This window comes from Prionailurus viverrinus, unplaced genomic scaffold (assembly GCF_022837055.1).
Source record: "Prionailurus viverrinus isolate Anna unplaced genomic scaffold, UM_Priviv_1.0 scaffold_48, whole genome shotgun sequence".
In the NCBI taxonomy this organism is placed as follows: Eukaryota; Metazoa; Chordata; class Mammalia; order Carnivora; family Felidae; genus Prionailurus; species Prionailurus viverrinus.
Window position 1 is genome coordinate 3,039,365 of NW_025927611.1, and position 123,639 is coordinate 3,163,003.

At 60.3% G+C, this 123,639-nt stretch overlaps 1 protein-coding gene across 3 annotated transcripts; it reads left to right on the forward strand.

Annotated features, from left to right (window-relative positions):
- Nucleotides 1-64,852: 64,852 nt before the first annotated feature.
- Nucleotides 64,853-121,653, forward strand: PPP2R3B (protein phosphatase 2 regulatory subunit B''beta). 3 transcript variants are annotated; one of them, XM_047847399.1, is made up of 13 exons: nucleotides 64,853-65,190; nucleotides 94,677-94,862; nucleotides 106,809-106,912; nucleotides 107,111-107,213; nucleotides 107,944-108,018; nucleotides 110,286-110,372; nucleotides 111,080-111,236; nucleotides 112,456-112,504; nucleotides 113,205-113,294; nucleotides 113,450-113,625; nucleotides 118,103-118,221; nucleotides 118,300-118,406; nucleotides 120,896-121,653. In XM_047847399.1, exons 1-13 carry the CDS (start codon nucleotides 64,855-64,857, stop codon nucleotides 121,044-121,046), a joined length of 1,740 nt encoding a protein of 579 aa, XP_047703355.1. In that variant the 5' UTR covers nucleotides 64,853-64,854; the 3' UTR covers nucleotides 121,047-121,653. The 3 variants fall into 3 exon arrangements, with proteins under 3 accessions (XP_047703355.1, XP_047703356.1, XP_047703357.1); XM_047847400.1 differs by lacking the exon at nucleotides 64,853-65,190 and adding an exon at nucleotides 79,015-81,014; XM_047847401.1 differs by lacking the exons at nucleotides 64,853-65,190; nucleotides 120,896-121,653 and adding an exon at nucleotides 80,127-81,014 and having other exon boundaries at nucleotides 118,300-118,410.
- Nucleotides 121,654-123,639: the final 1,986 nt, after the last annotated feature.

The window sequence follows — 123,639 nt, forward strand, 5'->3', positions numbered from 1 at the left end:
GATAACCGTGCATAAGAAACTAAAAACCGAGGCAAAACATCACCAAAATGCACAAAACTATTTGTGTTATGGTTTCCTCTGTCTTCAAATCTCTCCTTTATATATATTTTATTTTCAGCATTAAAAATTAATTAGTAGGTCTCGCCTCATGGGCCATTCTAAAGCCAGCTGTACAAAAACAACAAGAAATTATAAAATCTCACGCTCGTCTCCGATGGAAAGCACGAGAATCTAATAACAGAAAGGACCTCTTTACCCAGAAAAATGCCAAAATTGAAATTCCGAGCTGCAGCAGGGGAGACCGAGGGGAAAACGCCCGTCAGCATTGATCTCTTCATTTGCAGAAATAATCACTTGTTGTCGGAGACATATGTGTGGTTTGCATGCGTCACGTGGGCGTGCACGAACACGCGTCAGTCAGCACCTCCGAGGGCTGTTTGAAGTCCGGGAACCTTGTATTTCACAGGTCGCTGGTCTCACGTCGGGAGCTGAATCGTGAATGACCATGGCTCCTGTGTGTGCGTGCTGGGGTGTGTGAGGGTGTGTGTATGGGTGTGTAGAGGTAAGTTTGTACGTGGTGTGTGCCTGTCAGTTGGAGGTGTAAATGTGTTTGTAGAAATGTGTGTGTGGGTGTGTCTAAGTGTAGAGGAGTGTACACATGGGCGTGTGTTTACGTCCGTGTGTGGCTGCAGGTGTGCAGTGTGAATCGTGTATATGGTTGTGTACGTGTGGGTGTGCATATGTGCACGTGCGGTGCACGTGCATTTATGCACGTAGAGATGGGCGGGTGTGCGTGTACAGGTGGGTCTCGGTGTGTGCATGCAAGAGTCCATGTGTCTGTGAGTGCACGCGTGTGCCTGTGTGGGTGGGAGTGTGTTTTGTCCTGCCTGTGTTCTCTTTCCCGCGTCTTTATCTCTCCGCGTGGAAGCTGGGCTTGCACGAGAGAAACACGGTCTTTTCCGTGTGTCCTTGTGTCGTGCACAGAATGCGTGTGCCGCACAAAGGGTGGTGCCTGGGGCCGGCCCCGCGCATGGGGACCCAGAGGTGGGCAGACGTCCCCAGCCTGCTGGCTGCCACCTGTCCCCCGTCCCGCGGCTCAGCAGCCAGGTGTCTCCCACGGGAGCCTGCATCCGGCTCTCGGATGAGCGCACAGCTTGTGAAGACATCAGCCCCACACACAGCGCGGTGCACGCAAGGGACTCAGTGTTCCCGGCACAGCAGCCTGGAGAGCGGACCCGGCTGGCCGGCCACGGTGCCGGTGCCGACGCCGAGCACCCGGACCCCTCGCTCTGCCTTCTCCTCCAGGGACGCAGCTGCCCCCTTCCCGGGGGGCACCCCCACCCTCACACCTGGCACCTGCCGGTCACCCGCCCCCTTCCCCGGAGCTTAGGGACACCCGTCCCGTGGCTGTATTTGTTTACCACGCTCACCAGGACGCCTGCCTCTGCATGCCAACCCACAGGCGCAGGGGTTCCCGGCCTCACCCCCCGACCCCTCCGGGTCCGGGGGAACCTCCTGGCACCTGACTGCTGGCTCGCACCCCAGAGGCAGGACAAACGGGCGCCCCACAGGCCCCCGTCCTGGAGCGCGGCCCCGCGACGGCTGTGAGGCAGCTGCCCTCGCCCCCCCCACACACCTCCCCGGCCCCTGCCCCCCTCCACCCCCCCACAGCTCCTGCCCTATGTTCTTAACGCCCGCGTCTCCGCCACGAGGAACAAATATGATTTCTGATTGAACATCGCTTTATTTGCCAGTTCTGTGGTCTTTTCTTATCTTGTTCCACACCGCTCAGGCTTTGTGGTTAAATTATGTATTACGGTCAATGTCAAAACAGAGAAGATGTGTACCCTACAGGGAGCTGGCTTTTATTCGTGATTAGGGTGAAGTACGTGCCGCCTGTCAGCGAGCGGGGCCGGGCCCAGCGTGGGGGCCGCGGCGCAGCGGGGCGCTACAAAGGCGGCCCCGGCTCCCGGGACGCCCCGCGATGGATCGGCCCGGCCCGCCCGCCCCTCTTGAAAGCCGGCTCGCCGGGCTTCAATCTGAAAGCTGTCAGCCGCACCTATGGACTCATGTCATAAATCAAACGCAAAGTGCGTGCGCTGGGGAGCTCGGCGGATGTCATGTACCCGCTTGTACTGTGAGATCTTCTGAAGGAAAACGGTGTCAGAATAAGGAAAACTGGCGGGGAATGTGGGGTTTTTTCTTTTCCTTTTTTTTATGCTGAAAAAAAAGGAAGAAAGAGAGGAAACGGCAGAAGGGAACGCCTGACGAGACCGGCTGTAAACTTTCCCCGAAAACTTGCACGGTTCTGAGAGCTGGCCGCCGGCCCCCGCAAATTAATCCGGGGGCGCTGGGTGGGGGCGGCGGGGGCGCCGCGGGGCCCCACGCATCGATTTTGCTTCCCGGGTTCACGTCTTGACGAGCATTTGTCAACACGGGTTCGCATTAGCTGCCGGCCAGTCTGGGAGCCACAAGTCCTTCCACGGCGGGAGGAAGAGCGAAGGCAGGAGGGACACGGCGGGACGAGGTGCGTCCTGGGCACCGAGGTGGGTGCCCCGTGAGGGTGCCGGGGTCACCTGCGGGCTCACCTGGGCGCACCCCTGCCGGCTCACCTGTGGGCTCACCTGTGCACACACCTGTGGGCTCGCCTGTGGGCACATTTGTGCACCCACCTGCCACCTAACTTGCCGGCTCACCTGTGGGCACACTTGCAGACACACCTGTGGCTCACCTGTGCACACACCTATGGGCTCACCTATGGACACACCTGTGCACACACCTGTGGGCTCACCTGTGCACACACCTGCCGGTTCACCTGTGGGCTCACCTGGGCACACACCTATGAGCTCACCTATGGACACACCTGTGAACACACCGGTGGGCTCACCTGTACATACACCTGCCGGCTCACCCGTGGGCACACCTGTGGGCACATCTGGGCACACACCTGCCACCTAACCTGCCAGATCACCTGTGGGCACACTTGCAGACACACCTGTGGGCTCACCTTTGCACACACCTGCCGGCTCACCTGTGGGCACAGCTGTGGGCTCACCTGGGCACACACCTGTGGGCTCACCTGTGCATACAGCTGCCGGCTCACCTGTGGGCACATCTGTGCACACACCTGCCATCTAACCTGCCAGATCACCTGTGGGCACACTTGCAGACACACCTGTGGGCTCACTGTGCACATATCTGTGGCCTTACTATGGGCACCTGTGCACACACCTATGGGCTCACTATGCACAGACCTGTGGGCACTCTTGCAGGCACGGCTGTGAGCTCACCTTTGCACACACCTGCCAGCTCACCTGTGGACACACCTGTGCACACTCCTGTGGGCTCACCTTGGGCACATCTGTGGGCTCACCTGTGCACATACTACCTGTGGGCTCAGCTGCGGGCTCAGCTGTGGGCTCACCTGTGGGTTCACCTGTGCACATGCATACCTGTGGGCTAACCTGCAGGCACACCTGTGGGCAGGTGAGATGCCTGTAGCCCAGGGCTCTGCTCTGCAATTTCTTTCTACCCCTCCTTTGAAAAGGTTCATCCGTGCAGAGAAAAAAAGGCATCAACAGCCCTCTGTCTTGGTTTCTATCTCTTCTTCATGGCAGGAGCTTCTGGGGAAATGGGACCCTTCTAAAGTGTGTCCTCCTCAGACAGAACGTGGGTGTGGGCAGGGGCTGTGCCATCGGACCCCCAGGCGTTAGAAGTCCTGCTCTCGGCATATCCACCCAGGGACCCCGAGTGTCTCCCGGTTGAAGAGGTGCCCCCAGTGTAGCGGAGTGAAGCAGGTTGCTGCAGTGACCTCTGTCTCCCCCCTCGCCAAGTCCCTTCAGGCTGGACTAGGTTGGCCCCGCTGTGGGAGGCGGGGTTCAGCCACTCAGTTGAGGCTCATAGGGGTGCCAGAGACTGCTGCTCCCTTCCTCTCGCACCCTTGGGCGGGTCCGTGTGGGAAGGGGTGGTCTCGGCCAGTATCCCCAATCTCTCCCGTCTGTGGCAACACTGTAGGAGACACAAGACCAGTGTGCGCACCTTGTGACTGACCTAAGACCAGGGTGCACACAGTGTGACCGATACATGACCAACGTGCACCAGGCGTGACAAATGGACGACCAGTGTGCACCCAGTGTGACCAATACAACACCAAGGTGCACCCAGTGTGACTGATACAAGACCAGTGTGCACCCAGTGTGACTGATACATGACCAGTGTGCACCCAGTGTGACCCATACGCAACCAAGGTGCACATAGTATGACTGATACAAGACCAGTGTGCACCCAGTGTGACTGATACATGACCAGGGTGCACCCAATGTGACCAATACAACACCAAGGTGCACCCAGTGTGACCCATACGCAACCAAGGTGCACATAGTATGACTGATACAAGACCAGTGCGCACCCAGTGTGACTGATACATGACCAAGGTGCACCCAGTGTGACAAATGGACGACCAGGGTGCACCCAGTGTGACCGATACAACACCAAGGTGCACCCAGTGTGACCGATACAACACCAAGGTGCACCCAGTGTGACTGATACAAGACCAGTGCGCACCCAGTGTGACTGATACATGACCAAGGTGCACCCAGTGTGACTGATACATGACCAAGGTGCACATAGTATGACTGATACAAGACCAGTGCGCACCCAGTGTGACTGATACATGACCAAGGTGCACCCAGTGTGACAAATACATGACCAGTGTGCACCCAGTGTGACCATACGCAACCAAGGTGCACATAGTATGACTGATACAAGACCAGTGCACACCCAGTGTGACTGATACATGACCAAGGTGCACCCAGTGTGAAAAAATACATGACCAGTGTGCACTCAGTGTGACCAATAGAACACCAAGGTGCACCCAATGTGACCAATACAACACCAAGGTGCACCCAGCGTGACCCATACGCAACCAAGGTGCACATAGTATGACTGATACAAGACCAGTGCGCACCCAGTGTGACTGATACATGACCAAGGTGCACCCAGTGTGAAAAAATACATGACCAGTGTGCACCCAGTGTGACCAATAGAACACCAAGGTGCACCCAGTGTGACCAATACAACACCAAGGTGCACCCAGTGTGACTGATACAAGACCAGTGCGCACCCAGTGTGACTGATACATGACCAAGGTGCACCCAGTGTGAAAAAATACATGACCAGTGTGCACCCAGTGTGACCAATAGAACACCAAGGTGCACCCAGTGTGACCAATACAACACCAAGGTGCACCCAGCATGACCCATACGCAACCAAGGTGCACATACTATGACTGATACAAGACCAGTGCGCACCCAGTGTGACTGATACATGACCAAGGTGCACCCAGTGTGACAAATGGACGACCAGGGTGCACCCAGTGTGACCGATACAACACCAAGGTGCACCCAGTGTGACTGATACAAGACCAGTGTGCACCCAGTGTGACTGATACATGACCAGTGCGCACCCAGTGTGACCCATACGCAACCAAGGTGCACATAGTATGACTGATACAAGACCAGTGCGCACCCAGTGTGACTGATACATGACCAAGGTGCACCCAGTGTGACCAGTACAACACCAAGGTGCACCCAGCGTGACCCATACGCAACCAAGGTGCACATAGTATGACTGATACAAGACCAGTGTGCACCCAGTGTGACTGATACAAGACCAGTGCACACCCAGTGTGACTGATATATGACCAAGGTGCACCCAGTGTGACCCATACGCAACCAAGGTGCACATAGTATGACTGATACAAGACCAGTGCGCACCCAGTGCGACTGATACATGACCAAGGTGCACCCAGTGTGAAAAAATACATGACCAGTGTGCACCCAGTGTGACCATACGCAACCAAGGTGCACATAGTATGACTGATACAAGACCAGTGCACACCCAGTGTGACTGATACATGACCAAGGTGCACCCAGTGTGAAAAAATACATGACCAGTGTGCACTCAGTGTGACCAATAGAACACCAAGGTGCACCCAGTGTGACCAATACAACACCAAGGTGCACCCAGCGTGACCCATACGCAATCAAGGTGCACATAGTATGACTGATACAAGACCAGTGCGCACCCAGTGTGACTGATACATGACCAGGGTGCACCCAGTGTGACCAATACAACACCAAGGTGCACCCAATGTGACCAATACAACACCAAGGTGCACCCAGCGTGACCCATACGCAACCAAGGTGCACCCAGTGTGACCGATACAACACCAGTGTGCACCCAGTGTGACTGATACAAGACCAGTGCGCACCCAGTGTGACTGATACATGACCAAGGTGCACCCAGTGTGACCCATACGCAACCAAGGTGCACATAGTATGACTGATACAAGACCAGTGCGCACCCAGTGCGACTGATACATGACCAGGGTGCACCCAGTGTGACAAATATATGACCAGTGTGCACCCAGTGTGACCATACACAACCAAGGTGCACCCAGCGTGACCCCTACACGACCGAGGCGCACCCTGTATCACGCCCCATCAGCCCAAAATGTAATAATGTACGACAGCGTATATTCCTTACAAACGCGTGACACGGACTCCCATACATGTGTAACCAACACGTGGAGAGAAACAAGTTTCATAATCTCACAGAAACCAGGACGGTGGGGACGTCTATTGAGGAGATCTGACCAAGCAGGTGTGGGTGGGAACCTCCTGGCTGTTGGAAATGTTCTATCTCTGACCCGCGCGGTGGCATGACCCGCGTTCTATCTCTGACCCGCGGGAGGACATGTTGTTCGCAGAAAGCCATCGGGGGGTGCCCAGTGACCCTGGGGCCGAGAGAACAAGCACTTTGAGGCCAAAACCATTCCTCGTCTCTGGAATCGGTACCTCCCACCCTCGTGGACAGTGTCCTCTCTCCTCCCTGATCTATTTCACCTTATCTTATCTGTGCCTCATCTGCTCTCAACCCACTGGATGGATTCTGCGGCCCAGAAGTGGGTCGTTGACCCGTGGACTGAAAACAGGTGCCTCCGTGGTGTCCTCGGAGCGTGAACGGAAGGGTGGGAGCCCTGGTTGACAGAAGCCCGCAGTCCGGAGACACGTGAAGAATTATATGCCAGGTGGGTCCTCGCAGAGCCGGCCAGAGGAGCGTGTGGGTGATGGCGGGTGGAGAGAGAGGGCAGGACCCCCCACGCAGCACCCAAGCATGTAACACGACTCGTGGGTCAAGCAAAGCCCTGCCATGGCGTCAGCCAGTTCAACGCTGAACACACCTCAGTTCCCACCTCCTGAGTCCCACCTTTCCTCCGAGTCGTCCACAGATAGAACCGCTCCCAGCTGGGTTGAAAACAATTAGCAATCCACCCGCCCACGTAAAAGTAGCCATAGGAAGACACACTCGTCTTTCAGAGGTAGACATGGAGCTGTTGACAGACAAAAAGACTTTGATGAGTTGGCCTCTTTTAAAATCCCCCAAATGAGAAAGGGAAGGGGAGGGGAGAGAAGAGAAGGGCACTGGAGGGAAGGGGAGAGAAAGGAAGGGAAGCGAAGGGAGAAAAAAGCACAGAAAGGAATGTGCAGGAGAGCAGGAGGAGAGGGGGAAAAGATCAGTGAATTATGCACAATCATTGGAACAGGGACGGAGGGAATTTGAGCTACAGTATGCTGTTCTCAAGTTTTACAAATGTTTGAAAATGTCCGTGGGACTCAACCTGAGCTGCCATAACAAAGAACCCAGATGGGGCAGCTTCCACGATACACATTGATCGCTCCCAGTCCTGGAGGCTGAGAGTCTGAGATCCAGGCGGGACTAGGTCTGGGAATCTGAGGTCCAGGCAGGGCTGAGGCTGGGGGTCTGAGATCCAGGCAGGGCTGAAGCTGGGGGATCTGAGGTCTAGGCAGGGCTGAGGCTGGGGGTCTGAGATCCAGGCAGAGCTGATGCTGGGGGTCTGAGATCCAGGCAGGGGTGAGGCTGGGAGGCTGAGATCCAGGCAGGGCTGGAGGCTGGGGGTCTGAGGTCCAGGCAGGGCTGAGGCTGGGGGGTCTGAGGTCCAGGCTGGGCCATGGCTGGGACTCTGAGATCCAGGCAGGGCTGAGGTTAGGGGTCTAAGATCCAGGCAGGGTTGAGGCTGGGAGTCTGAGATCCAGGCAGGGCTGAGATTGGGGGTCTGAGATCCAGGCAGGGCTGAGGCTGGGTGTCTGAGATCCAGGAAGGGCTGAGGCTGGGAGGCTGAGATCCAGGCAGGGCTGAGGGTGGGTGTCTGAGATCCGGGCGGGGCCCAGGCCCAGGCTGGTTCCTCCTGAGGCCTCTCTCCCTGGTGTGTGGACACAGCCTTGTCCCCCTGTCTCCCGGCGTCATGCCTTTGTCTGTCTGTGTCCCGATCTCCTGTCTTCCCCAGTCCTATGGGATCAGCACCCCCTACTGACCTAATTTTGCCGTAATCCCCTCTTCGAAGCCCCACCTCCCAATCCAGCGCCACTGAGGTCCAGGTGTTGGGGCGTGCACTTACGAATTTGCGTGGGGCACATACTTGGGCACTAGCCAGGCCCATAGTTTGAAGACTGTGCTGGTCCGTGACGGGTGAGTCAGTTCTGGCAGCCGGACCCACGGGGACAGGTGGGGGGGACCGGGAGTGAGCCCCACAGTCCGGTGGAGCATGTGGGACACAGGAGGCGTGCAGGGCGTCGGGCTGGGCCGTCCTCGTCGCTAGGTCCCATCCCAAAGGGATGTAGGTCCTTCTCCCAGAAGGTAAGATCCACTTATCAGTGACGCGATCGGTCATCGTCACCGTCTCCTGGGACGGCCAACACCCCTCCCAGCACGCAACAACACGTGCCTGCCTTCCAGAGGGGACAGCATCCAGCAGGTTCCAGCACCCTGCCCCAGGGGCACGTGGATGCTGTGCTTTGGGGTGGGGGTTGTTAACGTGGCCTCATCCTGCAAAGCCTGTGGGTCTCCTTCCCAAGGGCCTCTGCCCCCGATTTCCCCTTGTCCCCACCCGTTATGAACAGAAAGGGGGACACGGACCCTGCTTCCATCGCACAGACACCCACGGGCGCCCCCGACGTCTACAGCGGGTCTCAACCTGCCACAGGAAGTTAAACATCAAGCAAAACACAGAGAGCGTCCCGTCGAAGAAAGCTTTGAGTTTGCCCCCCGAGAGTGCTTTGAAAGAGAAACACCTTTGGGGGCGCTTTCTCATCCCCCTCCCTGCCCTCCCTGCATCCCTCCCCCCTGCCCTCAGGCCTGCGTCCCCGGGACCCCCGCCTGAAACTCCGTCTGGCCTCGGAGAGCCGTGGCCAACGGGATCCAACGTGATTCGTGGGCAAACCCTCCCTTTAAAGGAGGGTGTGCAGACTGGAGACCGGCCTTTGGGCACACAGAGCCCCCTCCGCAGGCAGCGGCCCCCATGGGCTACGAGCAGGGGCAGGGGCACCCCGGACTCTGCCGGTGCAGCCCCACGCGGTGGGTGCCGGTCCCCGGGACCCCGGGCACGTCTGCCTCGGCTTCGGGGGGCCGGCCGTGTGCGTGTGAAGGAACCGCCAGGCACGGGGAATCGTTCCTGACGTCCAGGCCTCATTAGCGCCTGCACACTGACCTCCGCGTCTCCCCGAATCAAACGGCCACAGCCGCACTGACGTACCCAGAGCCCAGACCAGACAGGCCCACGCTGGTGAATACTAATAAGGAGTCATTACCAGAACCGCACTGGGGACATATGCTAATGCGCCTCGTGCCGTGGCCACCCGGGGCCCCCCCGAGCTCTACAGACGCGCCGGGCACATCCAGACCCCCACCCACAGCCCAGGACACCTGGCCCGCCCTTCTGAACACAGGGGTGCGCACAGCCAGCTGTCCCCCTGTCCCAGGTGCAGTCCAGGCCTAGGAGGGCTCCAGGAGGGCCACACACACGTGACCCGCCACTTGGTCTCCCCAGGACGCCCTGCTCACCCTCCCCGTGGACCTCACAGCTAACACAAATGCCTGTGTCACTTGCTCACGTCTGTGCCAGCGCCCAGGCTCACCAAGGCCACCACCTGGCCGGCCGGGTTTGATCCTCGGGCTCCAGTCGCCCAGCCGGGCCGGGGGCATAGTCACCTGCTGCTGAGGCGGGGACCGTGCTGCCCTTTGCTGCTGTCTGCCCCCCCAGGGACTCTCTTTCTCATCCTTGAGTGCTGACACGAGCCGTGAGGACCGCATGTGTCTACCCTGTGCAGAACTGTGTCCCCCAAATTCCTATCTTGAAGTCCTGGCCCCGGGGCGAGGCCCCGCCTGGATCCCGGACTCCCAGCCTCCAGGACCCTGAGACAATAAATGTCTGTCGAAGCCGTCCCGCCTGGGGTATTGGCTATGACACTGTGACAGTCCCACAGCAGCCGTGGCAAAGTGCTTCGACTACATGTCACTTACGTGAACGCACGCACAACCACAGCTAGCGTGCCTCAGACTTCCGGCTCCCGGACGTTGGGAACACAGAAACGAACTTGTAAATGAAATCCCAGGCCAGTGGCAAACCCTGCAAAGTCACGTTCCCCACCCCTGGTCAGAAGCCAGTGACCCCACCCCACCCCCAAACGGGGCAATTCTGGCTTCGGGGAAGGTGGTCCCGGTGACACCCTGGGAGAGGGTCTGACCTGTGTCAGATTTCCGTGTTTCGATGAGCACACAAGGCTCGTTGGGGTCGAGCCACACCGGAGGGAACATGGCGGGGCCGATATGGAGACCTACAACCACGTCTTCCAGACCAATGGGGGCCCTGCGTGGGGGCCCTGAACAGCCCCAGGACCCCCAGGTGTGATGGAAATATTCTGTGCACAGCACAGGACACGCAGGTGGGCACGCTTACGAACACGGCCAAGGGCAGCCGTTGACGTCCTCAAACCTTTCCCTGGCAAAAATTTTCAGCACACATGGCTGCTTCTCAAATTAGTGAATGGATAAGCCCATTTCTCAAATTAATTAATGGATAAACCCATTTCTCAAATTAATTAATGGATAAACCCATTTCTCAAATTAATTAATGGATAAACCCATTTCTAACAAGGGGTTTTACGACCCCCTGTAACTAGTACATTGTCTCTGTATTCGTTACTGAATCACAAAAATACTCACATACGCCTTGCATGGGACACTCTCCTATGCCCAGAATCAACAAAACGGACTTACAAACTGGGTCCCCTGCAGAGCAATAAAGTCTGGAAATTCAAATCTCAAAGATCAGTTCAAGGGGCACCTGGGTGGCTCGGTCGGTTGAGCGATTTTGACTCAGGTCATAATCCCAGGATCGTGGGATCCCCTTGGGATCGAGCCCCAAGCTCAGCATGGAGCCTGCTTGAGAGTCTCTGTCTGTCTCTCTCCTCTCTCTCTGCCTCCTTCCCCTGGTCACGTTCTCTCGACACATACAATGAAAAATAAATAAAGACAAAGATGAGTTTATTGCCACAAGTGACGTTGTGACGACGTTGGCTTTGCTGGACAAATACATCGACCCAACGTGCTGGACGGAATCCACTTCTGAATTCTGACCCCAGTGCTCTCCACCCAGAAAATGCCTTTTTGAATAAGCACGTAAAATCAGTAACAGAATGTAAGTATTTGGTTTCCTACCGCACGGTGGTCAGACATCACCTTCCAGCAAAACACCGTGTGCACCACAAGCTGTCAACCACCACCTTCAAGGCCGTGGACGACCACACGGAACTACAACGAGGAAACGTGGCTCATATTCCCCAAACTTTGAGGAAATAAATGGGGCGTATAAAGGACAGGTTTGCCACAAATGGGATACTTTCTTCTCAAGCGTATTTTGGTGAAATTTGATAAGCGTTAGGCGAATACGTCCACGTGAGTTTCTACGAATGTAGGGAGCGTTGTAGGAATATGAAGGGAATCCGCCCCCAGCTGGGCTGTGGGAGTTTATTTGACAGAAGCCTGTCTGGGGTGATGTAAGACATAACCCCAATTATGAGGTTAAAGTCAAAGGAACTATCCTCTCCCAGCTGTGGAGAACAGGAGCCTGAGGTCCAGGGAGAGGCAGGGCTGCTGAGATACAGACAGGGTAGGACCACGGAGATCCAGGCAGGGCAGGGCCACCGAGATCCAGGCAGGGCAGGGCCACCGAGATCCAGGCAGGGCAGGGCCACTGAGATCCAGGAGGGGCAGGGCCACTGAGACCCAGGAGGGGCGGGGCCACTGAGATCCAGGGGGGGCAGGGCCACTGAGATCCAGGCAGGGCGGCTGAGATCCACGAGGGACAGGACCGGTAGATCCGGGCAGGGCAGGATCAGTGAGATCCAGGCAGGTCAGGACCATACTCCCTCCAGAGGCTCCAGGGCAGGGTCTTCCCTGCCTCTTCCAGTGTCTGGGGCTCCAGGCGTCCCTGGGCTTGCAGCTGCGTTCCCCCCAGCCCCCCGTCTCTGTCTCCGCCTTCACGCGGCTTCTCCTCCTTGTGTCTGATTTCTCTCCCTCTGGACGTCAGCCAACACTGGATCTTTGAGTCTGGCTCCAAAACTGGGAAAGAATAAATGTCCTTGTGTGAGGACATCCGCGTGGAAGGCCACCCACACCAACTGTAGACAGTCCTTCAGTGGCTCTAGCTGATGGCTGACACTTGCATTTTCCTGAGCCATAGGCTCCCCTGCCAGGGAAGGCAGTGTTTAGTTCCTGGCCCCGTTTCCGGCCACTTTGACACCCCTGCCTGCCTTTGGCTCACCTGTCTGTAGCTTGGACCCCCTTTTCCCCATGCATTTTGCCCCTCACTGGGCACCCAACACACCTAGACCCCACCCCACCCGTCCCTTCCCTGACGACAGCCCCCAGTTTCCAGACTGCGCCCCCCCCCCGCCGCCGCAGCCCGATTTCTAGCCTTGGATGGGCCCCAGCAGACCAGACCACTGCAGGGGGGACCCTTCCCTCCCCCAGGGAACGGGCCTCCTCAGACCAGACTGGGTGTTGTCCCGCCTTCTGCAGGATGGGGAGCCAGCCCCAGCAACCAGCCCCAGGCCAACGCCGCGGTGGGGTGGCGGGTGTTTCTCCCATCAAGGACGCCCACGGAAAACTGCTTCCTCATCATGCATTCGACACACAAACGTTCCTTCCCGATCACAGTTGGACGGAGAGCTTTTCTCCCTAATTCAGCCCTAATTTATTTATCTTAAGGCAGGCAATGCACAGTAATTTCATAATAAAGGGCTCCCAATCAAAGCTTACCTTATCCAGAGGTAATTAATACAAAGCGTGTTGAATTAAAGATGTGAGTCTTGACTCTTTGGCAGGGGGTAAGGGACATGGTCTCGGGGGCCCACATTATGCCTGAGACAGACCAATTAACACCCTGCATCGTCTTTTATGTTAACTTCAATTAAGGTTTCTTAAAATTTTTAAAGTTATTTTCTTCCTTCCCGTCTCCGAGTGTCAGACCCCACATCAAAGGGCCGCTCACGGAACAGTCCACAGGTAACGCTCATTTGCACACAGGTCTGGAGGGGCCCGGCTCACAGGCGCCCGGGCAACGAGCTCTGTGGGGCCGGGGTCTCAAGGAAGAGGTTCAGCGAGAGAGCCGTCCCCACGAGGAGCACGGGGAGGGTGTCCACGGACATGTCCACACTGCAGGCAGGAAGGGCGCTCGGTGGGCGAGGCCCAAGCCAGGCCCTGTCCTGCAGCCATGGCGTGCTCACACACACAGGGTGGGCACGAACGTGACCCATCCCGCCCTGCCTGCTTGCTTCCTACAGGAAGAGCCACGGTTGTCCGTGCAGGGAACAATGCACGGTCACAAAGGACTAGAGCTGGTGGAAAGCAAGGTATCCCAGGGCCTCATTTCCTCCTGAGGCTCCAGGGGAGGGTCCTTCCAGAGACCAGAGTCTGAGATCCAGGCAGGGCAGGGCCCCTGAGATCCAGGAGGGGCAGGACCCCTGAGATCCAGGCAGGGCAGGGCCACTGAGATCCAGGCAGGACAGGGCCACTGAGATCCAGGCAGGGCAGGGCCGCTGAGATCCAGGCAGGGCAGGGCCCCTGAGATCCAGGCAGGGCAGGACCCCTGAGATCCAGGAGGGGCAGGACCACTGAGATCCAGGCAGGGCAGGACCCCTGAGATCCAGGCAGGGCAGGGCCACTGAGATCTAGGAGGGGCAGGGCTGCTGAGATCCAGGCAGGGCAGGGCTGCTGAGATCCAGGAGGAGCAGGACCACTGAGATCCAGGCAGGGCAGGGCCGTTGAGATCCAGGCAGGGGAGGGCCACTGAGATCCAGGAGGGGCAGGACCACTGAGATCCAGGCAGGGCAGGGCCGCTGAGATCCAAGAGGGGCAGGACCATTGGATCCAGGAAGGGCAGGACCACTGAGATCCAGGAGGGGCAGGGCCACTGAGATCCAGGAGGGGCGGGGCCACTGAGATCCAGGCAGGGCAGGGCCACTGAGATCCAGGAGGGGCAGGGCCACTGAGATCCAGGCAGGGCAGGGCCACTGAGATCCAGGCAGGGCAGGGCCACTGAGATCCAGGGTGGGCAGGGCCAGTGAGATCCAGGCAGGGAAGGATCACTGAGGTGCAGGAGGGGCAGGGCTGTGCTCCCTCCTGAGGCTCCAGTGGAGGGTCCTTCCTGCCTCTTGCATTTTCTGGGGCTCCAGGCGTCCCTGGGCTTGTGGCCACGTGCCTCCTGTCTCTGCCTCTGTCTTTATGTGGCTTCTCCTCTGTGTCTCTTATGAGGCCACCTGTCATCAGATTTAGGGCCACCCTGATCCAGGATGAGCTCATCTCACATCCTTCACTTAATCTCATCTGCGGAGACCTTTCCAAATAAAGCCTCACTCACAGGTGCCCAGTGGACGCAGGTGCAGGGGGGACACTAGTCAGCCCACTACATGCGCCTTTCGCCCCCAGGGCCACCTCCTACCCCACAAGGCAGACCAACGGATATCCACTAACGAAGCACAGATGTTCACTGATGGGAGTTCAGAGTCCACACTAGTGCCCACCTTTAAGTAACTTCCACTTGTCAAGTTGAGGGTCAGCATCAGAGAATAACACGTAGTATTGTGCGAAAAAGCTATCGAGATTCGTGTCCCTACTTTACCTCCGTGCCTTCGCAAGCCTGGATCGTCTTCAGAGCTTACACCACAAGAGGTCACAGCAGGTGGAGTTAGAAGCAGAGAGGACCACGTGGCTTTCCTGTATGAAGAAAACGACGTTTGTGGAAAGGCCCGGACAATGCGTTTTTTTCACTAACTTGTTTTTACTACAGTTCACTGTAGTGGGTTTATTATTCTTGTAGTTAAACCAACAAATATTTTTTTTCTTTTTTTCACATTTATTTTTTATTTTTGACAGACAGAGCACGAGCAGGGGAGGGGCAGAGAGAGAGGGAGACACAGAATCCGAAAGAGGCTCCAGGCTCTGAGCTGTCAGCACAGAGCCTGATGCAGGGGTTGAAGTCACGAACCGTGAGATCATGACCTGAGCCAAAGTCAGACACTCAACTGACTGAACTACCCAGGCGCCCCAAACCGACAAGTATCTTTAAATACTTTGTTTTTTCGTTTTCCCGGGAATATGGCAAGTTGGAAATCTGGTCCAACGTGGTCAATGTGCATAGGGCTGAGCCCCACGAGCCAGGAGGTCCGGGGGTTCTCAGTAACAGTTAAGTGTGTAAGGGACGCTGCTGGTCGGACGAGGGACTGGGTCTCGGCCAGTGTGGTCCACAAAAAAGCTCAGGGAGAGCCGTGAGGCAGACAGAGAGACGTGGGCTGTCCGGCCATGTCCCCGTGTTCCAGCTCTTACCCTACACCCCACCCCCTGGAAACAACGCACCGTGAACCTCTGTGCTGAGATGTGAGGACTCCGCCCTGCAAGGAAGCACTGTCTTTCACCCCAATTTCACGGGAGGATGGCCAGAAATGTACAGCTCCTACCCCATTTCACACAGGCGAACTGAGCACAGCGTGCAAGTTACATCATAATCGGGTGACGGGCGGCATTTTGCGGGTCTGATGAGTTCCCAAACCGATCTGCCTGCCATCTAGGGAAACTTCCAGACGCCTATGATACCTGTACATCCGTACTCAAACCCGCGAGCATCAGACAGTTAAATAAAGAATGGCGGTAGGATCCATCCAGCAGTTTGTGTGTGAGGTGTAAAGTCCGACGAACTGGAAAGGGTTCCAATTCATGCACACAGCTGTCCACGCAGCTGTATTCACATGCTCCAAAGGCAGAAAGAACCCAAAGGCCCAGGGATGGACAGATAAATGCAATGTGGTCCATGCACTGATGGAATATTACTCTGCCACGAAAAGGAACACAGCTGTGGCACCTGCTATCCCGTGAACGGACCTCGAGGAGGTGAGAGGCTCATAAGCAAACCCAGACGCACGGGAGCACATCCTGTGTGATCCCGTTAATAGAAAATATTCAGAGCAAACAGACAGGAAACGGATGAGTGGTCCCCAGGGTCTGGGGGAGGGGACGCAGGTGACAGCTAACGGGGACGGGGTCTCCTTTGGGCAGCATGAGAGTGTTCCGGAACCAGGCACAGGTGATGGGCCCGCAACACCGTGAATGTGCCAAATGCCCCTGGGTTGTTTGCTTTAAATGGTGGATTTCGTGTAACACGCATTATGCCCCAAAACACGAGACGCCGTGAGCAGTTAACTGAACGAGAGACACCTTTTTGAAAGCTGTGTCACCCCTAAAACATACCAGCGGCTTCTGAAAGCGCTTTCTCCCCTGTGAAGTACCCTCCAGATGGTGGCTGTTCTGATCACCCCGATAATAAGGACCCTGCTCGTGCTGGTCACCAAAGGCCAGCACCTGAGGATCTGCCTGAGACACGCCCACAAGGGGGGCTGACCTCTCCCCGTGGGGGTCTAGCCGGACTTCCTGGTAAGTGCCTCACTCAGCCCCCTAAGACCTCAGAAGAAGGATGCTTCCCTGGAAACGGTCCTCTCCCATCCAGGTATCTGTCTGCACCCAAGGCCGTGAGAAAACAGCACCCCAGTCTGATGCCCCCACAGCGCGGACGCCGACCCCCCAGCCCGTGCACGGACACGAGCCCTCTGGCCCCGAGAACGTGCCTCATTCACTCCTGCAGATGCTCAGAACCTTCCTCCGAGGTTTCCGGAATTGTCTGCTGTCAGTGACTCACCTGTGCTCACACGCAGTGCGAAAGCCCCTGTTCTTTCCAGACCAAAGCAAGCCAACCGGGGCAATCAGAAGACAGGAGAGGCAGCACATTGACAGGCCGGTGAAGCCCCAGCTCCGGATCCCGGCCGCGAGGCTTGACGGCCTGCTGGCCGGCATCCTGAAGACGAGGAGATCAAACCTGACCTTTGTGAGCAACGCGGAGCACTCTGGCCACGGGCAGGGAGAGCTTCAGCGCCAGTGAGCCTGGCGGTAGGAGGGTCGGGGCAGGTGAGCGCTCCGGGGACCACAGCGGGCTCTGCCCCTCCGTTCTCGGGGTCAGACCACCTTCCTGCGGCCGAGCGCGAGGCTGTGCGCACACAGCAGCACGAAGCCGGGTCCCAGAGGGCGTCCCTCGCGCCCAGGACCAGGCAGGAAAGCACGAGACGGGCGTCATCATCGGCCTTGCGTCCTGGCCTCCGTGGAAATCGGCGCTGCGCCCTTGGCTCGACGGAGCGCCAGGGCGCGCGGAGGTCCCTGGGGCACGCATCTGCCCCGGGGATGCAGGCCGCTCTGGGCCCGTGACCGCAGCCCCGTGACTGAAATGCGTCCACGCCCGTCCAGTTGGCTTCCGCAGCTGGAGAAAGAGAGGCATCCTCGCGGGCCCTCTTCCGTTCCAAGGCAGAGCGGTCTCCTCCTGCTCCCCGGACGAGGCACCCGTGTGGGCGCGCACTGACCCCCTGGCAGGAGCACGGCCGGTTGCGGTAGGAACAGACCAGCCGGAAAGCGGACAAGCAGAACCGGGTGCAGGCACGCGGGGGGAGTATCACTGAGCCGCGGAGAGGAACGCAGCTCCCACACCTGCCGCCCCGTGGGCCAACCCTCAACACACACTGAGCGAGATAAGCCAGGCACGAAGGCACAAATACTGGACGATTCCGTCCATGAAGAGCCCGGCACAGGCCGATGTGCAGACAGAAATCAGGGCTCGCGGTTGCCAGGCGGATGCCGGACACGGGGGCTGAGCCAGTCACTCAGCATGCACGGGGCTGTGGGGGCGGCCAGGACGGAGATGACCGTGCCCGGGACGGGGCTGCTGGGGGAGAGGGACAGGAAGAGCAAACGAGCCCCAGACGTGCCGCGGGAGGCCCGGATGGGGCGGGCTGTCACCTGGGCAGGGACGGACGACCGAGGGTTCTGGGTCCCCGAGGCCGGGACCTGCGCCTGCACAACTGCCCGAGCCCAGCGCACGGGCCACGTGAGGGTGGGACGTGCACACTTCGCGGAGGGAGCTGGGGGCGGTGCAGGAAGGTTGGTTTCCGGTTCCCAGGGTACATGACGTCACAGAACATGGCGGCGACGTGGGCACCAGCAAATGCGGTGTTTTCAAAACAAGCCTGCGTGGAGGGCGGGGCCGTCCTCCCTACGGAAAGGCACACACGGAACCTGTGTCCCTCCGCCTTTGGTGGCCCCCGGTGCCGCGCTCCCAGCAGGCAGCCGGCGAGTGAACCGACCTCTCAAGCCGTGTGTCTGCCCCTGCAAAGGACAGTGTCACTGCAGTGCAGGGGACACTGGGGACGGGTAGGCACAGGAGCATGACCGTGGTGGCAGTGACACTGGGAGGGGCAGTGGCACTGATGGTGGCCAAGGTGAGGGTGATGCTGGTGGAGGGGACACTACGGGGGCACCCTGGAAGCGATGGTGGCCGAGGTGGAGGTGACAGGACTGGAGGTGACACCAGAGGGGACAACGGAAGTGATGGTGGCTGAGGTGCAGGTAGTGGTGGCTGGGTGGAGGTGACCCTGGGTGAAGCAGGGGTGACAATGATGGGGACGGTAGTTGAGGCACGGGTGGAGGTGACCATGATGAGGGTGGTGGCTGGGATGCAGGTGATGGCTCCGTGGAGGCGATGCTAGCAGCGCTTTGGGGTTGAACCCCCCTCCCACCCTGCCGAGCAGTGGCTCCCGTGCAATTCGATTTCAGAACTGGTTTGCAAACGAAGAAGCCAGGAGGGAATCGTCTTCTCCTTCCCTGCCTTAGTTTGACTTTTCAAGAGGCTGAAATATATACAATTATGGCAAAGGGGGACGTCTCATGAGAGCCGGGGGCTGCAGGGACCTGTTGTCCCCCAGGAACCAGACCACGTGGCTCCGTGACAGGCCCCACAGGTGCCTGGGTTGGATTGAAACACAGAAGAACACCTTATGGCCCAGCAACTGCTCTCCAGGTGCCGACCCAGAGGAAGCAGACACGTTTATGTAGAAACATGTATGGAGATTTTCGCAGCAACAAATTTTCACAGTAGCCAAGAGGGGGAAGCAACCCAAGCCTCTGTGGGTGGACTGATGGAAGGGTGGGTGGATGGATGGATGGATAGATGGATGGATGGTTGAATGGGTGGGTGGATGGATGGATGGATGGATGGATGGATGGACAGGTGGACTGGTGGATGGATGGATGGATGGGTGGATGGATGGATGGATGGATAGATGGATGGATGGTTGAATGGGTGAGTGGGTGGATGGATGGATGGATGGATGGAAGGACAGATGGATGGATGGATGGAAGGATGGATTGATGGATGGATGGTTGAATGGGTGGGTGGATGGATGGATGGATGGATGGATGGATGGATGGACAGGGGGACAGGTGGATGGATGGATGGATGGATGGTTGAATGGGTGGGTGGATGGATGGATGGATGGATGGATGGATGGATGGACAGGGGGACAGGTGGATGGATGGATGGATGGAAGGATGGATGGATGGAAGGATGGATGGATGGATGGATGGATGGATGGATGGAAGGATGGATGGACAGGTGGACAGGTGGATGCATGGATGGATGGATGGGAGGACAGTTAGATGGATGGATGGATGGATGGATGGATGGTTGAATGGGTGGATGGATGGATGGATGGATGGATGGAAGGATGGATGGATGGAAGGATGGATGGATGGATGGAAGGATGGATGAACAGGTGGACAGGTGGATGCATGGATGGATGGATGGGAGGACAGTTAGATGGATGGATGGATGGATGGATGGATGGATGGATGGGAGGACAGTTAGATGGATGGATGGATGGATGGATGGATGGATGGTTGAATGGGTGGATGGATGGATGGATGGATGAGTGGATGGATGGATGGATGGATGGATGGATGGAAAGGTGCGTGGATGGATGGATGGGTGGAAAGATGGATGGGTAGACAGGTGGATGGATGGGCAGATGGGTGGATGGATAGGTGGACGAATGAATGGACAGATGAACAGGTGGACCAATGGACAGGTGGATGGATGGATGGATGGATGGATGGACGGACGATGGATGGATAAACCATGTGGTCCATGCACACAGTGGGATGTAGCTCAGTCTTGAAAAAGACGGAGGTCCTACACCTGGCATGACATGGATGGACCCTGTGTGAGACAAGCCAGGCACAAAAGGACAAATATTGGATGATTCATGTACGTGAAATGTCCAGAACAGGCTGATTTGTAGATAGAAAACGAGTGGAAGGTTGACACGTAGACACTGGGCAGCAAGGGTGGAGCTGGTTAGAGAGCATCCACCATCATCTCCAGAACTTGCCATCTCCCCACACTAAGACTCTGTCCCCATGAAACACTGACTCCCTGTTCCCGTCCGCAGCTGCTGGCCCCACCATCTAGTCTCTGTCTCTATGGATGAGACTCCTCTAGGGACGCCATATACGTGGAATCACACAGGATCTGTCCTTCTGTGACTGGCTTATGTCACTGAGCATCACATCCCCAAAGTCCATGCGCATTGTAGCAGGTGCAGAACATCCTTCCTTTTCAAGCCTGCGTAACAGTCCACTGTGTGCATGGACCACATGCTCCTTATCCTTCCGTCTCTGGACCTTGGTTTGTGGAACATCTCGTGTTTCAAAGCTGCCCTCTGACACTGAGGTGGTTCCTGCCTGTGTTCCTTCCTCTGGGCTCTGGCCATGTGTTCCCGGGAGAAGCCCGGATGCTGTGAGGAGACCTGACCAAGCAGCGTTGATGAGAGCGTGACGTTTCTGGTGCAGTAAAGAACAACACGCCCAGGCCGACGGGGTCACAATTTGGAGGGTGTGTGGAAACACCAGAGGGAGGTCCCCCTTCCTTGCTGTTTCCATGCACCTCGCTGTCCCCAGGACCCACGTCCTTCCCCGGCCCAAGGCTGGCACCTCATCATGCCCCCGTCTATGTCAAAGGTGTTTCCACGAGCACACAGGCCAGGAAGCCTTCAGGCCAGGAGGAGGAGGAACCAGGGGCCACTTCTCCGAAGAGAAGCTTCTCTGAAGAGCCAGACACACTGGGCACCAAGGTCACCGTCAGTGGCAGGAGGACATGCCTCTCCCACCCGGAGCCACGGACAGTTTGCAGGGCTGATGTACGTGCAGGGGACTGCGTTCCGGAACCATCCAGCGGACTCCTGCCAATGCCTGGCGTCCACTGGGGTCTGGAAGGCGCACGTGCACGCTTTCCTTGGACTCTCGTAACCAGTTAAACTCTCTGTGCAAAAAAAAAAGAAAAACAAAAAAAAACACAACTTGTGAGAGTTTCTGGAAGAAACAGCACAAAGTGGAGAATGCAGATGTCCAGGGAGCTTGCTCGGAAGGGGGTTCACGGGGCGACCCTGAGCCAGAAAGTCTCAGGAAAGGATGTCAGTGAATCCCTGCCAGGCGGCCGTGCGTGTGGACCTCACCCGGCTGGGATCCGTCGGCGGGGGGGGGGGGGGGGGGGGGGGGGGGGATCCGTCAGATGGCCCCTTACGTGTCCGGAAGGAAGAACTTCGCCTGGCCTGTTCCTGACAATCGGGAGGGGCGATTTTGAGGTTTCCTTCACTGGAATTGTCGGCCGGGGCCGAGGGAGTGGCACGCAGGGCACCCTGGACAGCAACTCCCCTTCCGTGTGCATCTGACCCTCGAGATGAGCATTAACCTATGTGGCCTCAGCCCGGCAGGGAAATGTCAGAAATGCAGCCGAAGCCGTGGCTTTGTCGGGGAAACCCGTGGCCTTCGTCACGTCAGCTCTGAGTGTGCTGATTAACCTTGTAAACGGGACGTCCCGCACAAGCACCTTGGGGGACACACGTGGGGGCCGATTCGCAATGAGAGCGCATGGCAGGCAGGGCAGGAACGGGAAGGAGAAACCCAAGGGCACAAGAAACGTGTTTCTGAAACATTTCCGTGGTTCACACTGCCATCGTGTGGCTGCGTGGGAAACCGACCTCCAGGGGCCGCCGGCGTCCCGTGCCCCCTGCTGACCCAGCCCCGAGCTCCGTCCCTGCAGGGGACACGCGGGCGCACCCGGTCCCCACGTGAACCGTGAGAGGAGGAAACACATCTGCACCATTCGTTCGTGGACGGCTGTGGCAGCGGCAAAGTGTGGCCTGTATGTTGTGCGTCCAGGAAGGCTGTGTTTTAGAACGCATGCATCCTAGGAGATGCATTCCGGAACATCCTGAGCCGTCGAAATAATTTCCAGACGGCTCAGGAGAAGACGCACGTGTCCTGAGATGCATGGGCGCCCACGTCTCACGCGTGCGCGTGGACCCGTCTGTGTGCGGAAGGAAGGAGCATAGCTTAGACGCAGACACGGCGAACAGACGCACGCACTTGACATAAATTGATTGATTGATAATGGATGGATACAGGCGAGAGACAGAGGCACGGAGGGAGGGGAGAGGGAGGAAGGAGGGAGGAGACGGGGGAGAGAGGAAAGGGGGAGGGAGGGGGAGGGAGGGGGAGGGAGGAGAGGGGGAGGGAGGGGGAGGGAGGAGAGGGGGAGGGAGGGGGAGGGAGGAGAGGGGGAGGGAGGGGGAGGGAGGGGGAGGGAGGGGGAGGGAGGGGGAGGGAGGAGAGGGGGAGGAGAGGGGGAGGGAGGGGGAGGGAGGAGAGGGGGAGGGAGGGGGAGGGAGGAGAGGGGGAGGGAGGGGGAGGGAGGGGGAGGGAGGGGGAGGGAGGGGGAGGGAGAGGGAGGGGGAGGGAGGGGGAGGGGGAGGGAGGGGGAGGGAGGGGGAGGGAGGGGGAGGGGGAGGGAGGGAGGGGGACCTTCTACCTTCTGTCTGAACCCTCAGGACCCTGGACCCCTCTTCCCCGCTGCAGGGTCTCCCTGTCCCGTCTCCGTGTCTGTCTCCCTCCCTGTCCCGTCTCCCTGCTCCAAGGACAAGGCTCCAGCACAAGCAATGTGTCCCAGGACGAGGGTTCAGGACCCCATTCGTGCACACGGACACTCAGAACTCCCCCGCCGTCCTCGGGAGCCCGCCCTCCCCACCTTCCCCGTGATCCCCAGAGCCTCAGCAATGACCTGATGCTCCGCGACAGAAGCCAGACACAGAAGGTCCCGTCGCCCGTGACCACGTCCGTGTGAAAAGTACAAAACAGGCACATCCATGGGGACAGGAAGGCTCGTGGGGGCTGGAGCAGTGCGTGGGGTCGGCTGAGAGTTACCCCCGAGGAGGGGGGTTCGTGCCTCAGTTTTCCCGCCACCAGGTCCCCTCACCTCTCAGCACAAAGGCTCAATGGGCACCACACTCCAGGATCTAGGCCCACGTCTTCTGAGACGCTCAGAAGGTGGGGACACCGCTGGGCACCTCCCACATCTGCTTCCGTCCACCCTTTCCATGAAATCTGAGCTCCTCTCCGGGCCTGCGGGGTCCCCGCCATCTGGTCTCTGATGCCCTTCGGTTCTCAGAAGGCACCTTCTCTTTCCCAGAGCATCCTCTTTGCACATGCTGATCCCTCTGCCTCATTTGCTTTTCCCTGCGCTTGGCTGGTTCCTCCTGGCGCATTAGGTGTTGGCCTATATGTCGTTCCCCCTTCGTGGGCACCTCCGTGACCAGCCCACGACCGCATCTCTATTCTTACCCCTGCCACACCCTGTGAGGCTGTTTTTGCTGGGAACTCCCCACAGTTCCCAGAAGTTATATATTATTTCGTTTGTCTATCACTTTCTGCCTCGTCCCTAATGACACTCGACAAGCATTTGCAAAGCTGAACTCGGCACGGCCGTGAGACCACAGTGGGAGGGAGGAAAGCTTTTCCTGGGCCGATTCCCCAGGCCCCGTCCCCATGCCAGAACTGCTCACAGCCTCTGTTTTCGTCCCTTGCGTCAGAGGCCACGCACGTGATAAATCCTTCGCCGGCTCCGTAGCCTGCAGGGCCGGCCCCTCACACGTCACGGTCGGCGGCCACCTCCATGGTGTGGCTCCGGGGACCAGGAACACCGCCCCCTGCCCGCCACATCCAGAAATACCGCTCCCCCCGAGCAGCCCACAGGGGCCCGAAAACCTGTGCTTTCTTCTTCGGGGAAGAAATTAGAGGCAGGTGTCAAAACACACGTCTTGCCCGGATGACAAAACACATCAGATGTGGGCCGGCCACTAATGCCTTTGCCTGCAGTGAGCTTATCAGGATTCCCAGCAGGGCCTGGGGAGCTGAACAGGAAGGTTCCCGGGGGCCCCAAGAAGCAGGAGAGGAGGGACACCCCACAGGACACAGGCTTGGGTGTGCAGAGCCCAGGTGCCCCCTCGGGCCTCTGGCTCGGGACCCCCCAGCCTGACCTTCCGGTGCAGCCAGAAGGGCCGCGTCTGCCCCACTGTGACGTGATTGCCCCACAAGAGACCCCCAGGCCTGGCCTGGTGCTCCCAACGTTTGAAGCAAACACCTACAGGGGGCACACAGCCCGCAAAGAAACGAGTCTCCATCGGGGCCGACAGTACGGAAGCAACAGGTGGGGACAACCTTAGCGCACATCCTGGGGACCTCGCTGCTTGGGGCAAAACCATCGTGTCAGAGACCCGCGTCTCAGTAGAAACCACCGCGAGGTCTCCACGGGTCGAGAGCCTTGGGGGCAGAGCCAAAGAGCAAAGGCCACCGAGAGGCCAGTGAGGGTGTTTGCACGTTTCCAGGGTCGGGGGAGGCCTTCCAACCTCCAAGGGCAGGAACTTACGCTTCGCTAAATCTGACCCACGGATGTCAGGACATCACAAGGTGAATGACAAACTGGGAACGTTTCGCTCCAAAACTCTCGGTAGTCAACCCGTAAAGCGGCAACACGGGCCAGAAGACACACGTGGATGTTTCGCTAAAAAGGGACATTGGAACCTCACGGGGGATCACAAAAAATGCAAAATAAAGCAAAAACCGAACCGTAATGTGGGCTCAATCATGTCCCGCAGTAAGATACCTTGAAGTCCTGTGAATGGAACCTGATTTGCCAACAGGGTCTTTGTAGATGGAGTCAAGTTCAGATGCGATTATCCTCACCAAGGGTGGCCCGGAGTCCAATGACAGGTGTCCTTGTGAGACAGAACAGGAGACACGGACACAGAGAAGAAGCCATGTGAAGAAGGAGGCAGAGACGGGAGGGACGAGGCCACTAGCCCAGGGACGCCTGGAGCCCCAGAAGCTGGAAGAAGCAGGAAGGACCCTCCCCTGGAGCCTCTGGAGGGAGCGGGGCCCTGTCCCGCCTGGAACTGAGCAGACCAACCTGCCTGGATCTTGGCGGCCCTGCCCTGTCTCGATCTCAGTGGTCCTGTCCCCCCTCCCCACCCCCCGGATCTCACTGATCATGCCCCAGTGGGATCTCAGCAGCCCTGCCCTGCCTGGACCTCAGGGGCCCTGCTATGCCTGGATCTCAGCGACCCTGCCCCTCCTGGATCTCAGTGATCCTGTCCCCCCTGGATCTCAGCAGCCTTTCCCTGCCTGTATCTCAGCAGTCCTGCCCTGCCTGGATATCAGGGGTCCTGCCCCTCCTGGATCTCAGTGGCCCTGCCCTGCCTGGATCTCACTGGTCCTCCCCTGCCCGGATCTCAGTGGTCGTGCTGCTCCTGGATCTCAAAGGTCCTGCCCTGCCTGGATCTCAGTGGCCCTGCCCTGCCTGGATCCAATGGTCCTGCCCATCTTAGGTCTCAGTGGCCCTGCCCCTCCTGGATCTCAGTGGCCCTGCCCTGCCTGGATCTCAGTGGCCCTGCCCTGCCTGGATCTCAGTGGCCCTGCCGAGATCTCAGCGGTCCTGCCCTGCCTGGATCTCAGGGGTCCTGCTCCTCGTGGATCTCAGCAGCCCTACCCCACCTGGATCTCAGTGGCCCTGCCCTGCCTGGATCTCAGGGATCCTGCCCTGCCTGATCTCAGAGGCCCTGCCCTGCCTGGATCTCAGGGTCCCTGTCCTGCCTGGATCTCAGTGGTCCTGTCCCCCCTGGATCTCAGCAGCCCTGCCTGGATCTCAGCAGCCCTGCCACTGCTGGATCTCAGCGGCCCTGCCCTGCCTGGATCTCACTAGCCCTGCCCTGCCTGGATCTCAGGGGTCCTGCCCCACCTGGATCTCAGGGGCCCTGCCCTGCCTGGATCTCAGTGGCCCTCCCCTGCCTGGATCTCAGGGGTCCTGCTCCTGGTGGATCTCAACAGCCCTGCCCCGCCTGGATCTCAGAGACCCTGCCCTGCCTGGATCTCAGGGGTCCTGCTCCTCGTGGATCTCAGCAGCCCTGCCCCGCCTGGATCTCAGCAGCCCTGCCCCTCCTGGATCGCAGAGGCCCTCCCCTGCCTGGATCTCAGGGGTCCTGCCCTTGGATCTCAGCAGCCCTTCCCTGCCTGGATCTCAGTGGCCCTTCCCTGCCTAGATCTCAGAGGCCCTGCCCTGCCTAGATCTCAGTGGTCCTGCCCCTCCTGGATCTCAGCGGCCCTGCCCCTCCTGGATCTCAGAGGTCCTGCCCTGCCTGGATCTCAGCAGCCCTTCCCTGCCTGGATCTCAGTGGCCCTGCCCCCCCTGGATCTCAGCAGCCCTGTCCTGCCTGCATCTCAGGGGCCCTGCCCCTCCTGGATGTCACTGGCCTTGCCCTGCCTAGTTCTCAGGGGTCCTGTCCTGCCTGGATCTCAGTGGTCCTGCCCCTCCTGGATCTCAGTGGTCCTGCCGCTCCTGAATCTCAGTGGCCCTGCCCTGCCTTGATCTCAGCAGCCCTGCCCTGCCTGGATCTAAGGGGTCCTGCCTAGATCTCACGGTCCTGCCCTGCCCGGATCTCAGTGGTCCTGCCCCACCTGGGTCTCAGGGGCCCTGCCCTGCCTGGATCTCAGAGGCCCTGCCCCGCCTGGATCTCAGGGGTCCTGCCTAGATCTCATGGTCCTGCCCTGCCTGGATCTCAGGGGTCCTGCCCTCCTGGATCTCAGGGGTCCTGCTCCTCGTGGATCTCAGCAGCCCTGCCCTGCCTGGATCTCAGGGGTCCTGCTCCTCGTGGATCTCAGCAGCCCTTCCCTGCCTGGATCTCAGTGGTCCTACCCTGCCTGGATCTCAGGGGTCCTGCCCCACCTGGGTCTCAGGGGCCCTGCCCCTCCTGGATCTCACACTCTGGTCTGCAGCTAGAGAGGATGAATCTGCGCGTTAAGCCTCCCTGTCTGTGGTCCTTTGTTGCAGCTGCCCCAGAATCTCATACAGACCCCATTTCCACGTTGGCTGGCATTCGGGGAACTGATAAGGCCGCTGGGGGGACGGCTGTGCAGGGAATCAGGCAGTGCAGCCTTCTGGGAAACCAATTCGGTGCTGGTGGCCAAAGGCTTGCAAACTTTGTCCAGGCCCATGCTTCCAGGAATCGCTCCCAAAGTCGTAAATCAGAGCTGTGCCCAGGGACCCCTGCGTGTGCACCCTCCTTCTGAGAAATTTACCGTGTTTAATCTGGAAACCAGCGAAATGCCGCCCGTCCAGGAAGCCGTTGGATCAACCCGCGAGGAGCAACACCGTGAAAACTTTACTTCGCAAACTGTCTGCAGAGATTTTCAGCAGCAAGGAGAGTGTGCACCGTACGGTTTGAGTGGGGAAAACTCCGGATGTAAAACTATTTGCTCACCTGTGTATATGTGTGGGGGGGGGGGGGCGGGGGAGGGGAGGAAACTGGGGGGCAGGGGGGGGATCGACTTTGTGGGAGGAAACAGCAGATTCCGTATCCGAGACCCCCTCTAGGTGCTGGGGTGAGTTGCGCCCTTACGTGTTTCAAGATTGCCTCGTTTTTTGTTTTTCGTTTTCCCCCTGGATTGATTTCCAGAATTTTCTGCAAGGACCCTGCCCAGATTGTTTCTGCGATCAGAGGGGAGCGCCTCGTTAGTTTTGAAACCCAAGAGCCTCTTTCCGTCTTTGTGGGGACAGCAGCGAGACCTCCCACACCACGCGGGACCCCATTTCGGGGGCGCCCGTGAGCAGACGTGGACCCCCTTCAGAGCCCCTGCGGGAAGAAAGCCCGGCCCCCTCTGCTGGGACCTGGCGTCTCGTCCTGGGTCACCCAGATGGACCGGCGTGAGGCAGCTCCCCGCACACAATGACCCACTTGTCATGCCTCACACGCAGCAGGTGCCAAGGCCCCCTGTGGGACCCCAGGCCACCCGCCTCTCTGGCCGCCCGATGTCCACACCGCTGACTCACAGGTAAGGGGCCCTGCCTTGAGCTTTGTCGGCACCCACAGGGCCCCCACCTGGCAGCTGCAGACACACGTTTCGGGAAGCCTGAAGCGTCCTGGGTGTGGAGGTGGCCTGTGCGGATGTGGGCGTATGCCGGCTGAGGTTGCCCTGACCCACGGGAAGCAGACTGTTTTCCTTAGCACGGCCCTGTGATGTGGGAGGCCGGCTGCGCCCTGGGGCCTCGGCGATATGTGCCCAAAACCGAGATCTCCCCGTCGGCCTGAACCTCCCAGACCACGGACTCTGGCTGTCAGGAACGTGGCCATTAGCAGGATTTACCATGTTTGCCGGGCTGCGTCTAGGGCGGGCCAGCTGTGTGTCCGGGCCGCGTGGTGTTCCTGGAGGGCCCCGGAGCTGTGGTGGCCACGGGGAGCCCTCAGCCGTCTCCTGGTTGGGCGTTCGAGGCCCTTCTTGTGTCTCCTCCTCTGCCGGCCCCCCTGACTGGCCGTGAGACGCTCAGATGTGAAAGGAAGTGCATTTGAACTCGGCTGTGGTGGTATTGATCCGTTTCCTCCCCAAAGCAGCCACCGGGTCCACTCTGGGATGGACAAAGGTACCCGGAAAGGAGGGTTTATTCCAGCTTCACCGAACTCACTCCGTGGGGTGGGGGTGGGGGCCTCTTGTCTGTGCCAAGGGCTCAGTATTCAGCGGACCACCCGATCCTGGATCGATGGTGTGGGGCTCTGCTGGGATGTAGGCACCCGGGCTCTCGGGACATTTGGGGGCTTGTACTCACTTCCGCCTGCCGGGAAACAGGATTCGTGTGCCTCCCACCGTTTGCAATGACTTCCGGCCCCCCTCCCCCGCCAGTGTCTCCCCAAAACCTGGATTATGAGGAAGAACATACACGCACGTTCACAGGACCGTGTGTTCAAGGCCTAGAGCTGGGAGCACACGACGTGCGGCCGTGTCTGAGGACAGAGTCAACGGCGAGCTCCTCACACAAGCGAGCGTGGACGTCAGGAGGCTACGAGATACCATCCCTGTCCCACGAAGACGGCGAGCTCAGAAACCAGAGAGGAAGCGTGGCCAAGGATGTACAGACGTGGTCGGTGGCACGTGATGCGGATTGGCTGCGTGGAAAACACACCAGGAGGGAAAAAATCACACATTGGCTTAAGCCATCATCCACCCTTTCTTGTCTGGAATCGCCCCCCAAATCGTCGAGAGCGGGGACTGGAAGAGACACTTGCACACCCCTGTTTGTAGACAGGACGTTCAGTCTCTACTAAGAGGCAAAGACAGCCCCAAAAGTCGACGGAGGGATGGAGGCATCAGGAAAATGTAGTCCGTGCACACCGCAGAATATTACGCAGCCTTGAAAAGGAAGGACTTCTGCACCTGCTATGATGTGGGTAGACCTTGGGGACGTGATGTTCGGTGACATAACGAGACACAGAAGGACAGATCCTGTGTGATCCCACGTATACAGGGTCCATAGAGCAGGCGTTGGACACAGAGAACAGACAGTGGAGCCAGGGGCTGGGACGGGAGCCAGCGTCTCATGGGGACACAGCTTCAGCTTGGGGAGGGGACAGTTCTGGACACGAAGGCGGGAAGCTGGCAAAGCAGTGTCAATGTCCTTCATGCGCCTGAGCTGTGCCCATAAAAGCCATTAACTCAGAAAATGTTACGCGATGTGTGTTTTCCCACAATGCATGAGCAGGGCATGCACGGCGAACGTTGGCTGAGCGGCCACAAGTAAAGGCGGGGTACGGTGCTCCCTTCAACGCATCCCGATAATTAGTTCCAGCCGGATGCTTGCATAACTCAGAACCGAGGTATCTGTTCTCAGATCTCCGTGAATCAGAGCTACCTAGGGTGTTCGGATGCCGAGTCACAACATAATTAGAGAAAATTGGTGGCTCCTTTCATCCGTATCTGGTCTCCAAAGACCTACATCCCCCGAGGTCAAGGTTAACGTCCACAGGCTTCGGGCTCTGTTCTAATGGGGTTCCGGAAAGGGGGCCGAGGCTCGATGAACAAAGTAGGCACGATGTGTTTGTAACACTTGGATTTTTTTTTTTAATGCGATGAGGGAGATTTAATTCCTCTTAATTACATGCTTCGTGAAAGCCCGTCCCTAAACTCGCTGAACCATTCAGAGGAAGACAAGAAGCACGGGGTAGACTTTTATTCTTGCTTGTAATTAACTCAAGATAAAATAAAGTAAGCCAGACCAGAAACCTCGCACAAGGTCAGAAAGCCTTCCACACAGGTCAACACACACGTGACCACAGAGAAGTATGCACGCGGCAGGAATGGTTCTGATGTGTCTAGACACGCGAGGGGGCGGGAACGACGGGTAAGTTCATTTCAGAAACGGGGAAACCCCCACCAATTACGACCGACCGCTGAGAAAGGGAACTCTCCGGGGAAAGCAATTTTTTTATTATAACACTCTACTGCAGTTCAAACAGAAAAGTACAATAGAAATCCCCTGTCGGGGCATCTGGGTGGCTCAGTCGGTTAAGCGCCTGAGTTCGGCTCAGGTCATGATGTCACAGTTCGTGGGTTCGAGCCCCATGTCGGGCTCTGTGGTGACAGCTCGGAGCCTGGAGCCTGCTTCCGGTTCTGTGTCTCCCTCTCTCTCTGCCCCTCCCCGCTCGCACTCTGTCTCTCCCTCCCAAAAATAAAAAAAAAAAAAATTTTAATCTTTTTTAAAATTTTTTTTCAACGTTTATTTATTTTTGGGACAGAGAGAGACAGAGCATGAACGGGGGAGGGGCAGAGAGAGAGGGAGACACAGAATCGGAAACAGGCTCCAGGCTCTGAGCCATCAGCCCAGAGCCTGATGCGGGGCTCGAACTCACGGACCGTGAGATCGTGACCTGAGCTGAAGTCGGATGCTTAACCGACTGAGCCACCCAGGCGCCCCTAAAAAAATGTTAAGAAAGGAGTTACGTCATCAGTGATGTGCTCAGGGCTAACCTGGGGGGACAGTGCTTCTCCCCCTCCCCCAGCCATAAGTGATTAAAGAGATATACTCAGTCCTGGAGACCTGAAGTTAAGGACTTCACGCTCCACACCTCCAACCCCGGGGCAGAGAGACAGGAAGGCACAGGGGTCGCTGGTCTTGAGGAGCACGGATTCGGGACGCTGTCCCTCCAGTCCCGTGCCCGTGGACAGGTCGGCTGGACCTGCACAGAGCCTGGCTCGACTGCACCCTGTTTACCGATAACTCTATTTTCACGCCTGTATCGTTCCCCTTCCGGAAGTGGACCGTCGAATTTCAGGGGAGAATTCACTTTACCGCTAAACCCATAGATCAGACAGGAGACTCCTCATCCGTGCTCATGACAGTGACGGACAAAAGCTAAATCTGGACTTGGAAGGACCCACTTTGCCTGAACCCTCAAGGTCGTGAAGCAGAGAGAGACCCGCGGGCCTCCCCTGGCGCCCGGCCGACTCGGGACCGAGAACACCCATCCTGAGTGGCCTCTGTGCACCTGCTACGTCTCCCGCAAGGTGACGATGGTTCTCCTCCCCCCGCGTGGCATTCCTGCCTCCGTCCAACGCACCGCCTGCTAAGGAGCTTCAGGACCCAAGCTGATGCGTCCGTGAGCCTGCTCACAGCACGAGACCTCCGGCCACCCCCTCCCGTCGTCAGCACGGAGACCCCCCAGCAACCTGCGCCCACAGCCCGCGTCTCTGTGCAACCAGCTCGCGGCCCGGGAGCTGGGGGGGGGGGGGTGTCCACAGCCCCACACGCTGCTCCCTTAAACACACTTTTACGGCCTGATAAACTAACAGCGTGTTTCCAATACCTCATGGACGCGGGAAGCTGCACACATTTATTGGTGCGGGGGAGGCTCATAACAGAAGGTTTACGGGCACCAGAGGACAAATCAGGATGTGTAGCTGGTGTGCACCCGTACGGACTTTCATGCACACAGCAGACTGGGGGGCACGATTCTATCTGATTGTGCGGCCGTGACGTCGTCTGACGTTAAGAGCAGGGCTGTTTGTGATGTCTCCGCTGTAATGTCTCCCCCGAGACGGGGTGGGAAGTGTATCTGCGGGAGAAACACCCTGGGGCTGGTCTGGGGTCCTCAGCCCGGCAGAGGGAGTGCTTGTGATCCCGGTTTATGGGGAAGGGTCACGAAGGACGAGGCGTTATGCACTGAGGGGGCGGGTCACCGGGTCATGACGGTGGACCCCCGTGGGGGATTCGTGTCCTTCTAGACTAGGCTGCAGAGACCCCCGGCCCCTCCCACCCCGAGACGACAGCCGGACGGGAGGCGGGAAGCAGGGGTGTCCGGACCCCGAATCTGCAGGTGCCTTGACTTGGATGGATTTCACCTCCGGAACCGTGAGAAGTAACTGCGCGCTGTTAGTAAGCCTCCAGCCTGTGCCGTTCCGTCACATCAGCCCCGACGGACAAGGACCCCTTCATGGGAGCAGCTTCCTCAGCTCAGGGCTTACGGCTGACGGATCGGAGTTTTCCCGGGAACCCTCAGAGACACAGCTGAGACGCCAGGACCACAAGCGGGTGGGGCAGGCCGAATCAGGCCCCGGATGCCCACATCCTGACCCTTGTGACCTGCACACAAGACTTCATGTGCCAAAGAATCTGCAGATGCGACCAAGGGTCTTGACGTGACATCCTCCGGGATCAGGGTGGCCCTGAATCCAACGACAGGTGTCCTTACAAGACACAGCACAGGAGAAACAGAGGAGAAGCCACGTGAAGACAGAGGCAGAGACAGGACGGAGGCGGCTACAAGCCCAGGGACACCTGGAGACCCAGAAGCTGGAGGAGGCAGGAAGGACCCTGCCCTGGAGCCTCTGGAGGGAACACAGCCCTGCCTCCCCTGGATCTCAGTGGTCCTGTCCCTCCTGGATCTCAGCAGTCCTGCCCTTCCTGGATCTCAGCAGTCCTGCCCTGCCTGGATCTCAGAGGCCCTGCCCTGCCTGGATCTCAGAGGCCCTGCCCTGCCTGGATCTCAGTGGCCCTGCCCTGCCTGGATCTCAGCAGCCTTGCCCTGCCTGGATCTCAGTGGTCCTTCCCTGCCTGGATCTCAGTGGTCCTGCCCACCTGGATCTCAGTGGTTCTGCCCCTTCTGGATCTCAGCGGCCCTGCCCTGCATGAATCTCAGCGGCCCTGTCCTGCCTGGATCTCAGTGGCCCTGCCCTTCCTAGATCTCAGTCACCCTGCCCTGCTTGGATCTCAGTGGCTCTGCCCTGCCTGGATGTCAGTGGTCCTGCCCTGCCTGGTCTCAGTGGCCCTGTCCCTCCTGGATCTCAGCAGCCCTGCCCTTCCTGAATCTCAGTGGTCTTTCCCTGCCTGGATCTCAGTACCCCTGCCCTGCCTGGATCTCAGCGGCCCTGCCCTGCCTGGATCTCAGCATCCTTGCCCTGTCTGGATCTCAGTGGCCCTGCCCTGCCTGGATCTCAGTGGTCCTACCCCTCCTGGATCTCAGTCGCCCTGCCCTGCTTGGATCTCAGTGGCTCTGCCCTGAGTGGATGTCAGTGGCCCTGCCCCTCCTGGATCTCAGTGGTCCTGCCTCTCCTGGATCTCAGTGGCCCTGCCCCTTCTGGATCTCAGCGGCCCTGCCCTGCATGAATCTCAGTGGCCCTGCTCTGCCTGGATCTCAGTGGCCCTGCCCCTCCTGGATCTCAGTGGTCCTTCCCTGCCTGGATCTCAGTGGTCCTGCCCCTCCTGAATGTCAGTGGCCCTGCCCTGCCCAGATCTCAGCAGCCCTGCCCCTCCTGGATCTCAGCGGCCCTGCCCTGCCTGGATCTCAGCAGCCCTGCCCCTCCTGGATCTCAGCAGTCCTGCTCATCCTGGATCTCAGGGGTCCTGCCCTGCCTGGATGTCAGTGGCCCTGCCCTGCCTGGATCTCAGTGGTCCTGCCCCTCCTGGGTCGCAGTGGTCCTGCCCTGCCTGGATCTCAGTGGCCCTGCTCTGCCTGGATCTCAGCAGCCCTGCCCATCCTGGATCTTGGGGGTCCTGCTCCAGCAGCCCGGCCTGGGCCTCAGACTTCTGGCGTCCAGAGCTGGGTGACAATAGGTTTCTGTGACTTCAGCCCCCATCCTGTGGTCATTTGTTGTAAAAACGTCAGGCATCTCGCACATGCTGTGTGACCCTGACTGAGCCCAGACAGCCTGTGCCCCTGACACAGTGCCCTCTGCCTTTGTAGGAAACAGCGTGCAGTCCGGCCTGCTTGAGAGCTTTCAGGGAGGTGGCTGACCCCCGAGGCCCGTGGGTCCCGTTCCTCCACACCCCTCGCCCTCATCTGGGAAACATTAACAGGCCTGCTTGAGAGCTTTCAGGGAGGTGGCTGACCCCCGAGGCCCGTGGGTCCCGTTCCTCCACACCCCTCGCCCTCATCTGGGAAACATTAACAATCAGCTCAGGACTGTCACGGCACGGCTGGCCCAAGAGACAGCAGTGGCAGCTGCAGTTTCGTGGCCTGTGGGCTCCCGACGGTGTGGGGCCGAGCGGTCCACACCCCAGTCCAGGCCCCACACACGGTTGTTGGGTCAGCGTGGGCGTCTGTGCAGCGTCCCTGTGCACGGCCCAGCCTGGGCTGGAAGCGGCCAGGCTCTCATCTCCTGAGAGACGGGCGTCCATGCTGGGTGCTGTCGCAGCCCTGTACCCTGGGGGTCGTTTCTCTGCATCCGCCCATAAATGACCGGGTACATTTCCCCCCCTGGGTCCTGCTGGAACAGAGAGGGTGGGGACGACAGCTGGGGGGGCCACAGAGAGGGATCCGACAGCAGATTGCTGTTGGGAAGGACAGCTTCCTGTGGACCAGAAGAGAACGAAACCCCCGGGGGCCGCGGCCTGCCTCGAGGGCTCCCCCCGACGGTCCCCCTCCAAGGGATGGTTCTCTGGGGACACAGGGCCTGTGTTCTGTTTCCTGGGGTCTGAGTAGTTCTGGGACCAACCCCTGTCTTGCAGGGTGTGGGGCTGTGGTCATTCCCAACACACAGCTGCCTGGCCCCGCATCTGTCAGGGTTTCTCACACGTGGATCCCCAGCGTGCTGGGTCTGGACAGTGGCTCGGGCCCCTTTGCAGGGAAGACACCCCCAGGTGGGTTTTTCCGGGGTGCTTTCTCCCTTTCCGCGCCCACCTCCACAGTCTGCCCAAACGTGTTGACGGCCGCACTCGACACACGCCTTTGGCCCTTTCCACGCTCTGAGTGGTCCCCTTCCCGACCTGCATGCCCTGGAATCTGCACTTTGGGCAGGTCTGTCCCGGCCACTTTGCCACGGACACTGGGGCTGTCCCACTGGGCCACACAACCCGGCCGGAAGACGCACGTGTGTTGCGTCTGGAGCCACAGCGAGATCCCACGGTCGTGGCCACCGGTGGGCCGGCCCCGCAAACACAGCCCGGGAGCGGAGGCTGGCGGCCGACCCTGGGTCACCTGCTGGCTTGTCGCACTCTGACCAGGAGGTGGCACGGTGTATTACGGGCCGTTTCCCCGTAACCAGCAGCACCCGGAGACGTCACCGCTCACAACAGCCGGTCCTCGGCCAGGCCACCCCGCCGGCTGGCCCCAGCTGACCCCGCCCTATTTATAGCTGGCATCTCCCAGCAACCGCACAAACATGGGGCCAGAACAGCTGAGAGGCAGAGGCGAGGCCCCAAGGTCTTAGATGCACAGATCTGCTTTCCGCACATGGGCCCAGAACAGACCCCCGCCCGGGGCGTGCGGGGTCCCCCGCTCTGGACCCACCGGCCAGCTCGGGGCAGCTGGGTTCTGTGACTCTCTGGGAGGGTGGGTCCAGTTCCTTTGGAAGGTGCCACATTCCCCGAGGCTGAGGTCAAGGCCAGCGGGGTACAGGCAGGTCAGGAGGGCATGGTGTGGGTGGGGCCCCGGCCTCCCCCGCTGCGTTAGGCTCTGAGTGCCTTTAAAGGCACTGACCTGTCCCCTCTGCAAGGAGGCCATCAAGGCCCCAAGACTGGCATTCCTGCTGGCAGCTGACCTGGCCTGTCCCCACATTAGGCCCCTGGGGGTGTGTGTGTGAGTGACATGTTTCCCCAGGTGGGTCACCTTAGGATGGCACTTACAGCCGCCTCCTCCGATGGCACTTACAGCCGCCCACGGGCTTTCACATTCAGAAAGCGTCCCAGCCTGAGACGCCCTGCCAGCCCGAAAGCCTCATGAAAGCAAGACCTTTGGAATTTCGGGCGGGGGCCGCCCGGGACACAACACATGTCACAGCTGTCCCCGGCCGCTGCGTCTGCTGTTTTTATTTCGGCTCCCGGATGCCTGGACACCCAAACCCACGGGGTCGCAGGAACCCACCCGGAATTCCTTCCACCCAGGCTATTTCGCACCTCATGGTAAAAGGCATTTCACACTCAGGGGAATGAGCAAATTCCTGGCTCCTTCTCAAATGGCAAAAGGGAAGTGATGTGGCCCGTTGGCCAGGCCGTCCTGGGGTCTCTCCTCTCTTCGTGCCGACACCCAGCCCGCCAGCGAAGTCGGGGCGCTGTGTCTGAGGAACGCGCCCCGAGTGCAGCCGTGTCCTGCCCCGGGTCCCCACTCGGGTGCGCACGGCCCTGCCTGTGGCCCCGGGCTCTCGGGTCACGCTCCCCTCAGCTGTCCATCCTCACCGGGGGCCCGAGGCACAAGGAGCCAGCCTACTCTCGAGAGTCCTCCCCAGTCCCGAGAGCCGAGCAGGGGAAGAGACCCAAGTGTCCACGGACGGACTGATGGACACACGAAACGTGATGCACGCACCCAGGGCAATGTGACTCAGCCATGAAAAGGCACAGAGCTCTGACACCTGCTACTCCGTGAACGGACCCTGAGAGTATGACGCCCGGTGACAGAAGCAGACACACGAGGCCCCGTCGTGAGCGATCCCGCTGTTCAATCTAAAAGGACCGGTGTCATGTTGTGCGAATTGCTTCTCACTAAGAAGAAGTAAGTTAAACATGCCAAACAGAAACGCCCCGGGGCCCCCATGTCACACGGAGAAGCAGCCCAGGCCCGTAGCTGCCCTGCAAGGCCACCCGCTCTGCCTCCAGCCCTGGACTCACCCCACAGGGCCTGTGCTGCTACTGGACTCTGCACCCGCGGCTGCACGCTTCCTCCTGGGGGGCACGCGGCTCCCACCCTCAGACCCTGCAGGGCCCTGCTCGACCCACATGTGCTCACACCACCTTGGAACCCCGGTATCTGCTTGGTTTTCTTTCTGCCGGTGCATGGACAGATGACTGACAGACAGATCAATAGACAGGTAGATAGTGGATGGAGGGATGGATGGATGGGTAGAAGGTTGGTAAATAAATAGGTGATAGGCACATGATAGATAGACGATAGATAGATAGATAGATAGATAGATAGATAGATATGATGGATGGATGGATAGATAGATACACAGATAGATAGATACATAGATAGATAGATACATAGACACATAGATACATAGATACATAGATATGATGGGTGGATGGATGGGTGGATAGATACACAGATAGATAGATACATAGATATGATGGATGGAGGGATAGATAGATACACAGATAGATACATAGATAGATAGATACATAGATAGATAGATAGATAGATAGATACATAGACACATAGATACATAGATATAGAGATAGATACATAGATATATAGATACATAGATACATAGAAACATAGATGTGATGGGTGGATAGATATATAGATACATAGATACATAGATATAGAGATAGATACATAGATACATAGATACATAGATAGATATGATGGATGGATAGATACATAGATACATAGATGATAGATAGATGATTGATAGATAGATACGTAGATACATAGATATGATGGATGGATGGATAGATAGATACACAGATGATAGATAGATACATAGATAGATACATAGCTACATAGATAGATATGATGAATGAATCGATAGATAGATAGATAGATAGATAGGAGATAAATCGATGACAGAGGGATGGTGATGACTGACAGATCAGTAGATAGATTATACATGGATAGGTAAGTAGTTGATAGATAAATGGATAGATCCACGATAGAAGGACGGGGAATAGATACAGACACACATTACTGACAGGTGGACAGACGAGTGGGTGGATGGATGGACACACAGATGATAGCTTAATAGCTGACTGACAGACGGATAGAGACATCGACCTCACTGATGCCTGGGGGGATAGATAACAGATGGATAGATGGGTGCCTGTCTGACCCCGACAGCCCACAGCTTGGACAATTGGGTCGGAACCACTGCCCAGCTTTCAGAGCTTTGACCCAGAGCCCCCTAGCTGAGAGCCCCTCCCTCTGGAATCTCCTTGGATGAGCAGGCCCAAAGTGGGAGAGAGAGAGAGGGAGAGAGAGAGAGACATCCTCGCAGGACAGAACTGTCAGCCCCGGGCGAAGGTGGGGAGGTGGGGACGAGGCAGGAAATGTCACCCTGGGCACCCACAGAGACACACACGGACACGGGTAAACAGACCCTCAGCCCTGCTGACAGGGAGGAGGCAGAGAGGCCACCCACCAGCCCAGAAGGTCACGTCCCAGCTGTTCCCCTGACCACAGCTGCTGGCTCCCGATCCCTGGCCATCGCCCCCCGGGGCAGCAGCCCAGCACAAAGAATGTGTGTGGGGGCACAATCCAGACGCACCTGGCTGGGGCCGGGTCCCAGCTCACGCGTCTGGACTGGACGGTTGCAGGGGCGGGGCCTGCAGGGTCTAGGGGCTCGTGTCTGCGCGGGTCCGGCCGAGGGCTTGGCCTGGAGCCGTGTGGCGAGGCTGGGCCTCCGTGCAGGTCGGGGCACAGGACGCGAACCCTAAAAACAGGTCACTGATGCCCAGCGGGGGGCCAGGACACGTTGCAAGGTCCCAGCCACGACCGCCATTTCCTTCGGGCCCACGAGGTGGCGCTGACCCGCCCTCCCCCTCCCCCACCCCCCAGCCGCCCCACGCTTACAATGCTGTTTCCTTATGCGTGTTTTTGCACAGTTGTGGCAAGTGAGTCTTACTGTGTGGTCCCGTGTAGTCAACGCTCAGTGTGACTGTCAACAGACGTTCCAGTGTCAACCACCCACCCCACCCAGAAACCAAGGGGGGTCTGTCCTGGAATTTCTCCGTCTCTCCGGGAAAACCGAACGGTAGCAAGAGTCTGAGAAAGGCTGTCCAGGCTCAGAAAGGCAACGTACCCCTCAGGGTCTGCCTCCCTCCGGGCAGGACATTTGCACGGAGTAGAGCCAGGTGCCTGAACCGCGGCGTGAGCCCGGGCGGAATGAACGACAAGGACCACGGTCTAGGGCGTCTCCCAGAATCCGTGGACGTCCTTCCAAGCGCCATGATTTTGCCCGCGGCGGCTCTGAGCTCACTCGTCCAGCATTTTAACCAGCAGGCGAGCGGACGCTGCTCTGTAGACAGACGACCACGTGATGAGGTGTACCCGGGGGCTCATGAGGACGCAGGGTCTGCTTCTGGGCCGGTTGGGGGCTCAGTGACAGGAAGACAGGACACGGCGTTCACGGCCAGGGCTGAGGGGCCACCACGCAGGAGGGTATCCCCCCCAGTGGCGTTGCCCGTGGACTGGAGACTCCCCACCGCCCGCCCACACCTGCTGCTAAGGCCTTCCCGACAAACCCCTGTAGTGGGTGCCAGGAGCCTCCCCGGGGGCCATCAGGGTGATGGCTTTTCCTGGACACACACCCTTTCTACAACCCGTCAACCGCTTGCTAACAAGCGAATCCCCGCCACCAAAAAAAAGGAGTAAATAAAACCACACTGACTTCCCCTCTAGCCTTCTTTGTCTGGTTTTTTGATGCTCACATCCTAGAGAAAAGATCCTCTTGGAATCTTCTGGAACTGACTGAAAGGCACGCTCGTCTTCATCTAGTGAGCTCACTGGCCCTGTGGCCATTCTGCGTGGGGTGCCCTGCTTCGTCGGGTCTCAGGACCATCTCTACGACCCCAGCGCGGACACACACAGAGCCCCTTTATCCACCAGAGCCGAGAAAGACAGTGTCGAGGAAGCTGCTGTTCCAGCACGGGATGTTGGGAGAACAAAGTGACGGGCCCGTAATGTCACACGGTCGTGCGTGGGGCCTTAACACTAAGACCACCTGCGTCTCGTATCGTGACGAAAACGCGTCCAGAACAAACACCCGTGTGACAGTTTTATACATCTTTCGCATTCGATTTATACGTCTTTGATTGAACGCACTGCGGCCAGGGGTACTCAGCACATTTCTGGGTGTGAACTCTGGGTCTGTGGCACTTTTCCACAGCCAACAAGGGGGTCCGTCCGGATGCCTGAGATGCACCTGGCAGTCAGGTACGTGCCTCTGGCTCCCCAGGGCTGTGGGACCCTCTCAGGTACACGCACCTGGCTCCCCAGGGCTGTGGGACCCTCTCAGGTACGTGCACCTGACTCCCCAGGGCTGTGGGACCCTCTCAGGTACGTGAACCTGGATCCCAGAGCTGTAGGACCCTCTCAAGTACGTGCACCTGGCTCCCCAGGGCTGTGGGACCGTCTCAGGTACGTGAACCTGGATCCCAGAGCTGTGGGACCCTCTCAGGTACGTGAACCTGGATCCCAGAGCTGTGGGACCCTCTCAGGTACATGCACCTGACTCCCCAGAGCTGTGGGACCCTCTCAGGTACGTGAACCTGACTCCCAGGGCTGTGGGACCCTCTCAGGTATGTGCCTCTGGCTCCCCAGGGCTGTGGGACCCTCTCAAGTACGTGCACCTGACTCCCCAGGGCTGTGGGTCCCTCTCAGGTACGTGAACCTGGATCCCAGAGCTGTGGGACCCTCTCAGGTACGTGCACCTGGCTCCCCAGGGCTGTGGGACCCTCTCAGGTATGTGCCTCTGGCTCCCCAGGGCTGTGGGACCCTCTCAAGTACGTGCACCTGACTCCCCAGAGCTGTGGGTCCCTCTCAGGTACGTGAACCTGACTCCCCAGGGCTGTGCGACCCTCTCAGGTACATGCACCTGGTTCCCAGAGCTGTGGGACCCTCTCAGGTGCATGCACCTGACTCCCCAGGGCTGTGGGACCCTCTCAGGTATGTGCCTCTGGCTCCCCAGGGCTGTGGGACCCTCTCAAGTACGTGCACCTGACTCCCCAGGGCTGTGGGTCCCTCTCAGGTACGTGAACCTGGATCCCAGAGCTGTGGGACCCTCTCAGGTACGTGCACCTGGCTCCCCAGGGCTGTGGGACCGTCTCAGGTACGTGAACCTGGATCCCAGAGCTGTGGGACCCTCTCAGGTACGTGAACCTGGATCCCAGAGCTGTGGGACCCTCTCAGGTACATGCACCTGACTCCCCAGAGCTGTGGGACCCTCTCAGGTACATGTACCTGACTCCCCAGGGCTGTGTGACCCTCTCAGGTACATGCACCTGGTTCCCAGAGCTGTGGGACCCTCTCAGGTACATGCACCTGACTCCCCAGGGCTGTGGGACCCTCTCAGGTATGTGCCTCTGGCTCCCCAGGGCTGTGGGACCCTCTCAAGTACGTGCACCTGACTCCCCAGGGCTGTGGGTCCCTCTCAGGTACGTGAACCTGACTCCCCAGGGCTGTGCGACCCTCTCAGGTACGTGAACCTGGATCCCAGAGCTGTGGGACCCTCTCAGGTACGTGAACCTGGATCCCAGAGCTGTGGGACCCTCTCAGGTACATGCACCTGACTCCCCAAGGCTGTGCGACCCTCTCAGGTACATGCACCTGGTTCCCAGAGCTGTGGGACCCTCTCAGGTACATGCACCTGACTCCCCAGGGCTGTGGGACCCTCTCAGGTACGTGCACCTGACTCCCCAGGGCTGTGGGACCGTCTCAGGTACGTGAACCTGGATCCCAGAGCTGTGGGACCCTCTCAGGTACATGCACCTGACTCCCCAGGGCTGTGCGACCCTCTCAGGTACATGCACCTGACTCCCCAGGGCTGTGGGACCCTCTCAGGTACGTGAACCTGGATCCCAGAGCTGTGGGACCCTCTCAGGTACGTGAACCTGGATCCCAGAGCTGTGGGACCCTCTCAGGTACATGCACCTGACTCCCCAAGGCTGTGCAACCCTCTCAGGTACATGCACCTGGTTCCCAGAGCTGTGGGACCCTCTCAGGTACGTGCACCTGACTCCCCAGGGCTGTGGGACCGTCTCAGGTACGTGAACCTGGATTCCAGAGCTGTGGGACCCTCTCAGGTACGTGGAGAGCCTGAAGAGCCTCGCTCGGACGTGAGCCGGTAACCAAAACAACTGAAAGCAGGTGTTGAAACAAATTCTTGTACACACATGTGTACGTATATTCATGGATATCTCAACATAGATTTTTTTTACAAAATCGATTCATGTTATTTGCCATATGATGAGAGCAAGAGACAAAAACCACACAAACATCACCGTCAACACAGAACAAACATTTGGAAAAAACCTAACACGGTTTCATGATAAACACTCGATAAACTAGGGAGGGAAATATACGTCCTCAGCCCAAGAAAGTCTCCACAAAATACTCAGTGTTCGGGTCCTACTTTACGGTCAAAGACAGAAAGTTTATGTGGATTTCACCTCGATTCACAGGAATGAAAGGAAAGCTGGCAAGTCGACCCCACGTCTCACGGCTAACGGAGCCGGGAACCCGCGACCTAACGGGGTTTGTACGTGTCCTGAGGACCCCGGGGGTCCCTGGAGCCCGGACGAGGGAACATCTTCCTGCCCCTGAGGTAGCAGAGAAGAAGGGACAGACGGTAAGGTTCAAGAGAGTCACCCTGGAGAGTCACCCTGTCTGGACACCTTCCTCATCAGAATGGGGTCCGCAGGCGAGGGGCTCTCAAATCGCTCTGAGTGGAAGGACCCCCGTGGTGTGTCTCATCCGAGGAGCGGAGCGCCCCAGGATGGGCGAGGAGGGGTGAAGCGGTCCCTCGGCCGAGCCCAAGTCCACCGGAACCCTGCCTGAGCCCCGCCCCGTTTCTCCATTTCCCACCTTTAACGTAGAGTAACCTTGACAACGAGCCTGCTGTTCTCCCAACAGAGGAGAGAAGGAAGGAGGCCGTGTGGACGGAAGCGGTGGACGTGAGGTGACACGGAAATCTCGATACGCACACGGGACGCATAAGCGATGAACCGGAGACCTGAGGAATTGGACTAGGCCACCACCACCGCGCGTGGCCCGGCCACAGTTTACGTCTAGATGCCCCTTGATTGACTGTGGCTCACCTGCTGCATCATGGAAAAGCCGAACTTTGTCACAATAAAATTAAAGCGCTGCTGTATGCGATTCGCCACGTTCTCCGTAAAGTGTGTAACAAACCAGGAACCACAACGCGGGGCTGCTTCTAATCGCGCAGATTGCCACAATGGTTTAGATCAAAAGGGGGACATAACTGCCCATGAAGGGGTCTTTTTCTACTTCTTATTTTTTTGGTACGACTTTTCCCCATTAAAATGGTTAAGTTTCGTCTAAAATTATTACCTCCTGGAACAAAAAGCACATTTTTGTCCCAGGAAGAAAAAAAAAAAACAATTATGCTATTCAATTCGCCGCCACAAAGATGTAGTGTAATACGAGGTAATAAAACAGAAAGAACAATATAAAGTAAGCGTTGCCCAGATTAAACTGCCTAATGGAAACCTGACAGAGCGGAGCAAGTCTGCTTTATTGAGAAGGCTTTCACAAACGTGTAATCAATAATAAAGTTTATACATCCTGTCTCCTGACTTGATTAAAAAATTCTTCTATTTATTAAATGCGTCCGCGTGGCTCTGAGCCCTATGGAAACAGCTGTGCTGAATCTGGGGTCGTTTTTCTTCCGAGAACACTCAGCATTCCGCACCAACCTGCTGCGTTTCACCTTCCTCGAACGCAGACGCGCGGGGCTGGGACGATTCACGTTCGTCTCGGAGAGGACTTGACCCCACCATGGTGGACTCTCTGTCGGTGAGGGAGGCGGGAGAAAGGACGCGGAGATACGGGTGCCGGGAGTCGGCATTCTGCATCACCCGAAACGTGTCGTTTCTGCGGTAAAATCTCACCCCTGTGATTTAGGACGATTCCTGCTTCCAACGCACAGCACAATAACAAAGAGTTTTAATAACCGGACTCAAGGTCGGAGCTGCAGCCTTGAGGGCAGCCCTAATGCTCCAACTGGGGACGCTCGTCTCCTATTTGTTCCTGGCCAAAGGCGCCTGTCCGCACAAGAATGGTGGCAACATTAGGAGCACACGGGTACGCACAGAGCACCAGACGTTACAGCAGAAGTGGCTCCCGTGTGCCTGCACCCTGCTTCCACAGCCGATTCTCTGCCCGCCACGCTGTGGCAGGACAAGGCGAGTGGGAGCTTGGGAGGGAGAAGAGGGAGAGCATCTATCTGCCTGCTCGCAGGTCACAGCGCCCAGCCTCAGCCCTCGGCTCTACTCCATTCACCCCCACTTGGAGGAGCCCCGCCTACAGGAACGTATCATCCATTCAAATGACGTGCCCGCCGGCTACAGAAAACCACACGGCCTGTCCCTGCCTGGCCTCAGAGGGCCCTCTCCTGAGCATGGGGGGAGGGAAGTCGGGAAGGCAGTGAATTTGCTCCCTGGGGTCACCTGGTCAGCAGCGCCCCTCCCCGCTAGCTGCAGACACACACATGCGTGCACACACACACACCACAATAAGACACGTAAACACACACTCACACACTCACACAAATATCCATAATCACGCATACACATAAGCACACACACACGTGCGCGGTCCACAGACACCATCACACACATATACACACACGGTCACACACTCGCACACACGTCTCTCCACAGATATTTTATTCCTAAAATGGGGTGGAGGTAGATAGCACTACTGAGCAGCAAGACTCAGGGGGTGTTATTTTTCCAACCAGGAAGACACGGGCTCTGGAACTGCGGGCACATGGCTCACCCCCCACTCACCCCCAAGAGGGCAGGGCCCTCTGTTCTAGCAGCGAGCTTCAGACTGTTCCAGAATTCTGATGACTACAGCAGGTAATCGGGGCACCCGCACGTACGGCTTCAGTGCGTGCTGGTCTCTGTGGGAGTTCCGAGATGGGGGTGGGGGGGGCTCTGCTACATCGAGGAAAAACCCCATGTCAGCTCATCTGTTAGCACTGTCTCCAGAACAGACCACCCCATCGATGCATTTATTGATGGACTGAGTAAAAACCTACCGTGTCCCAGGCACTCTCTAGGGGCTGGCATCCCAGCAGTGACGAAAACCAGGTCCCCTCCGTCAGTACAGTCTAGGGTGGTGCTCCAAAGGGCACATTAAATCTAGAGTCAGAACCTAGAAACATACACATAGAACATAAAAAGTAACCAAATCAAACTTCTACGGATGTAATAACAACGTGTGAGATGAAACACACCGAATGGGATTAACAGCAGATAAAAAATCAGAGATTAGTGAACATGAAGATGTAGCAATATGAAGATATAGGAATAAAAACTATCTCAAATGAAATGCAGAAAGTATGAAAATTGCGCAAATGAAGAGAGCAGGCTGAGAGAGAGACGGAGTCATGGAAGACGGAGACAGAAAAAAAGTTTGAAAAAATAGTGGCCGAAAACTTCCCAGATTTGGTGAAAACTGTAAATCCCAAAACTAGGAATTCTAACAAACTCTAAGCACACAAGCTCTAGAGGAAAAGGACATCAGGGTATGTTGTAATCAAACTGCTCCAAACCAGAATGAAGAGAAAATCTTGAAAGGAGCCAGAAGTGGGGAAAGACACCTAAGACCATATACCTAAGACCAAGACAGCCCTGAAGGCAGATTTCCTGTCAGAAACAGTGCAGAAAAGAAGGCAGTGGTGCAAAGAAAACTGTCAGCCTCGAATTCCATACCCAGCAAAAGTAGCTCTCAGGAACACCGCAAATGTTTCCAGGCATATGACGAGACATGTGACAGCTGAAAGAATGTATCGCTAACCCAGCCTCAAATTCCATACCCAGCAAAAGTAGCCCTCAGGAAAACCACAAATGTTTCCAGGCGTATGATGAGACGTGTGACAGCTGAAAGAATGTATCACTAACCCAGCCTCAAATTCCATACCCAGCAAAAGTAGCCCTCAGAAAAACCACAAATGTTTCCAGGTGTATGATGAGGTGCCTGACAGCTGAATGCATGGAAGAGGGTCTTAAAGCAGCAGGAATCCATCACCTCCCTTCTGGAGACCAGACACCTCAGATCCAGGCAGACCAGGGTTGGCTCCTCTTGGGGGCTCTGAGGGTGCAGCCGTTCCTCTCCCGATGTCTGGAGCAGCTGGTGATTCTTGGCGTCCCTTGGTGTATGGACGCATCCCCCACCCCATCTCCACCTCTGTCTTCACATGTCTTCCCCCCACGTGCACGTGCATGGCCAAATGTCCCCTTCTTACAAGGACACCAGACCTATCAGGCCCCACCTGCATCCTCTCGTTTGGACTTGATTACCTCTAAAAGGACTGCATGTCCAAATTCGGTCACATGCTGAGGTCCTGGGCATTAGGACTCCAACACGTGAGTTTTTGGAAATAGCTCAGCCCGTAACGGATGTGAACGGCACACATCTCTCAGTCCCTGTGTCCATCCCTTTGCATGGGCTGTCTCTTCTGTGTAGAATGGGCTCTTACCCCCTCACCCCACCTCCTCCTCCCTTGCTGGAACCGCCACCTCCCCCACATTGCTGGCAGTCCCCAAGCATATCATCCTGCTGTTCACCAGTTTCCCCCGAACTGGGAGCTCCTCGAAGGCACATCTCCCTGGCTTTCCTTGGGGTCTACGTGAGAACGTGAGTCCCCGTGAGTCTCTTGAGTTCCGAAAGGACCACAGGCAGGGCAGGGGTGAGGTGCCAAAGCCAAGGAGGGAGGATCTTTTGGGGATGGTTGGTGATCAGAAGCAGCCCTGTGTTAGTAACTCTGAGGAAAGCATCTGGGGAGGGGTGCCTGGGTGGCTCAGCAGGTTAAGACTCTGACTCTTGATTTCAGTTCAGTCACGGAGCTCGTGGGTTCGAGCCCCATGTCGGGCTCTGCGCTGACAGTGCAGAACCTGCCTGGGATTCTCCTCTCCTTCTCTCTCTGCCCCTCCCCTACACATTCTGTCTTTCCCTCAAAATAAATAAACTTAAAAAAAGAAAGAATGTAGGGACATGACCGTGCCCAATGGGAAGTAAGAGGGCCTTAACTCTAAACAATGCGTCAGGGTCTAGAGGATTTATTGACCGCCAAGAGGGCCCCCGCTTGCAAGTGAGTTGGCGTGCCAGGAAAAGTGTGGGAAGGAGGCACCTTCAGACACAGCAGGAAGACGGCCAGGATGGGAGGGGGACACCTACTGTTCCCCTTGAGGACAAGAGCGGCCTCTGCAGAAAGCCGGCCCGGGTCGTGCTGGGGCTGTGGCCTCAGACCCCGACATCACAGGTTTCACGCGCTCTCTCACGAGCTGGGTGCACGGTGCCCAAACCGCAGAGATGTTAGCCCGTGTAGGAATCCCTCTGTGTCACCGCCCACACCAGCACGACCACGGGGCCTCATCCTTCCTCTTCCTCCACCTGTTCGCCAGAAATAGAGCCGCTCGGGTCGCCCGCTGTCAAGTGCCTCGCGGAGGTATGCACCCCCAACGCCGGCCTCCCACTCTGCATGGGATCTTTTTAGAGTGTCGACATCCAGCCCACTTGTGCTGTGGCCAGAAATAACCTGTCCCATTGGGATGTGTAAGGCATCCGGGAGACGCGGGCTTGGGAGCATCTAGTCCAGCCTCTGTGGGCACGGCTGCTGGGACGGGACACACGAGGAGAGACAACGTCCTACAGGCTCCACCCGACCAGACGCGGGAGCCCGTCTACCGTCCACGCTTCTGCATTGACCTGTTCGTCCCGAGGACTCACAGCGATGTTTTCATCTTAAAACAAACAAGGGGCACCGGGGGGGGGGGGGGAGGTGCTCAGTCATTTCAGCATCTGACTTCAGCTCGGGTCATGATGTCACGGTTCACGGGTTTAACCCCGGTGTCGGGATCTGTGCTGACAGCTCGTAACCTGGAGCCTGCTTCGGATTGTGTGTCTCCCTCTGTCTGCCTGTCACCTGCTCATTCTCTCTCTCTCTCTCTCTCTCTCTCTCTCTCTCTCAAAAATAAATAAACATTAAAAAAATTTTAGGGGCCAAAAAAAAGAAATTTTTTTAGGGGCGCCTGGGAGGCTCAGTCATTTCAGCATCCAACTTCGGCTCAGGTCATGATCTCGAGGTTCATGAGTTCAACCCCTGCATCAGGCTCTGTGCTGACAGCTCGGAGCCTGGAGCCTGCTTCGGATTCCGTGTCTCCCTCTCTCTCTGCCCCTCCCCTGCTTGTGCTCTGTGTCTCTGTCTCAAAAATGAATAAACATTAAAAAATTAAAACAAACAACAAAACAAAAAGTCTTCCGTCTGCTGTCTGTCACTATGATTATGTGCGTCTTGACCACAATCTCTGCTTCGAGAGCTAGAAATGCAGCTCGATGGTGCTCCCGGCACTCAGCACCCGCCGAGGGATCCCTCCTGGGAGCCCCAACGACGGTGACCCGGGCCTTGTGCACCTAGCTGTGTTGCAATCTTGCATTTACACACCTGCGGTCCCCGCAGACGCGGAGCCCCGAGTCCCACTGCTATCCACTCTATGCCCCGATTGTCACATGGGTCACACGGCACCATAATTATCCTAAGATGTGCCTGTTCCTGAGGTCGGACGCGCAGGCAGTTTCCCCGGTGCCCTTGCAGCCTGTGGGAGTGGGGTTATCACGCGTCATGGGCACAACCTGTGGAATGCGTGAACAGGGGGACCTCTCTGCTTCTGACAGAAGTGATTCAGCGTTCGGTGAAAATGTATCACTCCTCAGAGGGCAGTTGGGTGCACAGTCCCACGGACAGGGGACCCTTGTGCCGCCCAGTGGCCTGGAGTCATTTCTGGGGGACACCCCCCACACATGTGGCCTCTGCAGAGAGTCCTTGTGTCCTGAGGGTGCCCGGCCACCATCACAGGATCCCCCTACAGAGTGAGCTCCTCCAGCCACAGCAAGAGAAGCCGCACAGCTAGCACCTAAAATCCACAGGTTGGAGGGCAAAGCCATAGAGGCAGGCTCTGTCCCCAAACCCCTCCCCCACCAGGCTTGCAAAGTCTCCATCAGGCCAGCCGCCTCTGCACCCCCAGGGGGAAGGACAGCACCTGTCCACAGACCCTACCCGACAGCCACCTGGAGAGGCTCAGCAGAAAGCTGGGAGGAATTCGAGGCATGGGGCAGGTGTGGGGACAAAATCCATGTATGTGCAAAAGTTCAAAGCCATCTTGATAGTTCATGGGGTTATGAAAGTAATGCAAAGAGAGATACCAAATTATATATAATAGAGTGTACTATGTTATATTGTTATGGGATATGCATACACATATTATCTGTAACTGTTCTGTTATACAACGTATATACACATATGATATATTTCTGTAACGTATTACATACTCATGTATTACATAAGTATATGATATGATTATATTTTCAATTCTATATGCATATGATATAATGTTGCGGAATATTAGATATATAGTTCTAATGCACATAATTTTTGTGGATACGTGTATGTGTACTGGAAACTCTTTGCTCATCTGGACGCCAGTGAAAACTTTGACTCACAGCCTCAGATGTTCCCCTGGGTCTTTCTGTGTGCACATATGTGATTTACGAACCAGTGGTATGTTTATATGGACTGTAAAGGAAATACTTGTACTTTCAATCTTTCCATTTATTATCTATCCGTTTTATCTATCATCTATCTAATCTATTCATTCATCCATCCCTCCCTCCATCCATTTTCTATCCGTCTATCGTCTGTCCAGCCCTCCGTCCATCTATGCATCCATCTGTCCATCTATCTATTCATCTGTGTATCGTGTATCTATCATCCATCCCTCATATCTATCTACCTATCATCTGTATCCTTCCATCCATCCATCCATCATATGTGTCTATCTACCTAATCGATCTATCCATCATTATCTATGTATCTATCCATCCATTATATCTATCATCTATCTGTCCATCCATCCATCCATCCATCCATCCATCCATCCATCCGTCCATCGTATCTATCTATCGATCTATCCACCCCTTATGTCTATCGTCTATCTACCCATCCATCTATATACTATTTATCTTCTTTCTTTCTTTCTTTCTCTTTCTTTCTTTCTCTCTTTCTTTCTTTCTCTCTTTATTTCTCTCTCTCTCTCTTTCTTTCTTTCTTTCTCTCTTTCTTTCTCTCTCTTTCTTTCTTTCTTTCTTCCTTTCTTTCTCTTTCCTTCCATCTATCATCTACCTACACCTCGTTTTCACCCCATGTCTGGAAGGAAAATCAGACCCATCGTGTGTGCTACTTTTCAAAGACTCAAGGGCCAATTGCCTTTGTGCATTTCCAGGGAAATATCTCGCACCGTCTTGGACAATGTGATCAGGTTTGGTTTCAAGTCGGTCAGAAAGGAGACTGAAGTTAACAACACACTTCTTTCACGTAACCCGGTTCTGACTCTGCCACAGTCCTGGCCGTTAGCAAAAGGCAATTCGACAAAAAGCTCACGAGCTGTGCAGGCAAGATGGGTCTTGAACCACCCGCATCACTGACGGTCGTGGGAACGTTCTGTGGCTCCCAGGGAAGCCGTTTGCTGTACGTGAACCTCAGAAACGTCACCAACTCTGAGAGGTCGCCCATCGTGTCACCGGGGGAGCATGTCAGGGGCTGAAGCAGGCCCCCTGTTCCCCACACCATCTTGTCCCATCTGTGATGTGAGCACAGGGTAGACAGGATGCACCCAGCACTGTGTCTGCTTGGACCCAGAGGAGCTCTGTGCCCCCACGACTCCCAGAAAGGCTCACAGAGCAGTGTGTTTCTGCCATGGAAGCGCCTGGTGGCGTTCGACACTGAGGATTAGGAGTTAATTACATACTTCGGATTCTGGAGCCAGACAGTAATGCGGCTTTAATGCCATGCGTGGCTGTGATTTCCTGAAATCTGCTGGTACATAACCTCTGGGGCATGACCAAGAGCCCTTAAAATAACCTGACTTACGTGCTGCCAGAACACAACTTAATTCAGCCGTCCTCTGCAAGGGCATTCTTTCCACACGGGCTGCTTAGGAGGACACAGCACGTGGCTGGGGCCGGCAAAGTTGGGGCGTCCTCCCGAGCCATGGGATGGCACTGTGATGTTGGGGGGGGGGGGCAGCCCAGGCTCGTCAGTTTGTCCCAAGTCGCCCCCACAATGCTGTTTAAGACCATCATCCTGGACTTCTGCTTGTACACAGAGTCAGGCCTCCATGCTGTGTTCTCTTCCCAGGGATCCCCAGTGTGTGAGTGCCCCCTGGCCACACGACAAATGACCACACACTGGGGTCCTAGAACAGCATGAACTCATCCTCCCCCAGCTCTGGAGACCAGAAGTTTGAGATCGAGGCAGGGCAGGGCCACTGAGATCTAGGAGGCGCAGGGCTGCTGAGATCCAGGCAGGGCAGGGCCACTGAGATCCAGGCAGGGCAGGACCACTGAAATCCAGGCAGGGCAGGACCACTGAGATCCAGGTAGGGAATGGCCACTGAGATCGAGGCAGGGCAGGGCCACTGAGATCCAGGAGGGGCAGGACCTCTGAGATCCAGGCAGGGCCGGGCTGCTGAGATCCAGGCGGAGCATGACCCCTGACACCAGGTGGGACAAGGCTGTGCTCCCTCCAGAAGCTCCAGGGAGGGTCCTTCCTGCCTCTTCCAGCTTCTGGGGCTCCAAGGATCCCTGGGCTCCTAGCTGTCTCCCTCCCATTCCATGTTCTGGAAGTTAGGATATGGACATTTCTCTTGGGTAGCCCCCATTTGACCCATTACATGTGTTTACCTCGCCATAATTCCTTCCTGAATAGGTAGGACATTTAGAGATTCTCACACGCACACATGCACACACACGCACACACACACACACAGCCACGTGACCCCACCGCAGACAAGCATTTATATCACATTTCAGTCCTGTTGTACCTAAGCAGCAGAATTTCTGGGTCAAAGGCCAAGTCTATGTTTAACCCTTGAGAAACCAGCAGACCAAGTACAAACTGCACGGCGTCCCCTGTGTGTGACATGACTCCCAGGGGCTCCCTATCCCCATTACGACAAGGCCCTACCAGCCGGCACAGCTCACACACCAGCATGTTATCTCGGCCCGTGGGCTCCAGCCAAGAGCCTTGGTTCTGCCCAGACACAGGGAGCTCATTCCTGCCTCAGGACCCGCCCCCTGGATGCATTCTGTGCCTGGGACCCTTCCCCACGTTTTCGGGGCTAATTCCCAGTGTTTTGTGTCTCCAGACTGCGCAGCTGAGAGGACCCAGCGAGACCCTCTGGAACAGTCCTTCACAGCATCAGAGACACCCCCTTTGCGTCGCCACCCCTCCCCAAGAACAGCAAGCCCGTTTCTGCCCTCACGCTGTGTGCAGTAACCAGTCCTTAATCAAGATTATTCACGTCTGGAAACAGAAAGACCTACAGTCACTGTCTTTTCCGGGTGGGTGGGGGGTGGAAGAGGAGATCGTGACTGGAGATTTTTGTTCTCTTTTTCCTGGGCCCATATTTTTCAAGTTCTCTCCAATCAGTCCGTATGTATTTTATAATCCTCAAAGAAGGAAAGAAAGAAAGAAAGAAAAAGAAAGAAAGAGGAAAAAGAAAAAGAAATGATCCAAATCACTCACTTTGGCTATCTGAAATACAGCCCCGTGTCGTTAAGAAAAATGCTCGGGGTCAAATGTAGGTCTTCAGCAGGAAAAAAAACAGCGTTTACCACAGCAAGCACCGACCGGCTGCCTTTATGCTGACGGACACAGAAGACAGTATCACATCCCAGATCCTCAGAGTTTCTGCCTCATTTTTCAGGGGCAGATGTATGCCCTAGCAAGAGTCCTGCCTCTGCGGCTTTCATTAGACTAAAGAATTATCCAGAAAACAATCTTTTCTTCCTTAAAGACAAATTTGTCAGCTGTCTCCCAATGCCGTACATTGCTGAGGACAGTGAGATTGCCTTCTGCCCTTTTCTTTCCCAAAGTTATTTATAGCCTACGCTTTTCCAAAACAATTTTCACGCAGATTAATTTTTAGCCCGTGCGGGTTCACTATGGGAAATTTGGGAGACGGAGAGAACATTTTTTAAATCACTTACTACCTCTCTCGACCACGCTAACGGAAATGATTCTCACTTTGAGGATTACCTCCTGGTTTCTCAGAGGCTATTTTGACAGAGCGCACATCCTGCTTTGCTACGTAACCATCCCCTTTGCCTCTGTAACAAGCACATATCCTGCGGTCTCTGTGCTTGCTTGTAGCCATTGTCATCGTGTGCAACCCTGCAGACTGTCCAGAGTAAACCTATCAAAACTCACGGAACACATTCCATTCTCGATCGTCTCGACTGCTTTCAATTTTTTCACCATTACGGGTCTTACAGTGCTGGAGAGCAGTGCTCGCTGTGGGGGGCTATTTTCGCAAGAGTTTTACGGAGGGAGGATTTGGAACCGCATCTTGTGAAGGTCCCTGAGCTATCCGAGTGCAGCAACAATTCGCTTCTGAAGACATCTAAGGCAGCGTGCAAAAGCCATGCAATCTGTTCATTACATTAAAATAAAGACCGGCAGCCTGCAGGGTGGAGGAGACCTAGCCACCCCCCGTTAGGTGCCTTCCCTGTATCTCTTCCACCAACACAGGTGACCCCACCAACCTCAAGGAGGGCAATTCTGCTCCAGCTCCGCAATGATGTTTTTCTGGCTCCATGCAATGGAATCAAATAAAAGATTCCCCCTCCCCCATTACTTAAAGGCTGTACCTCATGACCCCCAGGAGTTCCAGAGATGAGACAGCTCATCTTCTAAGGGGGCCGGATGGGGTGTTGATGGTGAGTGACTGAGGGCTTGTTGTAGGTATGTAGGTTCTGTGGCCACAGTGAACACGGGTACTGTGTGAGCCTCCGGGGGTGGTCACAACAAATGACTCCACACTGGGAATTTACAACCACAGGAAGCCATCTTCTTCCAGCTCTGGAGGGCAGAGTCTGGGACCCAGGTGGGACAGGGCTGCTGAGACCCAGGCAGGGCAGGACCCTTGAGATCCAGGAGGGGCAGGGCCGCTGAGATCCAGGCAGGGCAGGGCCAATGAGATCCAGAAGAGCAGGGCCACTCAGATCCAGGCAGGGCAGGACCACTGAGATCCAGGGAGGGCAGGGCCACTGAGATCCAGGCAGGACAGGGCTGCTGAGATTGAGGAGGGGCAGGGCCACTGAGATCCAGGCAGGGCAGGGCCACTGAGATCCTGGTGGGGCACGATGACTGAGACCCAGGAGGGACAGGACCACTGAGATCCAGGTGGGGCAGGAACACTGAGACCAGGAGGGGTTGGACCACGAGATCCATGGGGGGGGGGGGGCAGGACCACTGAGGTCCAGGCAGGGAAGGGCCGCTGATATCCAGGCAGGGCAGGACTGCTGAGATCTAGGCAGGTCAGGAGCACTGAGACCCAGGCAGGGCAGGAACCCTGAGATCCATGAGAGACACAACCACTGAGATCCAGGGAGGGCAGAACCACTGAGATTTAGGAGGGACGGGGCCACTGAGATCTAAGCAGGGCTGTTGAGTTCTAGGCGTGGCATGGCTACTGACATCCAGGAGGGGCAGGGCTGCTGAGATCCAGGAGGGGCAGGGCTGCTGAGATCCAGGAGGGGCAGGGCCACTGAGATTCAGGCAGGACCACTGAGATCCAGGAGGGGCAGGACCCCTGAGATCCAGGTGGGGCAGGACCACTGAGATCCAGGCAGGGCAGGGCTGTGCTCCCTCCAGAGGCTCCAGGGAAGGGTCCTTCCTGCCTCTTCCAGCTTTTGGGGCTCCAGGCATCCCTGGGCTTTTGGCCGCGTCCTTCCCGTCTCTGCCTCCATCTGTGTGTGGCTTCTCCTCTGTGTCTGTGTCTCCCCTCTTTTGTCTCTTGTAAAGACACCTGTCATTGGATTTAGGGTCACCGTCATCCAGGTGAGCTCACCTAGAGGTCCTTCACTCACGTCTGTAAAGACCCGATTTCCAAATAGAATACTATTCTGAGATTGCAGAATGGTTCTGCGGGCTTTTCTCTTGTCAGGTGGCCAAATGCTCATCGGAATCTGCAAGGTGAGGGCCTTGAGGGTGTCACCAAGAAGGACACTGAGGCCCAGAGAGGGTGAGGCAGAGCCCTTGTCACCAGGAGGAAGAGAGGGACACAGCGGGGTGACGCGTCTCACAGCCGCATGAGTGAGAGCAGGCACGAAGCAGAAACAGCCCGAGCGTGTGTAGACAGAGGAACAGATCAAGTGTGGTCCACCCTCGTGCGGGACTATTACTTGGCCACGAAGAGGAGGAAAGTTCTGACAATGCGGCCACGTAGACAGACCCGGAAACCACAACGCTCGGGGAGAGAAGCAGACACAGAGCATGCGATTCTGTTCCTACGAAATGTCCACAAGCAGGCCAGGTCACGGACAGGAAGCAGATTCCTGGTCACCAGGGGCTGGGGCAGGGGAAGGACAGTGACTGGCAAGGGGACGGGGTCTCCTTTTTGGGGAATGGAAGTGTTTTGGAACCAGAGAGGGGTGGCATCCACACCGTACGTGAATGTGATTAATGCCACTGGACTGGTCACTTGAAAATAGTTAATTTGGGGGTGCCTGGGTGGCTCAGTCGGTTAAGCGTCTGACTCTTGCTCTGGGCTCAGGTTATGATGTCATGGTTCACGGGTTCGAGCCCCACACTGGGCTCTGGGCCGACAGTGTGGAGCCTGCTAGGGATTCTCTCCCTCTCTTTGTGCCCCTCCCCTGCTCCTGTGCGTGCGGTGTCTTGCTCTCTCAAAATATATACACAAATAATAAAATAAAATAGCTAGTTTTATGTTATGTGAGTTTTACCTAAACAAAATATTTTATTTTATTTTATTGTTTAATTTTTTTTCAACGTTTATTTATTTTTGGGACAGAGAGAGACAGAGCATGAACGGGGGAGGGGCAGAGAGAGAGGGAGACACAGAATCGGAAGCAGGCTCCAGGCTCTGAGCCATCAGCCCAGAGCCTGACGCGGGGCTCGAACTCATGGACCGTGAGATCGTGACCTGGCTGAAGTCGGACGCTTAACCGACTGCGCCACCCAGGCGCCCCTAAACAAAATATTTTAAATAAAAGTTCGAAAATGGAAGCGTTGTAGGCGGTCACGCGGTGTTCCGAGAGGCCCTGGAAGAGATGTGCCCAAGGCACGTGAGTAGCTCAGGGAGCCACTGAAGGGACAGACCCAGCCCGTGTCGGCTGGCCCGTCGGAGGCGACCCGGAGCCCCAGGACCGAGGCTGGAGGGAGCCGGGGCCGCAACAGAGCCCCCACAGCCCTGATCCCTGCGTCACTGCACCTCTGTCGAGCCCAGGAGACAAGTGTGGCCAGCCGGGCGGGGCTGCTGGAACACCTGGGTTCCCACCTGTGTCCAGGTGAGGAGGGGCCGGCAAAGTGGTGACACAAAGAAAAAGTGCACGCAGCCCCGGGTCACAAGGGTCACTGGAGAGCGGGGTCTGCGTCCAGGCCACTGTGAAGTCGCGTCTGTGAGCAGACCAGGGGCGGTGACGTCACGGAGGTCGCTCTGGCACCTAGGTCAGCTCTGCCCTCCCGCCCGGGTCTGGGAGTCCAATGGTCCACCCTGCCCTCCAGCGCGTACGAGGCTGGAGTCAGCCCCTGCTTGTACGTGGGACCCTGGATGTCCAGATCCACGTGTCCGGGTGGGACTTTGATAGGCAAAGTCTTCCTTCTGGAAACACCCCCAGAAAGCCAGGCTTCCCGCCGCGGAGCTGGTCTGCACGCGTGTTTTCCCTCTGACGTGTCAGCTGTCTGCGGAGCGCGAACAAAGCAGCTCAGCACCCCACGTTCCTGCGTAAGCCAAAGCCCCCACTCGGGGATCGCAGTGGGGGGCATGTCTCACTAGCAGTCGGGTGCTGGTGATTGTTATCGCTAACAACGCCCAAGTCGCTGAGTCACGGGAGCAGCAGGACGGAAAACGCCGCGGTCTGCGTCTGTCCCCAGCATCTCCCTGAGGACGGACACGATCCCGGCCGCACGCGCCCGGCTCTGCCCGCAGCCGGGCCCCAGTCTTGTCATCTTCAGCTGCTGATTCTTGACCCAGACACCATGTTCTGCTCAAGCACCCCAATCCTGCCCACACCCCCGATTTCTGGGCCACCCGCGTGGCATCATCTTCCAACCTGCCGCGGGATGTATGCGTAACGGGGTGCCCGTAATTCTCCGTCACCCCCAAAGGGCTAATCTCCCCCCCTTCCCCAGGTGCTTATCAGGGTCTCCACAGTGTAATGTGCACTTTAATTCTCCACTGGGGGCCACCCTTTATTTGTTTATTTATTTATGTATTTTGGCGACGGAGCTGGTGCTGGTAAGGTAATAACGGGACGCAGGGTCTCCACGGCGTAATGTGCATTTCTGCACTTTATAGAATATTGAATAGACTTCATTATTTCTTTCAATACCGGAGTGCATTCCGCCGTTTGATTACCTGAACCAGAAGCATTTCCATACGCCATCCATCACCCTGACCAGTGCAAAGCACTGAATATTCAGATTAAATTGGAACTTTCCCCCTACGAATAAGGAATTGGATTCTATTCTGTAATATACAGTGTCTCCGGGGACAGGAAATTGAGTTGAAGGTTGCGGAAGGCGAGTAAGGAAATTTTATTATCCAAATACAAAATTCTCTTCCGTATCATCAAACCCTGAAACGGAGCCATGGGGAACCAGGGGGTCAGCAGAGAATTCCATCAGAGATGAAAACGGGAAAGGGGGCATTTTTCGATGTAACTTTTATTTCTCCAAACGCGTGCTGAGCACGGGACAAAGAGGTATTTGTCAAGGTCTGTGGCCTTCCTCTGACGGATCAGGAAGCAGTCTCGATGAATTGAAAACGAGGCAAAGCACCTCCAGGAAGTTTCGTGCTTGGAGGCCAGAAGGCGGAGCCCTGAGGGGGCTCACACGTCCCTCGTGGACCCCGGGCACAGAGACGGTGCTCTCTCATGAGACCCAGTAGCAGGCATCCCCGGGCATTCTTTGGGAGAAGGACTGATCTCCTTGGACTTTCCCCCGATGTTTAAACTACACAAAATGGGCCAAGTGTGCTCATTAGACAGAGTAGCTCGAGCCTCCTCGAGGGCCACTTGTACCAGCTGGATCAAAGCACAGATGCCTGGTTTTCTTTCACTAGAGTCTTCCCATTTTAACAAGGACCCAGGGTGTTAGTTCCTGGGGCATCCATAACAAATTCCCATAACCTGGGTGCATAAAACCACAGGAATTCATGCTCTCCCAGCTCTGGAGACTAGAAGTCTGACATCCAGGCAGGGCAGGGATCCTGATCCAGGAGGGGCAGGACCACTGAGATGCAGGGGGGCAGGACCACTGAGATCCACAGGGGCAGGACTGCTGAGATCCAAGCAGGACAGGACCACTGAAATCCAGGCAGGGCAGGACCACTGAGATCCAGGAGGGGCAGGACCACTGAGATTCAGCCAGGGCAGGACCGCTGAGATCCAGGCAGGGCTGTGCTCCCTCCTGAGGCTCCAGAGGAGGGTCCTTCCTGCCTCTTCCAGCTTCTGGGGCTCCAGGCGTCCCTGGGCTCGTGGCTGGGTTCCTCCTGTCTCTGCCTCTGCCTTCACGTGGCTTCTCCTCTGTGTCTGTCTCTCTTCCTCTGTCTCTCCTAAGGACATTGTCATTGGATACAGGACCACTGTGATAAGAGGACGGTCTTATGTCAGATCCTTCACTTCATCACATCTGTAAAGACCTATTTCGAATGAGGGTCCCCTTCCCAGGTTTGAAAGTTGAGACGTGGACATAACTTTTGGGGTTGCCACTGAACACGCACACCCAGGGTGGGGGGGACAGTCACTTACATAAGAACAAAAGTTTCGCTTTTCAGGCCCACACTCGGCTTGTGAGCACGTTCACCTGATTTTCAGGTGATGGCCCCACCGGCCAACATCTGCAAATGCCTGGTTGCTTCATCCTTTAAATAAGGCTGGTTCAAGCCCTGCATTGAGCTGTGTGCTGACAGCTCGGAGCCTGGAGCCTGCTTCGGATTCTGTGTCTCGCTCTCTGATTCTCCCCCACATGCACTCTCTGTCTCTAAAAATAAAAACACATTTAAAAAAATTTAAAAATTGAGGGGAAACTCACATAATGTAAAGATAACTACTTCAAACTGTACATCTCAGGAGCATTTAACACTGTCCCGAAGTTGTGCAACCACCAGCTCTGTCTGGTTCCAGAACATTCTCAGCCCCTCCAAAAGGACACGCTGTCCCCTTAGGCATCAATGCCCAGCGCCGTCCCCAGCAGCTGAGGGCCATTAATCTTTCTGTTTGCATGGATTTGTGTATTCTGGACATTTCACATAAAATGAATCATGCACTCCGTGCCCAGACTCACCTGCCAGACTTTAAGTGTTTGTTTCTTTTGAGAGCGTGCACGCATCCGGGTGAGAGCAGACAGTGAGGAAGACAGAAGCCCAAGCAGGCTCTGTGCTGACAGCACAGAGCCCAGTGCAGGCCCTGAACTCACAGACCACGAGATCACGACCCGAGCCAAAGTCGGACGTTTAAGCGACTGAGCCACCCAGGCGCCACTGAACCCTGCAGTTTTAAAGTTCTCCGTGTTGTCTCTCCAATTCTGATTGCAACGCAGCCCATTCTTGTCTGAACTGGTTGGTGTCTTTCGGGTTGCAATTTATCAAATGCAGACAGTAACAAGCAGCCTGCCGCTTCGATTTCTGATCCTTTCCCCATATTTGTCTCTTTCTCCCCTCTCACTCGCACATTGTACCATGTAATTGTGCACTGAGTTGCCTAATTATATAAATTGCCGCTCCCACCCCATGAGACTAGGAAACCTTTGAGATCATGAACTTTTATTTATCTGTGTCCTCAGGCTCGTACCATACTCTCAGAAACCCGGTAGGAGGCAGTTTAATCATGCTGCGTTCCAGCAAAATAAATACACTGTAAGTAAATTAAAACAGAAAGGACTTGGGTGCCTGGGTGGCTCAGTGGGTTGAGCGTCCGACTGGCTCAGGGCATGATCTCGCGAGATCTCGCGTGAGTTCGAGCCCCGCCTCCGGCTCTGTGCTGACAGCTCAGAGCCTGGAGCCTGCTTTGGAGTCTGTGTCTCCCTCTCTCTCTGCCCCTCCCCTGCTTGCACTCTCTCCCTCTCTCTCTCTCAAAAATAAACATTAAAAAAAATTAAACATAAATAAAAAACAAAACTGGGCTCTTGAATCAGGAAAATAGACGGGCGCCTGAAAAAAAAAAAAACGCACACACGTGCATAACCTCTGTAAAACTCTTTCCTGTGGATGAAAGGGCAAATCTGAACAACCTCCAGTCTTTTTTTTTAAGCATTTATGATTTTTCCATTCTCTTTAGTTTGTTTAGAGCTGCCATAAATTCGTTTCATTTTTGTTGTTTTGCTCAACATTTTTATTTGTCTCTGAAATCTTTTTAAAGATTTTATCTTTAAGCAATCTCTCCACGCACGTGGGTGGGACTGGAACTCACAACCCCGAGATCAAAAGTTGCTTGTTCCTCTGGCTGAGCCAGCCCGGCGGCGGCCCCTTCTTTGGAAGCTTATTAAAATAGGAGGTAGCAGGGGTGCCTGGGTGGCTCAGTCGGTTAAGCGTCCGACTTCGGCTCAGGTCATGATCTCACGGTCCGTGAGTTTGAGCCCCGCGTCGGGCTCTGGGCTGATGGCTCAGAGCCTGGAGCCTGCTTCCGATTCTGTGTCTCCCTCTCCCTCTGCCCCTCCCCCGTTCATGCTCTGTCTCTCTCTGTCCCAAAAATAAATAAACGTTAAAAAAAAATAAAAAAATAAAATAGCAGCTAACAAACTAAAATTACTTTTCAATTACCAGGTCCATAGGGCATTTTACCTAAAATCCCATTGCTTAGGTTGGAAAGTGTTAATGGATGTTCTCTCTGCTTTTTGTCCTGGGGGCAGTGACACCGTAGAACAAAACGCAATGACCCTAAACAGCCTTTGCTGCAAAAACTTCCCAAGGCCACTTCATCGATGGTTCTGCCTCTGGAAACCTATCATGGGAGAACCACCCTGCTTTGAATCAAGGGGGAGGCAGTCATGCTGGGTCCTGGGCTGTCTGAGTCCCACAAGGAAGGGGGTGCAGGGGAGACGGGCTGGCTCCCAAGAAGGAAACGATCCAGCGACGACAATGCAACATCATGGAAGGTGCCCGTCAGCTCTCCCCACCGTTGCTGAGTGTTCAAGGCTCGACACAGGAAAAGACCAGACCCCTACCCTTCCAAACTGTACGAAAGGACGTCTCATTGAGCAAGAGACAAAACCAAATGTTGGAAAGGAAATCCGTGAGGAGCAAAGTGCAGCAAAAAAAAACCGAGGAAGAGAGAAGCAGAATTCATAAATAGTATGCAGACGGGCCAATCCGAAGACGCTCTGACACAAGTTCAAATGGCTCCTCGTTAGCTTTTGACAGGAAGTCACTCGAAATGAAATACATGCACATCGACGGCTATCCTGGGGTTCGTTTTAAGGATAGAAACAAAGCTTGTTCAAGAGAAGAAAAAGCAACTCGTTTTGGAGGAACACACTTGGCAGAACTAGACTCGATCGCCCTGTGCAGCTGCACAAAGCGGACGTCTTTGCAGCTTAGGGTCAGCCGGGGACCTGGGAGATGCAACCTCGCGGGCGCTGTCTTTCGGGCGTCTTTCCTTCCCAAGTCCAAGTGCGCCATCGGCCTCCCCGGCTCTGCAGGCACGCACGTTGTTATTTTGTTAGTCATGTTACTCAGTGATGGGAGGCAGGAGAGTCTGCCTGTCCGAGGCTGAGGACGTGCAGACCAGCTGCTTCGAGGGGCCAGGTGGGTTGTCCACAGAGGGAACTGCACTCAGGTGGATGAACGAAGGTGCCTGCGAACCATGCCAGCACCCTCCTCTCCAACCTCCCCCTGGATAATACCCCAGGGAAGTTGACCCAGCTGTTCCTTGCCCCCCACCCCCGGAATGCAGAATCTTCTGGAATCTACCTGGGCACGCTCCCCACCCTCACCCGTCTCTCCTGGGAGCGTCTTGACACCCCCTGGAAGTCAGGCAGGACCGGGGGGGGGCATCCTTCCTGTAATCAGCAGACTTTGCTCCTGTTTAGGGGCGACCGTGCACAACCCTGGCCCCAGGGAGTGGGGGGGGGGGGTCTCGGGGCCCCACAGCACGTTTGTCCTCCCAGGCCAGGATCTTTGCGGGGGCCAGTACATACTGAGGGTGCATTCTGTTTCTGTCCCGGACCTTATTTCTGTCCGGCTGGCAACCGCACAGGCACTGCCTTGGGCCCCACCACTGCGCCCCGGGCCCCGGGCGTATAAAGCCACCTTGTGCAGGCGCTCAAAAAAGCCTTTTCCCCGCCAAAACCACAGCGATGCACGGGGCAGTGAGTGGCAGCTCCTTCGCAGACCCGGGGTGAAAGGCACATTTGTTCCTGGACAAGATGTCTGTATGTGATAAACCCAAAGGGCCATCTGTATTAATATTTACTTCTCTCCAGAAATGACAGTATGGTACACAAGCATTTTGCTTCCCAATTAACAGAAACAACTTCACAGAATTCCTGCGTTATGGCGCCCTCCCGAAGAGAGCATACGCCGATTTTTATCTGCAGGTACGAAACACAGACTGGGTTTGAAATCATCACACACACAAAATAAAACCAGAGGGTTAGTGAGTCTAGCTATATATACTTATACTGCTGAGAAGCAGAATCCAGCTCGTAAAACCTTCAAAGTACCCCTAAAAGAGGGAGCAGACCCCAGTGAAAACTTTTTTTTTTTTTTTTTGCAAAATCGCGTTAGGAAGAAGAAAGCAACTTTGAGACACAAAAGGAAGGAGATGCATGTAGTGCAACGTGCGTGACTGAACGAGTCTGTTAAAAGCACAAACGGAAATAGGCTACTGGGGGGGGGGGGGAGCAAAAGGCCATTTCAGTAACTAATTTCACCTCCGGCAAAAGAGATTTATTATTTTTGCAATTACAAAAGCAGTACGTTCTCACGCTAAGCAGCCAATTTTTAAGAGATCTACGTCTCCAAACCTTCCTTACCGTGTGAGAAACAAAATTAACGTAAACGGGGTTGCCTACTTATGAAATCTGCAGCCCCAGCCTCGAGCTCGCTCTCGACAGTCGCAGCGCGCAGTCGCGTTCTTGTGCTCGGCGGGCACGCACTGCGCACGCCCGCGCGCGCTCCCGGTGGGCACCCACTGCGCGTGGCCGCCTGTGGTCGGCCCGGCAGACGCCATGCCGGCTCGCTCCCGGCTGACACGTACTGCGCATGACCGAACCAGCAGGCTACATCGCCACCTCACCCCGCCCCTCCCCCCCCCCCCCCCCCCCCCGCCACCACGGCCAGCACGCACGCGCGGCGCATGCTCCCACTTCCGCGGCCCTCCGGTCGCGCGGGCGTGTGCCGCACCCCGAAAAAAGCCTAAAAGCAGAACGTGGTCACGTCCGGCGGCCGCCGCTCTTGCGTCCCCATCCTCGCAAAGCCCCTACATCCCCGCACAGCTCCCCGGCGAGGCCCCAGCCGGTCCCGTGCACGCCGGCCTGCGGCGCCCGGGGCCGCCGTGATGACGCCACGCGTCGGGGTGACGCACGACGTAGGCGACCTTCTTTGGGAGCGCGGCCGGCGCGCCCGTTTTGAAGCTGCCCGGAGCTGCGCGGGCCTCTCCGCGGTCCTGCCGGTCCGCCTCCGCTGGGCCTCGGGGTCCGCGCAGCCCCCGAGGCGCCGGCGGCGCCCTCAGGCCGGAACCCCGCCGGCGGCGCCCTCAGGCCGGAACCCCGGCACTGCCCTCACCAGCGTCCCCGGACCCCGGGCTCCGGGCCTGCGAACCCCGCCTCCCCGGGAACCCGGCCTCAGTTGCGAACCCCGCCTCGCCGGGAACCGGGCTCGGGGCCTGCGAACCCCGCCTCCCCGGGAACCCGGGCTCAGTTGCGAACCCCGCCTCCCCTTGAACCCGGGCTCCGGGCCTGCGAACCCCGCCTCCCCGGACCCCGGGCTCCGCTGCGAGCCCTGCCTCCCTGGGCTTCAGGCCTGCGAACCCCGCCTCCCTGGGCTTCCGGCCTGCTACCCCCACCTGCCCGGACCCGGACCCTAGGCCCGCAACCCCCCACCGGCGGCCTTCATCTGCCCCGCCGAGGTGCATTCAGGCCAGACCCCGGTTCCTGGCGTCAGGCAGGGGTGCACACGGTGGAGGGGGCTCCTGGGGAAGGAGCGTACGAGCCTCGGAGATGCCGCCCGGCAAAGTTCTGCAGCCCGTCCTGAAAATGAAGGTGGACGAGCTGTTCCTGTGCTGGCTCAGCGAGTCCAGCACGCAGGCAATGCTGCAGGACTGCTTGCAAAGGATCAAGACGCCCGGGAGGACCGAGATGGGCGCCGGGGACGCGGGGCAGCCCGGGCCCCTGTTGGCAGCGGCAGCCCCCGCCTGCAAGCCCGGTGTGTTCGATAGCCTGGGGGCGCCCAGCCCGGCCCCCGCGTCCGCCGCGCTCCCGCTGGGAGCCGCCACTAGCCCCAGAAGTGGGCCACACGTTCGAGGGCCTCCTCGTAGATCCGCAGGGACCAGAGTAGTAAGTGACTCTTGCTTCTGCTAACAGCTACGAAGGTAACTTGGGTCGCATGTCCACGTGTGGCTCGGTGGTGGTGGAGGAGGCCGGTGGGAGAATGGCGGCCGTGAAAACTTTCATATTTAGGCTGGTTTTTTTTCCCCCTGAAGGAAGCCCCACAGCTGAAAAATTTTATCATTGCCTGAGTCCCAGGTTGGTCGGAATTTTGAAGTTTGTGTCCAATTTCTTCGACTTTTGGTTTTAGGCATCCGCTTCTCGGCAGTTTATCCCCCACTTCAGTAAGAATCTTAGAGGTTTCATCCCTCACTTGTCTACTTCTGCCCTTAAATCGTCTGCAACTGTTAGAGTCCGTCCTGTCCACCACGCCAAGCTATCAGAGTACCGCTAAGTCACTGGTTTCCCAAGCACGAACGGACATGGCGAGCTGTACGGCCCTGCAGAGACCCGCCTGGCCCTAAATTACTGCTGGCTTTCTGAGCTGTTCTAAGGGATCTAGGACGCTTCCCAGAAAGTCCGTCTCCAAGGACACGGGAAGCAGTCCCCAAGGCAGAGCTAGAGACCACGCGGCTTATCTCTACACCTGTAGGCCCCCCCCCCACCATCCCTTGAGCTCTGGCCCAGTTCCCTGCCCCCCTGAACTGCACGGCCTCAGGGCTCTAGAGCATTTTGCCCGAATCGCTCGTTTTCTGAAGCAGTGGGATGTGTGACAAGGGCCAGAGCTCAGAAAGCTTACTCTAGTGGGGACAGTCTTATCCGTCCCCAACATGGCATTCGTAGTCACCAGGATTGCTGAGGTCCCCAACATGGCATTCGTAGTCCCCGGGATTGCTGAGGTCCTCAACGTGGCATTTGTAGTCCCCAGGATTGCTGAGGTCCCCAACATGGCATTCGTAGTCCCCGGGATTGCTTAGGTCCCCGACGTGGCATTTGTAGTCCCTGGGTTTGCTGAGGTCCCCAATGTGGCATTCAGAGTCCCCGGGATTGCTGAGGTCCCCAACGTGGTATTCGTAGTCCCCGGGGTTGCCGAGTTCCCTGACGTGGCATTCATAGTCCCCGGGATTGCTGAGGTCCCCGACGTGGCATTCGTAGTCCCCAGAATTGCTTAGGTCCCCGACATGGCATTTGTAGTCCCTGGGTTTGCTGAGGTCCCCAATGTGGCATTCAGAGTCCCCGGGATTGCTGAGGTCCCCGACGTGGCATTCATAGTCACCAAGATACCTGAGGTCCCCAGTATGGCATTCGTAGTCCCCGGGATTGCTTAGGTCCCCGACGTGGCATTTGTAGTCCCTGGGTTTGCTGAGGTCCCCAATGTGGCATTCAGAGTCCCCGGGATTGCTGAGGTCCCCAACGTGGTATTCGTAGTCCCCGGGGTTGCCGAGTTCCCCGATGTGGCATTCATAGTCCCCGGGATTGCTTAGGTCCCCGACGTGGCATTCGTAGTCACCTGGATACCTAAGGTCCCCGACGTGGCATTCGTAGTCACCGGGATACCTAAGGTCCCCAACATGGCATTCGTATTCCCCGGGATCGCTGAGGTCCTCAGAGTGGCATTCGCAGCATCCGGGAATGTGAGTTCGTACTACGTGAACTGCCCGCTTTGTGTTTCGGTACGTTGGGGTCATAAAGCCCAACACCACTCAGAAGTGAATTCTTGTATTTTGTGACTGTGTGACCTTGTGTGAACGCTCTTGGGGCTGGAGGTATTGGCAGGCCAGCCCTGCCCGAGGAGGGCCACTTGGGTGAACAGGACGTATTTCTGTAGGGCAACCAACGAGGCACAGACAAGTGGGGATTAAGTTCCTCGGGTGCTCGAAGCAGGGAGAGCTTGGTTGTCTCCACTGGGAGAAATTGCAGGCACCAAGGGGACTCGGGGAAATCACTAGATTTAGTGGGAAGGGGCGAAGGGCGGGCGTTGCAGGGAGGAAGTTCAGATGGGCGACCCGATGAGCGTCCTGCCCTGCGGCCTGAGCGGGCTGACAGCGGAGGGCCTGCGGATGAGCCGGGACCCGGTGGCTGTGCGCCTGAGGGGTTGGCCCAGACGCAGCGCTCTGGGCTGGGACACGCGCTTGCTTCCACCGCTGGCTGCGCGGGCGTCTGAAACGTGTGCGTGCCGTGGGGGCGGGGTGTGCCCAAGACCCTCGGGTCGGGATGCTGGGAGCCGCTGGCAGATGTGTGGACCTGCAGGGAGTCTGGGCGCAGGAGGGGTCACGGAGGGTCTGGCAGGTCGGCACGCCGGAGTCACAGAGGTCGGCGGGAACCGCTCGCGGAGGCCCGGTGGAAATAGTTTCCTCCTCTGGTTCGCAGTTTCTGTGACGGGCGCAGGGAGTGGTTTTGAGGGAGAGCGGACGGAATGCTTTTTTCCCCAAGAATTTTCAGAAAGTAGTGACGATCTTGTGTGGGATTTGAAGTTGGCTTTAAATGCGTCTTCGCGTATTTGGAATTTTGTGGACCGTATCCATTGAATTTCGAGAACGAGTTACCCGAGAGGACCCATCTTTTTACTGGGTCCCGATGGTAAGGCCCCTTCCCATAGTCCCCATCAGCGCATCGCGTCAGGCCGCGGTTACAGAGACCTGATGTCCAGCCGCGGGCGGGCGGGCAGGGCACGGCACGGAGGGCTGGTGCTCGGGGCTCTGAGGCACAGATTCTCACCGCGGAGAAACCCTTCCCACGGGCACAGACACACGATGGCTGACCGCGAGCCCTTTGCAGCCCAGCGGCTTGGGTTCCGCAGCTGGGAGGGAGGGGCGGGAGGAGCGCGGACCGTGGAAACGACACGCGGCAGCCCCGATGCGCACGGAGTGCTGGGTGGCCATGTGCGTGACCCGCCCAGGGACGCTCGCTAGGCACAGATGGCGCTGTGTGTTCGGCCGACGTGTTACGTGAGAGGGGCACTGGGCACGTCTTCCCGGCTCTACGTGGGCAAAGCGGGGTCCTGAGCAGGAAGGGCTCCGTGCGTCTGTCACCCGCGATCCCAACCAGCATGTCTCTGCCGCTCGGAACACTAACTGCGTCTGAGGAAGCTCTTTTGAAGGGAAGCCAGAGCGTAACGTGAACGGGCTGTTTGTTTGCCTCCTCTCCCAGCGACAAAGCCCAGGAGACGCAGGTCGAGGTGCCGCCCGTCCTGTGGGGCTGGTGGGCGCGGCTGCCACGTGCAAAGGACACGGCACAGTGAGGACAGCAGCTGAGGGCCCAGCTTGCCCAGTGCCTGGCTGAGAGCTCCTCCGGCCCCTCCGGGGGGGGGGGGGGGGGGCGTGCATCCCAGTAACCTCCTGCCGCCCTATTTTGTTTAAAGTATTTTTTTTATCTCGGAAAGAGGAGAGCGTCAGTGGGCAGAGGGGCCGAGGGAGAGAGAGCTGAGCTCTGAGGCCGACACAGGCCTGGATCCCATGACCCTGAGACCGTGACCTGAGCCGGAAGCAAGAGTCGGTTGCTCCACCCGCTGCTGAGCCCCCCGGGAGCCCCCCAGTAACCCTGTGCCACTTTAATTCGCGTTTCGTAGAGGAAACGATGTGTCATCTCAGGATGACACCTGAATCGCATGGATGACGGCCTAGTTCTCCGTCCCGTCCCGGAGCGTTTTCAGCGCACACGGCGGAGAAAGGAGTCACTCCTCACCCCCGGAGGACTTCAGTCGGAGCCGTGCCAACGCGCTCGCTGATGGCACGCCTCTGCCTGCCGCAGACGCCGCTGAGTAAAATGTTGGCTGTAAAACCTACAGCCACATGTCACATGTTTGATGCTTTAAAAACGTTCTTAAAACATCAAGAGCGCTTCCTGCGAAACATAGTTTGTGCCACACTCTTCCTTCCTTCCCCCAAAAAAAGTCTTTTCCCCCCAGAAATGGTAATTAACTTCAGAAAAACGTTCATGCATAAAATGACCTCAGTAGAGTCCTAATTTGTTTCTTAAAAAGCTAATAGGGAGCGGATAAGAGTCCTGTGAGGTTTGGGGCGCCCGGGTGGCTCAGCGGGTTAAACATCAGACTCTTGGTTTCGGCTCAGCTCATGATCCCGCGGTTCACGAGTTGGAGCCCCACATGGGGCTTGACGCGCACAGGACGGAGCCTGCTTGGGATTCTCTCTCCTCCTCTCTCTGCTCCTCTGCCACTCGCTGTCTGTGTCTCTCTCAAAATAAATAAACTTTTTAAAAACAGAGCCCTGTGAGGCTCAGGTGGCAGAGAGGCGGGCAGGTCTTGGACTGTGCACGCGGAGCCCAGGACACTTCCGTCCGCGGCCCCACGGGCAGGTCCAGCCTGGGACCTGGTTGTACCTGGGAGCGGGTCCTCCCGGGGAGCAGGCCCGGCAGGTGTCACTCCCCTCCACGGTGCCGCCCGAGGACCACGGGACTCAGAGAAGTGTGGACGCGCCGGGTGTCCCGTCCCCACAGGGACCTTCACTTGTCTGCAGCCCCGAGGGACGTGCTCGCCCCTCAAGGAGAAGGTGATGCAGACTGAACGGCGGTCGAAAGCAGTGGCCCCCAGCGCTGGTGACCTTCACGGTCACGTCGGCATTGTGTTGCTGATGCCGTCCCCCCGGTGAAGCCCCTCCTGATCCGAGACCTGGGGGAGCGGTTCAGCAGCGTCTGGGCTCGTGGCCGGGCCCTCAGTCTTTGTGAACGAGGGGTCCTGTGTGTCCAGCCGGCTCTCGTGGTGCCTGCTGCACCCCACCCATCGCTCCCTCCCTCCCCACGCTGCCCCTTTGCTTTCCCCGCACCCCTGCACTGCAGGGCTCGCCCTGGCTGACCCACGCTCCCTGGTCACCCTGCGGGCCTCTCCTGGGCTGTCACTGAGGCCCTCCTTCCCACAGGCTGGTGGCTCCTGGAGCTGCCCTAACGGAGACCAGTGAGCAGCTCAGAACCACAGGAGTGAACCCCCCAGCTCTGGAGACCAGAAGGCTGAGACCCAGGCGGGGCAGGACCACACCCCCTCCGGAGGCTCCTTCCTGCCTCTTCCAGCTTCTGGGGCTCCAGGCGCCCCTGGGCTCGTGGCCGCGTCCCTCCCGTCTCTGCCTCCGGCGTCACGGGGCTTCTCCTCTGCGTGTGTGTCCCTCTTCTGTCTCTTACAAGGACACCTGCCGTGGGATTCAGGGCCCCCCTCATCCAGGATGAGCCCACCTCAGATCCTTCACTTCATCTCCTCTGCAAAGACCCTATTGCCAAGTAAGGCGCCCTTCTGAGGTTCTGGGTGTGGGGTCCCTGCCCCCTCCCACTCCCGTCTCTCACCCCACCCGAGGACATCTGACCGGATGTGCTTGGCAGGTTTATTTTCTTAGCCTGTCTTCCCCAGCTGACTACAAGCTCCAGCAGGCACTGGTTTCATCCTTGTGCTCCCTGCTCCTTCCCCGGGGCCTGGACACAGAGCACGGTGCCCACAGATGGCTGTGGCGTGCAGGCGCGTGAAGAGGGTCAGGCCAGATTGCCCGGCTGGAGCCCGTGGCACCCGTGCGAATATAGGAGCAGAGACGGCGGAGAGAGAAAGGGAGATTAGTTCACAAGTGAGCCTTGTTGCAGTGGCTTCCGGGGCACCACGGTCAAGGTACAGAACCCTCTCTCCTCCAGGTTCCCACGAGTCAGGGCCACGAGCACCCACCCACGCGTGGCTACGTTGGAGAACCTCGCGTCCTGCGCCTGCTTTGGTGGAGCACGGGCCGTGGGACGTGCGGGTCCTTGGCGTGTGTGGGCGCTCGCCTGTCTTCGTTGCGCAGCTGGCCTCCCGTGCGTGCGGCCGCCACGGGCTGTTCGTCATGCCGTATCGACGGGTCCCGCGGTCGCGTCCGCTCTTTGCTGTGCGTGACGCTGCCGGGAATGTTCGCGTCTGGGTCTTTGTGGACACGCGTGTTCACTTCTCGTGGACGCGGCCTGCGGACTCGTGTGGGAAGCGCGTGTCACCTCCACGACAGAGCCAAAAGCGCTTCTGCAAGCCGTCCGGTCCCTGCGCGTGCGGGTTCTCGCCGCGGGTCCGGTGCGCGTGCACGTCCTCGTGTCCGCCAGCGTGGGTGCAGGTTCTCGCCCTTCTGCGTCCCCGCCGGCACCGCGAGTCCTGGGACGTTTTGTTTCAGCCGCTGGGACCAGTGTGTTGTGCCTCGCGGTTTCGTTTGCGCTCTTACCTCTGCTTTCTGGTGAAGAAGGTGAGCGAGTTTTCAGCGGCTCTTTCGCCGACATGAAGCCTCTTTTCCAGTCTTTTCCCTGCTTTCGAAATCGGGGTACCTTTTAATGATTGAGCTGTAAGAGCTCTTGCTATATAACCTGGATGCGAGTCCTTTGTAAGATCCATGTTTTCCAGGAAATAAGGTGCAGGGGCTCCGTGACGAGGGGGGTGCAGGGTGTCCATGAGAAGGGGGGGTGCAGGGGTCCATGAGGAGGGGGGGTACAGGGGTTCCATGAGAAGGGGGGTGCAGGGGTCCATGAGGAGGGGGGGTACAGGGGTTCCATGAGGAGGTGTGCAGGGGCTCCATGAGGAGGGGGCTCCGTGAGGAGAGGGGTGCAGGGTGTCCATGGGGGGGGGGGGTGCAGGGGCTCCGTGAGGAGGGGGTGCAGGGGTCCATGAGGAGGGGGGGTGCAGGCGTTCCGTGAGGAGGGGGGGTGCAAGGGCTCCGTGAGGAGGGGGTGCAGGGGTCCATGAGGAGGGGGGGTGCAGACGTTCCATGAGGAGGGGGTGCAGGGGTCCATGAGGAGGGGGGGTGCAGGGGTTCCACGAGGAGGGGTGCAGGGTGTCCATGCGGAGGGGAGTGCAGGTGCAGGGGCTCCGCGAGGAGGGGGTCCAGGCGTCCGTGGCGGTGGGGGCTGCTGTCCTGAGGCTCCCGGAAGGTACCTGCTTGGCTGTCTCGCTTCCCAGGCTGACGCCTCGGCCGGGGATGCGTGTCTGACCGCGTACCTGGGCTCTCCCCCGCCACCAGGGACGCTGCCTGCATGTGCATCAGGACAGCTTAGTGTCCCCTGCGGCTCGCAGCCGACCTCGAGTGCCTGTCACCTTTTGAGGGCCCGCCCCCTCCCTGCACCTGCAGAGACGTCCGCCGCAGAGGGAGCGGGGCCACCGTGCCAGACGGGGGCGGGTCTTGAATGGGCGGTGCTCCGCCAAGTAGGACCCTCAAAACTCCCTTCCGCTGCGGAGACCCCCCCCCCCCCCCAGCCCGCTCCCCAGCGTAGCCAGTGATTCGGCAACACCCGTGTCCTCCCGCAGCTGTGTTCTGAACGACTGCCCTGGGACACAGATCACGGGCGGTCGAGCTCCCCGGTGTCCCCTGCCCGGTTGCCGTGTCCTTGCTGCGTTGTGGGGGGGTACCACGGCCTGTCCCCGGGTGGCCCCCCCTGTGCTCAGTGTCACGATGAGCTCTGCCGAGGACATCTGCAAACGAGTTTTGTGCGGACCCGTGTTTTCCTTCGTTTCTCTCAGGTTCGTACCGAACGTGGAAATACTGGGTTTCGTGGGAGATGCACACGTCACGTTTGAAAAAACTGCCAGTCTGTGTTCCAAAGTGGTTGCGGCGTTTTACATCCCGCAAGGGAGGACCCAGGGCTCTGGTTCCTGCATTTCCTCCGCAGCCCTGGGTATCGCCAGGGATTCTTTTTTTTTTTTTTTTTTTTTTTTTTAATTTTTTTTTTTTCAACGTTTATTTATTTTTGGGACAGAGAGAGACAGAGCATGAACGGGGGAGGGGCAGAGAGAGAGAGGGAGACACAGAATCGGAAACAGGCTCCAGGCTCTGAGCCATCAGCCCAGAGCCTGACGCGGGGCTCGAACTCACGGGCCGCGAGATCTTGACCTGGCTGAAGTCGGACGCTTAACCGACTGCGCCACCCAGGCGCCCCTCTTTTTTTTTTTTTTTTTTTAATTTTTTTTTTTTCAACGTTTATTTATTTTTGGGACAGAGAGAGACAGAGCATGAACGGGGGAGGGGCAGAGAGAGAGGGAGACACAGAATCGGAAACAGGCTCCAGGCTCTGAGCCATCAGCCCAGAGCCCGACGCGGGGCTCGAACTCACGGACCGCGAGATCGTGACCTGGCTGAAGTCGGACGCCCAACCGACTGCGCCACCCAGGCGCCCCTCGCCAGGGATTCTTAACACGCTTTCTGGAACGTGGGCGTGTTGGGTCTCACTGCTTCCTTGTCCTGTCCTGTTTCCAGTAGGCTCCGCGCCCGGCTGGGAGCCCAGTGTGGGGCTTGGAGTCACAATCCTGAGACCAAGACCTGAGCCGGAATCCGGAGCCAGACACTTACCTGACTGACCCCCCCCCCCCCCCCCCCCCGCAGCAGCCCCACCATGGTTTTCATACATGCTTCCTAAAACCTGACGGTGTTGAGCATCTCTCCATAGGCAGTTTGTTGGTTTCTTTCTTTCTGTCTTGGGTTGTATGTCTTTGCTGACGTGTTGGTTCAGATCTTTTTCCTGTTTTCTCCTCATTAGGCTCTGAGTTGTATTATTGTTAGTGTTCTCTGTGTGTGTGTATACCGCTCCCGTAAGAGGCTGAGGATTTGCGAAGTCTGCAGCCCTGTGACTTTCTCTTTTTACTCTTGTCTTTGAAGCAGAAGAGTTTGTAATGTTCGCGAACTACAATTTATCGATTATTTTCTTTTTGTCCCGAAAAGGGCATACCGTAATCTAAGCACTCTTTGCGAGACTCGGCTCAAAAAGATTTTGTCCTGTTTCTGTTAGAAGTTTCATAGATTTTTCTTTTATTTTTTAAAGTTTGTTTATTTTGAGAGACAGTGCATGTAAGCAGGGGAGGGGCGGAGAGAGAGCACCCCAAGCAGGCTCCGCGCTGTCAGCCCAGCCCCCGCCTCGGGCCCCGTCTCACCTGAGCCGAGATCAAGAGTCGGACACTTAACCCATCCAGCCGCTCAGGCCCCAAATTTTGCCTTTAACTTAGATTTATGGTCCGTTTCGAGTTAGTTTTTATGTGTTGCTCTACATAAGTTTCTGGGGTTTTTTTTTTTTTTTGGTTTTTTGGTTTTTTTTTTTTTTGAGTGCCTGGTTGTTGCAGCAACATTTTTGAAAAGACAATTGTTTTTCCTTGAATTGTCCTGGACTTTGCCCACAGGCAGTTGGCACAGATGTCTGCATGTTTCTGGAGCGTCTTGTGATGCGTGGATGCAAACGTGTTTATTCACACGTGGCGCGCCCGGGTGCCGGCCGCTGGCCAGCGAGCGGGAGGTCCGGCCTCCAGCTTTGGCCCAGGTTGTGGTGGAAACCCCTTGTCAGTGCTCGCGTGAAGAGGCTAATGAGATGTTCATGGGGCCTGGCTGCTGTTTGGTCACCTGGTGAGAGTTGGGGCCTGTCTGCTGTTTGGGTCACTTGGTGGGAGTGGGGGACTATCTGCTGTTTGGTCACCTGGGGAGAGTTGGGGACTGTTTGCTGTTTGGGGTCACTTGGTGAGAGTGGGGGACTATCTGCTGTTTGGTCACCTGGGGAGAGTTGGGGCTTGTCTGCTGTTTGAGTCACTTGGTGAGAGTAGGGGACTGGCGGTGTTTGGGTCACCTGGGGAGAGTTGGGGGCTGTGTGCTGTTGGGTCACTTGGTGAGAGTTGGGGACCATCTGCTGTTTAGGTCCCTTGGGGAGATTTGGGGGACTGTGTGCTGTTGGGGTCACCCGGTGAGAGTTGGGGACTGGCTGCTCATTGGGTCACTTGGTGACAGTTGGGGGCTGTGTGCTGTTGGGGTCACCCGGTGAGAGTTGGGGCCTGTCTGCTGTTGGGGTTACCTGGTGAGAGTTGGGGCCTGTCTGCTTTTGGGTCACTTGGTGAGAGTTGGGGGCTGTCTGCTGTTGGGGTCACCTGGGGAGAGTTGGGGGCTGTCTGCTGTTTGGGGTCACCCGGTGAGAGTAGGGGACTGGCAGTGTTTGGGTCACCTGGGGAGAGTTGGGGGCTGTGTGCTGTTGGGGTCACTTGGTGAGAGTTGGGGACCGTCTGCTGCTTGGGTCCCTTGGGGAGAGTTGGGGGACTGTGTGCTGTTGGGGTCACCCGGTGAGAGTTGGGGACTGGCTGCTCATTGGGTCACTTGGTGACAGTTGGGGGCTGGGTGCTGTTGGGGTCACCTGGTGAGAGTTGGGGCCTGTCTGCTTTTGGGTCACTTGGTGAGAGTCGGGGGCTCTCTGCTTTTGGGTCACCTGGTGAGAGTTGAGGGCTGTCTGCTGTTTGGGGTCACCCGGTGAGAGTAGGGGACTGGCGGTGTTTGGGTCACTTGGTGAGAGTGGGGGACTGTGTGCTGTTGGGGTCACCTGGTGAGAGTTGGGGGCTGTCTGCTGTTGGGGTCACCCGGGGAGAGTCGGGGCCTGTCTGCTTTTGGGTCACTTAGTGAGAGTTGGGGGCTGTCTGCTGTTGGGGTCACCTGGGGAGAGTTGGGGGCTGTCTGCTGTTGGGGTCACCTGGGGAGAGTTGGGGGCTGTCTGCTGTTGGGGTCACCTGGGGAGAGTTGGGGGCTCTCTGCTTTTGGGTCACCTGGTGAGAGTTGAGGGCTGTCTGCTGTTTGGGGTCACCCGGTGAGAGTAGGGGACTGGCGGTGTTTGGGTCACCTGGGGAGAGTTGGGGGCTGTGTGCTGTTGGGGTCACTTGGTGAGAGTTGGGGACCGTCTGCTGCTTGGGTCCCTTGGGGAGAGTTGGGGGACTGTGTGCTGTTGGGGTCACCCGGTGAGAGTTGGGGACTGGCTGCTCATTGGGTCACTTGGTGACAGTTGGGGGCTGGGTGCTGTTGGGGTCACCTGGTGAGAGTTGGGGCCTGTCTGCTTTTGGGTCACTTGGTGAGAGTCGGGGGCTCTCTGCTTTTGGGTCACCTGGTGAGAGTTGAGGGCTGTCTGCTGTTTGGGGTCACCCGGTGAGAGTAGGGTACTGGCGGTGTTTGGGTCACTTGGTGAGAGTGGGGGACTGTGTGCTGTTGGGGTCACCTGGGGAGAGTTGGGGGCTGTGTGCTGTTGGGGTCACCCAGTGAGAGTTAGGGCCTGTCTGCTCTTTGGGTCACTTGGTGAGAGTTGGGAACCATCTGCTCTTTGGGTCACTTGGTGAGAGTCGGGGGCTGTGTGCTGCTGGGGTCACCCAGTGAGAGTTGGGGACCGTCTGCTGTTGGGGTCACCCGGTGAGAGTCGGGGCCTGTCTGCTGTTGGGGTCACCCGTGAGAGTCGGGGACCCTCTGCTCTTTGGATCACTTGGTGAGAGTTGGGGCTGTGTGCTGCTGGGTCACCTGGTGAGAGTTGGGGACCGTCTGCTGTTGGGGTCACCCGGTGAGAGTCGGGGCCTGTCTGCTGTTGGGGTCACCCTGTGAGAGTCGGGGACCGTCTGCTCTTTGGGTCACCTGGTGAGAGTAGGGGCCTGTCTGCTTTTGGTTCACTTGGTGAGAGTGGGGGGCTGTGTGCTCTTTGGGTCACTTGGTGAGAGTCGGGGCCTGTCTGCTGTTGGGGTCACCCCGTGAGAGTTGGGGACCATCTGCTCTTTGGGTCACTTGGTGAGAGTCGGGGGCTGTGTGCTGCTGGGTCACCTGGTGAGAGTTGGGGACCGTCTGCTGTTGGGGTCACCCGGTGAGAGTCGGGGACCGTCTGCTGTTGGGGTCACCCTGTGAGAGTCGGGGACCGTCTGCTCTTTGGGTCACTTGGTGAGAGTGGGGGGCCGTGTGCTCTTGGGGTCACTTGGTGAGAGTCAGGGGCTGTGTGCTGTTGGGGTCACCTGGGGAGAGTCGGGGTGCTGCAGTGCTGACTCTGCTGGTCCTGGGGGCCCATGGGCATGAGCACCTGTCATTTCTTGAGGGCTCTGTGACTCCATCAGCAGGGGTTCTCGGGAGGGGTCTTCCTGGTTTGTATCAACTCCTGCAAGGGTGCCTCTCCCTGCCTTTGTGATGCCGTTGTCTCAGAGACTACTGTTTTGCTCAGTGATCTCCATGAGATTAGATGAGGATCCTCTCTACCTGGGGGGGGGGGGGTGTCATACTGTGTGTGAATAGATAGTCGTCCAACTGGGCCTTGAATTTGTTTTCTGGCCTGATTGCTCTGGCTGGGGTGTGCAGGGGGGCTTGTGGGGGAGCAGCAGGGGAGCAGCGGGGTGGATGTCCGCTGCTGGGTCAAGGGTGAAGTTAGTCCGGTGTCTTCCTAGAGGCCGTGTCCGGTGGGAGAGGTTGCCTTATGTTCCTGGTAAGGGGGGATGTTTAAAGTGAGCCGGCTTTGGATAGGGTCCTTTTCGTAAGACGCCATGACTAGTAATGGGGGGTCACTCTTCCTCTCTGCCTGCCTCCCTCCTTCTCCCCGCCTCCCTCTCCCTCCCTGTCTCCCCTTCCTCTCTTTCTGTCTCCTCTCACTCCATCAGGCCCTCTGCCCCCCCCCCCCCACCCCGGGCCTTCCCTCCCTCCCTCTTTCTGTCTCTCCTCCCTCCCTCCCTCCCTCCCTCCCTCCCGGTCTCCCTCAGTCTCTCCTCCCTCCCTCCCTCCCTCCGTCTCTCCCTCCCTCCCTCCCTCTTCCTCCCTCCCTCCCTCCCTCTTCCTTCCTCCCCTCTCTTTGCCCCTCCTTCTCTCACTCCTCCCTCCCTCCCTCTCCCTGTCTTCGGTCTCTTTGCCCCTGCCTCTCTCCCTCCCTTCCCCTCTGTCCCTTCCTTCCGTGTCTCTCTCTGTCATAAATACCTTTGAAACTTTGAAGAACTGTTGAACTTTCCCTGATATTTATTTATAAGTCAACAAGTGAGTAAAAGCTTCCTTTTTTTTTTTTTTTTTTTTTAAATTTATTTGGAATAAAACTTCTGGTTTATGTAGCAACATTTTCCTGGACCTGCTCAGGTCTGTTTCACATTTTATGCGCCGGCTCACGCTAATCTTGCTGGTACACTTGCAGGTGTGTCACCGCAGAATTTTTATTTATTGATTCATTTGTCCAATTTTTTCAGAGAGAGTGCCAGTGGGGGAGGGGCAGAGACAGCGTGGGAATCGTAAGCAGGCTGCACCCTCAGCTCTCGCGGGGTCCGGCCCAGGACCCTGGGACCAAGTCCTGAGCTGAAACCAACAGTCGGACCCTCAACCAGCTGGGCCGCCCCGGCGCCCTGCGTCACTGCTCACGCGTGAAGCAGAAAGCCTGGAGAGCTTCACGTCAGTGGTGGAGGTTCACAGACCTTGGTGGCTCTGCCCGCGGTCCCTGAGCAGTTTCCTGCTTCCTCGGCTTTGTCGCCGGCCGCCGAGCTGCAGTCACGTCACCGTTGCTGCCGTTGGCTCGGCTGTGTGGACACAGCTCCCCAGACCTGGAAACTAAGCGGGTGGCGGCGCCCGGGGGGCTCAGTCGGTGGAGCGTCCGACCTCGGCTCAGGTGGGGATGTGACAGTCGCGTGGTTCGAGGCCCGTGTCGCGCTGTGTGCTGACGGCTCGGAGCCTGGAGCCTGGAGCCGGCTTGGGATTCTGTGTGTGCATGTCTCTGTCCCCCCCCCCCCCACTCCACCCCCCCACCCCCCCACTCGCGTTCTCTCTTTCTCAGAAATCAACGTTAAAAAACTTAAAAAAAAAAAAAACCAGGGGCGCCTGGGTGGCTCAGTCGGTTAAGCGGCCGACTGCGGCTCAGGTCAGGATCTCGCGTGATCTCGCGTGAGTTCGAGCCCCGCGTCGGGCTCTGTGCGGCGGCTCAGAGCCTCCAGACTGTTTCAGATTCTGTGTCTCCCTCTCTCTCTGACCCTCCCCCGTTCACGCTCTGTCTCTCTCTGTCTCAAAAATAAATAAACGTTGAAAAAATAAATAAATAAATAAATAAATAAAACCAAAGAAAGGAAGAAAGGAACACTTTGGCTGTGCTCACCGCCCTCTGCTGGTGCCCTTGGGAGCAGCTCCCTTGGGCCGTTCTGCGTCTGTGGCCAGTGGCCCACGTGTGTGTGCTCCGCGTGGGCTCCAGCCCGCCACCCCGCGTGTGCACGGCCAGGCTGTTCCAGGCAGGGAGAGGGCTCCCGCGTGCCGTGGCGAACGCCCTCCTGTCCGCGGCAGTGAAGTGTGGCCACCGCCCAGCCCAGGGCCGGGACGGACATCCACCTTGTGTCCTCCGGGCGCAAGCCACCTGGGGGTTGGGGGCAGCAGGGCAGGGCCTGCTCGTGCTTGCTACACAAGTCGCAGCTCTTCCCGAAGGTGTGCAGGGACCCAGGGCAGCGGGGTAAGATCAGCAGGTGTGGCCCCACTGCACTCTGATCTGTGACTGGTTCCTGGGTCTGGTCGTCCCAGGGGCGCGGGGCTCGCGGGGCCTGCCTGCAAGGGGCACCTGGGCCTGGGTGTGCACGGAGCCGCGCAAGCCCTGTCCTGCGGCCTCACGCACCTGCCGCAGGTCGTGCAGCGCCCGCTTTCCTCTGCTGGTTGGCACACACGGCCCTGGTCGGCCTGTCCGGGGGACCTCGGAGCGCTTGGCGGGGATCCGTGACGTTCAGGAAGCGGGGCAGGTGGACGCACCAGGGCGGACGCAGAAGAGGAGGACACCAGAGGCGGACGTGCCTCCCCAACCGCAGTTGGAACCGGGAGGGGGGCAGGGGTGCTTCGAGACGCGCTCTGCAAGGCTACGGCCCCCCGCCCCACGGCCTCCATGATGTGACCTGTTGGGAAAGGCGTGTAGGGACCCCGTGTGCATGTAGGGGCACGGTAGGGGTGAGGGTGTCCGGGGGTCCCCGTGCGGGTGTCCGCGGGACCCTGCCGTGGGCCCGTCTTCTGCGCTTGCCGCCCACAGCAGAACCTCACTCTCAGTTGCATCCGGCTCAGGTCACGATCTCACGGTTCGTGAGTTCGAGCCCCGCGTGGGGCTCTGGTTGACAGCTCAGAATCTGGATCCTGCTTCGGATTGTGTGTCTCCTCGGTGTCTGCCCCTCCCCTGCTCGTAAGCTTGCTGGCCCTCCCCCCTCTCCATGTCTGTGTGTGCGTGTGTCTCCCTCTCTCTCTCTCAAAAATAAGTAAACTGCGAAAAATTCTGAAAAAGAAGTTACACTGTGTGTTCTACATAACCTACATCATATTCTACGTGATTTTCCTCGTGCAGGGTGGCGGGAAAGCTATAAAATCCTGCCTCTTTCCCGCGCCCCGTTGGTGAACAGGCGGAGTCACAGGACCCTCTTCCCTTTGTCTTCTGGGCTCTTCAGGGCAGAGACGGGCTGTGGCAGGGCCGACCCGTGTTTTCATTCGGCTGGATTTCAGGGAGGGCGCAGCCGCTCTGGGCTCCCAGGCACCGGCAGGGCCGCGGAGCGAGCTTGGAACAGGCTGTCTGGTGTCGGGGACAGGGAGCGCCCGTGCCAGCCCTCCCCGCCTGTGCTCAGGAGCTGGCGGCTCCCCAGGTCACTTCACGTGTCTGCCCGGAGGCTCTGTGCACCCCCACTCCCAGAACCAGCAGGGCTGTCCCCCAGATCTTGCCTTCCCAACCTGTTCGCTCGCCGCGGGACGGGACGGGGCCGCGCGGGGAGCTGGCTCCCGCCAGGCGCTCCCTGCCGCGCGGCCGGCCACCAGCCACCAGCCACCGGCCCGCGGGGAGGAGCAGCAGGGCGCCCCCTCCCCCTCCCGCGGCCATGTGCCCTCCTCAGCCTGTGGAATGCGGGCGGCCCTGGGCCGGCCCCCAGAGCGCCTGGCCGGCCACGCATGGAGCGCCCTGAGCCCGGCCGCCCAGACCGTCCCGCCGGGCGCAGCCGCTACCCCGAGCCCGCCGGCCCCGACCCGGCCCAGCCCCGAGAGCGAGAGCGAGAGCGCGGCGTGCGGCCCGGCCCCCGGCGGCCCGTGCGAGCCGACATGCGGCTCAGGGAGCTGTCCCTGCGCCAGGACCCCGACCTGAGGCAGGAGCTGGCCTCGCTGGCCCGCGGCTGTGACTTCGTGTTGCCCTCCCGCTTCAAAAAGAGGCTGAAGGCCTTCCGGCAGGTGCAGGTGGGGTGTTCCTGGGCCCTCGCTGGGCCCTGCGGACGGGGCTGGGGGGCCGCTCCGGGGCAGGGGCAGGCGGGCCGAGGGCTGGGGGGCCGCTCCGGGGCAGGGGTAGCAGGCTGCTCCGGGACAAGAGGAGGCGGGCCGAGGCTGGGGGACCGCTCTGGGGCAGGGGCAGGCGTACCGGGGGTGGGGGGCCGCTCCTAGGCAGGGGCAGGTGGGCTGAGGGCTGGGGGGCCGCTCCGGGGCAGGGGCAGGCGGGCCGAGGCCTGGGGGTCTGCTCTGGGGCTGGGGGCCGCTCCGGGACAGGAGCAGGCAGGCCGAGGGCTGGGGGGCCGCTCCGGGGCAGGGGCAGGCGGGCCGAGGGCTGGGGGCTGCTCCGGGGCAGGGGCAGGCGGGCCGAGGGCTGTGGGGCCGCTCTGGGGCAGGGGCAGGCGGGCCGAGGGCTGGGGGGCCGCTCCGGGGCAGGGGCAGGCGGGCCGAGGGCTAGGGGGCCGCTCCGGGGCAGGGGCAGGCGGGCTGAGGGCTGGGGGCTGCTCCGGGGCAGGGGCAGGCGGGCCGAGGGCTGGGGGCTACTCTGGGGCAGGGGCAGGCGGGCCGAGGGCTGGGGGTCGCTCCGGAGCAGGCGGGGCTGCGTCTGCGCCCTCACCGGGCCACGCGGACCAGGGGCCGTGCAACAGGCGGGGTCTCACCTGCCGTCCCTCGCTGGAGCCTCCCGGCGCGGCCAGAGGCCCCGAGTGCCGTGCCGGGGGAGCCTTCTTCCCGCGGAGCCTCCCCTCGGCCTGCCTGCGGTGTTGTGCTGTCAGTGGCGGGTTGGGTGTGCGCAGCGGGACGCGCACCGCATCGGGCTGCGTCTGCTCCAGCGGCGGGGAGTGTCGACCCTCTTTCACTCCGGCTGCTGGCTGGCACCCTTCCCGGTGCACGCAGGAAACGGCCTGATGACAGGGGAGCTTTGCCTGCCTTGTCCCCAGACCCTGCCCCTCTGTGCTCCGGCCCCAGTTCCCTCCCGGGCTCTGGGGAGAGAGTCGCGCCCCGCACCGGCCAGAGCGGGCGCCAGGCGGGCGTGAGGACCTGGTGGCTTGGGAACCGCACGACCGTCACACAGGCTCACATACGCTGCTCGGTGACGCTCACGGGCGCTCGGACGGGAAGGCCTGTCCTGTCTGTGTGTGCGTGAATCCTGTGAGGCCAGCGCGTCCTTTCCACGTCGGGCTTGCCGGGACCCCCATGCTCTAACTTGAGGGTGTTTCTGCAGCCTCTCGCCCTGTAGTGCCGGGGGGGTGGGGGTGGGGGCTTAGGGACCCGCGGGGCTCCGCTCCCCTCTCTCCCCCCACAGGCCTTGCACCTGACTTCCTGACACCCCACGAAACACTCGCGTTTTCCCTGCAGCCGACAAGTTAGCGCCGGGAACGTAGGGTGTGGGGATAAAAATTGACCCCGAATCGCGCAGTGCATTTGGGGAGACAAGGGCCGGCCTTCTTGGCTGTTGTAACTGGAGCGTCCCGTCTCCGCTGGTACACGACTCCTGGGTCATCTCTGATCTCCGTGTTCAGGTTCCCAGATTTCGTCCAGACGCGGTTCACGGTTGCACGCCTGTTCCTTGTGTTTAAGGACAGGGGGTTGGAATCTTTATGACCGCGAAAGTGATTTCCTTTCATGCACCGGGAGACAGACGTTCGGTGGTTAACGTGTCTCACGCGTGTTTCACGAGGGTGTCGGTGGTTTTCGAAGGCGTCACGGCGGTGTGGCGGCGACTGGCTGTGAAGGGCTCAGAGGACACGGTTGTATTAGCGGAGCTGTTGATCTCATGCTCATCAGCGCTGGGGAGACCGGGTCTCCTCTAACCGCCAAGTGTTTCATGGTACAGATGATCTATTTCCACGGTGTTTTGCAGGGATGACCATGTATATCGGGTAAAGTGGGTGTTCCCCAAGGTGTGTGGGGGTGAATCGGGGTGTCTCTCGTGGGGGGAGGCGGGGGGTTCTCCAGGCTTCCTTCAGCCCACGGTGTCTCAGTGTGGATGTGGACGTGGCCCTGGGCGGTTCAGCACGTGTCCCTGGTGGACTGGGGCCCTGGGCCTGGTGGGGGCTGTGATGAGGGGAGGGAGGTGCTGTGAGGGGTGGCGCATGGGAGGAAGGGAGAAAGGGGGAGGGTGGACTGCTAGGGGGCATGGGATGGGGCGATGGCAGAGCCTGTGGGGTAGGGACTAGGGTGGACAGGACAGCCTGGGGGGTGCTGGGAGGCTGGGGGGGGGGGAATGAGACTAGGGGAGACCTGGGGTGTGGGAGGAGGGGAAAGCTGGGGAGAGGAGGTGAGATGAGGGGACAGGTGGGGGAGGGGAGAGGTGGGGGAGGGGAGGGGAGAGGTGGGGGAGGGGAGGGGAGGGGAGAGGCGGGGGAGGGGAGGGGAGACGGGGTGGGGGGGAGGGGAGGAGAGATTAGGGGAGAGGTGGGGTGGGAGATGAGGGGAGAGGTGGGGGAGGGGAGAGGTGGGGGAGGGGAGAGGTGGGGGAGGGGAGGGGAGAGGTGGGGGAGGGGAGGGGAGACGGGGGTGGGGGGGGAGGTGAGGAGAGATGAGGGGAGAGGTGGGGTGGGAGATGAGGGGAGAGGTGGGGGAGGGGAGAGGTGGGGGACGGAAGAGGAGGGGAGAGGTGGGGGAGGGGAGATGAGGGGAGAGGTGGGGAGGGAGGATGAGATTAGGACAGAGATGGGGGAGGGGAGATAGGGGAGAGGTGGGGAAGGTGGAGATTAGGACAGCAGTGGGGAGGGAAGGTTAGGGGAAGCGTGGGGGCGGGGAGGGGAGATTAGGGGGGAGGTGGGGAAGGGGGAGATTAGGGCAGCAGTGGGGAGGGGAAGTGAGATTAGGGGAAAGATGGGGAGAGAAGGGGAAAGATGGGGAGAGAAGGGGAGATTAGGGGAGAGATGTTAGGGGAGCGGCGGGGGAGGGTTGATGAGATTAGGAGAGAGATGGGGGAGGGGAGGGGAGATTAGGGGACAGATAGGGAGGGGAGGGGAGGGGAGATTAGAGGAGGGGAGTTGAGATTAGGGGAGAGGTGTGGAGGGGGAAGGGAGGGGAGATTAGGGGAGAGGTTGGGGTAGGGGTGGTGAGATTAGGGGAGAGATGGGGGAGGGAAGGGGAGATTTGGGGAGAGGTGGGGAACAGGAGGATGAGATTAGGGGAGAGAGGGGAGACAGCGGTTAGATGGGGAGGGGAGGGGAGGTTAGGGGAGAGGTGGGGACGGGAGGGGAGGTTAGGAGCGAGGGGAGAGGAGATTAGGGGAGAGGTGGGAGAGGGAGAATGACATTAGGGGAGAGATGGGGGAGAGGAGGGGAGAGGTGGGGCGGGAGATTAGAGGAGAGGTGGGGAGGGGAGGGGAGATTAGAGGAGGGGAGGAGAGATTAGGGGAGAGGTTGGGATGGGAAGTGAGATTAGGGGAGAGGTGGAGAGAGGAGATTAGGGAAGACGTCGGGGAGGGGAGATTAGGGGTGAGGTGGGGAGGGGATGATGAGATTAGGGGAAATGTGGGGGAGGGTGGTGAGATTAGGGTTGAGGGGAGGGGAGATTATTGGAGAGGTGGGAGGGGAGGTTAGGGGAGAGGTGAGAGAGGGTAGGGGAGATTAGTGGAGGGGAGGGGAGATTACTGGAGGGGAGGGAGATTAGGGGAGAGGTGGAGAGAGGAGATTAGGGAAGACGTCGGGGAGGGGAGATTAGGGGTGAGGTGGGGAGGGGATGATGAGATTACGGGAAATGTGGGGGAGGGTGGTGAGATTAGGGTTGAGGGGAGGGAAGATTATTGGAGAGGTGGGGAGGGGAGGTTAGGGGAGAGGTGAGGGAGGGTAGGGGAGATTAGTGGAGGGGAGGGAGATTAGGGGAGAGGTGGGGGAGGGGAGATTAGGAGAGCGGTGGGGAGGGGAGGTTAGGGGAAAAGTGGGGAGGGTGGTGAGATTAGGGTTGAGGGGAGGGGAGATATTGGGGGAGGTGAGGGGAGATTAGGGGAGCGGTTGGGAGGGGAGGTTAGGGGAGCGGTGGGGAGGGGAGGTTAGGGGAGAGGTGGGGGCACAGAGAAAGCGGAGGGTGTGGTGGAGAGAGGGACTCGGGTGACGGCCGTGCCGCTCGCTCCTTGTGCCCCTGGACGGGGCCCCGAGGGCTGTGTGGACCGTGGCCGCTTGTCCTTGCCCTGAGCTCACTGTGGCCCTCAGCTGATTGGCACACAAGTGCCTGCCCCCTGCCTGCCCGTCCTCCAGGGGTTCCTCGGGCCTTCTGCCCACCCAGACTCCAGATGCTCCCCTGTGCGTCCCTGGGACACTCTACCCACCCACCCCCTCCGCCCAGGGCGGGTTCCCCTGCCCAATCCAGGACCCGAGTTGTCGTCCCCCCTGCGGAGAATCCCCCCGCCAGCCTGGCCCCCAGCTCCTGGGCCCCGGCTGTTCTATGGTGTGGCACCACCCGTCCCGGCCGGCCTCCCTGCGGGGTCCTCGCGCAGGCACACAGGCCCCTCACGGTGCCACGTGCGACCTCCGGGGTCGCCGCCCCAGGGATGCCTCGTGAGGTGAGCTGATCTCTCTTCCACCTGCTGGCGGCTGGCCTCTGTGCTCCTGCCGTCCCAGACACGAGCCGGGCCACAAGCTGAGCAGGGCCACGGTGCCACGCGGGGCTCGCCCCCTTGATGCCTGTTCGCAGGGCCGGGAGTGGACGTGAGCCTCCCCGTGCGCGGCTGTGGGCGCGGCTGGCCCTCCCCTGCCACGCCCTGGCATCCACATGGCAGGGTCACGGCCTCGTCCACGTTTTGCAGGCCCCCCGCGTTCCGGGCCCCGTGGGCGTCACGGCTCCAGGCCCTTTGGGAGTTCAGTGTCCAGCCCGCCCCCATCAGCGCCCCGACGGACAGCAGAACCCCCTGACGTGGGGAGAGCGTCGCACACCCCGCCCCGTGTTGTGGTCACTTCTGCTCCTGTTTTAAACTCTGAGCCCGGGTCCCGTGTGTGCGTCCAGCATGTGGCCTGCAAGTCCTGTTGGTGAACCCCCGGCAGGTGGTGGGCGGGGGCCGGCTCGGGGCCGCGGGGCCCTCGTGGCCCGGCCACGGCGTCCGAGGGGGCGCCGGCTCGCGTGCGCCCTGGGCGAGGGTCCGCCCTGCGGTGCCACGGGGCTGAGCCACCCGTGCCTGGCGTGGCTCAGCCTGCCCTTCTGTCGTGTCCTGTCACATCGGAGGTCCCACCCTCGACCCCTGAGCACCTGAGGCCGGGGGTCGGAGCAGACGCGGTGGCAGAGACACGGCGCCCACTACTTCCGCGGGGGATGCCGTTGTCCTCCAGAGGGGCCGCACGGGCGTGGACACACCGGTCGCTGTATGCGCGCTCGCGGGCAGCCATCCGCTCTGTGGCTCTGGGGCTGCGCGGGGGTCAGTGCCCCGGACGGAAGTAGCTGCGTGGGGAGGCGTCCTCCCTCCCTCCCTCCCTCCCTCTCTTGTCTCTCTCTCGCTCTCTGTCCCTCCCTCCCTCTTCCTCCCTTGCTCTTCCTCCCTCTCTCCCACTTCTCCCTCTCGCTCACTCTGGCTCTCTCTCTCTCTCTCTCTCTCTCTCTCTCTCTCTCGCACGCTCTCTGACCCTACCTCCTTCTTCCTCCCTCTCTCTCCCTCCCTCTCTCCCTCTTCCTCCCTCTCTCCCACTTCCCTCTCTCTCTCTCTCTCTCTCTCCCTCCCTCTCCTCTGTCTTTCTCCTTTTCTTCCGCAGAGAGCATATCCAGCACGACCGCGGGTGTGCCTGCCTCCTTCGGGTCCAGGAGAGGTCTGTCCCATGTGCTGGAGGTCAGGGAAGGCCCCACACGGTCCCCGCGGAACCCGCTGAGGCCTGCCTCACGGCCTGGGAGGTGGCCGGCTCCCAAGGACGCCCCATGTGTGGACAGGAATGTGTGTGCGCCAGCTGTGCTGGGCCGCACTCTATTTATGTCCCGGAGATTAAACTTGTGAATCTCGCGTGTCCGCACGCGGCTGTTTTCTCTCTCCCCATCCATCCATCCGTCCGTCCGTCCGGCTGCTTCTCAGCAGCACCTGGGGGCACAGAGCTCAGCCTGCATCCCTGCCGGGCGGCCGCCCGCGTGATGCTCCGGGTCGAGTCACGGGGGCCTCCGTGACGGCCCCCGTGTGCTGTGGTGTGGTGCCGACGCGGGACGTCCCCGCGGGGCCGTGTGGACGGCAGAATCGCAGCCACCGTGGCCTGCGTTCCCACACTTCAAGTCGCGTGCAGCCTGGGCCCTTACGTCGTACGTGCACCTCTGTTTTATTTTAACGTTTACTTATCTTTGAGAGAGCGCGACAGATCACCAGCAGGGGAGGGGCAGACGGACAGGGAGACACAGAATCCCAAGCAGGCTCCAGGCTCTGAAGGCCCAGCACGGAGCCCGACGCGGGGCTCGAACTCACGGACCGCCAGACCGTGACCCGAGCCGAAGTCGCAGGCCTCACCGACCAAGCCACCCAGGTGCCCCCTCAAAATTCTTTTTAATGTTTATTTAGTTTTTCAGAGAGAGAGACAGACAGACAGACAGCACAAGTGGCACAGGGGCAGACAGACACAGAATCGGAAGCAGGCTCCAGGCTCCGAGTGGTCAGCACAGAGCCCCACGCGGGGCTCGAACTCACGGACCGCGAGGTCGTGACCCGAGCCGAAGTCGGAGGCCTGACCGACTGGGCCACCCGGCCCCCTTACGTGCGTCTCTTCTAAACGCATGCTGTTTTTTAGGTGCGCCTGGGTGGCTCCTTCAGTTGGGCGTCCCTCTCACAGTTTAGGCTCAGGTCATGACCACACAGGTCGTGAGTTTGTGCCCCTGCATTGGGCTCACTGCTGACCGTGCACAGCCTGCTGGGGATTTCCTCCCTCCCTCCCTCCCTCCCTCCCTCTCTCTCTCTCTCTCTCTCTCTCTCCCTCTCTGCCCCTCCCCTGCTTGCATGCTCTCTCAAAATAAATAAGGGGACTATGGTACTCCTGGGTGGCTCAGTCGGTTGAGCGTCTCACTTCGACTCAGGTCCCGATCTCACGGTCCGTGAGTTCAAGCCCCGCGTCGGGCTCTGTGCTGACACCTCGGAGCCTGGAACCTGCTTCGGATTCTGTGTCTCCCTCCCTCTCTGACCCTCCCCTGCTCACACTCTGTCTCTCCCTCTCTCCCTCCCTCTCTGTTTCTCTCTAACATGCACATTAAAGAAATCCTATTAAGTTAGTAAATTCTAGATAAAGAGATACTTTCTCTGATTTATCCTCCGTGGAATATCTTGTGTCTCTTGTTTTTTCTCGCCCTGTCGTTTGTCTCTGGGTTCGCAGTGGACCCTGCCCCCCGCTTGTGCTGCAACTGTGACCTGCCTCAGTTTCGCAGGCGCAGAAGTGGCTGAAGGCCTCCCTCTGTGTTTCTCTGTGTTTTTGACCGCGGACGGCTCGTTCTCCTCGGCGCTTTGGGGAGGTGTGGAGTCCTGACGTGATGATGCGTTTCCCCCGAAGGATGCTGCTGCTTTCAGGCCCTGCCGGTCTGGCACGACTTTACGCTTTGCGCTTCGGGGCTGGGGGCTGGGGGCTGGGGGCGGCAGGCCGAGCGCAAGGTCCCAGGGGAGGGTCCCCCGGGGCCAGTGCCCTGGGGCCCTTGATGTCTCGCAGGGTAGAAACGCAGCGTGAGCCCCAGGACGTGAAGACGGTTTGCTGAGTAGCGTGGACGGGGCGTCTGGGAAAGTCAGAGACGAGAAGAGGCGTGTGCTCGTGGCTTGGGACGGGGGTCCGTATTGGAACAGGGTCTCGGGGGGGGGGGGTGCGGCACCAGGAAGCGGACGAGGGTCCCATCTGGGGCGAGTGTGCAGTGAATGCCGGTGACCCTCCGTAAGTCACAGCCGGGGCTGCCGCCGTCCGCGTGGGCCCAGCTTTGCTCAGACCTGACGTCCCGGCCGGGGTCTGGGGCCGGGGTGTTGGGTGTGCGTCAGGCGTCGGGGCCGAGGCCATCACGGCCGCCGGAGCGATGCCCTTCCCTGCTTCCCCCTGGGACAGGGCGCAGCTCGTCTGCCCGTTCGCCGGCCAGGTGCTGGACGTGCGTGGATGGGGCCGGGCGGGAGGACGGAACGCAGACAGCAGCACGTGGGAGGCCCCCTGGCCTCCCTGCTTGCAGACGACGTTAGTCAGTCAGTCAGCGCAGACGACGTCAGGAACCTCACTCCCTCTTTTCCCCCCTCCATCCCTCCCTCCTCCCCCTCCCTCCCCCTCTCCTTATCCCCTCCCTCCTTCCCCTCCCTCCTCCCCCTCCCTCCTTCCCCCTCCCTTCTCCTCTCCTTATCCCCTCCCTCCTCCTCTCCTTATTCCCTCCCTCCTCCCCCTCCCTCCCCCTGTCCTTATCCCCTCCCTCCTTCCCTCCCCCGCCCCCTCCCTCCTCCCCCTCCCTCCTTCCCCCTTTCTCTCTCCTTCCCTCTCCTTCCTCCATCCTCCCTCCCTCCTTCCCCCTCCCTCCTCCCTCCTTCCCTCACCCGCCCTCCCTCTTTCTTTCCCTCTCCCGCCCTCCCTCCCTCCTTCAATTCCCTCCCCCGCCCTGCCTCCCTCCCCCCTCCTTCCCCCTCCCTCCCTGCACCACACTCTCCCATGTTGTCCCCCCCCCACCACCACCACACCCTGCTTACATGCACTGTGTCTGCAGCTCTGTGTAGAGGTTCAGGCCCCTGGAGCACTGAGCTGGCCTGTCCTGCCATGCCAGCCCCCATGGTCCCCGCCCCCCCCCCCCCCCCCCCCAGTGACTGAACAGAGGACAAGTCTTGGGAACACATGCATGTCTGGGACTTGAGGCTTCTGAGTGCCGAGGACTGGACAGAACGGCCTGATGACAGGGACGGTCCTGATGTGTGACTGAGGGCACTGGACTGTCGCTGACGTGTGACTGAAGGCATGGGGACCGTCCTGACATGTGACTGAGGGGACACAGGGCTGTCCCTCACGTGTGACTGTCCCTGATGGGGTGGAGGGGCTCGTCCTGACGTGTGACCAAAGAGGACACAGACCGTCCCTGATGTGTGACAGTGAAGGACACGGACTGTCCTGGCACGGGACCAGGGAGGACACAGAGCCATCCCTGACGAGTCACTGAGGAGGACACAGGACCGTCTGTGAGCTGTGACTGAGGAGGACAGAAACCATCCCAGAGGGGTTACTGGGGACAGCAGAGGACGGGGGCCGGACCGAGGGCACGTCCAGGGAGTACGGAGCGTATTGAGCCACGACCAGGGAGGACAGGGACCGTGAGGAGGGGTGACCCGGACGACGGAGACCGTATTGGACCCTGACTCAGGAGGGCGGGGACCGTGTTGAGCGGTGACCGGGGAGGAGGGGGACACCAGGGAGGTGGTCGTTGAGCCTGGAGGAGGTCCTGCCGGCGGAGGGAACGACCCCTGGGACGCGGCCCGGGACGTGCCCTGTGCTGTGCCTGCTGGTGCATCGCGTGGTTCACGCCCCGGCTCGTGTGGCCATGGGCGGCGGTGCGTGTGCAGTGCTCGGAGCGTGTGCGTGTCCGCCGCTGGCTGACGGGCTTGCGGCTTCTGGCGGGTCCCACCGTGGGGCCTGTGCTTGTAGCTCCCTGCGTGGTGGGCCTGCCTGTCCTCCCAGCCGGGCTCTCCCGCCTCCTCCCTGCCCTGAGCCTCCTGTCCTCGCAGCCGGCCTCCCCCCCTCCTCCCTGTGCCCCAAGCCTCCTGTCCTCACAGCCGGCCTCCCTCCTCCTCCTCCCTGTCCCGAGCCTCCTGTCCTCCAAGCCAACCTCCCCCCCTCCTCCCTGTGCCCTGAGCCTCCTGTCCTCACAGCCAGCCTCCCCCGCCTCCTCCCTGCCCTGAGCCTCCTGTCCTCAGCCTCCTATCCTCCCAGCCAGCCTCCCTCCTCCTCCTCCCTGTGCCCTGAGCCTCCTGTCCTCGCAGCCGGCCTCCCCCCTGCTCCTTCCTCCTCCTCCAGTTGGTGCCCTGCTTCTGCAGTGCCTTCCCTCCTCACTCCCTTCCTCCCTCATTGCCTCCCCCCTGCCTGCCCTCCCCCTCACTACCTCCTGCTGCCTGCCCTCCCCTCTCACTGCCTCCCCCTGCCTGCCCTCCCCTTCACTACCTTCCGCTGACTCCCTCCTCCCTCACTGCCTGCCCCTGCCTGCCCTCCCCTCACTGCCCTCCCCCTTCACTGCCTCCCCCTGCCTGCCCTCCCCCTCACTACCTCCTGCTGCCTGCCCTCCCCTCTCACTGCCTCCCCCTGCCTGCCCTCCCCTTCACTACCTTCCACCGACTGCCCTCCTCCCTCACTGCCCCCTCACTGCCTGCCCCTGCCTGCCCTCCTCCCTCACTGCCCCCCCACTGCACTTCCTCTCACTGCCTCCCGCTGCCTGCCCTCCCTCACTGCCCCCCCACTGCCCTCCCTCTCACTGCCTCCCCCTGCCTGCCCTCCCCTCACTGCCCTCCTCCCACACTGCCCTCCCTCTCACTGTCTCCCCCTGCCTGCCCTCCCCTCACTGCCCTCCCCCCTCACTGCCGTCCCCCCTCACTGCCTCCCCTTGCCTGCCCTGCCCCCCACTGCCCTCCCTCTCACTGCCTCCCCTGTCTGCCCTCCCCCTCACTACCTCCCCCTGCCTGCTCTCCCCCTCACTGCCTCCCCCAGCCTACCGTCCCCCTCACTACCTTCCGCTGCCTGCCCTCCCCCCCACTGCTGTCCCTCTCACTACCTCCCCCTGCCTGCCCTCCCCCCCACTGCTGTCCCTCTCACTACCTCCCCCTGCCTGCCCTCCCCTTCACTGCCGCCCCTCACTACCTCCCCCTGCCTGCCCTCCCCCACTGCCCTCCCCCCTCACTGCCTCTCCCTGCCTGCCTTCCCCCTCACTCTCCTCCCCCGTCACTGCCTCCCCCTGCCTGCCCTCCCCCCCACTGTCCCTCTCACTACCTCCCCCTGCCTGCCCTCCCCCCCACTGCTGTCCCTCTCACTACCTCCCCCTGTCTGCCCTCCCCCTCACTACCTCCCCCTGCCTGCTCTCCCCCTCACTGCCTCCCCCAGCCTACCGTCCCCCTCACTACCTTCCGCTGCCTGCCCTCCTCCCTCACTGCCCTCCTCCCACACTGCCCTCCCTCTCACTGTCTCCCCCTGCCTGCCCTCCCCCTCACTGCCCTCCTCCCTCACTGCCGTCCCCCCTCACTGCCTCCCCTTGCCTGCCCTGCCCCCCACTGCCCTCCCCCTCACTGCCTCCCCGTCTGCCCTCCCCCTCACTACCTCCCCCTGCCTGCCCTCCCCCCCACTGCTGTCCCTCTCACTACCTCCCCCTGCCTGCCCTCCCCCCTCACTGCCCTCCCCGCCGGGACACTGGTCTGCTCCTGCAGCAGCATCAGGTGGCCGCCTGATGTCCCAGCTCCGCAGAATGCGGAGTCTGGGCGAGACGTGCGCCCGCAGGTTGGACTGTGCTGCCTGGTCTCTGCCAGCCGGGGCGGCTGGAGGCGGGGTCGTCGGGGGTCCCGTGCGTCTGTCCGTCCGCAGCCTCTGGCGGGCGTGTGTGGTGGCAGAAGGTGCCACGCGCACTCCTCGTGACAGATGCCATCGAGCGCTGCCGGGGGCCAGCGGCCCGCGGGGACAGGCAGCCGGCTTCATGAGTGTGGCCGCGAGGGCGCCGTGACGCTCCCCTGCCTCGGCGTGCCCCACCCGGCTGGCGTGTGGCCCTAGGCCGACCCTGAGCACACGTGTCCTCGGCCGTCAACCCGAGCGATCGTGTCTGCTCGTGGGACTTGAAAACACAGCCCCGTCTTGCGTGCGAAGTGGCCACCGCAGCCGCCCCACCGGCCACCAGGCCCGTCACCCGGGATGCGCGGACGTCACCACGCTGAGACGCTACGTCAGACGTGGCGCCACCTCAGGTCTGCCCAGGGCGGCGGCTTTGGCTCTGCGATGACTCCTGTGCCCGTGACTTTCTGGCGACCAGGACCGTGGGGTTGAGGTTCTGTGTGAGAGGGACCCGCGTGTTGGGGTGGAGGGCGCATCCTTGTAAGAATGTGTGTGTGTGTGTCTGTGTGTGTGTGTGTGTGTGTCTGAGAGACCCGGGCGTCGGGGTGGAGGGCGCGTCCTTGTACAGGTAGTGTGTGTGGGACCCGCGTGTCGGGGTGGAGGGCGCATCCTTGTACAGGAAGTGTGTGTGTGCGCGCGCGCGTGTGTGTGCGAGGGACCCGCGTGTCGGGGTGGAGGGCGCGTCCTTGTACAGGAAGTGTGTGTGTGCGCGCGCGCGTGTGTGTGCGAGGGACCCGCGTGTCGGGGTGGAGGGCGCATCCTTGTACAGGAAGTGTGTGTGTGCGCGCGCGCGTGTGTGTGCGAGGGACCCGCGTGTCGGGGTGGAGGGCGCGTCCTTGTACAGGAAGTGTGTGTGTGCGCGCGCGCGTGTGTGTGCGTGGGACCCGCGTGTTGGGGTGGAGGGCACGTCCCTGTGCAGGAAGCATGTGTGTGGGAAAAGCAGTTACACGCATAAGCCGCACACAAAGTTCACCCTTTCCTGGATGCAGCTGTCTGGTCATCTGTGTCCACCTGGCTCATCTCTGGGGACGCGGGGATCGCGGGGCTGGCTCTGAACCCCTGGGGACTGCGGGGGGACCACAGAGTTGGTGGTGCCCCCACCATGGGCCTGCAGGCAGGGTCTTGCCAAGCATCCATGCCGGTCAGCCCGGGCCTCACCGGTTCCTGTCCTGGGGTCCTGAGGGGCCACCTGCAACGCAGGGCTGAAGGCGGCTACGTGGGGAGGACCTGTGGAGGACTGGCGCTCACTGTCGCGTCGTGTGACCCATAGGGATTGTGTGCGGTCCTGTGTGCACGTCGGGTCCAAGGTGTGACCCATAGGGAGTGCATGCGGTCCTGTGTGCACGTCAGGTCCAGGTCTGTGTGACCCACAGGGAGTGTGTGTGGTCCTGTATGCATGTTGGGTCTCAGGCTGTGTGACCCCCCCCGGGAGCATGTGCCATCCTGTGTGCATGTCAGGTCTGGGGCTGTGTGACCCCTGGGAGCGTGTGCCGTCCTGTGTGCACGTCGGGTCCGGGACTGTGTGACCCACAGGGAGCATGTGTGGTCCTGTGTGCACGTCGGGTCTGGGGCTGTGTGACCCACAGGGAGCGCGTGCGGTCCTGTGTGCACGTCGGGTCTGGGGCTGTGTGACCCCCTGGGAGCGTGTGCCGTCCTGTGTGCACATCGGGTCCGGGACTGTGTGACCCATAGGGAGCGTGTGTGGTCCTGTGTGCACGTCGGGTCTGGGGCTGTGTGACCCACAGGGAGCGCGTGCGGTCCTGTGTGCATGTCGGGTCCGGGACTGTGTGACCCACAGGGAGCGTGTGCGGTCCTGTGTGCACGTCGGGCCTGGGGCTGTGTGGCCCACAGGGAGCGCGTGCGGTCCTGTGTGCAAATTGAGTCCAGGTGTGTGTGACCCCCCAGGAGTGTGTGCCGTCCTGTGCGCATGTCGGGTCCGGGACTGTGTGACCCGCAGGGAGTGTGTGTGGTCCTGTGTGCACATTGAATCCAGGTCTGTGTGACCCCCAGGAGCGTGTGCGGTCGTCTGTGCACGTCGGGTCTGTGGTGCTCGGTGCACTTCGTTAGAGCCACTGGCTCCGCTCGTCACGTTAGCTGAGGCCACGCACGTTTCCCGGTCCTCACGGGCTTGCCGTCTGCTTTGTCTCAGGTTCAGACGAAGAAGGAGGAGCCCCTGCCGCCCGCCAGCAGCGAAAGCATCCCCGCCTTCTACTTCCCTCGCGGCCGTCCCCGGGACACCGTGAACGTAGACGCGGTCATCGCCAAGATCGAGCGGACTTTCGCCCAGTTCCCGCACGAGAGGGCCACCGTGGAGGACATGGGCCGCGTGGCCAAGGTGGGTGCCCCTGCGTGAGAGCGGCACACGTTCCTCAGCCCCTCCGCGGGCTCGCGGCTCGGGGTCCTGCTTACGCACGTCGTCGGAACGGTAGTCCCGGACGCGGGAGAACCCAGGTGTGTGTGGATGCCCTCCCGGGGTCAGCGGGTGCGAACGTGTGCACGTCTTAGGGACCCGGCGCCCAGAGGCCCTGCGCACGCCTTCCCCGGCCCCTCCGACCCCGTGTCTCTCCCTGTCCAGGGTGCCGTTCCTGTGAGCGGGTGGCACCGGCCCACGGTCCACGCCTGCACCCCGTGGAGTGAGGTGGTGGCTCGGCCGAGCTGCTGCCGCCTTGTGTGCGCTTCCGCGGCCCCGTGTGTCCGCACACGGTGCGTTCCAGGAGCATTGATGCGTGCAGACGTGACCCCGCCGGGTCCAGGGTCGCCGCACACCCTACACCTCTCTCCCGGACTTGCGTGGCTGGGGTCACGTGGGAACGCCGCCCGATGCTTGTGGAGCCACGAAACCTCTCCCGGACCGCCTGCACGGTTTCGTGGCACCCAGCGGTGTGTGCGGTTCCCGTGCCGCTGCTCCCGTGCCAGCGTGAGCCGTCTCTCTGATGGCAGACGTGCGTGCGCTGGGGCCTCGTTGTGGGTCTGGCTTGCACTTTTCCCCGAGGACTGACGACCGCGACCCTGTTTCACGCGTGTGTTGCCCGTATGCACACCTCTGGACCCACGCGTGTCTACGGCCTTTGCCCCGTGTCTCAAGTGGTTGTTGTTTCAGCGTGAATATTAAGAGCCTCTGTGTCCAGACACGCGTCCCTCATCACTTACGTGGTGTAAACGTGTTTCCTCCTGCTCCCTTGCTGCATATTCCCCTCCTAGGTCATGTCCTGTGCCACACAGAAAGCCTTTCGTGTTGATGAATTTCATTTTATGTACTTTTTCCTTCATTGGTCGTGCTTTTTGGGTCCTAGCCAAGAATTTACTGCCAAATCTCAGTCGTGAAGGGTTTTTGTTTATATTCGTATGAGTGTTACAGTTTTACTTATGCATGTATCTTGAGTTTTGTATACAATGATGTCGGGGCACAACTTCATCTTTTTTTGTTTTTTTAAATTTTATTTCTAAGTAACAGCTACCCCCGGTGTGGGGCTCGAATGCACGACCCCGAGATCAAGAGTTGCACAGTGCACCGACTGAGCCAGCCGGGCACCCACAAACGTCATCTCTGTGTGTGTCCAAATCCAGGGATCCCTTTGCCACTGCTGGAGGACACCCTTCCTTCCCCGTTGACTGGTCTCGTCTCCCTCATTGGAAATCAGTGCACCGTCACATGCGGGTTGATTAGCGGGCGCTGATCCTGTCCCGTGGCCCTGTGTTTCTGTTTTCGTGCCAGAACCACACTGTCTAGATTAGTTGCTTTGTAGTAGGTTTCTGAACAGGGCCGCATAGCACATCCAAGTCTTCGCGTTCAAGACGTTTCAGGCGGCGCGAGGCTCTGTGTGAATTTCAGGACCGGCCTCTCGGTTTCTACAAAGATGCCAGCAGGCATCTGACGAGGGTCACTGGGAATCTGTACGTCGTCTCGGGAAGTGTTGGCGCTCCGGTCTACGAACAGAGGTTGTCTCTCTGTTCATTTACATCTCTACGTTTTTTTTAGAAACGTTTGGTGGTTTTCAAGTGTCCCTTGCACATCTGTTATTACATTTCTTCTGGAGCACGTTACTGTTGTTGATACTTGTATGACTGGAATTGTTTTCTAAATGTTCACCTTGTTCACTGCAAGTGTGTAGAAATGGAGTTGATTACTGTGCATCGATCTTGTGTCCCGCACCCTTACAGACTCACGGATTAGTTCCAGTGCTGCTCTGGCATAGTCACCAGGGTTTCACATGCGCACGATCGCGTCCTTCACACGTGCAAGTAGCTTGACTCCTTCCTTCCGCGTGTGGATGTGGCCCGCTTCTTCACCGTGTCCGACTGCTGTGCGAGCGCGTCCCGTGTGGCACCAGAGACCAGCGGAATCGTGGGCAGTCCTCCTGGTTTAGAGGGGCAAATATCCGCTCTTCCAGCAGCATCAGGCCCGACTTTGGTCGTGGGGTTCTCACAGGTACCGCTGTCAGGCTGAGGATGTCTCTTGCCACCCCTGGCGTGTGGTGTTTATTTGGAAAGGACGTTGAATTCCTCACATGCATTTTCTGAATCTGCTGAGACGGTTTTTGTGCTGAGACCGTGTATTCCGTGAGCTGATTTTCCGTGGTTAAACCCACCTTGCATTCCTGGGGTGCTTCCCACTCGGTCTGGGTGCATAGTCCTCTTTATATGTTGCTGGATTCTGTTTGCTCGTATTTTCTTGTTGATTTTGGTTTATTTATATTCGTAGGTGGTCCTGTTTGTACTTTTCTCGTGATTCCTTTGTGTGGTTTCGACGTTCGGGTTACACTTGTGTTAGAGGATCAGTTGGGGATTGGCTTTTTATATTTTTTAAACTAAATTTTTTTTTTAAGTTTACTTTGAGAGAGACAGAACGTGAGTCGGGGAGGGGTAGAGAGAGAGAGAATCCCGAGCAGGCTCCACACTGTCAGCACGGGACCCGACATGGGACTTGAACTCTCGAAAGTGCGAGGTCATGACCTGAGGCGATTGGCTCCTTCAAACATTGGTAAAAGCACGTGCTTCTGAGGTCCAGACCAAAGAGCCAGACGTATTCAGGGAGGTACAGATTCTGTCCATGCGTCTTCACCTCTGTGGTCTTCCTGCACCCAGAACGAACAGTGTTCACGGCGTTGGTTTACCTGCTGCTTGTTTCGTGTTCCGATGTTCGGCACATCTCTACGCCTAGATGCGCGTGCCGTGAAAGACGTACGTACGTGAGAAAGTTCACACGTGTCTAATTTCATACCTTTCTCAGGTACACAGCACGGTGTTGTGCACGAGGGTGTTTCTTCGCCGAACATTGTGTTGGCGCTCGCGGCTCGTCCGTCCAGGCGGTTCTCGCTCTGCCTGTAGCGTGGGACCACGGACATCCCCGACCGTGTGAGCCGAAGCCAGGCAGTGCCGTCCGGCGGAAGTGACACTGGGACCGTTAAGACCTGTCCGTCAAGGCGTGGAAACCTCGCTTGCGGGGCGCCGTAAGCGTGTTGGGAAACGGAGACGATCGCGAGACCACTACTCCGTGTCCCGGGACTGAACACGTTAGAAATGCTGTGAACGCCGAAATGTTTAATTAGCTGGCAAAACCCTAACGAGCGCCCTCGAGCACGGCGCATCCCCGTGTCACATGGCGTGTGGTGCAGAGTGAGCGCCTCGTCTCTGCCTCGGCCCGTTGTCCCGCCTGACTCCACTCTGCTTCCAACATCGAAGCTTTGCGCTTCCCGCGTCGTGAAACCTCTGAGACTTCCCTTCGCGCGGAGTCGGTCTCTGGGACGCGTCCGAGTTTTCTGGCGCAGGCTCGCCTGTGTCGATCGCTGGCCCTCGCCGAGCTCCCCGGCTGCACGCCAGGGCTCCTCGCCCCGCGGCAGTGGCCGGGCGCCTGCGGTCAGCGTCTCTGCCGGGGTCCGTCCCGTCCCGCCCGAGCCCCGCACGCCCCGTCCCGTTCCTCCCGGAACTCGGCGAACAAGCCGCCCGATCCGTGGCTGCGGCAGGAGCCTGTGTGAACGTGTGTGTGAGTCGCTGGGCTTGACACGGGCTGAGCTCTCTCGGCCCGCTGGCTGGTGAAGAAGTCGGTGTCGGTGGTAAGAAGCAGACCTTCACGTCGTCCCCGGAGCCCCCGCGGGAAGCAGGGGGGCCTGGCGCGATGCCCTGGACTTGGTGCCCCGCCAGGACTGCGCCCCTTCTTCCTACACACGCATAGCACTCAGCCGCGGGCACAAGCCGCCGTCTGCGTTCACCGGCCCCCTCGTCGCAGGGACACACACAGGGGCCGCTGGCCATTGCGGTGACCCTGCGATGGGCACCACGTGTGCGCGTCATTTCACGTCGTCCGTGTGCTTGGGACAAGCAGGGGTGAGCAGGCCAGGCTGCAGACGCGTGTTGTCACCAGGCTCGGGTGGCGGATGTCTGACGCCTGACGTCGGATGCGCAGGAAGTGGCGTTGCGGGGCCCGGCTGCTGTGCGTGTCTCCTGACTCGCGGACGTTTTGTCTGGGGCGCTTCAGCGACGGCGGTTCAGCGAGACGTGCGCGTGGTCCCCCCTTGTGTGGCGGGTCTGGCCCCGTTTGGGGTTCGCGGGTCTCCACCTTGACAAGTGTCCTCCTCCCATCGTCACGCCCCTCGCTGCCTCCTCTGGACCATGTGGGAACCCGGGGTCGTGTGTCCCCTCGCATGGCCCAGAGCCCGTCCTCGAGGGCACAGGCTTTACGCGAGAGCGTCATTGTCTCCTAGTGTCTCGTAGGCGGCATCAGTCTGTGCGTGGTCTTGATTTCTGGACTCGGTTCTCCTCATGCGTGCTGTGTCTGCGGCACTCCCTCGTGTAGCGCGTGCATCTGTTGCTTCCAAGCTTTTCTCATCTCGTTTCGTTTTTTAGAGTCTTTATCGAGTCGGCACGTGTGAGCCTTTGCCCTGGGCTGTTCGTTTCTGCTTCCTTTCCTGACTGGGAGACGAACTTACGGTTTCCCGTGAATGTCCGCCAGCCTCCTGGATGACTGCTTTGTGTTTTCGTGTCCTCTTTGCTCCCTTCTTCCAGAATAAACCTGGGTTTGTGTGCGTGCACGCATGCGTGTGCAAGACGTGGGCACACGTCTGCACGTGTCAGGGAGCAGACGCTCAGACCTGAGCTGCGGGTGACCGATTTGACCAGAAACAGCGTCACCGCTGTGCATAGTGGCGGTTCACGGCGCGTCTCCGGCCACGGTGCTCGAGCGCCAGCTCTCCCGTGACCCCCGCCAGCGCTTGCCTTCCGCACTTCCTGTTTTCAGCCGTTGTGGTGCGTGTGCGCGTGAACTTGCCGGAGCTCTATTTTCATTTCCTCACGATTACGTTGAAAACCTTCTCTTGCGTCTATTGTGTCAGCGCACCGTCGTTTCCCTGCTTGGCGGTTTCCTGGAGGTGTAACTGAGCGCCCGACGCGGCTCACGCGCCCTGCACGCGGTCTGAGGAGCTTTGACACGCGTGTATCCACCCGGGCGCACCTGAAAAACAGCATGACCTTGTTTCCGGCCCCAGTCCCACGCGAGCGGCCCCACCCCGTGACATAATGACGCCCGAGGGCCCACCCGCTCACAGCCCTGCCCTGGGGCTCACGCGTCCGCGTAGGAATTCTGGGGACACGCACGTTCCCAGCTCAGCACCGTTGTGATGGGTGTGTAGGCAGGGCTCACGGTTGGCCGCTTAACGGTTTCCTCTTGACTGACGGCAGCCTCATCTTACCTCGCGTTCCTTTCTAACTGTGCGTCCCTGACGACGTCCCTGCTCGTGTTATTCGTGCATCTTAACTGGGCCGTCCTCTTCCCATGGAGTCGTGCAGTGTCGTGGACTATGTGGACGCGGGCGCTCGGGACCGGGCCGTCCTCTTCCCGTGGAGTCGTGCGGTGTCATGGACGGCGTGGACGTGGGCGCTCGGGACCGGGCTGTCCTCTTCCCGTGGAGTCGTGCGGTGTCATGGACGGCGTGGACGCGGGCACTCGGGACCGGGCTGTCCTCTTCCCGTGGAGTCGTGCGGTGTCATGGACAGCATGGACGCGGGCACTTGGGACCGGGCTGTCCTCTTCCCACAGAGGCGCGCGGTGTCATGGACGGCGTGGACGCGGGCACTCGGGACTGGGCCGTCCTCTTCCCGTGGAGTCACGTGGTGTCATGGACGGCGTGGACATGGGCGCTCGGGACCGGGCCGTCCTCTTCCCACGGAGTCGTGCGGTGTCATGGACGGCGTGGACGCGGGCGCTCGGGACCGGGCCGTCCTCTTCCCACGGAGTCGTGCGGTGTCATGGACGGCGTGGACGCGGGCGCTCGGGACCGGGCCGTCCTCTTCCCACGGAGTCGTGCGGTGTCATGGACGGCGTGGACTTGGGCGCTTGGGACCGGGCCGTCCTCTTCCCACGGAGTCGTGCGGTGTCATGGACGGCATGGACTTGGGCGCTTGGGACCGGGCCGTCCTCTTCCCACGGAGTCGTGCGGTGTCATGGACGGCGTGGACGCGGGCGCTCGGGACTGGGCCGTCCTCTTCCCGTGGAGTCGCGCTGTGTCATGGACGGCGTGGACGCGGGCACTTGGGACCGGGCTGTCCTCTTCCCACAGAGGCGCGCGGTGTCATAGACGGCGTGGACGTGGGCACTCGGGACCGGGCCGTCCTCTTCCCACGGAGTCATGCGGTGTCATGGACGGTGTGGATGCGGGCGCTCGGGACTGGGCCGTCCTCTTCCCGTGGAGTCGTGCGGTGTCATGGACAGCATGGACGCGGGCACTTGGGACTGGGCCATCCTCTTCCCACAGAGTCGCAGTGTCATAGACGGTGTGGACGTGGGCACTCGGGACCGGGCCGTCCTCTTCCCGTGGAGTCGCGCAGTGTCATGGACAGCGTGGACATGGGCACTTGGGACTGGGTCGTCCTCACCACACTGTGTTATAGACAGCATGGATGTGGGCACTTGGGACTGGGCTGTCCTCCTCCCACGGAGTCGCACGGTGTCGTGGACAGTGTAGTTCTAGGCTCCCAGTCGGGTGGGTATGTGGAAGCGGTGAGCCCGCCCGTCCTGTGCCGGTGTGGGCTGTGGTCTCTGTGATGCAGGGTGCTGGGGGCAGGTCCCTACAGATTCCCCCCACCCCCGCCGTCACTCAGGGGGCCCCCGTCCGTCCGTCCGTGCCCCCGGCCTTCACCGTGCACAGTCATGACGTGGCGCTGACGTCTGGGCAGCACTGTCCTGCACGTGTTGATGTGCTGGTGCGGCTCTTTCTTTGTCTGTAGCCGTGGACTCGGACCAGTGGCCATCCCACGGTGGCAGCAGCCGTGATAAACCCCGGTTCATCAAAAACGCCATTGTCTCCGCTTTACGTGCCCTCGGGTTCCGGCTTCTAGTGGCTCGCAGGGGCTTAAATCTCATCTCGGTTCACGACTGGGGTCTCCCGCCATCCGTCCCTGGAATTTGTGGTGTGCTTTGCTGTCGAGCCGGCCTCATCCACTTTCTCGGGAAGCGCTCCTTACCAGTCTGTGTTTCAGAACTGTGTGTTTGGAATCAGTTTCACTCCCTGAATATTCTGCACGAGACCCACTTGGGGTCACCCTTGTTTCTTTCTGGGAAGGTTACGTTGACTTCCTCACCACAGTTTCCTTCCTCTGTGTGCTTAGTAGACCGAGGACGTTGACGTGTCCTCACGTGAGACTTGAGGGCGTGCGTCCCACGTTGTCAGTGCAGGCGCGTCAGGTGCTAAGCTGGCTGGGCTAAGACCCAGCGTGTCAGAAGCCGTAGTGAGGCCGCCCTGGCACGTGCAGTCCAGCGCGTGTGTCTCCCGTGTGCGTGCTGAACCACGTCGGCCACACGGCCTGGTTTTCCTGATCTTTTCCCAGGACTCCCATTCCGCTTCCGGGGTTGTTTTTGTGGCCACGTTCGGCCACACTGGCTTCCGGCCTTCTCGGGATGGCTCCCTGCCTTCGGCTCCCTCCGGGATCACCGTGTTCTCGCCACTTTGTGCACGAGGCTGCTCCGGCCTGCTGTGGCCGTACCGACGTTCGTGTGCGGTGCCGTGAGCTTCCTCGTAGACACGGCTTTACAGGCGTCTCGCGCATCAGTGTGCCGTGCGTCTCTTTCTTTCTCATCTGGCATTAACTAGCTTGCACTGTGTTTTCCAGTCCGTTCCGGGGCCGCCTCGCAGGGGTAACAGAGACCCCAGGGTGAGGGGCCGAGGTCCCCAGGACCGCCCACTTCACCCGCCCGGCACAGATCCCAGGTTGTCTCCTCTGCGCTGAGCAACCAGCTGTAGACCCGGGGGTTCCCACGGCCCCTTCCTGCGGGAGGGTGAAGCTACACAGACAGAGGAAGCAGCCCAGCGGGTGAGCGCTGGGAGCCTCCATGCCCACGTGTCTTCACCACCCAGCAGCTGCCCAGCCGTCACCTTCACTTTCACGGAGGCTTCCGGAATCGCTGGGATGCATCCCTGCCCCTGCGTCCAGGTGCGCTCCGCCCCAGAGGATGGCGTGGGGCCGAACGGCCCAGGTGTCTCACATTGGCTCAGCCTTCCTGCTGTCCGGCCCCCCCAGGGCCACCCAGGGCCACCTGCAAACAACAGGCGCGCCCGTCGGCCGGGACGCCCCAAGGCACGTAGGAGCGGTGCGTCAGCAGCGACAGCCAAGCACCCGGCGTCGGCGCGGACGGTGCACCTGGCACCCTGTCCTGTGGGGATTGACTGAGGTTCCGGACGCGCTGTGCCGGGAGCCAGGGCGCAGACCGCTCCTGGTCCGTGACTTCACGCTCGCCCCAGCAGGGCCGTGTCTCACAAGCAGGATGCTGAGTGGAAGCCAGGCCGAAAGGCCACAGGTGGCGTGGTCCCATGTGTAGCACGTTCCACGAAAGGGACGCAGAGTGGGGCTGGCTGGGTGTGGGCGGGGTACGCCACATTGGCCGCGGCCTGGCTCTTCGGACTGTGGGGACAGACACGTGACCGGCCACCTGCGTGCACCCTACCACGGTGAATCTTCACGTGCGTATGTTGTATGAAGCTGATAAGAAGCACAAGGTCTCCTTACGTGACACGTCTTCTTCTTTGGACTTGTTCATAAGCTGGTTTTCTGTTGGTGGCGTCGTAGAGGTGACGGCTGCCGTTCGTTTCAGAAAGTTAACAGAGCGTCCTGAGGGGCGGTGTTGGCCGCGGCCAGCGCCTGAGGACCAACCTTCTGGCTGCGGGGCTGATTGGCAGCAGGACAGGCCGGCACGACCTGGAACGCGTGCGCGGAGGGCCCCCCTCACAGGAGAGCGCAGAGCTTCGTGGGCGCAGACCTCCTCGGGACGGCCTCACGGAGCTGGGAGACGCCTCGGGGCCGTCAGCCCCGGTCCCGACTACCGCGAATGTCCCTACATCCGCGTGGCCACCACCTAGAGCGAGCCTCCACATGTTCCTGGCACCATGGACAGTTCCCTCCGGCCGCTCCCTGTCAGCCCTCCAGCCCTCTTCTGAACGGTCTGCTCCATCACCTGTCATGACTCGGGCGGCCCTGCATCCCCTCCGTGCGATGTCACCTCCGTGCGATGTCGCCTGCGTGCGATGTCGCCTGCGTGCGATGTGGCCTCCGTGCGATGTCGCCTCCGTGCGACGTCGCCTCCGTGCAATGCCTCGACACCTGCACCAGGCAGTGTTGGCTCGGGGGTACCCAAAACCCATCACCCAAAAGTGTGCTCCCCGCGCTTTCCTCCGCGATCCAGCTCCAATCAGCACCCCCAAGGGAGTGGGTGTGCACAGCGTTCGTGCAGGGCCCTGCTCGCGGACACCTGGCCGCTTCCGTGCGGGCCGCCCTGATTCCTCCTCACACGCTTCCTGGCATCTGTGTCACGAGCCCTGAGGCGGAGCGCGTGTTCGCAGGCGCACGGGCGTGTGTGCGTCCCGTTCTCAGAGTGACTGCTTGTTCGGGCTGACGCGCTGCCACGGTGGCCTTTGGCCCCTCGACTGGCCCTTCCGGAACATGCCGCCCGTGGCTCTGGTCAGACGCTCACGTTGCCGCCAGTGGGTTCCGTTCCCTCGTTCGACGGCATCTCCCGGCAGATGGTGCTGACGTGAAGCTGACGCGGGCCTCCCTCTGGGGCCAGGGGTGCTCCGCGTCCCGCGTGGGGAGTCTGTCTTCGCGGCCCCGGAGCCAGGCTGACCCGCTCGTCCCGTGTTCCCGCGGAGAGTTTGCGGCCGTGGCGGTCCCGTTCCGGACGGGGACCCGTCGCACGCTGCTCGTGGTGCAGCTGAGGGCGGCTTTCCCGGTGGCGCGGCACTCCCGTTGGAGCCCACTCGTTGCCCCCGAACCGCGGGATCCGTTGCTGGGTCCGATCTGCTCCCCACCCTGTTCCCTGCGGCCGGCGGGTCCCTCTTGGCCCAGATGCACCCAGGTCACGCACGTCACTCAGCAGTAAGCCTGCAGAGCCCTCCATGTCCCCGCAGCAGCTTCGAAGGAGCTTCCCTGTCCCACAGACACCCGCTGCGTGCTTGCTGGCCTCGCGTCGGGCCCGTGGGTCGCTCGTTCCGGGAACCGGCCTCGGCTTGTCCACCGCGGGAGCCCGGCACGGGGTCCTCGGTGTCCCGGCAAAGATCTGTGCCCGGCTCTGTGCACACGTGACGCCGTGTGGGGTGCGTGCTTGACGGGTTTCTGGACGCGTTTCGCACACGGCGCTGCGGATGAATTCGTTTTCCGGTTGCCAGCGTGTGGGTGCAGAACAGCCTCGCGGACATGGTGCTTGCGCCTGGCGACGTGGCTGTGCTTCCTCCCGGGCGCGTCCTCACTGCCCTCTGAGTCCCTCCGCGTTCCCGCACGCCCTGCCACACGTTTGTGACTTCCACACTCTTGGGGCCTCCTGTGCGGCCTGTCTTCTCCGGCCACGGCGCCTGGCCGGGCCGGCCTGCAGCACTGGTGCCCTGGCTTGGGTCCCAGCTCAGGCACGGGGCCTGCACGCGTCACCCTGGCACGTGACGCGAGCCGCGGGCCTTGTGTGGATTCCCCTCATCGCGGTAAGTGTTCCCGCGGCAGCTGGCTGGCCCAGGCTGTGGCGTGCGTGACTCCTGGTCTCGGGGCTGTGCGTTCGCGCCCCACACTGGGGGTAGAGATTACAAAAAAAACATTAAAAGAAGAAGGTACGTCTCTGTTCTTAGTTTCTCTGTGTGCTGTTTCTTCATCGCTGTTTGTTTAATGGCCGAGTTCAGTCGGTTCATGATGCGTTTTCTGTGGCATTTCTGCATTACTGATCACGATGGATAACCAGCTCCTAATTCTCCTTGCGTTCCTGACACACGTCAGTATATGTGCAGCCCTCATAATGAGAATTACCAAATGCCCCTTACTTTCAGTCTCTGGAAGAGTTTGTGTGTGGTGCATGTGATTTCTTCCGTAAATATTTGAACAAGCTCATTGGCGGACTTTTGGGGCCCGGACTTTTCCTTGTGGGAAAGTTTGGAGTTAAGGCTTGTTTTTTTGCAGCTGCATAGAACTGTTCAGACCTTTTCTTGTGTCCATTTGGTTAGACCCCTGGATCTGGGAGTCTGCGCGTGTCCCCAAAGCTGTGGCACGTGTTGGCGTGAAGTCATTGGTGTCACGCGCTTCCTGCCTTTCTGTCGCGTGTGGGAACTGCCATGACAGCGGACATTCGTAACTTGTGTTTTCTTTAGTAGTTGATGAGTTTTTCTGAGGGGCGTTACAGTCTTTTTTAGATGTTCAAAGAATGGACTTTCGGTTTTACTGATTTTCCGTATTAAGATATTTGCTCTCTTTCGTCTTCATTTCTGCCTGTTTTGTGTTTCTTCTTTTGTTTGCTTTTTTGCAATAGGAGCTTGGATTGCTGGCATTCAGGCTTCTGTGCTGCTACGCGGGCCATACGCCCCTGTCAGTCCTCGTTTGGTGAATCCAATCGACGGCGTTTTCACTGTTGCAATTCGGAGCCCTTCCTAATTTACGCTGTCTGTCCTATCATCTGTGTTTATCATGAGGTGTTTCTAGACGTGCAGAGTTTGGGCACCTGCTGGTTGCCTGCCGGTAGACTGTGTGCTGGTCAGGGGGTGGTCCGTTCCCCGTCCTCGAGCTGCCTTCCCGTCCGTCACCCGATGTGACAGATGCTGTCCCTGGTGCACAGGGAAGGACGCACGCCGTGTGTTTCGCGGCTCACTGGAGCTCATGTGCTGGCTCATGGGCTTCCAGAGGGGTCTTGGCGCAGCAGAAGTTGTCTGCTGCATCCCCGTGGGAGCGTGGGGTGTGGTGGCCATGGTGGGGGCCCGGGAGGCTCTGACCGCCTTGTGCCCCCGTCCCGTAGGCCTGTGGCTGACCGCCTTGTGCCCCCGTCCCGTAGGCCTGTGGCTGCCCGCTGTACTGGAAGGGACCGCTCTTCTGCAGTGCCGGGGGAGAGCGCACGGGCTCCGTGTCCGTGCACAAGTTCGTCGCCATGTGGAGAAAGTGAGTCCCAGGCAGGAGCGCCGGGGGCGGGTGTCGGGAGGGGGGACGTCATGGGCCCGGGCTCCTGCGGCCGAGATGGCGAGAGCAGGGGGCTGGCCTCCAGGGTGGGGGGCCCGGCGTCCATCCGCCGCCCGCGTCTGGGAGGGGCCTTGTGGACGTGGCGTGGGGGGACCACCGGCATGTCCTCTGTCGCTGCAGGATCCTCCAGAACTGCCACGACGACGCGGCCAAGTTCGTCCACCTGCTCATGAATCCCGGCTGTAACTACCTGGTGCAGGAGGACTTCGTCCCCTTCCTACAGGTGCGCCCACGTCTGCGCCGCAGGCACCTTCTCCCCTCCTCACGGCTCTGCCCCTGCCTCCGCGCCGCGTGCCAGCTGCGAGACGGGGCTCCCTTTCCTCAGGGTAGCGCGTTCCACACACACGGCTCGGGGACCCGCCCCTTCGAGCCCGCGTCGCTGGCGGGACCGCGCGTGCCCTGCGCGGTGCGAGCGTGTGTGAGTGGCGGGGCCATGGAGGGGGGACTCCGGCCCCTGGCGGGCTCCCCTGCGGCGTAGGCACAGGCTGTGGCATTCCAGAACGTCCTCCGCACGCAGCACTCGGCTCCCCTCCCCTCCCCTCCACGCCCGTGCGGGGCGTCGCGCAGCCTGAGCGCGGTCCTCGAGCCTGGGCGGTTCTCGCGTTGCGGCATTTTCCACGCAGCCCTTCCCGGTAGCGCACTTATCCCCGCAGACGTGACCTGAAGGCTCCCGTGGGTGCTGCTTGGAAGTGAGGGTGTCGCATGCGTGCCGCTGCGTGGGGGCCGTTCCGTGTTTGTGCCGTCGGGTCTCAGCTGCTGGGGACAGGTGCCGTGTGGGCTCCCGGGAACCGGCCGTGGTCTCCGAGCCCGTGGGTGAGGCAGCGACACGCTCACACCGCCGCCACGCCTGGCGGGCGTCCGTGCAGAAGCCGTGTGGGCACGCGGCAGACGGGCTCCGGGGCTCGGCGGGCACGGTGCGTGTCCCCCACGTCTGTCTTGTCTCACGTGCGCAGGACGTGGTGAACACGCACCCGGGCTTGGCCTTCCTGAAGGAGGCGTCTGAGTTCCACTCCCGCTACATCACCACCGTGAGTACACGGACACAGTCCGCTGCCCCCGGGTGCCTGGGCCGTGGCCCTTCCGACCCCGGGTCTCTCACCTGTGAATAAGGTGTTGGCACCGTCTCCCCAGTGGGTCCCGGGCGAGGGGCACCGAGAGGCGGAGGTCCCGTCTGTGGGCACGGAGCACCGCGAGCGCGGGAAGCGCCTCGCGGGTCTTGCCACACGTCCAGCAGTGAGACTCTAGCACGAGGGCGGGGGCGTCCCCGAGACCTGTCTGCTCTCCCTCCCTGGGCGGGAGAGGGCTGGGCTGGGGCCGCTGAGCCTGGGAGGACGTCTCAGCTCTGGGACGGCACTTACCTGCTCTTTGAAGTGTCGTGGCCAGGGGCCGGCCTGCCCGGGAGGCAGGGGACTCACTGCCCGGCCCTGTCCCCAGCCCCTGGGCACATGAGAGGGCGGCCTGGGACGAAGGGCCTGGCCCTCGCCCGCCCACCAGCCAGCACTCCCCTCCCGAGCGGGTTCCCTCTCCCCACTGCCTGAGCCCAGCGTGCAGGTGGGCTTTCTGGCCGGGTACACACGCGCATTCTGTGACACGGGATGTGCACGAGAGGAGCTCTGTGTTTGCCTGGGGAGGCCACACGCCATCCTGTCCTGGTTCCCCTGTCACTGGCATAGGGGTCATCGTGAAGGGAAGGTGACCGCAGTTGTGAGTGGTAACCAAGGACGCTGGGTGCCGAACACGCACAAGCTTTGTATGTGCACCCTTCACGCACATTCTGTCCTCACGGGCAGGGACAGGTGAGGGATGTCTTGGGACAAAGGCAAGTGATAGGTGTCCTGGGACAAGGATAGGTGAGGACAGGTGAGGGATGTCCTGGGACGAGGACAGGTGACGACAGGTGGCGACAGGTGAGGGATGTCCTGGGATGAGGACAGGTGGCGACAGGTGAGGGATGTCCTGGGACGAGGACAGGTGAAGACAGGTGAGGAATGTCCTGGGACGAGGACAGGTGAGACAGATGAGGGGATGTCCTGGGACGAGGACAGGTGAGGCCAGGTGAGGGATGTCCTATAACGAGGACCTGTGAGACAGGTGAGGGGATGTCCTGGGATGAGGACAGGTGAGGACAGGTGATAGATGTCCTGGGACGGGGACAGGTGACAACAGGTGAGGGATGTCCTGGGACAAGGACAGGTGAGGGATGTCCTGGGGCGAGGACAGGTGAGGACAGGTGAGAGATGTCCTGGGACAAAGGCAGGTGACATGTGTCCTGGGACGAGGACAGGTGAGGACATGTGAGGGATGTCCTGGGATGAGGACAGGTGAGGGATGTCCTGGGGCGAGGACATGTGAGACAGGTGAGGGATGTCCTGGGACGAGGACAGGTAAGGACAGGTGAGGGATGTCATGGGATGAGGACAGGTGATGACAGGTGAGGGATGTCCTGGGATGAGGACAGGTGAGGGATGTCCTGGGATGAGGACAGGTGAGGGATGTCCTGGGGTGAGGACAGGTGAGAGATGTCCTGGGACAAAGGCAGGTGACATGTGTCCTGGGACGAGGACAGGTGAGGACAGGTGAGGGATGTCCTGGGATGAGGACAGGTGAGGGATGTTCTAGAACGAGGACATGTGAGACAGGTGAGGGATGTCCTGGGATGAGGACAGGTAAGGACAGGTGAGGGATGTCATGGGATGAGGACAGGTGACGACAGGTGAGGGATGTCCTGGGACGAGGACAGGTGAGACAGATGAGGGGATGTCCTGGGACGAGGACAGGTGAGGCCAGGTGAGGGATGTCCTGGGACGAGGACAGGTGAGACAGGTGAGGGATGTCATGGGACGAGGACAGGTGACGACAGGTGACGGATGTCCTGGGTGAGGACAGGTGAGGACAGGCCGTCCCCGTCTGGGATTCAGAGCCGAGCCTGGTGTGCAGCCCTCTCTGGCCTCCCGCTGATGCTCCCGACCCGGTGGTGACTTGTGTTTGTGGACGTGGTCAGAGCGGGTCGTTCCCTGAGCGCGCCGTGAGGACTCCTGGCCTTCCGGGAAGTCCTGCCCACAGCCCCATCCCAGCTCAGGTGCGCCGTCGCCCGCACGGACCCACCTGAGCGGGCCGGGCCGCTGCTAGTGGGCGGACAGACCCCGTGGGCCCCCTTGGCGCCTCCCCGTGACCCAGAAGCGTGCCCATCCCTGACGCGGCTGTCGGGCACATGCAGGGCGGGACCTCGGCCGGAGACACGGGGTCCTGCGTCGCCGGGGGTCCGGGCGCTCTGCTGACGGTCTTTCCCCCGCAGGTCATACAGAGGATCTTCTACACCGTCAACAGGTCCTGGTCGGGGAGGATCACGTGTGCGGAGCTCCGGAGAAGCACGTTCCTGCAGGTAGGCGGCCGGCCAGCAGGGACGCAGGGCCTACGTACACCCATTATTCAGACCCACCTGCCTTTCCGTCTGCCATCTTGCGTTCTGACCCTCCTCCGTCCTCCTGCATCCTCCTCCATCCAACCTAGGCGGTCCTCCATCCCTCCTCCACCCTCTCCACCCATCCTCCACCCTTCTCCATGCACCCTGCATCCCTCCTCCACCCTCCTCCACCCATCCTCCTCCCTCATCTCTCCATCCGCCGACCCTCCTCCCTCCCTCCATCCTCCACCCTTCCATTCTCCCTCCACCGTTCTTCCATCATTCTGTTGTTCCGTTCTTCATCCTCCACCCTCTACCCAACCGTCTACCCAGTGACCTCCCAGCATCCATTGCAGGACCGTGGGAACTGGGGTGCGGGGTGCCCTCCTCACTCGGGTTCTGCGGACGTGTGGACATTAACGAGGACAGGGCTGACCCGTCCTCATCCAGAGGCCGCAGCGGTGAGAGCATGGACGCCCGCAGGACTGCCTCTCACAGCCAGCGGCAGCCGCGCCGAGTCTCGGGCCGGACCCTCGCCTGGGTGGGCTCCTGACCCGGGTGCCGTGCTCCCACCCCTCGGGCCTGTTGTGACGTGAGCTGCCCGGCGGTCCCACCCACGAGGGGCCCCCTCCCGTGGGGATCGCGCCGAGAGGAGGGTAGCAGGTTTGTTGGGTTTGTCTTGGCAGAACGTGGCGCTCTTGGAAGAGGAAGCAGACATCAACCAGCTGACAGAGTATTTCTCGTACGAGCACTTCTATGTGATTTACTGCAAGTTCTGGGAGCTGGACACGGACCACGACCTTCTCATCGATTCCCAGGACCTGGCCCGGCACAATGACCATGGTGAGCTCGCGGCCCGCGTGGGACAAGGGTGGTGAAATCCTGGCGGGGCCGAGCCGCTGAGGTCCAGGCGGGGCAGGACCACAGTCCCTCCAGAGGCTCCAGGGAAGGGTCCTTCCTGCCTCTTCCAGCTGTTGAGGCTCCAGGCATTCCTGGGCTCCTGGCCGCGTCCCTCCCGTCTCTGCCTCCGCCTTCACATGGTTTCTCCTCTGTGTCTGCGTCTCTCTTCTGTCTCTTACGAGGACGCTCATTGTCTTTAGGGCCACCTTGGTCATTCAGGGTGACCTCGTTTCAGGTCTTTCACTTAGTCACGTCTGCAAACACCTGTTGCCAATTAAGGACCCGCGTCCGGATGCCAGGAACCAGGATGCAGGCGTGTGTTTTGGGGAGACACAGTTGAGCCTCTTGTAGCATCCGGTCATTTCGTATCAGGGCGACGTTCATCGGCGTAGCATGAAATGGGAGACGTGGACAGACGCTGTCTTCGTTTCCCTGTCTTGGGGACACGGTGCTTGGAATGGGCTGCTCTGGGCACCCCCCAAATTTGTTTTTGGAGCCACGCCTCCCAGGACCCCAGAATGGCCCTGTCAGTGGAGGTGGGGTTTTTAAAAAGAGGGGATTAAGGTAAAGTGAGGTCGGTCGAGTGGGCCCTCATCCCATAAGGGCTGGCGTCCTTACGAGAAGAGGGGACGAGGACACAGGCACGCACAGAGGGGTGACCGCGTGAGGACACGGGGAGAAGACGGCGTCTACACGCCCAGGAGACAGGCCTCAGGAGGAAGCAGCCCTGGGAGAGGATGAATGTGTGTTGTTGGAGCTCCCGGCTCAGTGCCGGGTCGGGCCCGGCACCTCCGCTGACCGATGTGGTCACCTCCCCTCTGTCAGGGGTCAGCCGGACGCGTTTGGTTTTGATCACGAAGGGAGAGAGTTGGGAGTCGGGGCACCTGGAAGCGGGAATAGACACGTGTTGTGCTCTTCCCAGCGCGTTTCTTCTCGGAGCACCCGGGTCGGCTTTCCACCCTCGCGGCTTGGATTTGGGCTCCGTCCTTGGGTGGCACCCCGGGGAGGACACGTGCGGGACTCGGGCCCTCTGTGGCACCCCCGCCCGGCCCGGGTCTCGGCGTTCCTGACCCGAGCCCGCCCGGCCGGCCCCGCTCGCGTGAGGTCGGGCCGTGACCGCGGGCGTGCGCCCGCTGCTCACGGCCCGATTCCGTTTCCACAGCTCTGTCCACCAAGATGATCGAGAGGATATTCTCAGGGGCGGTGACCAGGTACGTGTCACAGCCACCGCTTCTTGGGTTTTCTGGTGATTGCGGCCCGTGTTCTGAGCCCTGTGTCCCGTTCTGTCTCGTTCGCTGCCTCATGTGAACTTGTCCTGTGTCGAGCGTGAGTGCTCTTGTCACGTGAGGTCATGAGGAGGACACACGTGCTGTTGTCACGCAAGGTCACACGTAAGGGAGGATACTTGCCATTGTCACACGAGCTCATGGGAAAGGGAGACGTAGGTCCGTCGCGTGATAGCAGAGGGGACACACACGCGTCTGTTATGTGAGATCATAAACGAGGGGACGCACGTCTTTGTCACGTGAGGTCAGAAGGGGGCGAACGCTGTTGTCACAAGAGGTCATCAGCGAGGGGTGGTTGAGGACGGCCCCGTGTGGGTGGGTCACGTCAGGCCCGGGGCATCTGAGGGAGCCCTGGAGTAGGGCCATCGGAGGCCACGCGGCGGCCGTGACCAAGGCCGCGCGGCCACCCCTGCCCCATCCGTGGTCGCAGGGTAACCCCTCCTTCCCCCCCCCCCCCCCCCCCGGTGGGGGCGCGGGTCCTCTCGGGCCTCCCCCGGCGGGAGCCAAGTGCAGGACGGGGCCAAACGCCAGGCCCCACTCCCGGCGGGGGGCGGGCGGGGACGTCCCGCCTCAGGCCGCTTCCCCCTGACCCCGTTTCGTCCGCTGCTCTCGGCCCGGAACCCAGGGGCAGAAAAGTACAGAAGGAGGGAAAGATCAGCTACGCCGACTTTGTCTGGTTTCTGATCTCGGAGGAAGACAAAAAAACTCCAACCAGGTAGGTACGCGTTTCGGCGCTGTCGCGCGGTCTGTTGGGTACGGCGGTGGGGAGCCCTGGGGGGGCGGTCGTCCCCGAGCGCGGGCGCCAGCAGGGTCCTCGCGTCCCGGCCGGCCGGGCCGACGGAGGCTCGCCCTGACCTGCCGTGACCACAGCATCGAGTACTGGTTCCGCTGCATGGACCTGGACGGGGACGGGGCCCTGTCCATGTTCGAGCTGGAGTACTTCTACGAGGAGCAGTGCCGCAGGCTGGACAGCATGGCCATCGAGGCCCTGCCCTTCGAGGACTGCTTGTGCCAGATGCTGGACCTGGTGAAGCCCCAGAGCGAAGGTAACGTCCCGCGCGAGGAGACGCTGCTGCCCCTGGAGGGAAAGCGTGCCCCTCCCCCCGAGTGAGATCCGCCCCGCCCCCCCCCCCCCCCCCGTGAGTGAGGAGATGCCCCCCCATGTGAGTGAGGAGATGCCCCCCCCCCGTGAGTGAGGAGATGCCCCCCCATGTGAGTGAGGAGATGCCCCCCCCCCGTGAGTGAGGAGATGCCCCCCCCATGTGAGTGAGGAGATGCCCCCCCATGTGAGTGAAGAGATGCCCCCCCCCGTGAGTGAGGAGATGCCCCCCCATGTGAGTGAGGAGATGCCCCCCCCGTGAGTGAGGAGATGCCCCCCCCGTGAGTGAGGAGATGCCCCCCCATGTGAGGAGATGCGCCCCCCCGTGAGTGAGGAGATGCCCCCCCCCGTGAGTGAGGAGATGCCCCCCCCATGTGAGTGAGGAGATGCCCCCCCCATGTGAGTGAGGAGATGCCCCCCCGTGAGATGCCCCCCCATGTGAGTGAGGAGATGCCCCCCCATGAGTGAGGAGATGCCCCCCCCGTGAGTGAGGAGATGCCCCCCCATGTGAGTGAGGAGATGCCCCCCCCCCGTGAGTGAGGAGATGCCCCCCCCCCCGTGAGTGAGGAGATGCCCCCCCCATGTGAGTGAGGAGATGCCCCCCCCCCCCGTGAGGAGAGGCCCCCCCCCGCGTGAGGAGACGCTGCTGCCCCTAGAGGGAAAGGGTGCCCCCCCCGTGTGAGATCCGCCCCCCCCCCCGTGTGTGAGGAGATGCCCCCCCGTGTGAGATCCCCCCCCGTGTGTCAGGAAATGCCCCCCCCCCGTGAGTGAGATGCCCCCCCCCCCCCCGTGTGTCAGGAAAGGCCTCCCCCTCCGCGTGAGGAGACGCTGCTGCCCCTAGTGGGAAAGGATGCCCCTCCCCCCGTGTGAGATCCGCCCCCCCCCCCCCCCCGTGTGTGAGGAGACCCCACCCCTATGAGATTCCCCCCCCCCCCCCCCCGCCGTGTGTGTGAGGAGATGCCCCTGTAGCGTGACATGTCCCTCCCCCGAGACGGGATGCCCCCTGCTGGGTGAGGGAAGGACCCCTGGGACCTGTGAGGGGCCACCCGTGTGGGATGTTCTCGGTATGGGGGAGCCCCCCTTGGGGGACGTTGCGCCGCGGGAGCAAACGTGCCCCTGTCATGCTGATGCCTGCTGTGTGAGGGACCCCGAGTGAGGGGCCGCTCTCCCTGCGACGTGCGACGCCTCCAGGTGCGGGCAACTGCGCTTGAGCGCGGGTCCCCCATGTAAGGGACATCCCCGTGTGACGCGGGGTGCCCCCGTGTGAGAGAGGCTCCCGCGGAGGAGGACAGGCCGTCTGATGCGAGGGACGCCCACTCTGGTGCCGGCCGGCCCCGCCCCGAGCCGGCCGGCCCCGCCCCGAGCCGGCCGGCCCCGCCCCGAGCCGGCCGGCCCCGCCCCGAGCCGGCCGGCCCCGCCCCGAGCCGGCCGGCCCCGCCCCGAGCCGGTGACGCGGTGGGCGGGGCCTCGGGGAGGGCTCGGACCAACCACATCCCAGGACCCCACCCAGGGCAGGGGGAGCTGTTGTTGCCCTTGGTCCCGCGGCTTCGCTTCCGGCGCCCTCGCGCAGGCCCCAGGGTCCCCTCAGCCCTCACCTGGGAGGGGCCCTGGGCTGTCAGCTGAGGACCCCCGTCCCGCCCGCCCGCGTCGGGAAGGTGGATGTCCCTGACCCTGGGTCTCCCGCGTGTCCCACCTTGGCGAGACGGAGCCCAGACTCCCGGGGTGGGACGGCACCGTGGACACCGGCCCCCCCCCTCCCCGCCCCTGCCCCGACCGGCTCCGGTCCCTGCCCCTGGCGCCCACACCGCGGGGTCGGCCAGGGAGTCGGCGGGGGGGGGGGGGGAGGGGGGTCCCCCTGACACCCCTCAGCTGAGAAGCCCCCTGACACCCCTCAGCTGAGAAGCCCGTGACCAACGGGCAGGCCCGCGGTGGCACGAGGAAGGACCCCAGGGCACCTTGAGACGGACGGAGGGAGGCTGTGCCCGGGCCGTGAGGCCGCCGTTAGTCTCGTGTTTCCGTGTCCGGAAGAAACACGGTCTTGGGGTGTTCGCTGTGTTTGCCCCTCATCCCGGGGTCCTGGCCGCAGCTTGCGAGCCGGGCTCCGAGATGTGGGTGGCGGGCGCCCCCTGGTGGCCGAGTTCCTCTCTGTTCCTGCGCTCCTCCTCCACGTGCGTCCTCTCACCCATTCCGGGCCACACAGGACCCCAGGCCTCTGGTCCCCGCTGCCCACCCCCCCCCCCCCCAGCCGTCCGCCCACACCGGGGACCCTCTCGTGGGAGTGTTCAGGACCCCAGGCCTCTGGTCCTGCCTGCCCACCCCCCCAGCCGTCCACCCACACCGGGGACCCTCTGGTGTGAGTGTTCAGGACCCCAGGCCTCTGGTCCCAGCTGCCCCCCCCCCCCCCCGCCGTCCATCCACACCGGGGACCCTCTCGTGCGAGTGTTCAGGACCCCAGACCTCAGGTCCCGACTGCCCACCCCCCCCCCCAGCCGTCCACCCACACTGGGGACCCTCTGGTGTGAGTGTTCAGGACCCCAGGCCTCTGGTCCCTGCTGCCCCCCCCCCCCCCAGCCGTCCGCCCACACCGGGGACCCTCTCGTGCGAGTGTTCAGGACCCCAGGCCTCTGGTCCCAGCTGCCCCCCCCCCCCCCCCGCCATCCATCCACACCGGGGACCCTCTGGTGCGAGTGTTCAGGACCCCAGGCCTCTGGTCCCAGCTGCCCCCACCCCCCAGCCATCCGCCCACACCAGGGACCCTCTCGTGGGAGTGTTCAGGACCCCAGGCCTCTGGTCCTGCCTGCCCACCCCCCCAGCCGTCCATCCACACCGGGGACCCTCTGGTGCGAGTGTTCAGGACCCCAGGCCTCTGGTCCTGCCTGCCCACCCCCCCAGCCGTCCACTCACACCGGGGACCTTCTGGTGTGAGTGTTCAGGACCCCAGGCCTCTGGTCCCAACTGCCCCCCCCCCCCAGCCGTCCGCCCACAACGGGGACCCTCTCGTGCGAGTGTTCAGGACCCCAGGCCTCTGGTCCCAGCTGCCCCCACCCCCCAGCCATCCGCCCACACCGGGGACCCTCTCGTGCGAGTGTTCAGGACCCCAGGCCTCTGGTCCCAGCTGCCCCCACCCCCCAGCCGTCCACTCACACCGGGGACCTTCTGGTGTGAGTGTTCAGGACCCCAGGCCTCTGGTCCCAACTGCCCCCCCCCCCCCGCCGTCCATCCACACCGGGGACCCTCTGGTGCGAGTGTTCAGGACCCCAGGCCTCTGGTCCCAGCTGCCCCCACCCCCCAGCCATCCGCCCACACCGGGGACCCTCTCGTGGGAGTGTTCAGGACCCCAGGCCTCTGGTCCTGCCTGCCCACCCCCCCAGCCGTCCATCCACACCGGGGACCCTCTGGTGCGAGTGTTCAGGACCCCAGGCCTCTGGTCCCAGCTGCCCCCCCCCCCCCCCCAGCCGTCCGCCCACACCGGGGACCCTCTGGTGCGAGTGTTCAGGATCCCAGGCCTCTGGTCCCAACTGCCCCACCCACAGCCGTCCGCCCACACCGGGGACCCTCTCGTGCGAGTGTTCAGGACCCCAGGCCTCTGGTCCCTGCTGCCACCCCCCCCCCCCCCCGCCGTCCATCCACACCGGGGACCCTCTCGTGCGAGTGTTCAGGACCCCAGGCCTCTGGTCCCTGCTGCCACCCCCCCCCCCAGCCGTCCGCCCACACCGGGGACCCTCTCGTGCGAGTATTCAGGACCCCAGGCCTCTGGTCCTGCCTGCCCACCCCCCCCCGCCGTCCATCCACACCGGGGACCCTCTCGTGCGAGTGTTCAGGACCCCAGGCCTCTGGTCCCTGCTGCCACCACCCCCCCCAGCCATCCGCCCACACCGGGGACCCTCTCGTGCGAGTGTTCAGGACCCCAGGCCTCTGGTCCCAGCTGCCCCCCCCCCCAGCCGTCCGCCCACACCGGGGACCCTCTCGTGGGAGTGTTCAGGACCCCAGGCCTCTGGTCCCCGCTGCCCACCCCCCCCAGCCGTCCGCCCACACCGGGGACCCTCTCCTGTGAGTGTTCAGGACCCCAGGCCTCTGGTCCCCGCTGCCCACCCCCCCCAGCCGTCCGCCCACACCGGGGACCCTCTCGTGCGAGTGTTCAGGACCCCAGGCCTCTGGTCCCTGCTGCCCCCCCCGCCCCCGCCGTCCATCCACACCGGGGACCCTCTCCTGTGAGTGTTCAGGACCCCAGGCCTCTGGTCCCTGCTGCCCCCCCCCCCCCCCCCGCCGTCCATCCACACTGGGGACCCTCTTGCGCGTGTGTGTTTTGCCCAGTTGTGTCACAAAGTGCAGTTTCTCCGCGAGTTAGGACGCGTACCCCCCGACGGACCCTCATGAACGCGCCCCCAGGAGTAACCGTCTTGAAAACGCTTCACGGCCCGCAGGGAAAATCACGCTCCACGATCTGAAAAACTGCAAACTGGCCAACGTGTTCTTTGACACCTTCTTCAACATCGAGAAATACCTCGACCACGAGCAGAAGGAACAGGTGTCCCTGCTCAGGGTGAGCGTGGCAGGCGTGGCAGGGAGCGCGTGGGGTGCCGGCCGCGTCTGCGCCGCGTGACGCCCGTGTCTCACCCAGGAGAGCGAGAGCGAGGGCCCCGAGCTCTCCGACTGGGAGAAGTACGCGGCTGAGGAGTATGACATCCTGGTGGCTGAGGAGGCTGCGGGAGAGCCGTGGGAGGACGGGTGAGTGAGTGTGCGCGCGGGGACGCGGGGACAGCCGGGCGGACGCGGGTGCCGAGCGGCCGGCGGGCGCCTCCTTTCAAACCACACGTGCCCGACCCCGGACGGGCTCCGTCCAGAGCCGGCGACTCCCGGGGGCCGCCCCCTGGCTCCGGTGGGGCCTCTGACATCCGTGTGACGAGTGTCTGCCCCCACGAGAAGGGACCCCGTGGGCAGGGAAAGGCAGCTGCGGGTGTCCCCAACCCGAAAGGGAACTCGCGCTGGCCGCGCGGCCCAGACACAAACCCCGCCCCAGCAGAGCTCCACCGCGAGGCCCCTTCCCCAGGCTCTGTGGCCACGTGGGGACCCGGGAGCGAGTGCCCACCCGCCCCCTCCCCAGAAACAGCCCCCTCGGTGCTGCCTCCTGTCCCCTTGGGCTGGGACCCGCGAGCGGCAGCCAGGTCGGCCCAGAGCGGGCCCTGCAGCGGGGCTGCGTGAGGCCTGCCGCCCGGGGCACGATCTGTCCCCTTCTGTCCCCCACGCCCACCCTGATGTGCTGCGTGCTCCCCAGGACGTGACCTGCCGAGCCGTCCCCCTCCCCCCACCACGCTGAACGGGGCCCAGGCAGTGACCCGGGTGGAGGGCTCCCCGAGGGGCCTGGCAGGGGGGACGCACTGCGGGGCTGGGGTCTGAGAGGCCAGCTCAGAAGCTGGGACCCAACACACCCTCACGGGGCCGCTGCAGTGGGGAATCTCGTCTTTGGTGTCTGCACCTGAGGCCCGTGGGGGGACAGGGGCATCGGGGCCCAGGTGCGGATGGACGCCCTCTCACCCGGGGTTGACCACATGTGGCATCAGCGGGGCATCTGCTCCCATGAGCGTGGCTGGGCGTGCGGGGTGCAGACGGTGGGGGGCTCAGGCATCCCAGCCTCCACACAGGCACCCGACAGGCTCAGGCGGCACACGGGTTCTCTACTCCCGTCAGGGCTCTTCACCCACCCACCCCCGCCCCCTCAGGGCCACCTGTCCCCCGGGTCAGGGTCACACGGGGTCAGGAGCGGGGCCCGCGTACGAGAGGCACCCCCCGCCCCCCGTTCGGCGGCCATGGGGCCGCCAGGGTCCTGACCCTCACTCCCAAGAGAGTTTGAGATCCAGCAGGGCGTGTGTCTGTCACCCCCAAACCCCTCCCCACCTGGGCCCCTGGCAGGTGCTGGCCTTCGTCCGGCCGTCGTGCATTTCCGGGCCGTCACAGAAGCGCACCCCTACGTCCCTCCACACCGCCTCTGCGGGCCCGAGGTGTGGCAGAGCCGTGCCGTTCACCGTGCTCGTGGGGGGGCCCCTTCTGTGCCGCGGGCGACCCCCCACCAGGTCACCCACGTTGGGTGGCTTCCCCTCGGTTCTGGGCCGACGTGAACCGTTGCCACCGGCCTCGTGCAGGTGTGCTGTCACAAAACAGACGGAAGTCTCGATGACTCGTGTTTGAGAATCTCACCCGGCGTGGAGGTGTTGGGCCTCTCCGCGACGCCGCGCTCCCTGATCCGCAGACGTGCGCGCTGTCTGCCAAGTTGGGTCTCCGACTCTTCTGCCGGAAAATATTTTGTGGTTTTCAGCACGTGGATCTTCTCGCCTTCTGTCACAGAAGGGCTTCCTGACGTTGGGGTGTCGGGAAGGTGGGGTTTTAAGATTTACTCTCGAGAGAGAGTGTGAGCACGAGCAAGGCAGGGGCAGAGAGAGCATCCCAGGCAGGCTCCTGGCTGTCAGCGCAGAGCGCGACGCATGGCAGGCTCCTGGCTGTCAGCGCAGAGCGCGACGCATGGCAGGCTCCTGGCTGTCAGCGCAGAGCGCGACGCATGGCAGGCTCCTGGCTGTCAGCGCAGAGCGCGACGCATGGCAGGCTCCTGGCTGTCAGCGCAGAGCGCGACGCATGGCAGGCTCCTGGCTGTCAGCGCAGAGCGCGACGCATGGCTCAAACCCACGAACTGTGAGATCGTGAGCCGAGCCCAAGTCGAGAGTCACACACTTAGCGGACTGAGGCACCCAGGCACCCTGAGGAGGTTTGAAACTTGCAGCATACCGCTGCGTGTTGCTGGCGACCCCCGTCGGGCTTACCGGCCTTGCACTTGCCTCTTGTGGTAACCGTACCCGGTGGCCGCGTAAGCGTGTCGTGGGTCGGTGGGGGGCTCTGCGCCGACAGGCACGTGGCCTGGAGCAGCGCGCTTCGATCTCCTCTCCGCCGGCCCGCGGCACGGCCTAGAACGTCGGCTACGACGCCGACCGCAAGTCGGCACGCGTCCCTGTCCTGTCCCCAGTCCTTCGTGCAGATGGGTCACCCCGACCAGGGGTCGCGGCATCCGTCCAGGCCCAACGCCGAGTTCCGCCAGGTGGCCTTGGCGCCCACGGCCCATGGCCACGGGCACTTCACGGACGGCCTACCACAGCTCGGCCCGCGTGGCGGCTCGTGGGGGCCGCCCGCCTCGGCCACGCCCCAGCACACTCACGAGCTCCTGCTTGCAGGTACGAAGCCGAGCTCAGTCCCGTGGACCAGAAGCTGAGCACCCTGAGGTCTCCGCTGGCCCAGAGGCCCTTCTTCGAGGCGCCCTCGGCCCTGGGCACCGTCGACCTGTACGAGTATGCGTGCGACGACGCCGACCTACAGCCCTCGTGACGTGCGCCCGCGGCCGGGGGTCCGGGCCAGCCGGCTGGACGCGAGGCAGCTTGTGTGTCAAAGTCAAAGCTGTTTGATTGTTGAGCTGTCTTTTATAGAAAGTGAAGTGATTTGTAGGAGATGACGAATTTTTATTCGACACAAAGCGGGTCACGTGGCCATGGAGCTCCTGTGCCCGCCTGGCCAGGAGGGGACGACCCCCGTGCAAGAACCCCTGGCTGGCAGGCCCCGCTAGCCGTCGAGTTCAGGCGTGTGGACACTTACGCGGCCTGGCCGACGGCTCCCCTCCAAAGGAGCTGCCTCGGGGTCGCCGGCCGTGCGCGGACTTCTGGGTGCCGGGTGGCCCCGTGTTGTTCTCATGGAGTCGGTCGGGAACATTCCAGAAGCCCCGGGACCTTCCGTCTTGTCTGCACGAGCGTCTCCGGGCACGGCCTGGGCCACGACCCTCCGTGCAGGGTGTGGGAGGGTGCGCCCCCTCGAGCGTACTTACGTTTTCATGTACGTGTACAAAACGTGTAAAGTTAACTTTTATTTGGTGTGTATAGCGATTTAAAAACGTTTTACGAGATCACGTTTGTATTTTCAAATAAAGAAGTTACAGACTCTCCGTGCCGGGCCCGGCTCGCCCAGCCCACAACACAGACACAGCACACAAAGGTCACAGAGAACACGGACACCAGGCAGCGACGCTACTGGGGGCACAGGGCAGTGTCACGAGGGAGACTCCGTCTGGCACGGACGGCTCTGGGGATGGGAGGCCCGGCCGAGGGTCACAGGCCCTGGGCCTGGAGCGTCCAGCAGATGGCCGTCCCCGCAAGGCCTGCAGGCGAGGCGCCCGTGCTCCTGACCCCACGGCCGGGGCGGGGGTTGGGGGGGCGGGGTGTGGGGGGGGGCAGCGCTTTCCTACAGCAGCTTCCCAAGTCCTGGGGACAGGACTGGGACGGAGGGGAGGGGACGGGACCGGAGGAGTGGGGGGACGAGACGTCCCACCCAGGCAGCCAAGCCCCAGGCCAGGGTCCGACGCACACGCGCGGAGTCGGCGGGGGGGGGGGGGGGGGGGGGGGTGCTGGTTCTCCGTGCGGGATGCGCGGGGGGCCGTCCCCCTCTACACAGTGGCCGAGAAGGGTCTGTGGTTTGGCACCAACACGAGATTTGAAGGGCAGAAGGCCCCACCCTGCGTGTCCGGGGGAGGGTGGCCCGAAAGCATCCAGCCCAGGCCCCTGCCTCAGGTCCGCGCAGCCAGTCTATCTGGAGCGTCCCCGTGCTTACCAGACTGCAGACTCCCCGGGGCCCTCCCTGCCCCCGCAGCTGGCCCACAGCGCCGGACGTCACAAAATGCCCGACAGCGAGGCCCTGGGCTGTGACAGGAACAGCCGGCGGCCCACCCAGAGCCGCCGCACGTAGGACCGCGAGGACGAGGGACCCAGCACCATGCTCCACGGCGGAGAACACAGCTGGTTCTGGAACCGTCCGGCCAAGCACAGCAGTCGCCCGGAGAGAAAGCTGCCAGCCGGTAGGCACCTGGGTGGGCATCCCAAGGTCCCGGTCAGCGGTCACACAGCCCTCTCCCCACAGAAGGGGTTCGGATCCACAGGTGCAGATGGCAGGGGTCGCTGTCATTGCCTAGAGACCTGGAGGGCCCGGGTCGGCCGAACTCGGAGGCCACCGGCTCCCCGACCCCAGGAGTGGGTGGCCACGGGGGACAGAACACAGCAACGGAGGGGGAGCTCCTCACGGGGTGGGGGGTTTCCTCTTCAGTCGGATCCTCCCTGGGGACGGACAGACAGCCCTGAGGACCCACACACAGACACACGGACGGACAGACGGAAAGCTGTGCACACCACCGCCCGGACCCACCCGGACCCGGCGAGCGTCAGACCAGGACTTGGATCTCCGGGGAGCACACAGAAGGACACCGCGCGCACCCGCACAGGCACAGCAGCCACGGCGTCACCCGGAGGCCCCGTGGCAGATGAGCCGTGCCGCCTCCAGGGGCCGTGGCTGGGGAAGGCAGCCCCCCGCCCCCCGCCCCGGGCACCCTCCAGAACCAAAGTCGGCGCCCCTATGAGACCACCTCCCAGAGGCCTGGCCGGCACAGACCTGCACGGAGATGCCCTCCACGTCCACGTCTTCGTTGGAAGAGTTGTCCGAATCCTCTGACGACAGGAAGTCAACGTCAAAGATATCCCTGCCAGAGAAAGAAGGGGTTCGCTCGCCACGGAGACCGACACAGGGCCTCCAGGGACTCTGCCTCCGGTCGGGTCCCTGTCCCTGTTGACAGGCCCTGGGGCAGGAGGCCCCTCAGGGAGCAGGGGGGCTGGAGGCCCATTTGCTGCAGGAAACAGGGCCAGAGAGCAGGGGCCCCACTGGGGCAAGAGGCGCTGGCAGGGGCGGCAGGGTGCAGCAGTGTGGCAAGAGATGGGGAGACAAGGGATAGGGAGGCAGGATGGGGATGGAGAAGGGGGTGTGGTCCCGGAGACACGTGGAGGCGACACAGCCCCCAGGATGAGGGCTCAGCTGCACCCCTAACACCCTTGTGTCCCCTATTCCACACTTTGGGCGGAAGGGGAAGAGCCCCTCCCTGGCTGCCCTC

Excerpts from the sequence above, each read along its gene's own strand:
- PPP2R3B (XM_047847399.1), top strand. The coding sequence starts at position 64,855 with ATGCCGCCCGGCAAAGTTCTGCAGCCCGTCCTGAAAATGAAGGTGGAC. Across the intron at positions 110,373-111,079 it reads GGAGAAGCACGTTCCTGCAG|AACGTGGCGCTCTTGGAAGA; the intron begins GTAGGCGGCCGG and ends TTGTCTTGGCAG. Across the intron at positions 118,222-118,299 it reads AACAGGTGTCCCTGCTCAGG|GAGAGCGAGAGCGAGGGCCC; the intron begins GTGAGCGTGGCA and ends TGTCTCACCCAG.